The 105,342-nt window shown below is 42.4% G+C and overlaps 5 protein-coding genes across 7 annotated transcripts; 3 read left to right on the forward strand and 2 right to left on the reverse strand.

The window, feature by feature from the left end:
- Positions 1-4,116: 4,116 nt before the first annotated feature.
- On the reverse strand, positions 4,117-20,122 carry LOC138970813 (SET and MYND domain-containing protein 4-like). The gene is made up of 17 exons (XM_070343341.1): positions 19,963-20,122; positions 18,949-19,096; positions 18,111-18,224; positions 16,831-16,954; positions 16,207-16,257; positions 13,349-13,397; positions 12,731-12,881; positions 11,852-11,979; positions 10,970-11,075; positions 10,430-10,490; positions 9,772-9,923; positions 9,220-9,587; positions 8,627-8,700; positions 7,800-7,921; positions 7,284-7,452; positions 4,870-4,983; positions 4,117-4,471 (listed from the first exon to the last, which is right to left on the reverse strand). The coding sequence occupies exons 1-17, from the start codon at positions 20,109-20,111 to the stop codon at positions 4,203-4,205; spliced, it is 2,349 nt and encodes a 782-aa protein (XP_070199442.1). The 5' UTR covers positions 20,112-20,122; the 3' UTR covers positions 4,117-4,202.
- Positions 20,123-21,098: 976 nt separating this feature from the next.
- LOC138970816 (differentially expressed in FDCP 8 homolog A-like) lies at positions 21,099-65,229 on the reverse strand. 3 transcript variants are annotated; one of them, XR_011457080.1, is made up of 13 exons: positions 64,392-65,229; positions 58,779-58,888; positions 43,446-43,552; positions 41,321-41,470; positions 39,918-40,062; positions 38,569-38,633; positions 36,930-37,032; positions 36,144-36,271; positions 29,291-29,404; positions 27,938-28,156; positions 26,884-26,993; positions 23,953-25,376; positions 21,099-23,912 (listed from the first exon to the last, which is right to left on the reverse strand). XR_011457080.1 is itself a non-coding variant. In XM_070343344.1 (12 exons), exons 1-12 carry the CDS (start codon positions 65,090-65,092, stop codon positions 25,304-25,306), a joined length of 2,025 nt encoding a protein of 674 aa, XP_070199445.1. In that variant the 5' UTR covers positions 65,093-65,188; the 3' UTR covers positions 21,099-25,303. The 3 variants fall into 3 exon arrangements, 1 of the variants encoding a protein (XP_070199445.1); XR_011457079.1 differs by having other exon boundaries at positions 21,099-23,401; positions 23,462-25,376; XM_070343344.1 differs by having other exon boundaries at positions 21,099-25,376; positions 64,392-65,188.
- A 167-nt stretch (positions 65,230-65,396) lies between these two features.
- LOC138970135 (uncharacterized) lies at positions 65,397-73,155 on the forward strand. Its single transcript, XM_070342616.1, has 6 exons — positions 65,397-65,565; positions 66,566-66,928; positions 67,646-67,783; positions 69,137-69,262; positions 70,053-70,250; positions 71,996-73,155. Exons 1-6 carry the CDS (start codon positions 65,517-65,519, stop codon positions 73,153-73,155), a joined length of 2,034 nt encoding a protein of 677 aa, XP_070198717.1. The 5' UTR covers positions 65,397-65,516.
- Positions 73,156-80,561: 7,406 nt separating this feature from the next.
- Positions 80,562-90,898, forward strand: LOC138970814 (uncharacterized). Its single transcript, XM_070343342.1, has 2 exons — positions 80,562-81,906; positions 85,846-90,898. The coding sequence occupies exons 1-2, from the start codon at positions 81,723-81,725 to the stop codon at positions 88,530-88,532; spliced, it is 2,871 nt and encodes a 956-aa protein (XP_070199443.1). The 5' UTR covers positions 80,562-81,722; the 3' UTR covers positions 88,533-90,898.
- Positions 90,899-92,147: 1,249 nt separating this feature from the next.
- On the forward strand, positions 92,148-101,700 carry LOC138970815 (uncharacterized). Its single transcript, XM_070343343.1, has 2 exons — positions 92,148-92,299; positions 97,365-101,700. The coding sequence occupies exons 1-2, from the start codon at positions 92,278-92,280 to the stop codon at positions 99,896-99,898; spliced, it is 2,556 nt and encodes an 851-aa protein (XP_070199444.1). The 5' UTR covers positions 92,148-92,277; the 3' UTR covers positions 99,899-101,700.
- Positions 101,701-105,342: the final 3,642 nt, after the last annotated feature.

Below are 105,342 nucleotides of genomic sequence, written 5' to 3' on the forward strand. Positions count from 1 at the left end.
CAGGAAATAATAAAGAATAAGATGAAATCATTTTTGGATCGATTTCTTAAATTTTAATCGTAAGATTAATTAATCTATTTTCGTTAATTGTGATCACATTTTAAGAGTAAACATGACATATGTATATATTTTTAGATTCAGAATGTGATGAAGAATACGATGCAATCAATTTTAAATCTGTTTGCGAAAAATCGATTTTAATGACAACTTTAATGAGCAAACTCATTAATTAATTTGTAAGCCTTCAAGCTGAAATGCAATACCAAAGTCCGGGCTTCGTCGAAGATTACTTGACCAAAATGTCGACCAATTAGGTTTAAAAATGAGAGCTATATTTTCCATTGCCCCTTATCTCTTCAAATACCTGAAGTCACCTTGTCAACACTGCCCAACTATGATTTGCTAACCGCTGATGATTTTCTGAATGGCAATAGAGACAGGCCAGACAGCGAAAATGCATTGATATTTGACCAGTTATTCAGGTTTGTCTTATTAAGCAAACGTTTTGAATTATGAATGCGTTTATCTCATCCATGTTCGAAACGACCATGTGCAGTACTGTTTACATTTCCTTGTTCTGGTAGTATTCTATTTTCAACCATGTGGAAGTCATTGTATGCGTGTGTGTGCGAGTGAGTGTGCGAGCGCGTGTGAGTACTGTTGTTAGTTTAGCATTGTTTTTACATTTAGTCAAGTTTTGACTAAATGTTTTTTTGTGGTTTTTTTGTTTGTTGTTGTTGTTGTTGTTTTTTCCTTTTATTGTTACATGTTTGTCTACCATAATTTACCATTATTATTTTGACATTATTCCAAACTTGTTATATTAAAATCGTCCGCCAAATTTCATTTGCTTTTAAGAGTACGCTCATAAGCTTAGCTTGTTGTGCTCCATGTTCCTAATTTCATGTATGCGGCAATAGTACCAATGACATTTATTGAATAAACTTGTTTAAACCAAAAATGAGAGCGTGACAGTGCCGCCTCAACTTTCACGAAAAGTCGGATATGACGTCATCAAAGACATTTATCAACAAAATGAAAAAAACGTCTGGAGATACCATACTCAGGATCTCTCATGTCAAGTTTCATGAAGATCGGTCCAGTAGTTTTCTCTGAATCGCTCTACACACACACACATACACCACACCCTCGTCTCGATTCCCCCCCCTCTACGTTAAAAAATTTAGTCAAAACTTGACTAAATGTAACAACAACATAACGAAAGTTCAATCACAAGCTTACGGAAACCACAGTCAGATTTGTTCCTATCGTTTGGCCTTGTCTTCAAGGTCGTTTATCAGTTTGACTTTTCATCCTTCCATGATTGACAACCGTCGCCTCTCCCACCCACTCCTTCCTTATTCTACTCTATTGCTTGCTTCTCTCTTGAAACCCCTTTCTACAAAGGTATGACAACTGAAAGAGAGAGTGCAATCAGTTTTCTTCCAGCAATAGCGTAACTGTTTTGTCTGCATCTCATTCTCTTCATTCTGACCTTCAGCTTCTCCGTAATTGAGGACACCTCCATCCCCCCCTCTTACAGTGACGTAATCCACCTCAGAACTCCACCCCGCTTCACTACTCCATCAAACCCTACCCGCTGAACGTTTTCTAACTGTAGCACATATGCAAGCACAAGCAAGCTGGCACACACACACACACACTTGCAAACAGATACTCGCACAGCACACACACGCACGCACGCGCTCGCACACACACACACACACCACGGCGAGAATGTCAAAGCTCTCTAAAAAAAACTTCCAGATAAAAACAGAAAATACACTGATAACTTTCCAGCAGCACCAGCACCGTGATCTCTAAACCTCTTGACTTTGCCTTCAGAGTTTACATCCGCCTCTCCATGCCATTATTTCCTCCATCTGTCAAGTTTCTATTAACCCCCTTACCCCTACCCCCCCCCCCCCCCACCCCCAAAAAAAGTATAAAAACAAATTCAATGGGCATGGGACAATCGCAAGCTTGCAGAAACCACAGCCAGATGTTTCCCATCTCTGTGTACGGTCTTCAAGATCGAAGATTTGACTTTTCATCCCACTATGATTGACGATCGTCCCTCTCCTTCTACTCTTGCATTTCTCTCTTGAAACCACTACAAAGGTACAACCACTGGGAAAGACAGTGCAACAAGTTTCCTTCCAGCAACAACGTAACTTGTTTTGTCTTCATCTCACTCTGTTCAGGGTGTCTACCTGACCTTCTGCTTTTCCGTGATTGAAGACACCCCCCCCCCCCCCCCTCCCAAACCTGGTTCCGCGAAAACCTGTTGTTTTTTGGGTTTTTTTTAAAGCTAAAAGCGAAAGTACAAATTTGTCAGAAGTCAATGTAAGCTTTCTCTATCTTCTTGTCTTCCGGATGACCTTCTACTCAATCCTCCGTGACTGAAGACAGCTCTCCCTACACCTGCACAATCCCCTTGAGTACACTTCCATAACTAAAAGAGAAAATGAAGGGAGGATTTTCAATCTTCTTCACATCTTCATGACTTGACAGTTTCCTTTCCCTGTCGCTCTAGAACTCTAACTGACCTTCCAATGCTCATGATTGAAGACGCCTCTCCGCCCCCCCCCCCCCCCCCCCCCCCCCCCCCCCCCTCCCCTTGAATACACTTTGATGACTAAAAGAGAAAGTTCCGGGAGAATGTACAATCTTCTTCAAATCTTCACGGCTTGACAGTTTCCTTTCTCTGACTGTATCTTTCTGTCTCCAGAGCGTCGGCCTAACTTTCCACTCCTCTGTGATTGAAGATGCCTCTCCCCCCACCTGCACCATTCCCTGGAACGGAAGCTACGTCAACCCCACGGAGGACAACCCCGCTCGGACCTCTCCCCCCTCCCCTCCTGTTACGTGGAGGATTCCAGGGAGGGGTGGTACATGACTTACTACTGGTTCAGGCTCATGGACTGGGAATTTCCTTTGTGTCTTTTTTTTTATTTTTTTATCTAACAACACTTCTTCATCAGCATTTGTGAAGTGCATCTCCCACGTACACTTGTGTTTGCATGATGGCCGTTTTCCCCCCACCATTTATTCAGTCATGCTCTGATTTCAGGGCTTTATAAACTCGAATTCCATGACTTGATCATTCGGACCAATGTATTGGCAGTTTTCTATTCAAAGTCCGATCAAATGACAAGTGTCCTTTAGGTTTCTTTTCAGTTCCAATTACATGACTCACTTATTTCGGATTTCAACTTCATGAGTGTGTTTTTACCCCCAAAGAAATTACACTCACATTACGCTATCATGGTTTGGAATGAGGCAGTAACAGTTTGTTCCTCTTGATTACACATGCTCTGTCTAAATTAGTCGTCCTTTCCATTGGTACATACCGTATTTGACGGACTACAAGCTGCGACTTTTTTTCAAAAAAAATCGCATTGCGGCTTATAAAAAGATGCGGCTAAAACATTACCTAAACTTGAATAGCATTCACCTAATGGAAGTCGCCGCGGATTTTCATTTAGCTCGATTAGCGATTACCGGTACTAATCTACTTTATTACCTCTCTACTCAAGACTCGGCGCTTTTCTCTTTCTTTCGCGAATCTTCGTTTGTCAACAAGTCGTCGTGACAAGATAGCGTACAGAGAAACACCGGATGTATCAGGATCTCGCGCGCGCGAGATTTCGTTTTTTTGTGTCTCGCGATAGTTGGAGGAGCGAGAGCCGCCATGTTGTGTTTTCGTCTGCTCGAAATGTGCGCAAAAGTCGTAAATCATCCCAAAAAAGCTTATTCCGGGCGGGACTACATGTGTGTGTTGGTTACAAATTGTGTGTGTGTGTGTGTGTGTGTGTGTGATATTTTTCTTCAAACTTTTTCACTTTTCTTCTTTGTTTTACTTGTTTATTCTCGGAGCCGATTTCGCCAAATACCGTACTTTCGTTTGCCTGGTTGTTTTGATTGATTGACACGATCTGATTATATTTTTTTCGACGGCGGCTAATATAGTGACGCGGCCTATACGTGGCTCGTCCCAATTTCTTTGTTAAAAGTCAGGGGTGCGGCTTATAAAACGGTGCGTCTTGTAATCCGTCAAATACGGTAGTGTGTGTGCGAGTGTATGGTCCCGTGTGTGATGTGAGCATACACCCTTTTAAAAGCCGAAGTACAATCATTACTTAATCTTCCAATCAAAATGTTCAAGCCAAATCAACACAATGCCCTTCTTGAAAAGTTTACTAGAGCTCTTCCTCAGCAATAATTTTGGTCAAAGCAGTTTTCAGACACAAGAGTTCTTGCACCCAGTCATCAGAATGGCAGTACAGTTTCTCTGCCAAGTCAAGGGCCCTTGAGGCAGACTTCAGAGCGTCTGTAGGCCTCCCTGCGTGAATCTGGACCTCCGCCATTTTGTGCAGTTCCCTGGCCGTTTCAATTCCGTCGGGGCCAAAGATGGCTTCCGTGACAGCCAGACTGTGCTTGAGATGCTCTGAGGCTTCTGGGTAACAACCTGGAGAACAAAACGAAGAAATTTAATTACAAAATAGTGGAACTTCCCTTTAAAAATGCACACAGCTTTTCAGGATAAAGACAAAACCAATTATTTTTATTATGAAATAGTGTTCATTTTTGTTCCTGTTATGGATAGAAAGATAAAAGAATGTTATATCATGCATTGTCAATAGATGATTTTCGGAAATAACTGTCGGGTTTGTGGAGGGGCCAATCATTAGCGAGGGGTGTGTGTGAAACATGTGGACAGGGAGCATATGACCAGAAGAAGAAGACGATTCAACTACAGGTCTATCATGCTACACATAATGTCAATGTTCTGAAAATCTATCCCCCACCCACACCCCCCCTCCTCCCCCTCCCCCTCCCCCCCCCCCTCCCCCTCCCCCTCCTCACCTGTGGTGGCCAGACACTGGGCAATGGCGTCATGGGTCTGACCCAGGTCATGGTTGTGAGCGGACATGGCTTTGGAACGAACCTTCAGGCACGATTTGAACCTGGCCAGAGCCTCTGGAACCACAATGAAAATGTGCTGAATACAGTACAATGATACTTTTACTGTTTTTTTAACATTTCATTTATGGCTCGGTCAAAAGCGTGCTTCTTAATCCAGCTTACACCTCGTTTTACAAGCATGCTTTTTAATAGACGATGTTGGAAATAACTACAGTCGAACCCACCTAAAACGAACACGCTAGTTACGAATTTTGACTTATAACGTATTAGTTTTAAGTTCCCAACTGAATACCTCTTTCTTCATGCTTAAAAAAAATGCTTGAAACGAATTCTTTGTAACGAATTTATGCTTATAACGAGCACTTTTTGGATTCCCAAGCATGCATAATGTCTGTAATTTACTCACGCTTATGACGAAATCTTTAAAACTCGTCCCGAGATCGACATATCATGGGAATTTGAGAAGTTTGAATGTGTCAAAGTCGCCGGAATGCAAGTATTCCGCCATGTTTATTTGGTGTCCAAGGGAGGTCACCGAGAATAAACAAGTGAAACAAAGAAGAAAAGTGAAAAAGTTTGAAGAAAAATATCACACACACACACACACACACACAATTTGTAACCAACACACACATGTAGTCCCGGAATAAGCTTTTTTGGGACGATTTACGATTTTTGCGCACATTTCGAGCAGACGAAAACACAACATGGCGGCTCTCGCTCCTCCAACTATCGCAAGACACAAAAAAAATGAAATCTCGCGCGTGCGAGATCCTGATACATCCGGTGTTTCTCTGTACGCTATCTTGTCACAACGACTTGTTGACAAACGAAGATTCGCGAATCAAAGATAAAAGCGCCGAATCTTGAGTAGAGAGCCAATAAAGCACCGGTAATCGCTAATCGAGCGAAGTGAAAATCCGCGGCGACTTCCATTAGGTGAATGCTATTCAAGTTTAGGTAATGTTTTAGCCGCATCTTGGCAGAGAACAAGAAGAAACGAGCGATCTCTCTCAGAAATTTTACACGACGTCGACGAATTTCTTAATACAAATTTCGGTTAAGACAAACTTATTTCCCGATCCCCAGTAATTCGTCTTAAGCGAGTTCGACTGTATGTGGGGTTTGTAAGGGTTGTGAAAAATGTGAATAATCTCGCTTTTCTTGAGGTAAACTTTCCCATGTGAAATTATAGGCCAGTGACTAGCGAGGGATGTGTCTGCAACACGTGAAATTATAGGCCAGTCACTAGCGAGGGGTGTGTCTGCAACACGTGAAATTATAGGCCAGTCACTAGCGAGGGGTGTGTCTGCAACACGTGAAATTATAGGCCAGTCACTAGCGAGGGGCGTGTCTGCAACACGTGAAATTATAGGCCAGTCACTAGCGAGGGGTGTGTCTGCAACACGTGAAATTATAGGCCAGTCACTAGCGAGGGGCGTGTCTGAAACATGTGAAATTATAGGCCAGTGACTAGCGAGGGATGTGTCTGCAACACGTGAAATTATAGGCCAGTCACTAGCGAGGGGTGTGTCTGCAACACGTGAAATTATAGGCCAGTCACTAGCGAGGGGTGTGTCTGAAACATGTGAAATTATAGGCCAGTCACTAGCGAGGGGTGTGTCTGCAACACGTGAAATTATAGGCCAGTCACTAGCGAGGGGCGTGTCTAAAACACGTGACATGATAGGCCAGTCACTAGCGAGGGGTGTGTCTGAAACACGTGACATTATAGGTCAGTCACTAGCGAGGGGTGTGTCCGAAGCACGTGGGCTAGTGACTAGCGAGGGGTGTGTCTGAAGCACGTGGGCCAGTGACTAGCGAGGGGTGTGTCTGAAACATGTGAAATTATAGGCCAGTCACTAGCGAGGGGTGTGTCTGAAACATGTGAAATTATAGGCCAGTCACTAGCGAGGGGTGTGTCTGCAACACGTGAAATTATAGGCCAGTCACTAGCGAGGGGCGTGTCTGAAACATGTGGACAAGGACCACGTGTGGAAAGTTAGCACAAAGCAAAGCAAGAGTATTCACTCTAGCATTACCCATACAAACCCGACAGGGTTATTTCCGGAATTTGTCTGCTGTAGAATTTCACTGGAATCAGACCCCAATAGAATGTTTAGACTTGAGAAATGACCGCTATGTCATAGAAAAAGAACCATTCATATCGGACGTAAAAGCGTTTTCACAGTATTTCACATCACTTTTGATGAAAGTACATGACCAATCTACACATGATGACAATAACTTGATTCCTCCTACACACAAATTTTACACAAAGTGTTAACATTAGATGCATAACAACAGCATTTGACTTTCTTTTCTTTTTTTTTAAACAACTTAAAAGAACGTACTCTTGTGTTGTCCATTCGAGAGAAGTGTGACTCCTTCGTTGAATTCTGTGTCTGCCGTCTGAAGCTGTGACAAGATGGCTGCCATGTCAACGGTCACATGACAGGATGGGCAGACCAGCTCTTGTTGACTGACAGGGAATGCTTTGCCACACTTTGGACACTTCAGACCCTACAAGGGAAATAATACATATTTCTTTTCGGTTGTAACATTTATCAAAAACATGCAGTTGTATTTAGGCGGATTCTGCCGCATACACAGATCCATATTTTTATACAAAAGACTTTTAAGACAGTTTTTTTCTTTTCAATGTTCGCCACAGAGCCTCTGAAAATTTGCCTTGATTCTAAGGCCTTATCAACAGATCGTCTGAGGAAATAAAAAGTCTTAAAAGACTACCAAAATCTGAGAAGTTCAGGTGTTTCAAGGAGGGTTCAACTGAACTCCTTTTACAGATCATCTTTCCAGTAAATTATCTGTTTTTCCACTTACCAACCATGGACAGACAGACATCTTACCTTCATGATACTCCCATCACCAACTTCATCACAGGTACAGGCTTGGCACTGGCAGTCAAAGAAGTACTGTGATTTGAGCTGTGACAGGCGTTCCTGTCTCTTCATACGTTTGCAATGAGGCCCTGTATGTACACACAACAATTCCAGATGCTCAGGGGATTAGATATGATGATAAGTGTTCTTTAACCCCTTCACTGCCCACCCCGTATGTAATACGTGGTCATTTTCGGTTTGTCCTACGCCCATAACCTATCTCATACGTGGGATTTGTGTCAACAACATTTCAGGACATTTCTGAAAACTAAATGGGAGGTAACCACTGTCCAAGTACTTGTAGGGGTTCTAAACACAGTTCTTTCCCATAGACCGTTCGGATAATGCTGTTATACTGTGGCAGTGAAGGGGTTAATGGGGTGGGTTTTTTTGGTTTTTTTACCAAACAGTGGAACCATTAGGGGCTTTGGATTTGATTGCAAAAACTCTGTTTTTTCATTTGCGAAAAAATTTGAAAATGTCCAGTATTACCCGAGGGTAGCCACCCAAAGTAGTAGCTATAGACAGGCAAGGATGTCGTAAGGCATCGGACATCGGACACAGACCGATTAAGAGGCTCAAATGTCCGATTCACATAGCCGCATGGCGGTCAAATGTGCCATCCTTTTAAACAGAGCGCGGTCATTTTGTGATAAGAAATCCATTCCTTAGGACAGCGTGATATTCGTTAATTTTCCTTGATCATTATCAAACAAGCAAAAACTAAACGAAAACATACTGCATGACTTTATTGAAGAAATTAGACAGACAGAAACTGAAACACAGAGCTTTACCATAACAGTTGAAGATTTCACCTCCGCAGGGCACGTCTTTCACACTCTTCACAATCAGTACATCTTTTTGGAAGCTGCAGTCATAAACAAAAATAGTGAGCAAGACATTACTCACCATAGTGAAAAGAGTAATAAGGATTGCATAAGCAACTGGTCACTGCTTTGCCATATGCAGCAAGTGCAAACACTAGCTCAATACCCCTAATGTAAGACCCCTCCGAACAAAGGACACCTCCTGTAAATGGACACCTTCTGGAATGAGGTGCAGGACAAAGTTACCAACTGGGTGGGAGCCAGCTGCAGGGTCGGATTGGATCAAATCACAAACCTCAGTTTCAACAAATTCGACCCCGTCACTGGCTCCCAAGTCACTGGCTCCCAATCAGTTGGTAACTTCCTCCTGCACCTAAGTCCTGTTGTCCCTTTGTACTTATCATGAAAGGTTACCCTGCAATACAGGGTCACTTTTGGCTGGATCAAAGGGTGACCTTTCATCGCAGGTACCACTGTAAAATGTACATGTTCTAAAACCAGTTGCTTTTAACCAAAAGATTCACTGACACTGTAACCTATCCTTCCATGCAGGCACTCACCTGGAGATGATGGTGGGGTCGCAGGAATGGTTCATCAGGCTAGCTGTGGGGTAGATCGCCGTAGCAACGCGGACTTGACTCTGCGTTTCCACCAGGTGCTCCTGGCTGACCTGTGTAGCTTGCAGCGCAGTGATGGCATGAGCGTTACACACCAGCTGCTGAACGTGTCGTAACAACACACCGCCTACAGTGAACACCTGCTGCATGTCGAGGCTTGGTGTGTCTTTTGCAGATTGCCTGTGGATGGGTTCACCTCGTAGATACATTTTAAGGTTTGTGTCTCTAGAAATTGAGTCGGTAGGATTGCCACTCCGAGAAGACTCAAACCATCCTGAATGAATGAGAACCCCCAGCAGTATGCTTGCGGTCTGTTGACAAGGGGAAACAGGACTCAAAATGTCAAACAAAAGCCAAAGATAACTTCCAAATGTGTGCATGACTTAAAAAAAGATGAAAGATAGACCAAGGACAAAATATGCATGTGCCCAACCTCACGCACAAATTACAGTCACACACACACACACACACACACACACACACACACAGACTCACCAGTGAATACTGAAAGAGATCATCAGTTGTCATGTCCGCAGTGTGGGTCATCAGGTCATACACTGACAGGTAGTTTCGTTCATAGCGTCCCTCCTTGGTCACACCTGGGATAGCGTTTTGTGCACCTGTCCTGTCTTTCTCCTTCAGAAAATCTGTCACAGCCAGAGATCAGATGTCATCGAGGATCAGCATATTTCTCTGCATGTGTTTTCATTTTTTATCTGAACTTGTGTGTGTGCATGGGTGTGATTTACAAGTCTTGATCTGTCTGCCTGCTGTACATTGGTGTGTGTGTTAGTGTGGGTGTGTGGGTGTAAGTGTGTGTGTGGGTGTAAGTGTGTGTGTTTGTGTAAGTGTGTGTGTGTATGAATGTTTGTGTGTAAGTCCCGGACAGTCCGTCAGTCTGTTGTACACAAATGACTGTGTGCATGTGTATGTGTGTATGTGCTTGTGTATGTGTCGATATTTCACACAGTTTCTGCGTGTAAGTGTGCTTGAAAGCAATACCTCCGTGTCTGAACACATATTATAGTCTTGTCTGCATCTTTCTGTGTGAGCGTAAGATTTACTTGTGCGCACAAATGTTAGCCCTCGATTACATATAGTAAAACTTTGTTTGCACATACCATGCAGATAGCAATCAAAATGTTCTTCATACCCACAAGAAACGGTAGACCAGCATTCAAAACAACACGCAGCGATAGGTGAGCTATTCCTACCTGTGGAATGAATGAAATTAAACAAAATGAGGATAATAGATGCAATCCTTTCTCAAAATTGTAAGGACTGGTTTAAATGTATACCCATTACATGTCATTCATATGAGGTTACAATAGAAATTAAATACTTTTTTACTCTTTTGCGTCCTTATATTAGGACTTTGTCCTCTGTTTCAGACATCAAAATGTTCAAAATAAAAAAAACCAATAGACTGCCAACTTTCCGAAATTCAGAATCAATAAAAAAGAATAGTATGTTATTGTTACGTTTAATTTGTGACAAAACAAAATGTTACAATCACTGTACTATATCATCAAAGTCATCAAAATACCAGTTTAAACTAAAGAAAAGTTTGAAGGAAAGAAAGAATTAATGAAATGGAGAAAGGACAAAGAAAGGAAAGCTGAACAATAGAAAGTAGGGAGAAAAATAAAACAAACACAAACACAAAAATCATGACAAAATAAATAAGACTTACAGAGTGTAGCAGATCCATGTAGAGACATTCCACCTGGTGATAGGACTCCCATGATGCACCTCTACAATCTTCGTCACAGTACAGCACACCGCTACACTGCTTGCATCTGATGACATATGTAGCATACACACAAATAAATACAGCACACCCACAACATTCAAAATTACTGTAAAGTGAAACCCCCCCTTTTAAGATCCACCACCCCACCCCACCCCCCCCCCCCCTCTCCCCCCCCTTACTCCCTAATTTTTAAGACCCTGCATTCTTACATTTTCTGTTCACAACCTCTGTAAATTTAATGAGAACATGTAAAAACAAAAACAAAGATGGGGCAACAGCTAGTATGTGGCATAATGTTGGGGCACCAGCGAGTACAGTAGATCCCCCCTTGTAAGACGCCCGATTTAAGACTCCCTCCCTTTTAAGACTCCCTCCCTTTTTTTTAAGACTCCCTCCCTTTTTTGTTTTTTTAAACTCCCTCCCTTTTAAGACTCCCTCCCTTTTAAGACTCCCTCCCTTTTAAGACTCCCTCCCTTTTAAGACTCCCTCTCTTTTAAGACTCCCTCCCTTTTAAGACTCCCTCCCTTTTAAGACTCCCTCCCTTTTTTTAAGACTCCCTCCCTCCCTTTTAAGACTCCCTCCCTTTTAAGACTCCCTCCCGTTTAAGACTCCCTCCCTTTTAAGACCTTGTTTTCTCAGATATGGTCATGTTAACAACCTGTGTAAATGTACCCCCCATTTTAAGACTCCCTCCGTTTTAAGATCCCATTTTCTTCGATTTAGGGAGGTCTTAAAAGGGGGGTACCACTGTATTTAATTTAGGATAGACATCTGTCTAATTTAGACAAGTGTGATTAGAAAGTACTTCAAACAGCCATGTACCCAATCGGATTGCCTGGCAGAAGTCCAAAGCAGTGCAGGCAGTGTGTTGTGTAGTGTGGCGGCAACAGAACGCCGGCAAAAGGTCGCTCCACAATCAGCGTGTCTCCTGCCTTGATGGACTGTCTGGCCTGCAACCACGATATGCCATGTTTGGAAATAACTCTGTCAGGTTTATATGGGTTGTGATAGAGTGAATACACTTGCTTTTACTGAGTCAAACTTTCCCACTTGACATTATATATATAGGCCAGTCACAAGCAACAGGTTTGTCTGAAAGATGTGGACACGGAGCATGTGTAGAAAGTTTGCCTCACTAAAGCAAGAGTATTCACTCTTTCACAACCAATACAAGCCCGACAGAGTGATTTCCAGAGTTCGTCTATTGCACCTTCTCAGATCTGATACAGAGGAACTAAGAATAACAAAAAGTTAATTATTGGACCATTTAATTGCATGTCAAGACAAAACTGGTACTTCTGACTAGTGGTCTTTAGTTAAAAATTTGACATACATACACATGATAATGAAACAATCAAAAGAAACAGAAGAATTTAGCATTTAGCATAATTGAAGCCCTATGATGATACTATGTCACTTCACTCTATCGGACTTCAGTGAGGCTTTGGTTTGGGCGTCAATCCATGATAATAACCTCAAAGTTTCGAACGGAAGCCCATCAATGTGGAAGTGATACTAGTCGAACTTGCCCTGGCGACCACAAAGGCACAATAATGACCACCTGCCCACAATGACCACCCCAGAGTTATTTTCTACAACAATCACCTTTCCACAGCAACCACCTATCTATACCAATCACAACCTTTTTAAAACTTCAACAACAAAAACAAAGACTGAATGAAAGCAAAAATATTCCCTTGCCTGAAGAAATCTGCCCTGTGATGGTGATGTTTTCATTTCAACAGCAGAGGAAGCTTGAACAAGGACATCGTTGATGCCAAACGACACCACTGGCTTGGCAGGTGATTTCTTGATGTCTGAGGTCGGTCCAGTGACTTTTAAACTTTTTGTCCTGCAGCAGAAAAACCACAGTTTCAATTATGGTGTTTGTCATTCAGGCAAAGACAATGCATTATGGTATTCACACACATAAGTCGCAAAGTGACATCAAAAACCACAAGGTTCATTGCTCAAGTTAACTATTATCATTATTAGAATTATTGTCAAAGAACAGCTCAAGAATATCAAAACAACTAATGCAGTAGCATGAAAGTTTACAAAAGCATCATTTTCCACATGAAGAGAAAAACTTAATACCAAAACAAATACAAACTTTAAAAAAATCTCAAGTTTAAAGGGTAAAAAAAGGATGCATGACAAAAAAATCAAGAATAGACTAGTTTACAAAACAAAAATGCCTGTCAAAAGTTCGAGCTGCAGATCAATACACTCACAAATCAAACAACAGGAAAAACAACCTGAACTAGGAAGTTGACTGAATTCTGATTACATACAGCAATAAAAGCAAACCTAACTCACACTGACTGTATTTCAGCACTAATTTTCTCGACTTCCTTTGAGAGGTGGTCTGAAAAAAGATGTAAAGAATAAGCATTAGTATACATATGCTATCTTAACTCGAAATGAAAAACAAGAAAAACAAAAGAATCAACAACAGAAAACAAACTTGGGAAATGTTTTCACCCTTTGCTTGTTCATTTCAATGCATGAGTCAGGAAATGCAAAAAAACACAGCTGCATACAGTATTGGCGTTAACCGGTAATTATCGGTATTTTACCAGTTGAAATGAGAAAATACCAGAACAAAAATGGCTGCCGGTATGACCTACCGGTTGATTTTTGAACTACTGGTTTTTATTGCCGGTAAAACAACAAAACCATTCAGTAGTCTGAGTTGGACTCTTACTGGTTCCAATGACCAGCCTACCGTTTTTTTCAGGACTGTTAATTTGCATCATTAAAGTTTGCGTACCAGTTTGAAAAAATACTAGCGCCATCACTGTGAATATTCTGGTACACGCTAACTAAAATAATAAATAGTTCGGATGCCTGCTTCAGTTACAAAGCCTGCCAAATGGTTGTGTGACGTGTCTAGTGTGTTGGCGAAGTGTCTTGTGCTTGTCACTTCTCGCTTTCAGCCCTCACCGCTGGCTAGCACCGTCTGTCCTTTTTAGGACAATGCGAAAAGAGAGCAGAATGCGTCAGTCTCTCCTGCCAGTACAATAACCTCTCCACAACAAGCCCTATGTAGTGCCTCCATCGCGGCGACAGGCGTAAACTGGGTACCGCAAGGCCCCAGGCTAGACTACAAGGACTCGGAGGAGGTTGGCCCCTAGACGTGCGGCATGCGGGCCCACCGGTGTGTGGAAACGCCCAGGTGCCCACGAACCAACCTCCAGCTATGGGTCAAATAGCCGGGCAGGATAGGCTCGTCAACCCTGGCAGGCAGCTATCCTAAGAGAAGACCACTCTGAATTCAAAACGAGGGTAGAGGAGGCTCATCATCCATGGAAGGAAACTCGTCTAGGAGAAGGAAAACTCCGAAATGAAACCCTCGAAGACGGAACGGCACTGGCCTTTTTTAGGCGGGGAGCAGACCGGGTGCCTACGCTATCCCCCCCCCCCCCCCCCCCCCCAGTTACAAAGTTTAAATAAGATATTTTAGAACAAATCACCTACTGCTGACAGGCGCAATGGCGAAATTACTACATTTAGTCAAGCTGTGGAACTCACAGAATGAAACTGAACGCACTGCATTTTTTTCACAATGACCGTAGTCCGCCGCTAGTGCAAAAGGCAGTGAAAGTGATGAACCTGTTTAGCGCGGTAGCGGTTGCGCTGTGCTGCATAGCACGCTTTACTGTACCTCTCTTTGTTTTAACTTTCTGAGCGTGTTTTTAATCCAAACATATCATATCTATATGTTTTTGGAATCAGGAACCAACAAGAAATAAGATGAAATTCTTTTTAAAACGATTTCGGAAATTTAATTTTAATCATAATTTTTATATTTTTAATTTTCAGAGCTTGTTTTTAATCCGAATATAACATATTTATATGTTTTTGGAATCAGAACATGATGAAGAATAAAATAAAAGTAATTTTGGATCGTTTTATAAAAAAATAATTTTATTTACAATTTTCAGATTTTTAATGACCAAAGTCATCAATTAATTTTAAGGCCTCCATGCTGAAATGAAATACCGAAGTCCGGCCTTCGTCGAAGATTGCTTGGCCAAAATTTCAATCAATTTGATTGAAAAATGAAGGTGTGACAGTGCCGCCTCAACTTTTACAAAAAGCCGGATATGACATCATAAAAGACATTTATCGAAAAAATGAAAAAAACGTCTGGGGATATCATACCCAGGAACTCTCATGTAAAATTTCATAAAGATCGGTCCAGTAGTTTACTCTGAATCGCTCTACACACAGACACACACACACACAAACACCACGACCCTCGTCTCGATTCCCCCTCTATGTTAAAACATTTAGTCAAAACTTGACCAAATGTAAAAAGACATAGGACTCCAATGTGGAAGGCTGAGTGTTGGAAAATCAGGCCTTAACCCCTTTCATGTGTACACGCATACACAGGACTGACCAAGTACACACGGAAAACATTGAGTTTGGTTGGTAATAGAAACACCAAAATACCAAGCACACATCCCCCCAAAATGGAGTATGGCTACCGTTATGGTGAGGAAATCACGGTCATGCATGAAAAACCCTACTCATGCAAACAAATGAGTGGGTGGCCGAGTGGTAACGCACTTGTGCTCGGAAGCGAGAGGTTGCGAGTTCGACCCTGGGTCAGGGCGTTAGCAATTTATTCCCCCCTTTCCTAACCTAGGTGGTGGGTTCAAGTGCTAGTCTTTCAGATGAGACGAAAAACCAAGGTCCCTTCGTGTACACTACATTGGGGTGTGCACGTTAAAGATCCCACGATTGACAAAAGGGTCTTTCCTGGCAAAATTGTATAGGCATAGATAAAAATGTCCACCAAAATACCCGTGTGACTTGGAATAATAGGCCGTGAAAAGTAGGATATGCGCCGAAATGGCTGCGATCTGCTGGCCGATGTGAATGCATGATGTATTGTGTAAAAAAATTCCATCTCACACGGCATAAATAAATCCCTGCGCCTTGAATATGTGCGCAATATAAATTGCATAAAAAATAAAAAATAAAAAAATAAAAATCCCTGCACTTAGAACTGTACCCACGGAATACGCGCGATATAAGCCTCATATTGATTGATTGATTGATTTGTGGGAGTTTCAGCACGTGATCGCAGAAGAAGAAGAAGAAGAAGAAGAAGAAGAAGAAGAAGAAGAAGAAGAAGAAGAAGAAGAAAGAAGAAGAAGAGTCACCTGCTGTCTTCTGGTCACAGGTTTGTATTTCAGCTCTGATGACCTCTTGTACTGAAACAAATCAGATGAAACTGCAAACTTTCAGCAAATTTCCATCCCCCACCCCCTCAAATAGAAAAATATACAAATCACCTAGCAGTTAAATTCAGCCATTTCTGATGATGAATGTATTACTTATACTTTACTTCTTTGAGCATTGTGACATATGAAGCCAACTAAACTCATATTTAGGTGGCTGGCCGAGACTACAAAAAAAATGTATGCGTTCATGCAATTGTGATTTGTTCAAATGTGACATTTTACACAGATCTTGACAGTCTCGTAGAACAATGGCCGTCTCAATCTGTGCAAAAAGTCATATTTTTATCAAAAATCCAAATACTGCATAACGGTCTTGAACCTGAGAATTGCCACCACTGAAAAAATAACTTCTGAACACAATTTCCCATTCAGAAATACCACTTCACACCTTAAGCCAACATACCATGTGGCTTAAATTAAGGCACCAAGACATGAATAATCCACGTCTCCTTTTTTTTTCTTGGTAGTTTTTGCCTATTACAAAGGTTATTCAGATAAAATTTCTTTCATGAAACAGAAAACTTTAAAAAATAAAAAACACACCTTTTATTGCATCCTGTTCTTTGCCCAGTCTAGCGTAACAGAGAGAGCGTCGTACCAGCAGCTTGTGTCTGGTCTCTTTGGGAAACCCCGCGTTCAGCGCTCGATCGATGTCTGTTAAACATTCCTGTAAAAGAGGGACAACATCAAACGTTATTCAAAATAGACAAATTTCAGAAATAATTCAGGTTTGTATGGGTTTTGAACCTTTGCTTTTCCTATGACAAATAACTTCACATGTGCTCCTGTCCATGTTTTTCTGACATACCCCGTGTGAATGATTGGCCCCTCCAATGTTTGTCCGAGTAAAAAGCAAGGGTATTCCCTCTTTCACACCCCATACAAACCCGACAGTTATTTTCGGAATTTGCTTTATTTTCACATCTTGGTGGTGGGTAATTGTTTTGTGGTGTGTGTTTTGCATCTGGATCTAATTTGTTGTCCTTGTGGTTTGTAATGCTTGGTTTTGCTTTGTTGTTTATTTAGATCATTAGAAACAAATCATGGCCTTAACCATAGAAAAAGTGATCTTTCCTATAAAACAGTTATTTTCAATCACATGATCAACAGTCGACTATAATAACATAGCTAGGGACTCCAGGCAGGATTTGCATGTCTATGCTCTCACGCACAATCATCATAGTTCTTCTGGTTCCTAAGGAGTATCTAAAACTCTAGCAAACTAATGTTGTTTACTGATCCACTTGGTTCTTATTCACTTGGTATTTAATAGACCTTTTCCAAATATAACTCTGTCAAGATTTTTTTTAAATGAGGAAGATCTTACAATAAAAAGTGTCATGAAAATCAGCAATCGCAGCAAAGAACTGACTCTGATGTGTATCTAATGCATTTTCAGTTCAACATGTTGCCCTTTTTTTCAAAAATATACACATCGAAGAGATCAAGATTCGTTGCAGTAATGTGATACAATGTAGCTGGTTCGCAGTGATTGCTCAACGTGTTTTGCCTGAGGTTACATGTTTTTGCTTGAGGTCATATGAGTTTGGGACACCAGTGCTCAGTGAGCACTGCAGGCCATCTCCAGTGAATAGTGGCTCAGATGTGCAGATTTTCTAAAGAAAAACACATCATATTGAGCAGACACTGCATAACATACAAATTGGCATCAGTTATTTGCTGGGATTGCAGGTTTTAACATGTCCACCACATGTTGTCATCTGCCCCACAGTCTGGAGTGCAACTCGTCCACAACACATGGTAATTCTGACAGAGTTATTTCAGAACATCATCTCATCACAAAATGAAAGAACAGCCCAAACCTCATAGTTGTGAAGACGGAAAAGTACAGCTGATCGGTTGCCATATGCCAGAGCAAGGTCGGAGCCTTTCTGACATTTCTCTGAGTCACTCTCACAGTGTGAAAACTGCACACTCTGAAACAAATCACAACCTATGGGATTGATGTGACATTTGCAAGCATTTTAAGATACACAAACTGAATATACAAATTACGGAAATAACTCTGTCAAGTTTGTATGGGTTGTGGAAGAGTTGCTTCCCTTGCTTTTTCAAAAGAAATGCTAAGCTACAAGGCAAGCTACACATGACATTGCCTCACTGCTTCTATGGAAACACGGCCAAGGAAAAGCAAATCTTCCACAACCAATAAAAACTTGACAGAGCTATTTACAAACTCCATCTATTGGACTTGGAGTAGTCAAATGAGCCTCAACATTCATGTTTCAATTACAGTGTTTTAATATATATATAAGTCATGCACATTGCAGGAATGCCAATTGTGGGAACACTAATTACGAGTAGCAGTGGCTGAATTAGTCTCCAACAGTAAAAGTCAAATCTATAAGGAACCAGTCTTCTCGCATCTAAAATAACAAGGAGCACTGAACGAACAAGAAACTGCCCCCCTCACACTTTATAGTTGCAGTGGAACCCCCCTTTAGTCTTAAGTCAGGACTCCCAATTTAAGACTCCCTCGCTTTAACTTTAAGACCATAGCTGTTTTTACAGACTTTTTGTTCATAACTTCGGTAAATGTATCCTCCTTATTAAGACTCCCTCCTGTTTAAGGACCTGATTTTCTCAGATTTTGGAGGTCTTAAAAGGGGGGTTCCACTGTACTATGGTAATGATCCTCACTCGTGTGTAAGAAAGCAATGCTTCCTCATCCTGTTTTGCAACAAACAATTTGTTTCCCTCTTGCTTGTGATGTACCGCTCTTTCTGGATCCTTACGCCTCGCCCTCCGACACAATGATGTGAAGTATTCGCTCACCCATCCAATGTCTCTGCAAAATATCAATAATGAACGGCAAATTTAAAAACATCTTCTACTGATGGATTTGGTTGCGTTGAACTTAAGTATATAAAAAACACTTAATTAAAATGCTAAATAACTAGAAGAGACATCTGCATTAAATTTGCAGTGCAGATACAAGGTCAAACAGTTAAAAATCGTGTGCAGTTCGGGGTATAGTTTCATAAGACAATAAGAACTAGAAAGTAATTTGTTTTCCTTCTTGCTTTATATGTCCACATATTTTAAAACAAACACACACACACACACACACACACACAATTCTGTGTAGGTCTATGAGTGTGTATGTATGCATGTTTATCTGTGTGTGTGTGTGTGTGTGTGTGTGTGTGTGTGTGTGTGTGTGTGTGTGTGTGTGTGTGTATGTTTTTAGGGCTCCCCAAACTGTGCGTTCTTGTATGTCCTATGACACACTAAACCTGAAGAGAGTGGGTACCGGAACGCACTTCATATCTTTCATTAATACTTGCGCATATTGTGCATACCATCAGTTCTGGTTTCAGAAAATGTTCTGCCAGATGTACTAACGCAAATTTACAGAGTTTATCCTACCAATATGATTATAATATTTTTGTCAAGGGCTCCGAGATCTTCCAAAAGTCAGCATATTACATTGACATTCATGAGCGATCCAGAAGTCATACATGTTGGTGAAGAATATGCCTTTTGAAAGCATGAATATGAACCTTCTGGTCTTTGGACCCTCATGCATTGGATTATTCATTAAAACGAAAATGGAGAAATCCAAACCCACAACTAACTGATTTCTTACTAACTGGAGAGGAACATCACAGACTCTGAGTCTGAATCATCCCTTGAATATTTGCATAGACTCACGACAAAAGCTTCAGGTCAAAAATAAACTTGACACGTTCAGCATCGGTTTGCGAAGTTTTGAAGTCGTCCAAGGTGCCACAGTCTTTGTTAGTCTTCAGTAAAGCATCCAGTTCTGCTTGCCAGTTCCCGGGCACACTTGTTTGCGCCATGATGCTTGGAGGAAAGCTATGAAATCGAAAGTATACCATTTGAGGAATGTACCATATAAGAATTGGCTTGTCTGCTCGAACCGACCCTAATAGATGTGTTCTACATTTCTCTGAAGCTCGAGGCCGAATATGGTGTAAAGCAGGACTGCCATACAGAATAAGCTGCTCTGGATAGATAATTGATAGGATTTTGTCTCTTCAGTTTTGTTTTAGCCGTATTATGTGTGTGTCCATAGACCTATAATATAGGTCCCTGGTGTGTCCTACTAGCTCCTAGTGTGTGTGTGTGTGTGTGTGTGAGAGACTGTCAGTGTGTGTGTGTGTGTGTGTGTGAGAGACTGTTAGTGTGTGTGTGTGTGTGTGTGTGTGTGTGTGTGTGAGAGAGACTGTATGTGTGTGTGTGTGTGTGTGTGAGAGACTGTCAGTGTGTGTGTGTGTGTTTGTAACTTTCATTAAAATCCTAGCTTAGAGTAAATATCTGATTAGACAAATACCGTATACAGTTTTGTAAATTTTACACTATCTTTCCTTTTGTGTGCCGTGTGCATGCATGTGTGCACGCATGTATGCATGTTTAAAGTGGCAATGAGGATATGCTGCTGTGTCCGCAGTTATTTCCATCGTGTGTACATCCAGTAACATTTTGTATTACATTTTGTTGTTATGTAACTTCATCAACTCTGTGTCTTGTCTTTCTGTCTGTTTATCTGTCTGTCTGTCTGTCACTGCCCGACTACCTGGGTCACACACTCTGTTCAAGCGCCTCCACAAAAACTGTGATTCAAACGTGATCGAGTAACTGTGAGAGTATTTTTTGTGTACATTTATATTTGTTGCATTTGACTTTTGACAAAGTACAACCACATAAGTGCAATAAAAATAACCTATGGTACACAATTCACACACACACAGACATACACACACACGCACACATACACACACTTTAATTTCGATGTGTGATCATTTTATTAAAAATCAAATCAGTACAAAGCGAGTGGATAATCTTGCATTAGTGAAACATGCTTGGACTTGAGACTACCTGAATGTCCATAAGTAACGGCTTACCAAGACATTTTGAAAGAAGGATCAAGTTGCTCCTTCTCCATCCTTAATCAGAATCACATCAAAAGGGGAACAAAAGCTCTAGAAAGTTTTAAGCGGCCTGATTGTCTTTTAATTTTAAACTCACTAGAATTGACCGTGTTTGAACAACAAAAACTCTGCTTATGTTCATTTAATGTCCGTTTCCCTTTCGCCATATTGTCCCATTGCTCAAAAATGCCGGTCGCAAAAAAATGAGCAACAACAATTAGAGACATGCTACCATGCAATGTGTGTGTGCATGTTGAGGTGTGATTAATCCACAGGAGCTTGTATCCAAGCGCCAGATGATCAAAGTATCCTTCTCCTTTATCCTTCCTGTAGGAGTAGGATACTTTGATCGACAGGCGCTTTGATACAAGCTCCTGTGCATTAATCACCCATCTGCACTTCTCAGTTCTGGCAAGATGACCGAGGTCTTTCATGTGCCACAGTAGTGACACAGGGTGGGGCATGGATACCATCTGAGTGTGTCCTTGCATAGATTCAAACCTGGGTTTATTGGGTGCTTTGTCATCACTTGTTGCCCTGTTTGGTCTTTAAAACAAAAGCCATGATCATACTTCCACCCAGAGATTCTTTCCTTTAAAAGATTTATTTTGTACACAAATCTAAGGTGAGATCAACAATCTCAGCTTTGCATAAAAGAATGATATGTTTATGTTAATATTTATGTTAAAAGGAGCTCACATGCAACTAAAATAATAGCAGATTGTTCCATTAATATTAGTTGACTAAAAGCAAGAAAACTGTCACACACACATGCACACACACACTCACGCACATGATTTATAAATTTAGTCTTTTTCTCCTAGATACACTGCTAAAAGGCACATGAAATACTTTAAAATTCAAAAGCACCAGTTCTGTATAAAAACCATATCAAGTCTCACACACACACACACACACACACACACACACACACATACATGTGCAGTTCAAAATACCATTTACCAAAGTACCATACTGCATCAATATACCTCAAATTACTTAAAGTGCAAAATCTTTACCATGCCCTAATACCACCCACATATCAAGCTCACACCAGTTCAAACATCAAAGGCATAATAAAACCCGTCAAAGTCTCATCCAACACATCAATAACTCAAAAGTGGAGCGCTTGCAGGAAATCAAAAGGCTCCTGAGAAAAGCAACTATTTCCCAATTCTTCCAGGCAACCTTGAAGTACAGTGGAACCTCTCTATCAAAACCTTCCGTCATAAGACTCCTTCTACTATAAAGCCTCATTTTCTCAGACGTTTTCGTCATTGTGTCACTATATTTGGTTTAAACAAGTTTATTCAGTAAATTTCATTAGAATATTGCCGCATACATGAAATAAGGAACATGGAGCACAACAAGGTAGGCTTATGAGCATACTCTTAAAAGCAAATGTCACTATATTTACCTCCATTATAGGACAAATCACACTTTCATTGGATAAGACCTCATTTTCTATCGAGACCTTCCCTTATTAGACTCCCTCTATTTTAAGATCTCATTTTCTCAGACAAAGGCACAGTGCAGCTCACAGCCTTCGTTTTGCGTTTTTGTTGCAGCTGAGTGCATTTACAGTTCCAAAATCCTCCTATGGTAGTAAAACAAATCTAAAACTACCCAACGACGACATCTGTGAAGCTCGACAGTTTCTTGTTCACGCGAGTGCATAAATTAACCTAGTTATTATGTGGTGTTTGGTCGGAGTTCGATTCAACTTGAGTGATTCCGGCCTCCATTTTGTTTTACACAAACTCATGACGTCTGACATAGTTTGCTTAGTGACGTGTCTTTTTGTGCATGATGTGGTGATCTACCTGATCTAAATTTAGATCCAAAAATAGGTCAAGACCAGCCGGGTCCGAGTACGAAATTAATTCGTAAAAAAATCGCAGTTCTTGATTCTTTGGGTGCAAGTCAATGAACTTGGTAGTTCTTTTAACGGATAGCTGCCTGAGGTATGACTTGACAAGTTCAGTACCTTAAAAGCCTGTCATTAATTGGGCGAAGTCGACGACGCAAAGTATGCTTCGTGAATCTGGCCGCACAGAGCTTAAAGCACTAAGTGTTTGGTAAAAAGACTTTTAGCTCAATTAAGGACCGCCTTTACAGTGTCACTAAATTTACCAGCACACGGCCATTCGATAACACCTCATTTTCTATCAAGATAGCACACCGCCATTGGATAACACCTCATTTTCTATCAAGATAGCACACCGCTATCAAGATAGCACACGGCCATTGGATAACACCTCATCTTCTATCAAGATAGCACACGGCCATTGGATAACACCTCATTTTCTATCAAGATAGCACACGGCCATTGGATAACACCCCATTTTCTATCAAGATAGCACACGTCCATTGGATAACACCCCATTTTCTATCAAGATAGCACATGGCCATTGGATAACACCTCATCTTCTATCAAGATAGCACACGGCCATTGGATAACACCTCATCTTCTATGAAGATAGCACACGGCCATTGGATAACACCTCATCTTCTATGAAGATAGCACACGGCCATTGGATAACACCTCATTTTCTATCAAGATAGCACACGGCCATTGGATAATACCCCATTTTCTATCAAGAGAGCACACGTCCATTGGATAACACCCCATTTTCTATCAAGATAGCACACGGCCATCGGATAACACCTCATTTTCTATCAAAATAGCACACGGCCATTGGATAACACCTCATTTTCTATCAAGATAGCACACTGCATTGGATAACACCTCATTTTCTATCAAGATAGCACACGGCCATTGGATAACACCTCATCTTCTATCAAGATAGCACACGGCCATTGGATAACACCTCATTTTCTATCAAGATAGCACACGGCCATTGGATAACACCCCATTTTCTATCAAGATAGCACACGGCCATTGGATAACACCTCATTTTCTATGAAGACCTTCCATGATAAGACTCCCTCTACTATAACTAGAAATAATGTTCTCAGACATTCTCTCCACAGTGTCACTAAATTGACCTCCATTAAGACTCCCTCGCTCTTTTAAGACCTACATTTATCAGACTTTAGGTCTTAAAAGCAGAGGTACCACTGTACTTAAAAATTGGTCCGTACATGTGGGATCCGAAAGGTCGGCCTGACCTTTATCTGGATTCTTGCTAAATCATACAGACCTTCATTTTGTTACGGTGCATCACATACCAGAACACATCAAAAAGCAGGAATTTTTCCCTCCACATGCACCCTTGCTGAAAGCAAGAAACTGACATCCAGAGAATTTGTGTCGAACACATGCATTAAAATATCATTTTCACTACAGAACCATACCAAACTATAGAACAAAGATAAATAGCAACCACCACATTCATCAACAATTATGCCTTACACTCTTTTACAGATAAAATCTTGAAAGACACCGATTTGCTTGGATAGCTGCACAGCAAGGCGTAGGCAAGAGGTCTATACAAAAGATAAAATAATGGTTTTCCCTTTTTATCATTCTTTGTAGCTTCTGCTCTGTTTACCTCAACATCTTACATGTTTCATCTTGTTATCACAATACAGATTCATATGAGATTAAACAGTTTCTCTTTCTTATTACGGCTGCTTCATCTTTAAACATCATCTCATTATGTGTTAATCCTCTGACACTATGAAAGACCACACTTTTTTAGCGTAAAACACGTTCACTACTGAAGGCAACATTCTGAGACAAAATTATCCATGTCATGATCACACAACCTTTAAAAAGGGTCAAATTTAACAGAAGGCCACAATGTCAGGTTTCTGGTCTCTCAGTCAAACTTTGAACTACAAGCCATAGTTTGGCTAGACTTTTCAACTTGTGCAAGTACAGTCCTGATCCACTTTGATATTCAGAACACCAACAACCAGTAAATGCACAAACACACTGCTGAACACACATCTTCAATTTCAAGGCAAATTGTACATACATTTCCCTGCGAAAACAGAATGCCTCTGCTCAAAAATATCACAGTTGCATTCTTAGCTACATCCTATTCATTCCTTGCACTCTTAAAAAACAGACTGTTTTGTTGCACTTGCACTCAGCCCTCAAACATTTTCAGAATTTGTTGCTTTCTGGAGGGTCAGCTGTCTTCTTGCTGTCGTTTCCGTCGACGCTCACATTTTGGACACATCACCTTCTGGGCAAAGCAGATTCTGAAACACAGCGGAAAAACTTACTGAAAGAGTGAACTGATGCAGCATGAAAACCTTTACGAAACTTTTAATTTAAAGATACATTCCTTCTTTTGTAAGTGATCAAGTTCATGTAGACCACCTGTGAGATCTTCCCTGGATTTGTACACACACACACACACACACACACACACACACACACACACTGGGGAAAAACAGTAATACAGCAGTCCCTGCCCCCCCTTAAACGGACACCTGCAAAACGTGGACACGGACACTCATTTTCGGTCCCAACAGCAGGTCATACCTCCAATATACGGACAGACCATCGTCAAATTTTCACCACAACAAAATCGATAACAGAGCAGTCCGGCTCTAGGTGCAAAGATCACAGCCGCAATGGCGTGACGACAGTCACTGGTAACTTGAGTGCACCTGTACCCATCAGGAGGGGGGGGGGGGGGGGTAGTTTTGGTCAGGAGTGGAGTACATGCGAAGATGCCAACATGAAACTGCACTGTGCTCTTTATTCTTGTCTGTTGGACGTAAACAACAGAAACCACAGTCGATGAAGGTCCTGAGCGAAAGAGAGTGAAAAACCGGCCACAGTTCTCAGCATCGTGTGTCTGTGTGTAACCTCTTTCATTGACAAGATACTCTTGTTTCCCCTCAGCCTTGACCAGTGAGTCGGTTGCCTAATCTGTGAACACTTCAGTTGTCTTGCTGTGTCAAAAGTTACGACACAGTCAACTGGTTTTGCTCTGAGTGAACAGTTGGAGCTGACCTCTCTGGCCACAGCCCAACAGTACATGGCTGGAGGGAGTGAGAGAGAGAGGGAGGCGGGGGGGGGGGGGGGGGGGTGGAGGGGTAGCTGGCTAAACTCTGTGGGGTGTCCGGTGTCACTGCATGTCAGCAGGAAGAGCATTGGAGAGAAATAGAGAGGTGTACTCTTCCACACAATTTCCAAGCATCAGTTGTCACGGCTTGGGGTAGGCATTAGTGAGGGAGAGTGGGAGCTGTGTTATGTACAGTGTATTTCCGACTGAAGAGTGAAAAGTCACTGCCATGCCACATGATCGGCATGCAGTCAATAAAGCCAGACAAGATGAAAATAAATTACATGATTATGACATGCAGCTCTATCTGCTGCTATTTATTCAAACTGGGTTTCAAGCTTATTCTTGCAAAGCATCTGCACACGCTCCTCTGTGCTGTGTTTGTGTGGCTGCTTTCGTATGTCAGTGCATGGTGAGTGTGTTCACTGCCTTGAGGATTTATTTTATCTCTTCTTTTCAACACTTTTCATACAAATCATTTTTACAGAACGTTTAAAGAAGTATTAGGAGTTTATTGTTTAGTAGCCACAAGAAGTGATTAGCATAGACTCAATCCTGTTGTTTGTGTGTCTCTGTGTGAGTGTATGGGGGAGGGGGTGGTGTGGTCACCCCTCCCGTGACCGGACACCTGCAATGTACGGACAGTTTTGCTATGGCCCAAGGGTGTCCGTTCATGAGAGGGACTGCTGTACCTGTGCATGACAGCAGAGCAGCTGGTGCAAACCACAGCAATGTTGTCAAAGGCGAAGAGTACTTCTTTGTTGGTGCACAGCTCACACACAAATCCCCTGGCCTGGCATAGCTGCAAACAATCGAAACACTTCTACATTAGAACCCACCTTTTATTAAGAGAACTGCCCCCTTGCCCCCTTGCCCCCATTTTCAAGTCCTTGCTTTTCACATTTTCTATTCACAACATGTGTAAATTGACCTCCATTTGAAACCCCTCCTCCCTTTTAACACGAAATTCTCACAGATTTTGGCTTGTCTTAGAAGGAATGTTGTCCATTTAGCTGCATACGTGTGTTCATGTTCTCAAGCCCTGAGACTGTCTCAACTTGGGAATCTTCATAATAAAGTTTGGACACGGAGGAGAGTCTGCCCAGAGTTGACTCTGGGAAATAAATCCCTCGCCGAACCAGCGATTGCCAATAGCGACAAACTGGTTTCAAAGCCAGCGCTGCTACCGACTGGGCAATCTCCCCACCCCAGGTGCTACCGACTGGGCAATCTCCCCACCCCAGGTGCTACTGACTGGGCAATCTCCCCACCCCAGGGCAGGTGGACATAGGTGTCACAAAATGAATTAAACAAAACAAACCCCACTCTGCACAGGAAGCAGCCGGGCTGTTGATTGGTTAGCATGTGTTGTAACAATCTCCCTGCCCTAATGATAAGGGCAAATTTACTTATTATCGACATAACTCATTTGACAATCTGTCTTGATGTGTTAAGCTCGACTGAGCTATCTTCCCGCCCCACTTTACTTACTATCCGTATTATTATAACCAGGCAATCCATTCAAGGAAGAATGAGTTTCAAGGAAATAAATTAGGTCCAGGGAGCAACACCCCCGGCCAGAGGCTGAAGCCTTTTGGCTTTGTAAATATGAATTTACCCCCCCTCTTCTGGTGAAAGATAAACTGTGCATGTAAAGAAGAAAAACTTTTTGTCCCTCTCACCCGGGTTAAAAGTTTTTTTCTTCTTTTTTGCTTTCGCGGAAATTTGGATTGCCTGATAACTGACCTGACAGTCTGTCTTGATGTGCTGAGCCCAGGTGGAGTGCACCTGCACTAGGTCAGGGATGAGAGAGTCGTCCGAGTCCAGCAGGTCTTGCAGTGAGTAGCGGTCAGAGCACTCGACGAAGTGAGGGCGTGAGGACAGCTGCAGTAACAGCTTGGCCTGCATGGCTGTCGGGCAGGCCAGGATATAGGTCTTCATCATCAGCACCTCTTCTCTCAGCATCTGAAAAAAGAAAGGTTATATTTTTGTCAGTGTCTTTCACAGTACATTTTCTTAAAAGTATGAAGAAGCAAAAAACAAGAATGGTAAGTTCATTAACTGCAACATCAGTGTTTGTCTGTCTTTCCACTTGAAAAACCTTTGGGTTGAAGTACCGGTGATTGTAATCTTTTGTTTTGTTATAAATTTAACGTTCCAATAACTTACCATTCTAGCTTTCTGAATCTTGGAATGTTAGCAGTCTTTCTCCTATTGGAGTAAAGTATGAAAGAAAGAAAGAAAAAAAGACAGAAAGAAAGAAATCTGAATCAGATAGACAGCTAACATAACAATAAAGGTTAGTTTATGGAATGTTTAGTTATAGACAAAACCAAACATTCATAACTAGTGGTAGCTGCAATAAAAGGACACCCTTGTGACCAAAAGAGTCCCTACATTGCAGGTGGGCTGTCATGACAGGTATATCTTGGATAAGAGAATGTTCACAGACAAAGGGACAATAGAAGGTGTCCTCTCATTGAAGGGGCCTCACATCACAGGTACCACTAATGGTCTTTGCGGTGGACAGGCGTACAAATAATAATACATGAACTTAGCTGAGTAGGTGTTGACTTCAATCTCGCAAGAGGCTTTCACTTCTTGCCATCTTGATGTAGAGATCGAAGAGAACGCCTACTCAGCCATGTTCCTTTCATTGTCTCATTATTATTTGTATGTCAGTCCAATATAATTAGAAGGACCATTAGGTCAAAGTAGTTGTGAATACTTCGTTTTGTCTATAATTAAATGTTCCAAAAGGAAAGAAAGACAGACAAAAGAAAAAAGAAGGATGGAAAAGAAGAACCTTAAAACAAAAGAAAGAAAGGAAGAAACAAAGAAACAAAGAAACAAAGAAAATAAGAAACAAAGAAACAAAGAAACAAAGAAAATAAGAAACAAAGAAAGAATTATTTCTTGTTTTCAAGCCTGAAAGAAAGTGCATGCTTCCATCATTGCCCTTTCTCGTATTTAATGCTGCCACTTCCCTCTGTTTCGATTCCTCTCTCTCTCACAGTGTATGAGAGAATCAGAAAAAAAATACAAACTACAGCCCAGCCCCTTCTGTCCGTATTAAACAACGTGAACTCAAAACATTACCTTTACGTCATTGAGTTGTTCAACATAGCTGAAGAGCATAGGGTTGATCTCCTGAACGTTGATGACGGCTTTCGTCATCATCAGCTTCAGAAACTGTTTGGACGCCCGGCACACCTGCAATCCACATCCATTCACAAATAAAACACAAGCAGAAGTCAATAAATCGAAAATTTTTAATTAAATTTTGATTTAATATAATATACTTACCCAATTCTTATGAATGCATTGACTTTAGTCCCACATGCTAGATGTCGAAAAACCTCTCAAATTACCTGCCCTTAGTAGGGTGGTAACCAAGCTAAAAGCGACGCCATAGCCGTTGCTATGGCCTGACCTTGCTCGGTTACCCATAACACCCTGCGCACCACGTGAGCGCCAGCATCCGTAATGTTCATTCGAGACTATTAGTCAAACAAACCCCCAAGGACATAATCCAGCGGGGACGGATGGGAGGGTATTAACTATAAGAATTGGGTAAGTATATTATATTAAATCAAAATTTAATTAAAAATTTTCGATTTAATCACATATTCTTACTCCAATTCTTATGAATGCAGATTCCTCCTAAAGGCGGAGGGAACTTACTTATGTCCTTGCAAGCACCTGCCCTGCAGCCACCAAAGCCGGCAAAGCACTGGAGCCATCCAGTCGCGTGCAAGAGATGTCACGAAGGTAGAAGCTGATGAAAACATCGTCTGACTTCCAGTAAGCTGTCTGCAAGACATCGCTTAATCGCCCTGAACGTAAGACGGCCACAGAGGACGCCCAGGCTCTGGCCTCATGTACTCGAGCTGATGTCAGAGGAAGGACTGAACGCCCCCCCCCCCCTCTCCTGAGAGAGCCACCACTCATATGCTCGTCTAATGAGGGTCGCCACCCATCTTGTAAGGGTCAATTTCGATATGTCCCTGTCATATTTCGTGTTCAATGAAATGAACAAAAGTTTTTGGCTTTTGGCCCTAACCAACTGAGTGCGAGCCAAGTAAGACTTCAAGGCCCTAACTGGACAGTTAGCTAAGTCCGGATCGTGCGAAGCTAGGATAGTCCCAAGCGGGGGGACTCGGACCACGGGCGGGGATTGGCCTGGCTTTTGATTTTTCGCGAGAAAACCAGGCCGGAAATGAAGCGACATTGAACCATCGCGCTCAAACGCGATGTCTTCCGACAAACCCGACAAGGCATGTATCTCACTGCCTCGCCGAGCAGTAGCCAGAAGAAGCAGAAAAACCGTCTTGCGTGTTAAATCAGTCAGGCTAGCAGCCTGCAAAGGCTCAAACGCCGCAGACCGCAAAAATTCTAAAACCAAAAATAAGTCCCATGCCGGGACAGAGGTCCGTCTCTGCGCTTCCTGGAGAGCGGCCCCTTTGATCACACTAGCAATCACTCCGTTAACGTTAATCAATCTGCCTATCTGTCTCAGAGTAGCAGATATAGCAGAACGTCGGACTCTCAAAGCAGAGGCCGAACTGCCCTGAGCGGACAAAAAAGAAAGATGATTTGCCACCTGTAACGAGCGCGGGGCCACAGCATTGACCCCCGCCTCCCTACACCACTTGGCCCAGGCAGCCCAATGGCAAGCATACACAGACGCAGTCGAGGACCTATGCGCCTTAAAAACCAAATCCAGCGTAGAGTCTGAAGCGCCAGATTTCCGCAGTTCCGACCTCACAGTCTCCAAACGTGTAGGCGCAGGGCCTGCGGGTCTCTGTGCGGGATGCCTGTTCTTGGCTGAACGAGCTCTCCCCGCACTAGATTTAGAGGGATCGGAACTCCTTTTGCCAACAACAGCAGATCTGGAAACCACTGCTGGGAAGGCCACCAGGGGGCTACCAGCAGCAGGAGCTCCGGACGATCCAGCTCGGCTTTCCTCACCACTCTGCTGAGCAGAGGAAAGGGAGGATATGCGTAGGCCTGAAGGCCGCTCCACGAGATCTCCAACGCATTGCTTGCCCAAGCTTCCGTGTCCGGAAAGGGAGACACGAAAATGGGAAGTCTCTTTGAAAACCTCGTTGCAAATAGATCGATCATGGGCTTCTCCACCTGTGCCCACAGGCGTTGGAGCGCCCCATGAGTGATCGTCCATTCGGTGTGCAACACCTGAGAGGACCTGCTGAGCGCATCCGCCAGAGCGTTGAGCTTGCCCGGCAGAAACTCTGCTGAGATCATGATCCGATGCGAGTGGCACCACACCAGAACCTCGCACGCCCTGTCTGACAGGGAAAACGACCGAGCTCCTCCCTGCTTGTTGATGTAAGCAGCGACAGTGGTATTGTCCGTGTGCAACCGGACATGTCTGCCGCCCACCAGAGGGAGAAACGCAAGCAAACCGAGGGAAACCGCCTCCAACTCCAGGCGATTGATATGCCAAAGACGCTGGGCCTGAGTCCAAAGACCGGAGGCCGCCTGGCCCCCGATGTGAGCCCCCCACCCAGCCATTGACGCATCCGTAAATAGGTCTATGTCCGGAGGGGGCAGAGAGATGGGAACCCCCTGAGAGATCCAGTCTAGGTCCAACCACCGAGCAGTCGCGTGACTGAACCATCCCTGCGTGGGGACGATTTTGTCCCAATCCTGCGAAGCCGGCTCCCAGAGAGAGCTGAGCGCAGCCTGGAAAGGCCTCTTGTACACCCTCCCTAAGGGAACCAGAGTTGCCATAGATTCCATTTGGCCCAGAATCGAGGTAAGGACCCTCACCGAAGCCTGCTGGCTGCCAGCCACGGCCAAAATGAGAGCATGAAGCTTCTGAATCCTCTCCTGCGTAGGCCGGACCGTCCAAGCGACAGTGTCGAACGCCATACCGAGGTAAACAAACCTCTGCGAGGGAGTCAATTCCGACTTCGCTTGGTTCACAGAGAACCCCAGGCTCAGAGCCCGGTTCAATACTACCTGAGTGTTCAAGTGGCACACTGATTGACTCTGACTCAGAATCAACCAGTCGTCGAGGTACGTCCGTAGACGAATACCTCTTTGCCTGATCAGCGCGGCCAACTGTCTGATCACCAAAGTGAAAACCCACGGGGCCAGGGACAGCCCGAAGGGCAGAGCCCTGAATTGAAAGATCCGATGACCCCAGCGGAACCGGAGCCACTTTCTGTCCACTTGATGCATAAGGATATGAAAGTAGGCGTCCGTCAAATCCACCGAAGTCACCCAATCTCCCCGGCGTAGGGCCTCCCTGACCGAAGCTGGTGTTTCCATACGAAACTTGATCTTCCGAAGAAACTTGTTCAAGACCGAAAGATCGAGAACAGGCCTCCAGCGGCCCGACGCCTTGGGCACAACAAACAGGCGTCCGTAAAACCCCGGCGAGGAGTGATCCACAATCTCTTCTATAGCCTCTTTGGCCAAAAGAGACCTGATCTCTGTCTCTATGGCCACTCTGGCCTCTTGGCTGGCCGGAAAACGAAAGGGAGGAGGAACCCTGGTCAAGGGAGCCTTTTCCCCCTCCCACAACAGCCGGAATCCCGATCGCACCACCCGTAAAATCCATTGGCTGTGCACTAACGCCTGCCACATGGAAATGGCCCTGGTGGGGCCCCCCGCCACCACAAAAGTGGGGGGAACAGGGGTGATGTGATCGGGAGAGCCTCATTGGGGGGAGGGCTTTCGAGCCCCACCCCTCCCCTTCCCGAACGAGGGTTTCTTAGGATAAGGAGCACCCTTAGCTGGTGCGGCCTTATCTCCCTGTTCCTTAGGACGAGAGGAGTTGTGCTGCTTCTTGTTCCAGAAAGGCTTAGAAGAAGACTGAGATTTCTTTGGGATTTTAAACGAAATCCCAACGAGATGTCTGTCTTTAGCCTCCTGAACTTCCCGCTGCCTTGCATCCAGGGCTACTCTACCCAGGAGAGAGCCCTCAACAAAAGGCGAGGAACGAAGCGAGTCCACAGTGGACTGCTGGGAAAAACCTGCTTGAGAAAGCAGCAAATCACGCCGTGAAAAGACAGCATGAGCATACAGCCTCGCTGAAATGCTCATCCTCTCAGAATTCACCATCCCCAAAGCAGCAAGCAGTATGGAGATGTCACTGGCTGAGGCGTCTTCCCTGAGTCTAAAAGGCTCCAAAGAGCCAGCAACAGCTCGAGTAAGAGCTCGGAGCAAAGACTCTGCCATAGAAGCCAATTCAAGATCAAGACGCCCAATCTCCTCCAGAGAAGAGAGAGAAGCGTCCGAGAACGAGACCCCTTCCTTAGCAGAAGGTTGCTTTGGCAACAAGGCAAGCAACTCCGGCGGAATTGGCAAAGTTGCCCTCGGCAAAGCAAAAGTCTGAACAAAGTTCCTTGACTTCACATTCCAGTCCAGCTTTTTCTGCACTAACGGCGAAAAAGCAGTGGCCTGCGCGTTTGACGCTAGCCATGGATCGGCTGAAGCAGGCGCTGTATCATGAGCATGCAACAAAGGGAAAGGAGTTGGCGACAGACCGCTGCCCTGAGGGGCCGGTCGAGCCAAAAGTTGCGACATGTGATAAGCCACGGCAGGCGATTCCACAAAACGAAACGATTGTGAACTCTCCTGCGAAGGCCGAAAATCATTCGCCGCGGATGGTGGAAAAGAGACATCCTGTCCTGAATCCACCACCCCCTCCGGAAAGTAACGAGCTGCCACACAAGCCGCTCTTCTTATGGCTTGCCTAAACCCAAAAGGCAAGGCTACACACTCCTCATCTTCCACAGAAGAATCCGAATCCCCAGCCTCTACAGTATCACTGTACACAGGAGGGGAGACAGGAGCAACAAAAGCGTGACCCGATCCCGCTTGCCACCCACCATCCCCCCCCTGCCCCACAGGGGTAGAAGGGTAGACAGTAGGCACAGAGGCCCGCCAAGAAGGCGGGGGGGAGGGGGCCACCCAACAAAGCCGCGCCAGGCCCATTGTCGGTAGACCGCTGACCGGGCGCTTGGCCCCAACAGTCAAAACCGGTCTGGCCAGTTTGAGCTACCCCGCCCGCTGCATGCGGTGGGAGTTGGCTCGTAGCTGCAGCAAGCGAACCCTGCGAGGGGTAAGACTGAGTGAGAGGCGAGACCGTGAAAGGCCGCCCCCACCCGTCAACCTGCTGTAGTCCCGTTGCCCCACCACCCCACCACCCCTGCTGGGGAGAGGGGCGGCTGCTAGCAGTGGACAATAGCGGCACTGACTGAGACGCCAGTCCAACAGCGGACACCCGATCATGCCCGGCGGGCGAGAAAGGGTGAGCCGCTACACCAGCCCCCACCCAGTCCCGCCCAGTGGGTGGGAAAGAGTGAGAAGCTGACACAGCCCCCTGCCCCCAGTGGGACAAGGTGGGACCAAGCCCAGGCTGTGACTTACCATGCCCCCTCTCTCCCTCTCCCACAAGGGGAGAGAGCTGACTTCCCACTGCAGTGTTGCTAAAAGCAAGCTGAGCGGGAAGAGAAAGAGAGGAAGCAGACCCCCTCTCCTTACGGAGAGAGTGTTCGAGCGCAACCGCAGCACTACCAGAGGCAGAGAGGGAAGGCCCGAACTGGTCAGGTGCACCAAGCAAGTGCGCAGAAGAAATGGCCGCCCGGCCACCCCCCCCATCCGCAGGAGTCGCCGGAGTCGACGACGACGACGACCCCAGCCGAGCCAGGGAGGAAGGATCCCCTACCGCCGGAGGCAGAGGAGGGACCCCAGAGCGAGACGCAAACTGTTGAGAAATAAAATCAAACAATTCGGACTTTAACGAGCCCAGGGCTGAAGGCCCCGGCTCCTCACCCCCATCAGGGGACGCGAGCTGTGAGCGAACGGAACCCGTCCTCGGAGGGATAGGAACATCAAACGAAGTGCTATTTGACGGATCTTCTACCCGCATAATAGGCAAATCAACGCTCTTGGCTTTACCCTTAGCTTTAGCTTTCTTAACTGGGCTAAGAGCCTTGTCGCCTTCCAGTCTCGCACTCAGTTTAGCTTTGTTGTCGGCCATTTTAAGACCGGCGAAAACAGTCACCCAGAACAAAATTATCTGCGTGCGTGTTCAAAACAAAGCTATCAACATTTACATTCCAAACGTAAAAAGGAAAGATCTCACCCAAAAGGTAGACGGACAGGTAGACCCCCAAGAACCGGCTAGTCTCACGGACGAGCAGGCATGTGAAGGCCAAAAGTGAGAGCGAAATTCGGACACGTCCACCGTGTGTTGTCGAAAGTCGAGAATGAACATTACGGATGCTGGCGCTCACGTGGTGCGCAGGGTGTTATGGGTAACCGAGCAAGGTCAGGCCATAGCAACGGCTATGGCGTCGCTTTTAGCTTGGTTACCACCCTACTAAGGGCAGGTAATTTGAGAGGTTTTTCGACATCTAGCATGTGGGACTAAAGTCAATGCATTCATAAGAATTGGAGTAAGAATATGTGATTAAATACATGTACTTGCAACCTACATCATTTTCAAAGAATCAAACAAAAGCAGAAATCCCCGAACTCCTGCAACCTACTTATATGTTCACAAATCAAAGTAACCCAGATTTTGCAGGACACATGCATTCCAGATATGTTACAAATCAAACACAGTAGAATTGCCTGAAACACCTGCAACCTACATATGTGTTCACAAATCAAAGAAAACCAGAATTTGCCAAACACCTGCAACCCATATATGTCACAAATAAAACAAAAAGCTGAATTCCCCAAACACTCATAACCAAGAAATGTCACAAATTAAACAAAAGCAGAATGCCCAAGTCTGGCTGTTGCATGATTGAAAATTGCATTGAAGCCTTGGCAGTGATGTGTAATGCAGAAAAATGTATTGTAGAAAATGAGACATTGATTTTATACTAGGTATGCTCTGAGAAGTATGTGGAACTCAAAAGCACAGAATGGTACAAACTGAAACAAATACAGAGGTAAAAAAATATACCTTTCTCTTTTCAAAGTCCCAGTTGAGAAGAATCTGAGCAGGGGTGTGCATGAGGTCATTCCAGTGACACATTTCGCAGTAGTAGCGACCGTTGTACTGGCATAGTCTCGGTTCCACTCCGTCAGCAACTGTACAGATGTAAGAAGAGAGACTGAGTACAGCGGAACCCCGCTTTTGGGACCCCCCCCCCCCCCCCCAATTTAAGACTCCCTACCTGCAAACACTCTGTTTTCTAGACTTTTTTTCTTCATAACCTCTGTAAATTTAAGCTGGCAGTCTTAAAAATAGAGGTTAATAGACTGTGTGAACATAAAATCTTGGGAAACAAGGCCTTAAACAGTCATGTTTCACTGTCTCAGTGATTTCTGAGGACTGGAAAAGCTTCATGCACCAAACTCTTAAACTGATAATGTTAAAGCAGTCAAATACTATAAGGCAAAACTGAATATAATAAAGAAGAATTGTACAGTACAACAATTTTAAATAGCTACCAAAATCTCAGAAAATCAATATAATGTGTATATTCTCCAGAAGGAAAATCTTTCTCCAGTTTCATGTCTTTGAAGATTGTGTCCCACATGCCACAACTCATGCTGAACAGCTATTTTATTTTTAGCATTTAGTTATCAGTTTGGTCTGTGTTTGTAGAAACATTTGAAAAATAATCCAACTCAGTTTTCACATTCATTTTCGTCTGAATATATTTTGCATGCTCAAATATCAGTCAATACTAGTAACTACCTTTCGAAACAGTCTCAATTATAACAGGAAGAAAAGAATGCCTACCTGGGATGATGGTCTTGCATTCAGCACACCTGGAGTCCTGAGCAGCCAAACCTCTGGGATTTCTGGGGCAGATTTCCATGATGAAAGTAGGGTTTTCTCTCACCTTCACAAAACAGAAATGTTTGAGATTTTGACACAATTGCCAAATCACCAAAATTTGCAAGACCTCTTCGATATCTGAACATCTGCATCCAAAACACAAATAAACTTCTTTCTTTTTTTAAAATATCTTGATAATGCTACAAATGGACATAAAAGTAACACCTGAGCAAAGGAAACAAATAATAAACACACATTTGCGCAACTTATTTTTCATATACGATTGGCGTACCTTCAGTTCTGACTATCATGTGTTTACAACTTTGTTACAAACTTAATTTGCTTTTTGCTTTTAAAAGAATAAGATAATAAAAACCATTCTGGTTCCAATCTCTTACACTACCCAACCCCTCCCTCAACCAAACCATAAGGACTGGGTGTCCGAGTGGTAACGCACTTGCGCTCGGAAGCGAGAGGTTGCGAGTTTGACCCTGGGTCAGGGCGTTAGCAATTTTCTTCCCCCTTTCCTAACCTAGGTGGTGGGTTCAAGTGCTAGTCTTTCGGATGAGACGAAAAACCGAGGTCCCTTTGTGTACACTACATTGGGGTGTGCACGTAAAAGATCCCACGATTGACAAAAGGGTCTTTCCTGGCAAAACTGGTTAGGCATAGATAAAAAATGTCCACCAAAATACCCGTGTGACTTGGAATAATAGGCCGTGAAAAGTAGGATATGCGCCGAAATGGCTGCGATCTGCTGGTCAATGTGAATGCATGATGTATTGTGTACAAAATTCCATCTCACACAGCATAAATAGATCCCTGCGCCTTGAGTCCGAGTCTGGAGATACGCGCGCGATATAAGACTTCATATAACATAAACCCTTGGTCATCAAAAGCACACACACAAAGTTGTATCTGCAGCTCTGTTTAAAGGCACACTCCTTCCCATGGAAACAATTAATTAGACTCACTTCCCATGGAAACAATTAATTAGACTCACTTCCCATGGAAACAATTAATTAGACTCACTTCCCATGGAAACAATTAATTAGACTCCTTCCCATGGAAACAATTAATTAGACTCACTTCCCATGGAAACAATTAATTAGACTCACTTCCCATGGAAACAATTAATTAGACTCACCATCTCAGATGTGGCCAGGCTTTTCCATGATAGAAGACCATCCCTCCAGTTAAACACATACCCAAAATCAGCAGCTTGGGTGCTTTCTATGCATTGTGGGAATTCTTTAATGTTCTTGTGTCTTCACTGACACCAGTGGCAATCTGTGTGAGTAATTCATCAACAAATTCTCATGCTGCAAAGGAAACGGTCTGAATACAGTGGGACCCCCCCGACCTCAAAAAATCTGAGAAAATCAGGTCTTAAAAAGGAGGGAGTCTTAAAATGGGGGTAATTTTTACAGAGGATATGAACAGAAGGTCTTAGAAAACAGGGTCTTAAAAGGGAGGGAGTCTTAAATTGGGGGGTCTTAAAAGGGGGGTTCCATTGTATTGATTGTTGGCAGTGCCCAAGAGGAGGGCTGGTCGTATCCCGTGTAAAAGGCTGCAACAGGACACTTGTTTTCACACTTACTTTCACCATGGCACAGTTGCGTGTAATCTGTGTGGCGCACTTGTCATGGCACTTGAAACCACAGTCTGCAACGCAATTAGCACAGAAAGAGATTAAGTATAATGAGGACATCAGGAGTTTTCCCTTCCCTTCTATTTTCTCCAACCATTCACTCCCACATCCATACCCAGGCTCTTTTAATGCAGATATTCCTGGAGTCAGAGCTCATACCGTAATACATGTGTGTATTTAGCTCTCTGAAAGTCGGGCTAAGGCGTGAGAAACTTACTATTATTTTCAGTGCACAAAATTCCTCAAATTAAACTGTTTACGCCACAAACAAAAAGGTGTGGTTAAGGTAACAGAGCCACAAAAAATAGGGTAGGAAGGTAGGCAATCACTTTTTTTTTTTTTATTAACTTTTTTTTCTAATGTGTACAAATTAAACCTACTTGACAGGGAAATAAGTGTGCGACTCGAGCGCTGTCGCTTTCATTGTGTTTTCTGCACTCGGTTTTTTTTGGTTTTGTTTTTGTTTTTTTGACAAATGTAATAAAAAGTTATAGGGTCGGCCCCTAAAAATAGGGTAGGTCGGGTTACCGTAACCACACCTATTTTTTTTTTTTTAGGCCTTACACCAGCATTTCACATTTCTAACAATTCACCTGTTTTGATACTGTTATACATGTACTCCCTTTTAGGACCCCCACAAATGAGAAAAGAAGCAAGTCTTGAAAGGAGAGAATCTTAAAATGGAGGTAAGGTTTCTGACACTATGACAAGACAGTTTGAGAACATCAAGTCTTAACATAGAGGGGATCTTAAAATGGAGGTAAGGTTTCTGACACTATGACAAGAAAGTTTGAGAAAATCAAGTCTTAACATAGAGGGGATCTTAAAATGGAGGTAAGGTTTCTGACACTATGACAAGAAAGTTTGAGAAAATCAAGTCTTAACATAGAGGGGATCTTAAAATGGAGGTAAGGTTTCTGACACTATAACAAGAAAGTTTGAGAACATCAAGTCTAACATAGAGGGGATCTTAAAATGGAGGGTCTCAAAACAGAGGTGTCAATGTCATTGTCATGCCAACAGCCCCAAACCTCTCACATTGACCTTGATAATTTTGGCCCCATCTTCAGGGCTGATGTGCACAAGAAAGTTACCAACTAAGTGGAAACCAGCCGTGGAGTCAGATTGGTTGAAATTGATTTTTCTTTCTCCGGGCTCATCAGACCAGGCATCTATTTGTACCATGAGTCAATGGTCATCTTTGAAAACGACACACAACCAATGAATCCGACCTTGCAGCTGGTTTCCGCCTAGTCGGTAACTATTTTCTGCACATCTGCCCAGGTAAAAACTCTCACCTTCACATCTCCTCCATTCCTGCACAAGACCCCAAATGAGGCTGTTGCACTTCTCACAGTAATACTTAGAGCTCCGACTCTTCTTTCGCTGCAGTCTATGTCCCAGCACTGTTACCACGTTGTTTTCTTTCGTTTCTGGTGCATCCTGAAAGAGAGAAGGAGAAGTTTTGTATTAAGAGAAGGAGAAGTTTTGTATTAAGAGTACGAGAAGTTTCTTATTAAGTTCAAAACATCACCACCTTCCTTTTGCTCTGCTCATGTTATCATGTTTTCCTTTCAGGTGTCAGTAAGTGGAAAAAAGAAATCTAGCATAGCCTGTTAAACAATATCAATTTCCTACTTAGCGACAAGCATATATATATATATATATATATATATATATGGTGATGTGAATTAACAAGACCTATGCATGTCTGATGGACATCTTTTCATTAAAAAACAAAAGCAAAATGTTTACAAATTTCATGCACAATTGTTGTCAAATTTTAACTGTCGATCAGTAAAACCCCAGGGGCTCACATCCATGAGAGGTGGCATAGGACAAATGTCCTGGACAATGCAAAAGTGATAGGACATTTGTTCTGAACAAAAATAAATCAATAGGACATTATTTTGTTTGCAACAAAACGTAAATTTAATTAGACTTGAGACTTGAGTTTCTTGTCACAATGGTAACACACACACAAACATTCATCGTTTCGGCGGCATGTTGCTTTTTCGTGAACCGACTTGGAGCGTTCAGAGTTGCGACGCTTGGAAGCTCTTCTCTTTAAAACGCACATAAAGTCCCCAAGTTTCGTCTGCTTGGAGAGACACATCGCTTCGCAAAACATTGATAAAATAGCAAATCAAATTACTGTAAATTGGAAAGTACTGACAATGTCCGGATCAAATGAAAGTATAAACGGACAATGACCACTTTGTGACAAAACAATAGGACATATATGTCCTCTTGCATGAAAAAATGTATAGGACATTTGAAAAATATATCCGTGTATGTCCGATGTTCAACGTGGATGTGAGCCCCTGGAACCCCTTTTTAAGACCTCCAAAAACCTGGAAAAACTCAGGTCTTGTGAGGAGGTAGTCTCAAACGTAAAATAGAGGTAAATCTAAAAAGGTTATGAACAGAACATTTGAAAACGAAAAGTCTTGAAACAAGGTAGGCATTTAAACAAAAAGGCAGTGAAGGGGGCAGTGTTTTAAATTATTAAAAATAGAGGTAAATTTACAGATGTTTATGAGCAGAAAATCAGAGAAAGCTTGGTCTTAAGCAGGGGAGGCAGAAAGAGGGGGGGGGGGGGTTGTGGGTGGGTGGCAGGGTTCATTTTTACTCCCAATGTCTTTTAAAAATGTGCAGCCCTGTCCTTGATAAAAGAGACATATGTTTAAACTTCACTCACCTTCATCTCTTGCAACTTCAACCTGAGATGTATCAGTGTGCGCACAAGGCAGTTCTGCCTGTCGGTCCCAGACATGGCTTTGCGGATGAGGTCTTTACAGTTGTCTATAGCTATCTCCAGCTCTTCTGTTTGACTCAAGCCAAAGTGACCCTGCAAGCAAAACCCACAATAAAAAAATTAAAAAAACAAGAATGGTAGATTATTGGTACGTTTCATTTATGACAAAACAAAATGTTACATTTACAGTATGTCGACCAAGTGATCTTTGAAAGTAGACAGACAGACAAACCCTTATGGTCTGGGTGGCCGAGTGGTAAACGCACTTGCCTCGGAAGCGAGAGGTTGCGAGTTCGACCCTGGGTCAGGGCGTTAGCAATTTTCTCCCCCCTTTCCTAACCTTGGTGGGTTCAAGTGCTAGTCTTTCAGATGAGACGAAAAACCGAGGTCCCTTCGTGTACACTACATTGGGGTGTGCACGTTAAAGATCCCACGATTGACAAAAGGGTCTTTCCTGGCAAAATTGTATAGGCATAGATAAAAATGTCCACCAAATACCCGTGTGACTTGGAATAACAGGCCGTGAAAGGTGAATGCTCGCCCTAATAGGCTTGAGGTTTGCTGGCCGATGTGAATGCGTGATATATTGTGTAAAATATTCCATCTCACACGGCATAAATAAATCCCTGCGCCTTGAATCCGTGGTTGAGATATGTGCGTGCTATGAATTGCATAAATCAAATAAAATAAATAAAAATAAATAAATGATAAAGACAATGAACTTATCCCAAAATTGTCGACAAAACTTGCTTGCAAAGATGCTGGCGAGGCAATCAATAATATATTCAATAAACACAATAATAATCTGAGGGCTGACAGAAAGCGTTTTGAGTGTTTTCAGACTCTACGGAACCACATCAGCATTAAGCCCTTACAGCAACACAAAAACATAAGAAATCAAAAAGCGCTTTGAGCACACTCTTCTTTAGTACTAAGGCAACAAAAAAAAATAGGCGTGGTTACGGTAACATAGCCACAAAAAAAAAGGGTAGAAAGGTGGGCAATCACTTTTTTTTTTTTAAACTTTTTTTTCTAATGTGTACAAATTAAACCTACTTGACAGGGAAATAAGTGTGCGACTCGGGCGCTTTTGCTTTCATTACGTTTTCTGCCCTCGTTTTCTTTTTTTTTGTTGTTGTTGACAAATGTAATAAAAAGTTATAGGGTCGGCCCCTAAAAATAGGGTAGGTCGGGTTACCGTAACCACACCTATTTTTTTTTTAGGCCTAAGGAATCACACAAACATTTCGCCCTGCCAGCAGCAAGAAGCACAGATCATTATGCTATTTCTATTTGCTCACTGCCGGTTCATGTTGATATTCATTTCCTCAACATGTCAAAAGTCATTTGCTAACTTTGCTAACAGTCAGCATATTAGAAATAATTTATATTGTAATTCAATCAAGTTGGCGTTTTAATGAAACAGATCCTGTGATTGGTCAGAATGCCCCATCTCATTAAAAATTGATTGTCGATGTACACTCGCTAAATAAGCCAATGACCACCTGCTGGTGAGGCGCATTAATACAACCTCAACTAGTCTCGGTTAGCTTTGAGGGTCATTTTACAAGTAGGAAATATCAAGGCCAACGAAATACCGAGACCATAAGTTATGTGTAAGTTGATGCATGAATTCTTCCGGACTACGTCAGTCAATTCCAAAGATCGCTTTTGTGATGAAACGAGTTTGCTGTCACGAAACCCCGTCCAAAAAGAAGGGAAAATGTATGTGAAAGAAAAAAAATACTGGCGCAGAGTGATAAGTTAGAAACACAGACATATTTCTTGGGACTTGACCCTTGTAGGTAGGTGGACTGAAAGTAGTGTGTGAACAGAACAGAACCAATTCTGTCTGTTTACAACCACATGAAAGCAAGAAAGAGATCGTCGTCAGATTGAATTACAATAACATTAACATGCTTCCATTTGAAACTTCGAGGTGTCATCGTGGATTGACACCCTCCCAAAGCCTAGTTGAAGCCCGACAAAGGCTTTGGTCGGGCGTCAATCCACGATGACGACCTCGAAGTTTCAAATGGAAGCATGTTAATGTGTAAATATCACATACCTCGGGATGAGAAAAGTGATCCTCTGACAGACCCAGCTCTGCTAAAGCCACACAATTGTTGTCCTCTACGCTTAAACTTCCCTCGTTCCACTGTTCACTCGACTGAGCTGCAAACCATGCGCACAGAAATGTTCAGTAAATAATAATAATGATAATAATAATAATGATAATAATAAGGCCAAATAAAAATATTTGGTTTAGGATAACCCAAACGACCCTATTTTTTCCCGCCGACCCTAAAACTTTTTTTTCATTTCTTAAAAAAACCAACTTTTGGCACATTTTGCGAACCATACCGAGACTAAGGGAAGTAAACTCATTAAAAATCGACGAATTTAAGAAAATCAAAAATTAAAAGCCGACCTATCTTTTTTGGTCACGTTACCCTAAACCAACATATATTTTTTATTTGGCCTAATAATAATAATAATAAATAGCTTTCTATAGCGCGAGTCCCAGCCATTTTTCCAGGTGCTTTACAATTTCATTCTAAAACAAACAACCAAAAATGTAACAAGCATAGACACCAAAAACATTAAATATATCACTTTATATTCAACGACCTGATTTCATAGAGTAATATCTATTAGAGCTGTGTACTCTGTATGAATTCCCCTACCGGTTTTAGGGTGTCATACAAGTATGCTTCTTCTTCATTGTTCATGGGCTGAAACTCACACCGCTTTTATGTGTATGACCGTTTTTACCCCGCCATTTTGGCAGCCACACGCCGCTTTCTGTATAAACCCACTGAACTCTGACATGAATTACAGGATCTTTTTCGTGCGCACTGTCTTGGATCTTGTGTTTGCATGTACACACGAAGGGGGATAATGCACTATAGCAGGTGTGCACATAAGTTGACCTGGGAGATTGGAAAAATCTCCTCCCTTAACCCCCCAGGCGCGGCAGGCCGGGATTCGAACCCAAGACCTTCCACTTAGCTAAAGCCCTTTCGCTCCGTATGATGCATTAAAACATCACCGGAGCCTGGCCTTGTTGATTCCCTCTTTAAAAACACAGCTGAGCAATCTACAGCTACATTAATCGTGTCCAAGTATTTTCTTTCTGTGTATTGTGATAACCTAACGATAGTTTCTTACTCAGAAAAAGAAATTACAAGAGCTAGGAAACCTGAAATGTTGAACGAAACAGCGCGTGTCGTTTTTAGCCAAGAGTTCAACACGAAAGCCCTGGTTCCTACACGGCTAAAAATAGCCTGTACCACGTGACTAGCTAGCTACGGCATCCTCTGCTGGCAGAGGGTTGAAAGGGGGGGGGGGGGGGGGGGGGGGGGGGGGGGGGGGGGGGGGGGGGGGGGGGGGGATGCACACTTGAAAATTACATTTCGCCTAGAAAAGCTTTTTCTTTCCGTACATGTCAGTTACGTCTGAAAGAGGAATGAATTAACTAACTTTGCAAAAAAAACATGAAGTTGATTGATGCAGTGGCTTGTTTTTAAGTAGTTATGGAAGTGTGAAAACGCCGGCGACGACCGCATGCGCGGGACCCGATTTTACTTGTAAACAAATCAGGTGTGCTGCTGTACACATGCCGTGCCGCTTCAAATGTTATGCAATTGGATTTACACTCAGCACACAAAAAGAGAAGACTTTGCTCTTTCCGTTGATTCCGTGGCCAAAAGCGCGCGGGGCTCGGGATATTTTTTTTTTATTTCAATCACCCACGATCAGATTCTTTGTTCATTTATCTACCAATCCATATGCTTGTTTTAAAATACACTATAAGAAATACGACGATAACGAGATTTCTTAGACCCCCCCCCCCCCCCCCCCCCCCCAAAAAAAAAAAAAAAAACCCAAACAAACATCGCGTTGCACGGCCTCGTGTCAGGCATATTCTTTTTAAAATTTACGATTTCCATCACCCGTAAACTATTTATATATCTGCACATACATGTGCTTTTATTGGCATACGATTTAATACTACGACAGTACGAATTAACGTGTTTTCGGCGACCACCCCTTGTTCGCTGTTCACCGGATGCTTTCGTGTACTCAACTATGGGCAATTCCAACGTAACTGACGTGGCATTCACACACGTTTAACTTAACCCAAACTTATAAGAAAAACATTTATTGATCCCACAATGATGTTTTGCAATCCAACTCTGGCCAATGTATGTATGTATGATGAGATCTGGTAAAAAGTATAAAAAAAACATTTTACTGCGGCCATTTATAAGAGCGTAACTGACGTGGCAAAAATTATCACTTGATTTCAGATGGCTACATACAAATCAGAAATTCTGTGAAGTGTTTCAAGTTAGACTCTCAAACTTTTCTGTATCTAAGCATGAAATACTGTGCTTGAAAATGGCATAAAAGCATAAACCAAGAAAATCAACAGATCTTCACAAATTTGAAATGAAATTGTAACTGACGTGGCGGCTGTGAACGTAACTGACGTGTCCTGTGAAAACAAAAACGTAAAATCAGTTGTAAAGCTTAATGAAAACAAACTGAACACATAAAATGGATTGTTTTGACTTTTAATTAGAAGCAACATGAAAATTGAACATATCTTTCATTCATACTTATGATTCCAATAACAAAAATTCAAAATGTTCCAACGTAACTGACGTGGCATTCACACACGTTTAACTTAACCCAAACTTATAAGAAAAACATTATTGATCCCACAATGATGTTTTGCAATCTAACTGTGGCCAATGTATGTATGTATGATGAGATGTGGCAAAAAGTATAATTTAAAACATTTTACTGCGGCCATTTATAAGAGCGTAACTGATGTGGCAAAAATTATCACTTGATTTCAGATGGCTAGATACAAATCAGAAATTCTGTGTCAAAGTGTTTCAAGTTAGACTCTCAAACTTTTCTGTATCTTAGCATGAAATACTGTTCTTGAAAATGGCATAAAAGCATAAACCAAGAAAATCAACAGATCTTCACAAATTTGAAATGAAATTGTAACTGACGTGGCGGCTGTGAACGTAACTGACGTGTCCTGTGAAAACAAAAACGTAAAATCAATTGTAAAGCTTAATGAAAACAAACTGAACACATAAAATGGATTGTTTTGACTTTTAATTAGAAGCAACATGGAAATTGAACATATCTTTCATTCATACTTATATGATTTCAATAACAAAAATTCAAAATGTAGACTTTCTTTGCTACACTAAAGAAAAGATTGAAATCAAAAATGACTCGTCAGGAAAAAAATAAATTAACAGAGATTGGTACTATTATCATTACTATGAGAACTAAAATGAATAAGCATTTTGTAAACTGAAATTAACTTTAAAACCTGAGAAAATGATGAAACGTTTGAAAAAAAAGGATGTAGTTGACGTGAACTCGCTAATTATCCATCATAACTACAACTTCAGCAAGGATTCTGCGAGATTGCATTGCACACTGACTGGAACACTGACAACCATTCTCATGAGGCTTTGCTGTCTGATCAAACAAGAACTTAATAAATCCAGTAAACTTCAACAGTTTCGTCCATCACAGCTTAAATTTTATGTGATCAAAAAGTCTTCCAGTTTTCAAAGACCTGTTTCTCGTCCATCACGGTAAATGTAACAGAAAGTCTTCCTGTTTTTGAAGGTTTCTCAAATCTTTTATTTTAGAGTTGAAAACCTGTCCTGAATATCCTTCACAGATGAGCATGTGAACTTTCCACAACCTTGGAGTTCAACTGGCCCAAAGAACACATTTGTGTGAAAGACTTGGTCAGAATCATCTTTTTTTGGCCAGTAAAAATGCAGCTCTCCATCTTCAGACATTTGATGAAGAAATTTCATTGAAAAGAACCCCGATTTCTTTCCATCGCCAAGAACTCGACCAATGTAAAACCGATCAACATAATCAACTGCATAGTATTGTTCAGGTTTTATTTCTTTTTCGTGACAGAGATTTCCTTTCAGTGCTTTTTACACTTTCCGACTTTCTTCTTTGTAGCGTCCACTTCTTCCTGCATCTTTTTTGTTGCTCCTTGTTTTTCTCCTTGACTTTATCTTTTGCTTCTTCAGACAAACGTTGTCTGTACAGCTGCATGCGCTGCGCTGCTGTCTTTGGTGGCATAGCTCAATCTCAAGAAGATAAAATATAATTTGTTAGTCACTTGGAATGCTGATGATTCAAGAGTAGGCTGGATTTTCTTCCATGGATACATTGTTGAAACATAGTCTGAAACTAACTCAGCATAATTTATTTAAATGTGAACAGATTACAAACTAAAATCTGCTCTATTTCCATGTCAATTATGTTCAAGTGCCACGTCAGTTACACCAATGCCACGTCAGTTACATTGAAATGCCACGTCAGTTACATTGAAGTGCCACGTCAGTTACAACAAATCTTGGTACATTTAGGCTTTCTATATTCCTTGGGTGAATATTCAAGAATACCCAAAATTTTGATTTTAATGTTCCATTCCTTAGTTCAGGATTAAAACAAACACTATCAAAACGTAACTGACGTGTCTTTCACCTGGAGTGATCTTTCCTATCCAATTTTGCCAACAATAAAGCTAGCAAATCTAAACTAAGTATGCTTTATTGAAAGGATAGACTGTCTGTCCTCTATTGGAGTGAAAAAGTTTTAGAAAAAAAACTATAAGATGGTAAGAAAACAGTTTATGTGACACCCACCTTTTCTCTGCTCCTCCATATATTTTTACAGCTAAAAACAAAATGGCTGCCATCAAGGGAAATCACTCAGATGAAAAGTTCAAAAGCCAAGATATCTGAAGCTGAGTTATCTGTTAATTATACTGTAGTAAGAAATCAATCCTAACTTCAATATGAAATTTTACTCCAGGTGATCACTTTTTGTTGGAATTGCCCCTATACTGCGTGGATTTCTATCGTTGTACAGCGCGTGTGTCAGAAGCAGGCCGGCCTTGTGCAGAAATGTACTCGCTAGGCTGTGTTGCCGCGGTGTGTATTCTTAGTGCTTTGGTCAGTCGTCTTTTAAATTGAAGGACCCATGTTATTAAAAAAAAAAAAGCACTCTCAAGTAAAAAAAAATCTAATTGAACATTATTTGAGTTATAACATGTTTTTTGATGTTACTAATTAGTACAAATCGGCTGCGTAATCAATATTTCAACAAGAAGAGCAAACGCTCGATCGAGTCACTTTCGCAGTTCTGAATATTATATGAGGCATCAGATGGACAGGAAGAAATTGCTATTCACAACACAATACAGATGTAAATAATTTGATGTAAAGAATAATCCTATAAAGTTTGAATCAAATCCGATGAATAGTTTCAGAGATATATTTCAATTTTTTTTCCTTCAAGACATACCTGTGACCTTGAAAAAGGTCAAAGGTCACCAAAGCAGACGTCAAAGTGTAGAGGTCACTGGGAGTCACGTTCACATAAAATTTGAGCCCGGTCACTTTTATAGTTTCCGAGAAAAGCCCAACGTTAAGTTGTGTGTTGCCGAACAGAAAAGGCTAGTTATCTCCCTTGTTTTTCTGATAACGTTCGTAAAAGGCTACAGATGTAAATACTTTGATGTAAAGAATAATCCTACAAAGTTTCAATCACATCCGATGAACTTTGTCAAAGATATAAAATGTCTAATTTTTCCTTTGACGCTGACCTGTGACCTTGAAAAAGGTCAAAGGTCAACGAAACCATCGTTAAAGTGTAGAGGTCATTGGAGGTCACGACTAAACAAAATATGAGCCCGATCGCTTTGATAGTTTCCGAGAAAAGTCCAACGTTAAGGTGGTGTCTACGGACGGCCGGCCGGACGGCCGGCCGGACAGCCGGCCGGCCGGACAGACTAACACTGACCGATTACATAGAGTCACATTTTCTCAAGTGACTCAAAAATGATCTCGGGAACAAATTAGCACTACTAAACAGAGCAAATAAACCACACTGGTGAAGATAACCTGAAAGAACGCAGGTTGAATCACAAAACACGGTAATTAGGCAAAGTAATTAAAAGAGAAAAAAGCGGGACTGAATTAAATAGAAATGAACAATTACATTAACATTCTCACACCACCCAGCCTCTATAATTTTATTAATTGAACTTGAAGAATGATGATATCAATCATTAATGAAAGTATAGTGTTATCTCAGGAGCCGGGTAGTACAGAGAAGAAATAAGTACGTGGAATAACAAAAGCCGAATACTTAGAAAATCCTTTTCACCGAGCGGGGCCAGGTTGTGTCATGCATGAAAGCTTGATCGGTTGTCCCCGTCTTGACACAACTAGGCAGATTTTAAAGTCACGAAAATCGTATCCAAGCATTTTTCTTGTAACTACTGATGTTCCCTGGTATTTCCACAGAAGAGGGAAGCAAAACCCATTGATTACAGTTATGAAAACCGACGGATCAAAAGCCGGCGCGTTTGCAGCCAAGTTTAAAACTTGCAAAGGCCGCAGTGCATTTTTAGAGAGAGAACAAGGGACAGTAAAGCGGGGAAATAAAGCGTGTGCTGGCGGTGCAGCAGTTGCGCGAGTATAATAGAACATGCAAAAAGCGAACATCCAGATGACAAGTTAAAATGTAGGTCTCTTGCGCTGAATCCTACCACTGGACAAAGAGGTGCGTGAACGGACACTATTGGGCCATAGCCGCCGAAACCTATCCGTACATTGCAGGTGGCTGGGCCCCTCCCCCCTACACTCACACATAGACGCACAATCAAACTGATTGAATCAATGCTAGCCACTACTTCTACTGAAAGTAAACCGATAACATCAAACTCCTAATACATTTTTAAACGTACTGTTTTATCAACTGTTATCAAAGAAGAGATGAAATGAATCCGACAAGGCAGTGAACACACTCACTGTGCATTGGCACCACACAACAGCAGCCACCACCGGCAAGAATAACCACACAACACTGACCGCTCTTACCCTTCTCCACTCTCTACCCCCAAGCCCTAGCAACTGATTATTGGAAGGAACAACCACCCCACTGTCGCCAGCTCACCCCCCCCCCCCCCCCCCGGCCCCCAGTGGGCAGAGATGTGTCAGCTTGACCGCTGAGCAAGAGCCCACTGGCTAACTTTTGACACTGACTTGTGATGGAGATTGAGGAGGGGGGGGGGGGGGATTCTTGATCAACAAAGCAAGAACACTGACAGGTTCAAACAGATGAGGCAAGCGACCCACTACTGGTCAAGGATGACGGGAGGGGGGGGGGGGAGAGAGAGTTGCCTCGGTTTCGGGTGTTGTGTACAGGGATGGGATTCCCAAATGAAGAGTGAAAAGACACTTGTCACAAGATCGGCATGCATTAAATAAAGCCACACAAGAAGAAAATAATTATGACATGCAGCTCTTTATCAAGTTTATGCTGTTTTTTTTTATTTTTATTCAAACTGGTTTTCAATGCTTATTCTCGCAAAGCATCTGCACAAACATGCCTGCCTCTGTGTGGTGTTTGTGTGGCTGCTTTCGTAAGACACGGGTTGGACACGGGTCAACTGTTTGTGCAGACCCAGAGACGGTATCCATGTCCCACCACCGTGTCACCACGCTCTGTCTGTCTCTCTGTCTCTCTCTCCTTCCCTCTCTCGGTCTGTCTGTCTCTTTCTCTCTTTTTACATTTAGTCAAGTTTTGACTAAATGTTTTAACATAGAGGGGGAATCGAGACGAGGGTCGTGGTGTGTGTGTGTGTGTGTGTGTGTGTCTGTGCGTGTGTGTGTGTGTAGAGCGATTCAGACCAAACTACTGGACCGATCTTTATGAAATTTGACATGAGAGTTCCTGGGAATGATATCCCCGGAAGTTTTTTCTTTTTTTCGATAAATACTTTTGATGACGTCATATCCGGCTTTTTGTAAAAGTTGAGGCGGCACTGTCACACACTCATTTTTCAATCAAATTGATTGAAATTTTTGTAAAGCAATCGTCGACGAAGGCCGGACTTCGGTATTGCATTTCAGCTTGGTGGCTTAAAAATTAATTGATGACTTTGATCATTAAAAATCTGAAAATTGTAATAAAATATTTTTTTATAAAACGATCCAAATTTACGTTCATCTTATTCTACATCATTTCCTGATTCCAAAAACATATAAATATGTTATATTTGGATTAAAAACAAGCTCTAAAAATTAAAAATATAAAAATTATGATCAAAATTAAATTTCCCAAATCGATTTAAAAAAATTTCATCTTATTCCTTGTCGGTTCCTGATTCCAAAAACATATAGATATGATATGTTTGGATTAAAAACACGCTCAGAAAGTTAAAACGAAGAGAGGTACAGAAAAGCGTGCTATGCAGCACAGCGAAACCATTCATCAGTTTCACTCCGTCATGCCACGGACCTATACATCTATACAGGTCCGTGGTTATGCACAAGCGGCGGACTACGGTCATTGTGAAAAAAAATGCAGTGCGTTCAGTTTCATTCTGTGAGTTCCACAGCTTGACTAAATGTAGTAATTTTGCCTTACGCGACTTGTTTTTTGTTGCACTGTTATCTGGGCACAACTCTCTCTCTCTGTCTCTCTCTGTCTCTGTCTCTGTCTCTGTCTCTCTCTCTCTCTCTCTCTCTCTCTCTCTCTCTCTCTCTCTCTCTCTCTCTCTCTCTCAGTATGGTTTGAAACAATCCGGCCCGATTTGGACACGGGTTAACTGTTTATGCAGACCTAGAGACAATATTCATGTCCCACCCCCGTGTCATCACGGCCACGGGGCGCTTTAAATGCTTGTTTTATTTCTGTCCTTGCTTGAAGAAACCAATTAGGTTACCAGCGTGGTTAACAGCCCAGAATGGATTCTCCGTGTCTTGATAAAAAAAACAAGTCGCGTAAGGCGAAAATACAATATTTAGTCAAGCACATGTAGCTGTCGAACTCACAGAATGAAACTGAACGCAATGCCATTTTTCAGCAAGACCGTATACTCGTAGCATCGTCAGTCCACCGCTCATGGCAAAGGCAGTGAAATTGACAAGAAGAGCGGGGTAGTAGTTGCGCTAAGAAGGATAGCACGCTTTTCTGTACCTCTCTTTGTTTTAACTTTCTGAGCGTGTTTTTAATCCAAACATATCATATCTATATGTTTTTGGAATCAGGAACCGACAAGGAATAAGATGAAAGTGTTTTTAAATTGATTTGGACAATTTAATTTTGATAATAATTTTTATATATTTAATTTTCAGAGCTTGTTTTTAATCCGAATATAACATATTTATATGTTTTTGGAATCAGCAAATGATGGAGAATAAGATAAACGTAAATTTGGATCGTTTTATAAATTTTTATTTTTTTTTACAATTTTCAGATTTTTAATGACCAAAGTCATTAATTAATTTTTAAGCCACCAAGCTGAAATGCAATACCGAAGTCCGGGCTTTGTCGAAGATTACTTGACCAAAATTTCAACCAATTTGGTTGAAAAATGAGGGCGTGACAGTGCCGCCTCAACTTTCACGAAAAGCCGGATATGACGTCATCAAAGACATTTATCAAAAAAATGAAAAAAACGTTCGGGGATTTCATACCCAGGAACTCTCATGTCAAATTTCATAAAGATCGGTCCAGTAGTTTAGTCTGAATCGCTCTACACACACACACAGACACACACACACACACACACACACACGCACACACACACGCACGCACATACACCACGACCCTCGTTTCGATTCCCCCTCGATGTTAAAATATTTAGTCAAAACTTGACTAAATATAAAAACCACTACAGACAGTGTAATGGATACCTATGTCCATTTTATCAACGCTCATGAATTTTAAAATGTAATCAGTGACGAACCAGATGTAATCGAAATTTTAAAGGCCCAATCCACCTCCCGTAAACCCTCAATTTCCAATCACAGACACGCCAGGGCTTCCCATAGTGCGCGTCCCTGCGTCCTATACGCACTAGAAGCCGAAAACACGTACTAGACATTTATGGAGGCGGTCCCAGGATGCGCTAACCTTTAAAAGAGCGGGTCCTGGGACGCACTAAATTTCCTTTATCGTGTGTACCGCAGGTACCTTTTCAGACTGCAATTGTCAGCTATTGTACACAGTACACTATGCATGACCACAATGTTTTATTGGTACACCAGGACTATTCGGCTTTTGGACCCTTGGGACCCTCTAACATTTTGCAGTGGGAGTCCATGGACCCTCTACAAATTGAAAGTGGGGATCCCGGGACCCCATAGGAGGAACGTCCGTGGGGAGCCGTGCACGCCCAGGCTGTTACATACAATACAAAACACCCTTTCGCGCGAACGCTTAGAGAACACCATAGGTGCTCTCCATAGAGAGCGAACATTTTTCAAAGAATTCATTTTACGTGGACGAAAAGGCAAGGATCGGAAAGCCTCGATATGGCGCCCCTGGCGTTCGGATCGGGCGGACGATGTGGCCATCCCTGACTTGTTCTTTTTAACAAAGCTGTCAAATGCGCCATCGATACTTAGAGCGATGTATCAGGTTGCAGAAGGAGAATATAAAGAAGAAGAAGAAGAAGAAGAAGAAGAAGAAGAAGAAGAAGAAGAAGAAGAAGAAAAAGAAGACCAATTCCACCTCAATCAACAACTACAAAAACATCGTAAACTCGGCACAAATAAAAAAAATATATTGCACCCGTTTTCGTACCCCAACTAAAACATTCATTCCCATGTCATTTCAATCAAACTTTCTATGCTATGAAAGGCACTCAACTTGGCTGCCTGGCGGCACACGAGGAATTCTTTTACAGGGGCCACGTGCTTCAAAATAAGGGTACCCCCAAAATCTTCAAAATAGGCATAACTTGCCAACTTCGATATATATACGAGAAGAAAGTCAAACCAATGATCTATCCAGAACAGGTGTTTTGTCTCAGTATTTTGCGTATTTCTTGTGTTACGAGGTAATTCCTTCTGATGTAGGTGTCGATTGCATGAGAGGTCGAAAACGAGAGGTTTTTGCGTTCATTTCGAGGGGTATATCAGCAATGACCAGGTGGACTACTTGGAAACTTTTAGGATCTTATGCCTACATTCGAGAGGTACATCAAGGCAAATTTGTTATCGTTAAACGTATTCACGCCCTGGATCGTGGAATGCCTATTTGTGTCCACCGCAGGCGCTACTCACGATTATGCCCCCCCGCACGCGGAAGCAGAGTTGATATATCGCAAAAGAATTGCCCTGTGAAGGTAATTTATGGCAGATCACATTATTTATTATAGATATTCCGAAGCAGAATTGCCTAGGCTATAAATTTTACTTAGGTCTTGTTGTGTACTGGTAAACAGTGGCGTTCGATTTTCTGCCGAAGTCCGTGAAAATTACGCAGAGAGGTCTCAATTTCTTACAAATTAACCTAGAACTACCATTTCAATCACTATTCTTATTTACTCACAGTTCAATCTTCGATACCTTGCAGACTTGTATGCGCGTTTTGGGGCACCAGCATCGCGGATAAACTGCTCTAATCTAGCGTTATTTTGTGGTACTCGATTTTCAGTGGGTAAGGTCCCCCGCAGACACCAGAAAAGGTCCCCCGCATTTTTGACCAAGCTGCGGGGGATCTTGCCCCGTCAAATTTCACTGTTGATCTTTGTACTCATCGTGAGTCTAAACTAAGCAAAGCTGAAACTTAAATATGGAAAGCAGTATCCACAAGTAGTTACACTTTGACAAGCAAGAAGATTTAAGCCCTTCTGTTGACCGTGCTTTGTGTTATTTTATCATTTTTAACGTGGGGGACAGTATTTTTGACCTGTCTTGGTGAAATTTCTTCTCTTATGTAGTACACGAGAGTATAAATGGTAAGAAAACTGGCTGATCCAATGCAAAAAAAAGTACCGGTCAGTATGATATAACTTCAATACAAGAAAGTCTGGTTATCTACTATTTTAAGGCATTAATTTGGAGACACCTACCATGTGGTTGGTCTTGCGGGGGACATAATCGTGTGTAGCGCCTGCGGTGGACACAACTAGGCGTTCCACGATCCAGGGCGTGCGTATTTGTTCAGATATTATGCACGATTCCGGAAAATGTTTTAAAACTCATCTTAGGTTTGTGGACTTAAAATGTTAAAAACATCTTCGCATGTATACCAACAAAATAAACTAAGAAACATTTCATTGGTCTAAACAGAACAACACACACACACACACACACACACACACACACACATCACTACACACAAAACACGGAAAGAGAGAAAAGAGTGAGAGAATTTGCACGCAATCGTTATAAACTCACAAACACACACACACACGTACACACACACACGTCAATTTTACAAAATTGAAATGAAATACGATAACATGAGGCAATCAAACATGATCCGATTGAATTTAAAGAGAAATGTATTACAAGCAGAAGAAACAGACAAAAACAAAATCAATGCAAATGAAATCATTTTTTTGTTGTAAATATCATATTTCCCGCTACTGGTTCCGAAGATCTGTCTAATAGTTGTCCAACGCGTTTAATATAATTTGGGATGTATGTATCACTTTGTGGGTGTTTGTCTCTATTTGTTTTATCCGCTGTCCGCACTTTAGATCTCTGGTGTTTATGGGTCGATTGAGCTGAACTTTAGTCTGTTCCTTGGAAGTATTATAAAGCTTAGACACACGGTCGTGGCAAAATAGCAGGTTCCTACCTGTAGCAAAAGAAAGGATATAGGCCTACACACGACACGGTCTACTATGTAATGTGTATGCTACAACTGACTCATCGGGGACCCAAACCATCTTCACCGCGGCTTTCGCTTTTTTAAGCCGCCATGATAAAGCGGCTTTTAGATTTCGTTCTCTGTTATCGTGACACAAGCGGATTTTCTCCATTTCTTTTATCTTCCCCTCTCTGTCGGTGACTACCTCTCTCTCTCTCTCTCTCTCTCTCTCTCTCTTTTGTACTGCTATCTGGGCACAAGCGGATTTTCTTCACGCGTCATCTGCTACCGTTGATTATTTCCTCTCTCTCTCTCTCTCTCTCTCTCTCTCTCTCTCTCAGTATGGCTTGAAACAGCTTTGCGCGACTTACGGTCGCGGATTAGAATCCAGCCCGGGTTGGACACGGGTCAACTGTTTACAGTATCCATGTCCCACCCCCGTTTACTTTGGCCGAAACTTTTATGTCCTTATCGGCCAAATGTCCGAAGAGTATTTGTCTGAATTGGCCAAGGTTTGTCCATTTTTACATTTAGTCAAGTTTTTACTAAATGTTTTAACATAGAGGGGAAATCGAGACGAGGGTCGTGGTGTATGTGTGTGTGTGTGTGTGTCTGTCTGCGCGCGTGTGTGTGTGTGTGTGTGTGTGTGTCTGTGTGTGTGTCTGTATGTGTGTGTGTGTGTTGTCCCGTGTAAAGCGATTCAGAGTAAACTACTGGAACGATCTTTGTGAAACTTTACATGAGAGTTCCTGGGAATAATATCCCCAGGTTTTTTCTTTTTTGGGGATAAATGTCTTTGATGACGTCATTTCTGTCTTTTTGTAAAAGTTGAGGCGGCACTGTCACAGCCTAATTTTTCAATGAACTTAATTGAAATTTTGGCCAAGCAATCTTCGACGAAGGCCGGACTTTGGTATTGCATTTCAGCTTGGAGGCTTACAAATTAATTAATGAGTTTGGTCATTAAAAATCGGAAAATTGTAATTAAAATTATTTTAAAACAATTTCATCTTTTTTTTCATCATTTTCTGATTCTAAAAACATAAATATGTCATGTTCATATTAAAAACAAGCTCTAAAAATGAAAATTATAAATAAAATAAAATTTCCTAAATCGATTTAAAAACAATTTCGTCTTATTCCTTGTCGGTTCCTGATTCCCAAAACATATAGATATGACATGTTTGGATTACAACTGAACAAGCTGAGAAAGTTAAAAAGAATAGAGATACAGAAAAGCGTGCTATCCTGCTCAGCGCAACCACTACCGCGTTATTCTGGCTTGTCGATTTCACTGCCTTTGCCAAGAGTGGTGGACTGACGATGCTACGAGTATACGGTCTTGCTGAAAAAATGCAGTGCGTTCAGTTTCATTCTGTGAGTTCGACAGCTTGACTAAATGTTGTATTTTCGCCTTACGCGACTTTTTTTTTTATTGGTCAGGCTTTCATTGCTAAAACTGCTGCCGATGTACTTAGTCTGACTCCTGAAACCCTGGCCCTGTATGCTGATGCCCCTACCACTGGGGGGGGGACATCATGCCCACAGTAACATCCCTTCTCTTCCCTTTTATTTTAATTTTTATTTTTACTTTATTTTTTATTTTATTATTTCTAACTGACCTCTCTTCGTCCCACAATGCAACAATCATGTTCATTTATGACCGTGGCTGCCAAACGGAAGAAGAAGAAGTCAACTGACTGGCGTTTATTTTCTTCGCGAATACCAAAAACGAAACATCAATGTTCTGAACGGATCGGAAGCCATTGACAAAAATTATAGCTGCCAGAGTGGTTTCCCTTGGACAAGGGGAACCACATTCTCAGCATTTATGTCCGCCGGTTCGCGAAAGTTTATCAGTCAGTCACACTTTCGATTTCGATTTGAACATTATGTCGCAACCAAAAAAGAAAAAAAAACTAATTGATCGGAGGCCAAGGTTTGCTACCCTTCGCCAAGGTAGGTGATTCCAGACAAAATGACAGCAACACCGCAAATTTGGACAGTGTCAGTGTGAGTGGTAGTAGTGTTGTCGAGTCGATCACAGTAGACGACTTTTACCAGTCATGTTTCCCAAGGCTTGTCAAGATTTGCACAAGATTGTAAGAGTTGTATTGTTTTACTTTCAAGAAATTAAAGTTAAAGGTTTGGACAAGTTTCAGAGAATTGGTGTCTGTTTTAGTTAAATCAGTAAAGCTGATTGTTTCAGTTGCAGTATGCAACAGATGTTCTGTGTTCCTACGACAATGATTGTATTGGTGTTCCCCTCTTGTGCGGAGACTTTCGATGAGCCATAATAATAGCCGAACATTTTTCAAAATGTCCTCAAGCTTTCTGACAGTTTCGGCCAAATGTCCCAACATGAAAATGTCTAGCATCACCCCTGTCCATGTCAGAGTTTGGCGGGTAATAGAAACACAGAAACTCCCAGCATGCATTCCTGGAGCTGGAGTGTACAAGGGAGTTCCAGCCCATGAACACAGAATAAAATCACACTTTGGCCTCCAGTGTGAAGCAGACGACATAATCTCACGTGGACTAATTATTTCTCCTATTTACCAAACTCTCCCATTCAGGGATGTAAAAAGCTGTCAACTAAAACTTCTCTAAGACTGCAAGTTACTAAGAGTAAGAACTTTTTTAAAAAATTGTGAATTAATGACAGATCTGTCTTCACAGTTGTTGATCTAAAAGAAAAAGTAAGAAAACTCACAAGAAACTGCACTTCTTGGCGATGAATTCTTGCCGCTGAAATAGTTGCTGTCTGGATTGTCAGAGAAGTGGTCCTCTTCTAAGTGAATGTCGTTGTCAAATGGATTGAACCTATTTTGGGAAGAAAAGTATACTTGACTTGACTTGTAACTTCAAAAAGGCAAAGGCACCTTGAATACAATACTTTACTCTAACTTAATCTATACTCTGAATATTAATAATAACTAGCTTAAATTAATTACTAAGCTCAATCGACAAAACCCTGGAAAAGTAGGGGCGACCACCCCCAACCAGGCGCGTCCACAGGTGGCGGATGGTGGGGTGGCCTTCAGATATATGGAGGTTAGCTGCGAGATAAGCCAGGCTTGCCAGGACGAATAAGGAGTCGCGGACCAAATGGCGGTGCTTCCAGCAGGATGGGGCAGGGTAACAGGTGGCACTGTTACTCCCAAGAATACCCCAGGTGTCCAATTACGGGAGCACCATGCGATCAAGAGCCACATTATAAGCTCTAGCCCTGGGGAAGGTCACCTCAGATAAACAAACCAGCCAGCTATGGCCAAACAGCCGGGTAGACTGGACTCGACAGCCCTGTAAAGTCACCAGTCTAGGAGAAGGACCACTCCAAACACGCTGAAGTCGGATGAGCTGGGCCATGTATGGCGCATAACGGCAGCTTAACGCATCAACGCTCAAATGACAGACAACAACAATCGACGAAAAACTCTCCACCTTGACATGTGACACTATAAAAGTAGACATTTTGAATTACATTCAGTGTGATGATTGACAACTCAGGTCCCTTGATTGTGTACTTGAAGTTGAAAGTTGATTTTTGTGTGCATACGATAAAAACACGATTGTGGATTAATTAGTGTGCTAAGAAAAAAACTAAGACTGGGTACTCGGATAGAGTTACCAACTCTGACTTGCCTTTGTTTTGCCCATCACAGTATGGGTGATGGGTGGTGGTGGGGTACATGATATAAGCTCGAACGACAAATGCTCGAATGACAAAACCTTGATACAATACAATACAATACAATACAATACAATACAATACAATAACTTTATTAATCTCTAAAAGAGAAATTACATTGCTGAGCGTTTGTGTCCGTAATAATAACATACATAAAACATTCAAAATAAACATTTGTTCTTTGTCCTGAGAAAATATAGCACATTGGTTATCACATAAGAAAGTATATTAAAAATAAATTAACATGCATTCACCATCAACAATGCACAAAAGAAAGTCAGCACCTTGCCGGTTATCACATATTGTCTAAGATTAAGAGAGTAGAATGCAAAACAAAATCAACAATAATGAAACAATACAGAACACTGACCCCGTGCATCAGAGCGACATGTCGACAACACCAGCATCTACCGCCCCACCTGAGAATTGAAGATGTGAATTGCAGATGGAATGAACGAATTTCTGTAGCGTGTGGATCTTGCGGTTGGTTGTCTGAATCTGTTGCTCCTGTCTGTCCGTCTACTGTCAAATTCCGGTCTGAGTGGGTGCGAGTCGTCAGCCAAAATCTTCTGTACCTTGTCAGTCAGTCGTCGTTCATGTGTTGATGTGAAATTGTCCTGCTTCCTCCCAACCACCCCACTTGCTTTCCTGATGAATTTATCTAATCTATCCCTGTCTTGCTTGTTGATGTTGCCACCCCAACACACGGAGCCAAAGTACAACACACTATTGCACGTTGAAGTGTAAAACATCTGAAGGATTTCTTGTCTGATGTTAAAAGACCTGAGTTTTCTCAAAAAGTACAGGCGAGAGTGGAGTTTCTTCACAAGGGCATCAGAGTTTGGTTTCCATGTCAACTTATTGTCTATAATCACCCCCAAATACTTATACTGCTCTACCTTCTCTACGACCTCCCCCTTGATCACTATCTCCCTGTGTACATGTTCCCCCCTCCTGTTGTCCATTATCATTTCCTTTGTCTTCCCCACATTAAGCTCTAAATAGTTGTTTTCACCCCACCCCACAAACCTATCTACCTCCTGCCTGTAGTCAGAGTCGTCGTCATCAGTCAGCAGTCCGGTCAGTCCAGTGTCGTCAGCTTGACGCGACATAAGCTCGAATGACTGAAGCTCGACCGGACATATATGCTCGACGCGACAAAAGCTCGACACGATGAAAGCTCGACATGATAAAAGATCGAAAGTGTCTGTGCATGTCATTCTCAGTGTTATTTAGCCTGTCCGGTTTTTTTTGTTTTTTTTAATCTGTCTGCGAGAGAAAGAGAGAGAGAGAGAGAGAGAGAGAGAGAGAGAGAGAGAGAGAGAGAGAGAGAGAGAGAGAGAGAGAGAGACAAGTCGCGTAAGGCGAAAATACAATATTTAGTCAAGTAGCTGTCGAACTCACAGAATGAAACTGAACGCAATGCCATTTTTCAGCAAGACCGTATACTCGTAGCATCGTCAGTCCACCGCTCATGGCAAAGGCAGTGAAATTGACAAGAAGAGCAGTGCCCGTGGAATTGACAAGAAGAGCGGGGTATTCGTTGCGCTGAGAAGTATAGCACGCTTTTCTGTACCTCTCTTCGTTTTAACTTTCTGAGCGTGTTTTTAATCCAAACATATCATATCTATATATTTTTTGAATCAGGAACCGACAAGGAATAAGATGAAAGTGTTTTTAAATTGATTTCGAAAAAAAAAATTTGATAATAATTTTTATATATTTAATTTTCAGAGCTTGTTTTTAATCCAAATATAACATATTTATATGTTTTTGGAATCAGCAAATGATGGAGAATAAGATAAACGTAAATTTGGATCGTTTTATAAATTTCTATTTTTTTTTACAATTTTCAGATTTTTAATGACCAAAGTCATTAATTAATTTTTAAGCCACCAAGCTGAAATGCAATACCGAAGTCCGGGCTTCGTCGAAGATTACTTGACCAAAATTTCAACCAATTTGGTTGAAAAATGAGGGCGTGACAGTGCCGCCTCAACTTTCACGAAAAGCCGGATATGACGTCATCAAAGACATTTATCAAAAAAATGAAAAAAACGTTCGGGGATTTCATACCCAGGAACTCTCATGTCAAATTTCATAAAGATCGGTCCAGTAGTTTAGTCTGAATCGCTCTACACACACACACACACACACGCACGCACACACGCACATACACCACGACCCTCGTTTCGATTCCCCCTCGATGTTAAAATATTTAGTCAAAACTTGACTAAATATAAAAAGAAGGGGGACGATCGTGTCGGGGTTTAGATTTGTCATTGTTACTGTTTTAATTGGAAATGACTGTTTATCTGGAAAAGGTTTAGGTAAGCAGCATGCGGCATGGGCAAATTGATGACTGTTTGTTTGTTTGCTTGCTGTAAGAATCAATTCAGAAAAAAAAGTTTCTCAGAGTCAACAGTGTGACCACTGTGATCAGAAATTATCGAAACTATCATGCACAGTTGGAATTGAGTTGTTATTTCCACTCGCGTGTCGGCTTCACACATTCCCTCCCCCATGGAGGTAACCAAGACACAAAAGTGTCTCGTTATGTTTGAACTGCTTGACTTACAATGTGGATGCAAAGAAAGACAAAAGATCTACTGGAAGTGCACACAATCAAAGGACAAATGCCGAGGACGAGTAATATCTAGTAAAACTGCAGACGGATAAAACTCAGGGATGTCGTTAGGCGTCGGACATCGGACATATAACGATGAAAATCCCCAAATGTCCGATTCACATTGCCGCATGTCGGTCAGATGTCCTATCGTTTTAGCCTGAGCGTGGTCATTGTCCGATATGTACTCCATTCCTTCGGACAGCGCGATATTCGTTAATTTTCATTTCAAGATACAAATCTTCTAAAAGACCGAACGCTCTCGTGTTCAGCTGACACTGAAGAAGTTGTCAGTGCCGCGTGCGGATCTTTTCTTTTGTCGGGAATTCCCGAACCGTTTGCGGTATGCGCCGTTTGGGTATAACCGTCTCGGTGCAGCGCACTGATCTAAAAATAGTGGATTCTTTTTAGATCAGTGCATGCTACAGGAGTACGGGAGACAACTCCAACTGACTAAATTTGTCGTCTGCTTTTGTTTTCGATACGAGACGAAGCACTGAATTATGCCGCTGAAAAACAAGAAGAGCAAACGCTCGATCGAGTCACTTTCGCAGTTCTGAATATTATATGAGGCATCAGATGGACAGGAAGAAATTGCTATTCACAACACAATGAGTCACGTTCACATCAAATTTGAGCCCGGTCACTTTTATAGTTTCCGAGAAAAGCCCAACGTTAAGTTGTGTGTTGCCGAACAGAAAAGGCTAGTTATCTCCCTTGTTTTTCTGATAACGTTCGTAAAAGGCTACAGATGTAAATACTTTGATGTAAAAAATAATCCTACAAAGTTTCAATCACATCCGATGAACTTTGTCAAAGATATAAAATGTCTAATTTTTCCTTTGACGCTGACCTGTGACCTTGAAAAAGGTCAAAGGTCAACGAAACCATCGTTAAAGTGTAGAGGTCATTGGAGGTCACGACTAAACAAAATATGAGCCCGATCGCTTTGATAGTTTCCGAGAAAAGTCCAACGTTAAGGTGGTGTCTACGGACGGCCGGCCGGACGGCCGGCCGGACAGACTAACACTGACCGATTACATAGTCACTTTTTCTCAAGTGACTCAAAAACTAAAGCCTGCAAAAGATCAGCATTAGATCAAACCGATCATTTTGTTTTTCAACTTTTATCCAAATCATGCAGTATTTAATCAAAGTACGAGCTCTGAAGTTGTTCATGTTGGTTTCTTTTTTGTGGTTTCTTTGAAACTAAACAAATACAACATTATACGCACACTGTGTTGATGTATTTACTATATTATGTGTGTGTTCTACAGCGCGCGCGCGTGGGTGTGTGTGTGTGTGTGGGCGCATGACTTTGGAACAATTCCATGGAATGTGTTATAAGCTGTTTGGCGCAAATTCATAATGTCCTATTACACTTTCTGAAAGCGGTCAAATGTCCTATTGATGCTGAAGAACTCAGGACATTTGTCCTATAGGTATGAATTTGTAGCAACATCCCTGAAACTGCTTAGATGACGTCATATATAATATGGCTGTTTTTTAGTTTTGATATTTTTGTTTTTCGAGTGACAGATTGAGGTCTAACGAATGACGTCTCACAACGTGCGTGGTCGTCCTTGGCGGTCAAGAAAGCCGCCGCGATCATTGCGCAGACGACACTTCTAGACCGCCAATATTTTTTTGTGCATCACGTGCTCCACATAAATCGGCCGGAAACGAAGCAATTGGGAAACCTGGATTGACTAAATTGTTTGATATCGCTTAACGCGTTGTTGTTAGGTTGTTGTAAGTACGCTGCTGGATTACACACACACACACAAGGCTGCGTCTGCAGTTGACAGCATCACTCTACACAAGATTAGCAACATGTGTGTGTGTCATCGTTCGATCTTTTGTTGCGTCGAGCTTATGTCCATTCGAGCTTTTGTCGCATCGAGCTTATGTCCATTCAAGGTTATGCCGGACACCTGTGGTGGTGTTTATGCAAAAACAGCAAGCAGTTAAGAGAAATTCAAGTTATTACAAAAACAAAAACAAATTACCGTGTTTGGTGGTAAATCTCTCTCAGACTGCTGCCAGAACTGGCACCACTAGCTGAGGACAGTGCCGAGTTGGCTCTTCTGTTAGCCTCAGTGTCACTCTTATTCACCATCACAGGAGAAGAAGTAGATGAGAGAATTTCTGGACTGGACATTTGGCTTCTACCATTGTGACAGTTCTTGCTGGAAAGAATCTCATCTGTGCCCTCAGAGTCCATGTCTGTTTTCTCTGTCAAAGTACTTTCCAGGTCATTTATCCTGGCAGATGCTGTGTCTGAGACACGAGTGGCTGATGTCAACATGGAATTTGGGACAGCTGTGTCATCCCTTTGTGCGTGTGACCCAGTCTCAATTTTGGAACATGTTGCTGCTACTTCAACTGGTGAAGAAGAAGGCGTTGCATAACGACCATTTGAAGTACTTGGCGAACGGTTTACATCACAGGATGATAACATTTCTCGGGTTCTCGGACTATCTGGGTGAGTTTCCGTCGCCTGGAGTGGACTCCCTGTCATCGAATCTGGTTCTAACACTGCGTTGGATCGCGGTCTTCGTAAGCTTTGTGTTACCTCCTCCCCCTCCTCGTCACTTGAGGAAAACTCATGGGTAGCAAACGAACCACTCATTTTCACAGCTGCTACACTAGTTTCAACAATTTGAGCCATGTTTCTCAGACTTTCGGAAGTGTTCCCACAAACTCTCATAAAACTTCTGAAGAAATTGGTCAGTTCCAAATCATCTTTAGGTTGCAAACTAGGGTCACATGAATTTGTTTTGTTTCCAACCGGAAGTTTGCCGCAGCATGCATTGGTGTACTCAAAAGCCGCCGCTTCGGGAAAGAGTTCTCAAAAGCATATCCAAAGAAACATTGGTCTGACGCAAACTGAACTCAGAAAAATGAAAAGTACAGATTTAAAGATGTGGGAGTTATTAAAATCGCAGTAATACTGACATGTTCACTCTAAAACGCGTAGAAATTGCAATTAAATTCAAGGGAGGCAAATCAGTAGAGCGGAAATAGATGGCACCGCAGCCTACTTTTGATGCTAGAAGATGGGGATTTGCAGACATCAGTGATATCAGACAAGACAACTGTTGCTGAGTGTCACTGGCAATGATTGTACAAAGATGATCACCTGCAACCTCTTGCCTTTTGTTGCACAAATCGTTTTATTTTGTGAGTATTGCATAACTAAAATATAGCGGGTGGGGAAGATTGATTTGATGTGTGCAAAGTATCTAGACTAAGCTTAGTTATACAGTCTTGTCTCTTGATGCGCCACCGCCAGCATTCTGACTCTGTACGTCCTCCTCAGACGACTTTCAGTTTCAGAGGAGAGTCTGCCAGTGATCGACTTCATGCCTTTGATGTACTAACTGTTGCAATATGGTTTTAAATTCTCTGAAATAAATACGTTGTACACGAAAAACACCCACTGGGTTTGCAAATATTGAAGCATAAAAATATGATAAATAAGACTAAGAGTATCTCCCTGACTGACTTTTTATGCACACCCTGTTGCTTGTGTTGGTGTGGGTACAGTAGTGTGTGTACAGAAATGTGTCCACATAAGAGAAATGTCACAAATGTTTTTACAGAGTGATGACTAAAAATACTGTTTAGGTAGGATGTTCACATGGAATCAAAATGCAAGATCACTTAGTAGGTTTGTCCCCACTGAACTATAGAAGAAGAAGTGAGGTGTCTAACTGTAAGTATGCCATGTATACCAACCATTTGCTAACTTACAACACAAGAAACAGCGTGATCAAGTGCTTCCAAAGGAATAGGAGAAGAACTGACTGAGAACAGATTATACTATCGTACAAGTAATACTAATTCTAATAGTGATAGCTAGTATTCCTGATGTGAAAGTGACAAAAATGATATAATTTATGAACATGTAATTGTATACAGCAAATGAACAAAACTTGTTGTAGCTTGTTTATTGTTTCATGTGTGCATACATGCCTGATCCTCATACTAAAAACTGGTACCTATATGACGCAGTGATACAGTACCTCTTTGCCCACATGATAGTTAATACATTCAATCAAACCATAATTGAAATAATAATTCAAACACAGCGTCAGTAAAGTCTTCTGTAAGTGTAAATGATATATATAATTTGTAGTTGTACAATAGAAGTTAAACCCTATGACTGATCTATTTGCAGTATTCTTAAATAAAATTGCAAGTGGAGATTCCAGCAACCTCAATGATCGTCACCCCCTCATCATCAAGTCTGCCGGTAAAATCGTCCAAGGAAGCCTCGCACAGCGGGAGGGTGAGACCTTGACTGCCACCTGCATTGCCAACAGTTATGCACTGAACGGGGAGGTTCCTGTTAAGATGGAATGGATTTTGGGCGACCACCAGAAGAACCCACGCGTGCATCAAAAATGGGACGGGAACTATTCGGTGCAGTTCACCCTCTCCAAAGTGAATCGTTCGGACGCTCACCTGTACAAATGTGTGATGCTAATGGCGGACAGCGAGGCCAAGGTTAAGCAGCTTGAGCTCCATGTTAAGCCTGCAGGTGCGTTAATAATTGTGAGGTTCATCGTGTTGTTTCTGTGTGAGTCTGTGACTCAGATTCAGAGTGTGTATGTCACTGTTGTGACTATGTGAGTGTGTTTGTCTCTGTTTATGTGCTTGTGTGTCACTCTGCTTTTGTGTTTGTGTCATTGTGTGAGTGTGTGCGTGTGTGCCACTCTGCTTGTGTTTGTGTGTATGATTGTCATTAACAGAAAATCTGGAAAACTATAGTCTTAAAACTAAAAATGGGAGTGGGGGAAGGATAGGTCCGGTCGGCATGCCTTGTGTCTCTTCTCAAATGTTCAGTGTATTAAAGTTAATAACATACTCAAGAAGGCATGTTTTCAAAGGAAACTTTTGTGTTTTCCTTTCGTTTTCTTGTAATTGTTACCTTGTCTGTTTTTTATTTGGAAGAGGGAAAGAAGAAGTAACGTGCTGTTCGTTGGTGTATCTCTTTTCCCTTTCTTTGCTTGACAAACAGTCCATCAATGTGGATCGTATAATCTGTCATGTTATGTAATATATATATATATCATATAAATTTACATATATAATATATACATGTATGTATCACTATCAGGTACGGCTTTTCTCTTCCGCAGTTGCTATTTCTCAATGCAGCCATCTGAACGACTGAAGTCAAAGAAAATGATCCACAGTGATTTTGTTTAAGCTTTTAGTTTTACATCCAGTGATCTTTGCAATGTTCTGCTTCCAGATGAACCTGAGGGTGTGTGTGGAGTGACTCGCTTCAGGTGCATTGCCTCCGAAGATTGCATCTTTAATCGCTACGTCTGTGACGGAATGGCTGACTGTCCTGATGATGCTTCCGATGAGAGTGAAGACCTTTGTGGAGGTGAGTAACGATGGTCTTGCACTCGTTTCAGCTTGTTTTCTTACAGGTTCTTTGTGTGTGTGTGGGGGGGGGGTGCATGTGTGTGTCGGTGCATGCATATGTGGGTGTGACTGTGAGTGAGTGTGTGTACGCAGTGCGGTGAGCACTCTGTTTGGTTGTTGTGTTTGAATGTATTATGTATTGAATGTACTCAAGCCAAGCAACATTCCTGTGTACTGCACACGTGTGGTTGTAATAAAGTCTTACGTCTTAGAAAAGAAAGAACTCATGTTTTTAGATTGCCAGTGACCCTGGCAAATAGACAGAACAATTGTTTTTACTTTGAGTCTTATTCCTTCATTATCAATATTATTGAAGTTGCCAATTTTAGGATGCATGGATATCACTGTAATCCTTAGGTTGTTAAGTTTTTCCTGGTTTGGCATTCTGCAAGCTGTGTTACTGGAGATACTTTGTTTTATGGGTCAAGCCGTTTATTTTAAATGACGTCACAGGAAGAAGGAAACGACTGCATTGGCCATATTACTTCCCTATTGAGCGCATGTACTAATGTGTGGATGGATGCTTGTGTGTGTGTGTGCTTGTGTGTATGTGTGTGTGCTTGTGTGCATGTGCAAATAAACATATATATATATATATGAATGAAGGCTGGAAGTATTTAATCTCCAAAGGCAAAAAGAAGTCTCAGTATATCAGTTTTTAAAGGAAACTGCTAAAAGTAAAAGAAAAGTCAGAATGTGATTTCATTTCATTGTGTTCCCAAAGTATCATCTCATTGCTTGGAAATTCAGGCTGCTTCATCCCAGTGGAAAGCTAGCAGCAACATGTGTTGCCTTACCCAGGTGTGTGCGCATTTAGGTGCGCATATGGCAGAATGACCATGGTCTTCTACATTCCATAGTATAGACTCACGGACGGGACATGGATACCGTCTGTGAGTCATCACATAAAGTTGTCCTAGGTCCGACTCGACCCGGTTCAAACCTGTGACCAGAGAATCACAATGCTGTATCATCTAAGCTACCGCACCCCCCAGATTCTTTATGCTCTTGAAAAACAATGAAGTAGATCGATCTATGTGTCAAATCTCCCACTGTGAAAGTGTCATATTTTGCCATTTTTGGGCATTCTTATAACATTTTCAAGACCTTCCAATTGATAAAAACTGATAAAACTATAAATTTTATACTATCTCTCTGAAGGGTTTACTTTAAGAAGGAGTGGTGCTATTACTATTAGTAACTTGCTGCTTTCATAAAGAGAAATTATTCTTGAAAGGTAGGTATCTTCTTGCTGACCACGTTTTGGCACAGGCTGATATATTCATGCTGGACAATTGTTCTATATGTGCAGCCCAACCATGCAGCGGAAAATTCAGGTGCAACAACAGTCGGTGTGTGGATTACAAACTGGTTTGCGACAGTGCAAATTCTTGTGGGGACAACTCTGATGAGGTCATCGGCTGTCTCCTCAATTCTCGTGAGTTCATGTAGAATTAATAGGGTCTCTTTCAGCTGTGATTTAATCAGGTTGTGCTGTTGTGTTATGTTGTAAGTGTACGGAGACATTCAGCTTCTCTCTCTCTTTCTTTCTCACACACATGCGCACGCACACACACTCACACACACTCACACACACACAGACACGCACAGACACGCACACAGACAAAAACACACACACATTATGTTCCTTTCCATCTGCTCACCCTGCTTTCAACTGAAGTTAGACATGCAGCAAATATGAACTGAGCGTGAGAGAAATGTCATGAGAGTGAAATGCGTGTGTAGTTGTATGTACACGAACTCTCTTGCCGCTTTTTACACTAGTTCCATGCTTCAATTCAACTGTTTGCTTTTATTTGGTTGTTTTTGTCGGGGTCGGCCCGCTATTGCGCGGGTCCGCTATTGCGCGACCTAAGTATAATCTATAAGAAGCGGAATAGTTGCCAATGTGACGGGGCCTGTTGTTTAATAATATACATAGTCTTTGCCATGAAACCGACTTGGAACATGTTTGAATGATTGTCAGCACAGTATTCAGTCTCCAGGAGCGTCTCTTGGCTTTGGGTATTTCTGTTACACTTTGAGAGATTGGTTGAATGACAAATAGTCACCGCGCAATGGCGGACCCGCGCAATAGCGGCCCAGCCCCGTTTTTGTCAGTTTTTCACAACATGCACCACTGATGCTTCCTTGTTACTTATGATTAGGCAAAGAAAATCAATCAATTCTTCAAGTCTGACATTTTTGTTGTTGTTATTTTACCACAGCAGTTACCACATCAAGGTCTCTGACAGAGGAGAATGAGCACTTCAACTGGCTCAAGACTACCGTCTACACAGTGATTGGCTGTACGGTAGCCTTGGTTATAATCATCTCATTCATCGTCATCATCGTGTTCCGAGTGAAGATGAAACGGCTGAGAGCCAGACGGTTGGCCCACCAACTGGAAAGAAATCGTCGAAATGGTAAGGCAAAAAAAAAAAGTTGTATGTTTCTGGTCACCCGACCCTACCTAGTTTTTTCCCGCCGACCCTAGACTTTTTTTTTATTGCATTTGTAAAAAAAAAATATTAAAAAAAGCGGCAAAACGAAAGTAACAGACCGCAGACGACACAAGGGGAATAACCCCGCATCCCTTTTGTCTCATTTGTTTTGTAATGTGTTGTCTTTCTCTTTGTATAGTAAGTCCAGTCTTTTTGTGTCACTGTATAGTTATTTTCTACCCTGACCAAACAAACAAACAAAAAAACCAAAAAAAAAGTCCTACCTACCTACCCTATTTTTTGTAGCCATGTTACCAGAAACATACAACTTTTTTTTTAAATTTTGCCCAAGGCTTCTACTTGATTAGTTTGCTTGATTGAATACCTCTGTTGTGTCTCCAGATTCTTAAAAACGAAAGTGGACGTACTATTATAGCTATGATTAGTAGTGGGGTCATGTGCTTGTCTGGAGTATTGTATGTTTTGCTGTTCATGATGATGTCTTGTGAATGTGGGAAATTGTTGATAGTACTACCTTCTACAGTGCCTTTAACTTTAAGCAAGGAGAGGTAAACTTTATGCCAAGTAAGAGCTAATCTTGTGAGAGAAAACCCTCCACACAGGCAGGTTAAAGGCAGCATTGTTTAAATACAGTTTTATTTAATACAGTGAAACCCTCCTTTTAAGAACCCCCAATTTAAGACTTCCTCCTTTTTAAGACCTTGCTTTTTGAGGTTTTCTATTCATAGCCTCTGTAAATTTGCCTGCGTTTTAAGACACTTCTTTTCAGACTTGATTTTCTAAGATTTTTGGAGGCCATGCCTTTTTGACTCACATGCGAAGCAAAAGTGAGTCTATGTACTCACCCGAGTCGTCCGTCCGTCCGTCCGTCCGTCCGTCCGTCCGTCCGTCCGGCCGTCCGGCCGGCCGGCCGTCCGGAAAACTTTAACGTTGGATATTTCTTGGACACTATTCAGTCTATCAGTACCAAATTTGGCAAGATGGTGTATGATGACAAGGCCCCAAAAAACATACATAGCATCTTGACCTTGCTTCAAGGTCAAGGTCGCAGGGGCCATAAATGTTGTCTAAAAAACAGCTATTTTTCACATTTTTCCCATTTTCTCTGAAGTTTTTGAGATTCAATACCTCACCTATATATGATATATAGGGCAAAGTAAGCCCCATCTTTTGATACCAGTTTGGTTTACCTTGCTTCAAGGTCAAGGTCACAGGAGTTCTTCAAAGTTGGATTGTATACATATTTTGAAGTGACCTTGACCCTGAACTATGGAAGATAACTGTTTCAAACTTAAAAATTATGTGGGGCACATGTTATGCTTTTATCATGAGACACATTTGGTCACATATGATCAAGGTCAAGGTCACTTTGACCCTAATGAAATGTGACCAAAATAAGGTAGTGAACCACTAAAAGTGACCATATCTCATGGTAGAAAGAGCCAATAAGCACCATTGTACTTCCTATGTCTTGAATTAACAGCTTTGTGTTGCATGACCTTGGATGACCTTGACCTTGGGTCAAGGTCACATGTATTTTGGTAGGAAAAATGTGTAAAGCAGTTCTTAGTGTATGATGTCATTGCTAGGTTTAGTTCATGTAAAGGTCAAGGTCAAGCATGTGAGTCGTATGGGCTTTGCCCTTCTTGTCTTAGTTTGTTCTGACAAAATCATGAGCGTGCTTTATGTGTGTGTTGACCCTGCAGGTGAGGGCGTCAGCGACCAGGACCCCTTCCTGGCGTTCAACACCCAATCCCACTACGGCAACATCATCGTCAACGTCAACAACGGAGTCCAGTGCGTGGGGGGCTCCGGCATCGCCACGGGCTTTCAGAGAGACAAGCCTCCCCCTTATTCGGAGGTGGTCCACAAGACGGAGTTCCCTCCCCCTCCTTACAGCACCATCGATCGCGCCAACCAGCGCAGACAGAATGGAGGAGTTGATGCCGTCGTTCGACAAGGCGCTTGCGCTTCACCGGGTGGGTTGTTGGGTAGCGGCATGGCTGTGGTCGGTCCTCCTGTCGGCCATCCCGCCAGGCAGCAGTACTTGCAGCGAAACAGCGCAGGAAGTCAGGAGGTGGCGGGAGGAGGGTCAAGGGCAGGGTCACGGTCAGGGTCCGTTTCCAACTTGGCTGCGGCGGAGCAGCGCTCGAGGAGCCAGAGGAATTCATCCACCAGCGACGGTCAGGCTGGGGTCGAAGCACAGTCGTCTCCGTTGGTTGGGTCTCCCCCTCTCCCTGCTCCTCCCCCTCCCCCACCCCCTACCCTCCCCCCACCACCTCCTCCTCCCCCGCCGGGGCAACAGACTTCCCAAGCTGCACTGGGTCCCCCTGCACCCCCTCCTCGCTCCACATCCATTGTCGACTCAGAAGCCGAGCAGCAGACGCCGGGTTCGGGTCCACCACTACCTCCCCGCAACAACCCCGCACCTACCACTCCACTCCCACCCATACCTCCACCACCCCCGCCGCTGCACAGCCCGCTCCCCCTCCCCTCCCCCCACCTCCCCTCCCCCAGCGTGGGGGGCGGGGGCAACCTGGTGGTACAGGATGGAAAGATCGTGCTGACCTCCCACGCCTTCCCGCCCCCCCTCCCCTCCCCTAGCCCCTCCCTCAACTCCACTACCTCCTCTCTGGCGGCTTCCGCTGCTGCCGACAAAGACTTGGCCACGCCCTCTCAAGGGAAGCTGGAGGTGAAGCAAGGGCAGATCATTCTGAGCATGCCCCAGCCAGGGGTAGACAATGCTGATGTGTCCAGTCCGCTCGTACCGTCACCAGGAGCAGCCAGCAGTGGTGGTGGTGGTGGGGGTGGTGGGGGTGGATGTGAGTTGCAAGTGAAGGATGGCAAGATTGTCTTCAAACGATGACAGTTTGGGTAGGGTTTCGAAGGATGGAAGATGGTGGGGATCGAGACATTTGCCAACTGAGAGGGCAAGATCAACTGCGGCGTGAGTGATCACAAGGACTGCTTTAATCTCAACAATATCAGCATTTAAAGTAATAGATTATAACTTAGAAGTGTAAGTTAGTCAGCCCCCTCCCCTCCCCCATCCCCCCCCCCCCTCCAAGTATTTATTTTGTCTACTTCCTTCAGTCCTATTTCAACCTTGGCCAGAAAGGAGGAGCCTCATAAAATGATTGTTGGACTCCCTCCAAAAAATTAATGGTGCTTACTCAGTTACTGTCAATGGATGAGGAAAATATTTTCCTGTTGCGGTATATATAACATATATATTGATGGCAAGCCTGGTAAAGGTAATTCTAACACTAGCAGCAGTTTTAGTGGATCTTTTTTAAAACGAGAAGTGCCATTTGACAGAGGTTTTCGATAAGAGACAGTCATTATTGATCATGTTATCAGTATGTGTTTCTTTATAATCGTAGAGCAGTTATTTTGGTACCTGTTTTTCTGTGGCCAGAGTATGGGACCTTGTTTGTGAGTGTGACTACTTTGTTTGCAAAATCAGATTTGTGTGCATTTATTGACTGACTCGTTTTGCAAACAGGTTTAATTTGACTAGAATAGAAGTATTGTACACTGTGTGGCTCATTACACATTTACTAGGTTTATACAGCAACTATGAGACTGAACCTGTGTATATATATTTGCGTTTTTACAGACATTTTTAGAGCATCGCTGAGTTGAAGTTATCATGTTTGTGAATTGGATCTGATTCAAGACTGCCATTTTTGTGCATTGTATGAGCAAATTGTTTTACTGTGATGGTGCTTTGTTGATTGTTTTGAATGTTACTTTGTTTGCAAACCACTGGTTTATGTTCTTTGTATGAAAGGTTGATATGGTGTTGGCTAAAGCCAGTTTGAACAAACAGTGATTACATACACACCGTAAATGCTTCTGCAATCTCTGTACGCAAGAGTTAAATCATTCACTGATGTGATATTTATTTTGAAATGACTAATGAATTTGGGTCTGATTTTTTTTTCTCAATATTAATAATGTGCATCTTTTTTTGTTATCGTCGTTATTTGTTTGCTTGTGTCTTTCTCCAAAGACAGAAATAGACTAAGAAATGATATCGTAAGCCACACAAAAACTGAAAGGAGAAGATAAACACTTAATTTGAAAAGAAAAAAAATCGACAGGCGAAGATGAACACATAATTTGAATATAATGAACACAATGAAGCAGAAAGAGTCGATTATTTGTTTTCCTTCTTGCTGGTTTTTTTGTTTTGTTTTTGGGGGGGGGGGGGGTGGGGGGGGGGTGTGTGTTAACACTTTCTACCCCATCTATTTTGATCAAGGTTTTTTTTAGCCGACACCAGCAGGTCACTCAGAATTGTAGTAACTGTGTAGTAACTGTGTATCAACACGCTGGAATGCAGACGTTAGATGGACGTAACAGGAAGCGACTGAAGCTAACAGTCGAGCTGATATTTTCGTACCTGGTCAGATAGAGCCGTATGAGTGGGTACGGATATATCCGTACCTGGGAGACAATGAGTTAAGTTCAAAGGTGTTTACTTCAGTTCTGTTCCTTCAGCAATTATACGATATAGGTTTTTTTTCATAACATTAAGGATATTTGCATTTAGTTTGCCATGAAAGAGACACTGTGTTCAGACTGTAAATATTGAATCTTTAGAAAATGACTCGAGGTGGCTGTACCTGTCAGTATATTTTCTTCTCCCTGCTGAGCTAGGCGTGTCTGCTTGAGGGACCATGATGAAGAAGTGGTTGGTGGCCCAGGTTGTGTTAAGTTCTGAATATATATTATTCTTCTTATGCTTTCCTGTTGTACATATTCAGGCCAGTCTCTGCCTGCGTTTTTCATGGAAACATTAATTTAAATATTGGATGCCACTATCTTTCTATTCATGACATTTTATCGTAGTCATCCCACTAAATTTACCATCTTTTGCTTTTGCATTGTTTGGCAACTCACTCATGAGAATCTTCACACTTTTTGCTGAAATTAGACTAACATGTATTATGTGCTCAATTTCAGAGCAGTGTATTATTCATGTCCAGAAGTTTGGTGTTATCTGGGAGTGGGAGTCAACAGCCCCTTTACCCCCCGCGGGTTAGAGGGAGTCCCATATTGGGTGGGACGAGAAAGAATTTACCCGATGCTCCCCAGCAACTAACGGATTCTGTTTCTCCTTGTACCCTTGTTAAGTGTTTCTTGTATAGAATATAGTCAATTTTTGTAAAGATTTTAGTCAAGCAGTATGTAAGAAATGTTCAGTCCTTTGTGGGCGGGGATATAGCTCAGTTGGTAGCGCGCTGGATTTGTATTCAGTTGGCCGCTGTCAGCGTGAGTTCGATCCCAGGTTCGGCGGAAATTTATTTCAGAGTCAACTTTGTGTGCAGACTCTCTTCGGTGTCCGAACCCTCCCCCCGTGTACACTACATTGGGTGTGCACGTTAAAGATCCCACGATTGACAAAAGGGTCTTCTTTCCTGGCAAAATTGCTTAGGCACAGTTAATAATTGTCTACCTATACCCGTGTGACTTGGAATAATAAGCCGTGAAAGGTAAATATGCGCCGAAATGGCTGCAATCTACTGGCCGTATAAAATTTCATCTCACACGGCATCACTGCAGAGCGCCTAGAACTGTACCCACGGAATATGCGCGATATAAGCCTCATTGATTGATTGATTGCTTGATTGTACTGGAAACTTGCATTCTCCCAGTAAGGTCATATATTGTACTACGTTGCAAGCCCCTGGAGCAAATTTTTGATTAATGCTTTTGTGAACAAGAAACAATTGACAAGTGGCTCTATCCCATCTCCTCCCCTTCCCCCGTCGCGATATAACCTTCGTGGTTGAAAACGACGTTAAACACCAAATAAAGAAAGAAAGAAAATTGTTCATGCATCCCAGTTCCCATGTCTGTAGACTGACTTTGTTTTTGTCAGTGCAAATGTGCTGTGTGTTGTGTTCTTTTGATGGTGGAAGAGAGAATTAATCTTGTCTGATGAACAAACTGCTGCTTCTGCTTGTAACCATCACTGGTTCAGGTCACGTGTCTCTTTTCTCCAAACTGACTGATTGAACAACGATTGAACAAAAATTGCTTGACATGTTATACGCTTTCTTCCACTAAAGACAACAGACATGTAAAAAGGCAGCAGTTTGATTTAGAAAAAAAATGAATGACTGGATTTGTTGACATGTGTGTGTGTTGACTCTTGTCGGTATGCTTTTGATGTGTTTGATCAGACGAAAGATTTAAGTTTGTAGATCTGCATTTAAGTTCTTTAAATCAAACAACGGTTCAGCATTAGAGGAGGGGTCAGCTGGTGGCTTGGTTAATCGTTTCAAAACTGTAATCAATTACTACCAGTACTAGACTAGAACACGATTGGGCATACATTTTCAAGTGTGTATTGTTTGAAAATGGTATTTGTAGGACCTTTTATTGAGGTCTGTTGATGGTTATCACGGCATTCAATAAGACTAGTCATTTGCAGTTTGAAAATATTGAAACTGAAAGTTCAAAAAACATATCAGGCATTTTAAGGTATGTTTCTTCGCATGTTAGAAATAATGTTTACAAACAGAGATCTCTTCAAACTTTTACAAAGGTTAAGAGCATCCTTCAACTAATAATGCAGGGCCGCTCACCAGAAATAACGGTTTTAGGTGTGACGAAAAAAAGAACAGGGCCTGAGTACGATGATAAATACAAGACTTATTTTACAACCATTTGAAAAATACATACATCCCCCGTGGCTGCCCGCATAACAAAATCGTTTTTCTCGTGTTTTGAACTTGCCAGTGTTACAGCACAGAGCAGAGTCTGTCCCGCACTTTGCTTTGTGTACATCATGTGGCCACCCAAACTCCCGCACAACGCAACATTTTCACAAGAAAAACACGTTTATTTGTTTGCTTCGTTTGTATTACACATTTCTATCTACATTTACCACTAAAACACCAAGTCGTATACTTTATTTTGCAAGTGAATCGTATTCATACAAAATAACGTTATCACGAGAAGAACAAAGGGAAGACACTCTATCATGCAAACATGTTCCGAGCTCAACTGTCCCGCTCGAACCGTGTAGATCTATTTTTGCAGGCACCCCCCGAAGAAATACAGCCTCATCGGCTTCCACCTGCAATATATTCGTTTTCATTAGGAATGTGACGTCCTGTTCTTCGTCAGGTCACACCTATCTCGAAAACTAAGCGTGGCACAGAACCAGCGCCCCTCCATTATAAGCATTAGTCTTTCGGATGAGACGATAAACCGAGGTCCCTTTGTGTACGCTACATTGGGGTATGCACGTAAAAGATCCCACGATTGACAAAAGGGTCTTTCCTGGCAAAATTGTATAGGCGTAGATAAAAATGTCCACCAAAATACCCGTGTGACCTGGAATAATAGGCCGTGAAAGGTGGATGCAGCGCCTATAGGCAGTCGATCTACTGGCCGATGTGAATGCGTGACATATTGTGTAAAAAATTCCATCTCACACGGCATTAATATGTAACATGCGCCTTGAGTCGCCTTGTGTGGTGAGATACGTGCGCGATATAAATCCTCGTAAATAAATAAAATAAATCTGCCAAAGGTCAACAGGCTGGCTGCTTCCTATGCGCAATGGGAATTTCTTTGTTGAATTAATATCATGACACCCATGTCACTCTGCTAGTCTAGAAAGCAACTTTGCTGCTTTCATTAGTTTGGGGGAAATACTATTGGTGACACCCCCCGCGGGTTAGGGGGAAGAATTTACCCGATGCTCCCCAGCATGTCGTAAGAGGCGACTAACGGATTCTGTTTCTCCTTTTACCCTTGTTAAGTGTTTCTTGTATAGAATATAGTCAATGTTTGTAAAGATTTTAGTCAAGCAGTATGTAAGAAATGTTGAGTCCTTTGTACTGGAAACTTGCATTCTCCCAGTAAGGTCATATATTGTACTACGTTGCAAGCCCCTGGAGCAATTTTTTGATTAGTGCTTTTGTGAACAAGAAACAATTGACAAGTGGCTCTATCCCATTTCCCCCCTTCCCCCGTCGCGATATAACCTTCGTGGTTGAAAACAACGTTAAACACCAAATAAAGAAGAAAAGAACTTTGCTGCTTTCATTAGTTTTGGGGAAATACTACTGGTGACGTCGATCCTTTGTAGAATGTGTGATCCCAACAGGGGTTTGGGTGGCTTTCCCTTGAGCCTCTCATGCTGCTGATCAAACTGCTCAGACTTTACCCATGCAGTGTGTCAGTAGATCACTTTTGGAGTCTGTTTTGTATTCAAGTTAATTTTCTCTCTTCCATTCTGTTGAATTGTTATAAAATGAATTGTTTCATGCTCCTCAAATTTTTTGTGGAATGGTATGTGGTTTGTTTTCTTGTTACTTAGTTCAGAAGACTGGGATAGTATTCCCGTTTGTTTGATGTTTGCGCGATTTCCCTCTTTTCCTTGTAAGCATCTTGTTTGTCAGTACAGTTTGTGTTTTGTGACACCTGACATTGAAAATCTTGAAATGTGATGTGGAAAAATGGGCAGAGGGAGAGGAGCTGCCTGTATAGATCTGTTCCTGTTGTTGTTACACTAATTATCAAAACTTGCAGAGCGACTAGATAAAGTTCTGTTTTGTTTTGTTTGAACAAATCGTGCTTGTGATGTGAGTAGAGAAGAACCCGGTGTTGGGTTTGCCCTGCATTTTCACTGTCCGGTATAAGCTGTTTTGATATCAGACCAGGGTTTGGTTTGGGTAACGTTTCTGTTATGTCTGATGGTTACATCTTGTGATAGGTACCATCCTTCTTGTGTGAGCGATCATTTGCACCACCTCTGGTACAGATCTGTCCAGGCTGTTACATGTGTTAAGAATAACCTTTCACTGAGACACAATTAGACTTGCATAGCATAAATCCAAATAACCAGAAGTCTACACCCTAGCTGGTTTTGCGCAGAGTGAGGATTTTGGGGGGGAAATTAGTGTCAATATTGATACCAGTGTCAACCTGTGAAATGAATTCACCACAGATTCCCAACACTGCACAAGACACAGCCAGGGTGCTGATGTTTGGTGTGTGTGAAAGTGGAAGAAAAGCTGTTATCTTCTTCTTTGTTCATGGGCTTAGACCCCCACGTTCACTCATGTTTTTAGCACGAGTGGATTTGTACGTGTATGATCGTTTTTACCCCGCCATTCAGGCAGCATACGCCGATTTCGGGGGAGGCATGCTGGGTATTTTTGTGTTTCTATAACCCACCGATCTCTGACATGGATCACAAGATCTTTTCCATGCGCACTTGGTATTGTGCTTGCGTGTACACACGAAGGGGGGTTAAGTCACTAGCAGGTCTGCACATAAGTTGACCTGAGAGATCGGAAAAATCTCCACTCTTAACCCACCAGGCGGCAGCGACCGGGATTCGAACTCACGAGCTCCCGGTTAGGAGGCTGACGTCTTACCACCACGCCACTGCGCCCGTCAAAAGCAGTTATAAGATCTGAGACAGTTTCTCTGCAGAGTGGGGATTTTTTGATAAATTCATTTCATGAAAGATACCACATTGACCTGTGAAATGAATTCACCAAAAATTCACTATACAGTAACACAATACCAAAAGCAGCCAGTCTGTTAGTTTTTGGTATTTGTCCAAGTGGAAGAATGCTTCTGAAAGATCTGTGGTAATTGACATGATCACTTCCAGCGGAAGGAAGGCATTGTTGAAAGTGGGTAGGAATAGCGAAGCTTCATGCGCCTCGTTTCTTGTACAGCACAGTGTCATTTTGTGTAATAGAAGGAATTGTTTGACTCATATTACGTCCCGCAGTGGGGCACTGCGGTTATGAAATTAAAGGCCCCTCCTGTTTTTGGAACCGCAGGAGCTTTCTAGTTTGCTGTTAGGTAGATTTTTGGTTCCTCTTTCCTGTCATGCTCTCTTTTTCTTCATGAATTCTTTTCTTTTTTCTGCCTTCTTGCTCATTCACCTGTATTTTTTCCAAAAATCTCTTCTCTTGCCGCTTGTCTCGCGATTCATGTATAGTTTAATCTGTTAGTGTTCTGATGTAAGTCCAGCAGTAGATAGGTTAAGCCTATTTTAACATACTGGAAACTGGTAATCTTCCAGTAGGTATTAATTTAGTTTTACTAAAGCCTGCTGGGACACAAGTAATGGGTTAGTGCATTTGTAAACAGGAATCGCTTGACAAGTGGCCCCCTTCATCCCCCCCCCCCCCCCCCCCCCCCCCCCCCCCCCTTCCTCGTCCTGATATGGCTCTGCGTAGTCGGCTGGACGTTAAGCAACAAATAAACAAACAAACAAACAAACAAACTCATATTACGTATGGCAAACGGTGAGTCATATGAGCATAGAAGGAATTGTTTGACTCATATTACGTATGGCAAACGGTGAGTCATATGAGCATAGAAGGAATTGTTTGACTCATATTACGTATGGCAAACGGTGAGTCATATGAGCATAGAAGGAATTGTTTGACTCATATTACGTATGGCAAACGGTGAGTCATATGAGCATAGAAGGAATTGTTTGACTCATATTACGTATGGCAAACGGTGAGTCATATGAGCATTTGCTCGTCTTGTGTGCTGTAGAAGAAATCATTGTACATGGACTGGCTTCTTTGGGTTTTGCTTGTGACTCACAAGTACTGGGACACTGATTTTTTTCCAGATTTTTGTTTCCCCTTTTGTGTGAACACTGAACTTTATTGTAGGGAAGTACTTATTGGATGTTGATATATCTTTATTGAACACATCAGATTTTACAACCTATTAAATATTATTAGGATGTGTTTTCAATACTTGGTTGTGTTTTTAAAGTGTGTGTGTATGTATGTATGTGTGTCAGTGTGTGTGTGCATGCGTGTGTGTGTGCTAAAGAAATCATTTGCTCCCTGTTAACACAAACTTCAGAAAGATAGCTAAGCACTTTGTCTACAGAGGCCAGCACAAAAATTTTCCATGTGAGTGAAACTGCACCAAGTGAAAAAAGGTTGCACACGCAGACACTCACACACACACACAGAGTCGCTATACTGTACTACGTATACTGGACAGAACACCTTAGCTACCAAGCTGCCATTCCAGAAATAAACGGTATCGATGTTCATCAGTGCTACCTGCCATATCACACCCCTACAAAATTAATGAGAGTACACCTCTCACAAAGGACAACTTGTTGTCCCTTTGTCCGTTATATAACCAAAAACTACCTATCACGACAAGCCACCAGCAATGTTTGGACACTAGGCTTGTCCGAGGGTTATTCTTTTGTCGCAGGTACCATTATATTCTGACACGGTTTAATTGACTGAGACCCCCATACTCAAACACATATACACACACACACTTTCACAAACAAACACACGCACACAAGTCAGCTGACTTTCCATCTGACAGTTGCTCAACATCGGTATTACGTCATAGTGTAGCTGGCCGAGTCCTGCAACGAAGGGGAATCCCCTGTTTAGTATGCTGTGTTGTCGTGCACAGCCCCATGACACGCACCTACAACTGCACACTGCACTCCATTATCAAGTCAGTCGCATAGCCGGTGCACCTTTGGAAACTGAGAAAGTTGCAGCGTTAAATGTTGAGAGTGCTGCAGTCTGTGCAGTGTTCCAGGCTTTCACAATGGATTTCTCTCCAGATACAGGTAAATCCACTCATTTGATGCTTAATAACATGAACACTGATTCCTGCGTTCCTTTACTTATCTATCGTTGAACAGTACGATGGTAAGACAGATCGCTGCAGCATTAACTTTTTAGATTGCAAGTGCAGAGTGTAATCATGTGACTCGATGGCTAGCCGGAGGATATGGGTTTCTCTCCAAATAAAGCTGTACATTTTTTTTATTCAAAATAGCATCGTGCTTTCTGGAGTGAATGATGATGTCCGATTGTATGCTGTAGTAGTCTAACACATCGTCAGAGTCTGTCGTCTGGCATGACCCGTCGATCAGTGGTTGTAGTCACTGTAGACAGTCGCTAGTGTGAGAGCGGCCTTCGTCACCATTATCTTGATGTTCACGTAATCTTGCAGAGTAGTTAAAATGGCAGATTTTCCCATGCATAATCTATGTATACTCGCTCTCTTTAGACCACAGGCGGAAGGTATCGTCCACTGGACTACTACTATCACAGAAAAACTTTTTTTTTGTGATAGTAGTAGTCCAGTGGACGATACCTTCCGCTGTGTAGTTTTTCTGTGATAGTAGTAGTCCAGTGGACGATACCTTCCGCCTGTATTTAGACTTGCATGTTCTTTGTGCAGTCCGTCAGTGTAATCAAGCACAGTAGACATGATTATATTATCCTATAAGATGTAGTGTAGACTCCGCCAATGCTCACACTGAACAAGGGTACCGTGAGAGCAGAGAGAGAGTACAGTTGACAGTGGTTTCTTTCTCGGGTGTCGTTCTTCTTAGTTTGACAAGTGCAACCCCAACCAAAAAACAAAACAAAAAAATAACTCACTTGTTTCTTTATCAGTTTCTAGACGCATGTATAGTGTGGCATGAAATAAAAATAAAATGAAAAAAATAAATAAAAGAAGGAGAAAGAAAATAAAAGGGCGTTAAGCAAACAAACAAACAAACTGACACTGGTGTGAATCTGTGTTCACCGCCCCTCTCCCCGGCCTTGACACCAACCAAGCTTGAACGTGCAACAGCATATAAACATTCAAAACTAGCAACTGAGCTTGAGGGACATAAACATCGGCCATGCACAATCATTAGTTGTACAATGGGGGGGGGGGGGGGGGGGGGGAGCTGAATCAATCAATGCTAGCTGGAGCCTGTCAGACTGTGAGACGAATACTAGAGCAGTGGGGGGCCGTCAACTCGATCTGAACTAAAATTGCCCAACCATTGTGTAGAACCGAACTTTCGGTTTTGCCGTGCAGTTTCCACGAAGCTGTTTTCTGTTTGCTGAACGATTTAAAGCCCGAGTTACCTCACGGCCGTGTTCCTGGGAAACACTTGAAGAAATAGACCAATTTGACAAAATAATAACCGTGCTGTCGAGTATGTATGTGTTGTGAAAGAGTGAATGCCCTTGCCTTTTACTCGGACAAACATTGGAGGGGCCAATCACTACTAGCGAGGGGTGTGTCGGAAACACGTGGACCGGAGCACGTGTGAATTTATTTGTTAGAGGTAAAGCAAAGGTATTTATGCACTCTTCCACAATCCATCCAAACCCGACGGAGTTCTTTCCGAAAATCGTCTATTCGCTCGGGCGCCGCGCAGAAACGTCAGAAGGACTGACCATAACTGACACAAGTACAAAAACGGCTGTTGACACTTCGCATGGTTTTAGTCAAACGGTCGTTAGTGACGTGGTAAAATAGTATTCCCTATCTCGGAACATGGCAATAAACAAGGGAGGGAGCTCGGGCTTTAAACAGAGAAGCGGCAAGAGCGCATAGCAGCACAAACTGTATTTACGACTCCACGAGAGTTCAGTCGAGTAGGTCAGTAATAAACTATGTAAGATTTTTTGTGGGAATTGGAGGGGGGGGGGGGGGTTGGTGTCAAGGGGAGAGGGGCGGTGAACACAGATTCACACCAGTGTCAGTTTGTTTGTTTGTTTGCTTAACGGCGCCCAGCCGACCACGGAGGGCCCCATATCAGGGCGGCGGTGCTGCTTTGACATAATTATAACGTGCGCCACACACAAGACAGAAGTCGCAGCATAGGCTTCATGTCTCACCCAGTCACATTATTCTGACACCACCAGTGTCAGTGACTGCTTATATCGAACGTGGATCCTCAGAAAACCACAACCGTAAACAGTTGCAACAAAATTGAAACACGAAACCCACAGCCAGTGAGTGAGTGATTCCACCGTACAGTGGTGCATTGCACAGAGAAGGCCGGCGGGATGGAGTGTCGGTGTAGAATAGTGTCACTCAAGCGTTACGAGGATCTAGAACTAATATAATTACTACTGTGGAACCCCCCTTTTAAGACCCCCCAATTTAAGACTCCCTCCTTTTTAAGACCTTGTTTTCTCTAACTTTCTGTTCTTAACCTCTGTAAAATTACCCCCATTTTAAGACCTGATTTTCTAATATTTTTGGAGGTCTTAAAAGGGGGGTTCCACTGTAGGATGTCGATATAAATTAGACGGTAGGGGGTGGGGGGGGGTGCGAATGTAAGGGTGGGTACGTACAGAGGGAGAGCAAATTAAAGGAAAAGAAAGTACAAAGAAAAAGAAAGAAAATATCTTCAACTTCCATCTCCACCCCTGCCCTTCCCCCTCCTCATCCTTTTGATCAGTATTAATTACATATTATCCTTATCAGTAACATGACTGGGTATGAGATACTAGACTTAACAGTTAGGAAACAAGGACAACATTCATTTGAATTATTTGCTGACTCCAGACTGTATTACTTGCAGATTCCACCATTTTCATCCAAACTTTATTTTCACCTTTTTTCTCACTTCAATGTCAGTATTAAGGCAGGTTCAGACTTAGACTGATCGACAGACTCGACGGCGTCGTTTAAGACAAATCAACGCGTCATCTCAAGCTTGAGCAAAAGGTCAATGATTTAACTCGTATGGTTTCAGATTCCTTGATTTTATTTCTTAATGTTGTCAGCTTTCCTCTATTGTCGAGTTCAGTTATTTTGCAAACAACAAGATACTCGTCTACACTGAGAGACATAATTATATATGTTAATCAAGGCCTGGTCTGGTCAAGAAAACTTCATTGACTCAAACCTGCAAACTATCATCAAACAGTCTGAAAACAGTAAAAACAAACTGGGGAAAAGTGGTAATTACAAGAAAGAAACAAAGGGAAATGTATGGTACGCCAAAACTGAATTTTTACCCAGTAGAATTTATCTGTAACCTATCAACTCTACCGGGTAAACTCTGCATTCCATTGGTTCTCTTAATAAGAATACCGGTATAAATTAGGCAAATCGGAGCTTGAGATACACAGTAGACGTTTACCAAGCAGAAAGTTCCGTAAATGGGCTAATCAATTTAGCCGGTAGAAAAAGCCCCCACGTGCACCGAAACTGACTTTTTGCTCGGTAGAATCTACCGGTATTCTTCCAGATTCTACCGGGGTATTTCTGCATTTGATAGGCTTGAGAGAGAGAGAGAGAGAGAGAGAGAGAGAGAGAGAGAGAGAGAGAGAGAGAGAGAGAGAGAGAGGGTCTACTGGCCGTATAAAATTTCATCTCACACGGCATCACTGCAGAGCGCCTAGAACTGTACCCACGGAATATGCGCGATATAAGCTTCATTGATTGATTGATTGATTGAGAGAGCGAGAAAGAGAGAGAGAGAGAGAGCGAGAAAGAGGGTGAGAGAGAGAGAGAGAGAGAGAGAGCGAGAGAGAGAGAGAGAGAGAGAGAGAACAGTCAGGAAACAAGTAGAACACTTACAAACACTGGCACATTATACTGGATGGTGGTGAGGGGAAGGGGGGTGGGGTGGGCGGGGGAGGGGTGGTAGCTCTACTCTTGTCTAATACTATCGTAGTTTTTTGACAGCCGAGTACACCCCAACACATCCCCCAACAACACTGTGTTAAGAGCCTGTGCTTAAACTGTTCTTTGCTTTCAGCATCCATGAGGTCCTTCGATGAGGCGAGGAATCAGATGGACAAGGAGAAAGCCAAGTTCACGTTGCAGCTCAAAGACTTCCCTCACACCTTTCAGCTGGAAAACGAGGACAGCACCAAGGACAGCATCAGCAACATCAGCAGCAACCAGATTAAGAGATGCCACTCAAGTCTGAAATCGGCGCTCGATGTCGGCTACAAGACAGACCTGGAGACTGCTCGAGGAAGGAACCTCTTGGCGTACCTTCTGCACCGTTTGGACCGCGAAGAGGAAGCCTTGGAGGAACTGGACATGGTTCTGGACATGGAGGGTCAGCACAATAACCTGGTGACCTTGACCAACAAAGCTGTGATCCTGTGGCGCCAACATAGTATTTCTAGCGCTGACGAGGTCGTTGAGACCTTGCAAAAGATCCAGGCGAGCAACGAAGACTTTGAATATCTTGTCGTCAAGGCCAAAGCAGAGCTGGCCTTCACTTACACGCGGCTAGGGCCAAGATTTGGTCCTCAGGCAGTCAGTTTCTTCAATGAGGTCATCCCTAAAGCAAGACCTAAGGAACCTGAGGAATGGTTATGGAGGTTTGGACTTGCGTTGACTCGCAGGCGTCTGTTGCGCACGAGGCCGATGGCATCTACCCCGATACCTTCGACCGAAATAGTTCACGAGGAACGAGAGGTTCTCGAGCTGCTTATGGAGATTGCGAAGAATTGTTCCTGCCGGAACCTTCAGGCCAAAACGTATGCAGAGATTGCGTTGCTTCTGAATGGTGTGTGGAAAACTCCAGACTGTGGAGATTTTTACAAAAGAGCAGGTGTCAATTTAGTGGAAGCTTGTGAAAAGGCGTTATCGCTTGACAGCAACGACAACTCTGTCCTATGTAAATGCGGCAGACTTTTCAGATACGCCAGAAGATCAGAAGATGCGCAGAAACTTCTTGAAAAGGCTGTCTCCATTCGACCTTCAGGAACAGGCTATCACCATCTTGGTTTGACGTACAAGTGCCTTGCTACAGATGTAAAATACAAAGACGTCAAGAAGATCCCGGGTTACTTTAGAGAACTGTCCAGGCAGCACTCCGAAACAAAATGTAGAAATGACGAAGGTCACACCAGTAGTCCCACTGATAAAAACTGTAGTAACCAATGCGACCTTGACGAGAAGTTCAGCCAAATGTCCGTGGGAACACCAGTATCAAGTTTAAGCAGCTCCGGCTATCACTCTTTCCCCAGCGGTGCGTCCACAGATGCCAAGAATGTCCCAGCAGCAACAGAATCGCAAAATTCGAGTGATGTTTCCTTTCCGGACAGTATGAATGTGAGACAAGGTCCAGTTGACACGCCCAAGTTCAGTCTCAACAGGGACGTCCGAGTGATGCAGAGAGTCGTCAAATCTCCACCAGCAGGCGTCACACGGTTCACGAGGGATGACAAATACGTGATGGAGGCACTGCACAACCTTGAACGGGCCGTTGAAGTCAGTGAAGGAGAGAACACGGCGGCAATGTACGACCTGGCCATTTTGCAGAAAGCTTTGAATGAACTGCCAGCAGCGAAAAAAACTCTCCAAAAATGCTTGAAAAATCAGCACAATATGCGCCACACGGATCAGATCAGTGCCTTTGAACAGATGGGCTTAGTCACAAAAGAGATGGCTGAATCCGAGAAAAACGAGGATGTAAAGCAACGACTGCTCAAAGACAGCAACTCGATGCTTCTGATGGCCTTGAAGACTTCTGCTATGGTCTTTTCTAAATCTCCAGGAATGGAAGAGAAATTCGGTAAAGTATGGCATTCCTTTTCGACTCTCTTGCAATCTGTGGAACAGTCGAAAAAGAATCAGCATCAGAAATTGAAGGAGAAGGCCAAGCTGTTCCAGCTCATCAAGGACCACAAGCAGACGCTGAACTTGCTGAAGCAGATTGCACAGATGGACCCTGGCAAAGAACAAGACCCTGAGTACCTTAAACTCTGCATTGTGGAGTATGTAGACACCAAACAGTTTGAAGATGCCTTGGCTTTCATTGAATTGCTGGAAATCATCCATCCGGACACGATGCAGCTTTTTGAAGATAAGCATTTTGAGCTTAAGATTTACATGCAGGCAGCCCGACAAGCACTGCTGGGGAATGATCTCATCGCGAAGCCTCACTTCATGAGTGTGTTTCAATTGGCAGTAGTCGTTAACGCAGAGAAACCGAGCAGTTCAGAAGACACAGACGCATCTGATGATACGAGAAGGGGCGAGGAGACCTGGGATGTGACGATTCTACACGAAGAGAGTTCACGAGAGAAAGCTATTGCCATGGCAGAGATTCTTCGTACATTTTGTGGACTGAGAGTTCCCATCATGGACAGAGACTTGCCGCCCAACAGAATTGAACTGGAGAGCGTTTTGAGGATCATGAGGCGAAGCAAACTTGTTGTCGTCATGGCAGGGGGGCCAGTCTCCATTGAGCTGCGATACTACATCCAGTATGCCGCCAAACGTCCTTCCACGGTGACCCTTCTGGTGGACGGTAAACACGTGCCGGAGATGCTGAAGAGACATCGCTCCATGACCTGTCCAGAGGAAGTGTTCACACTCAGCGATCAGTCCCAGGAGAAGAAGGTCTCAGCAGTGGACGCCCTTTGCAAGGTCTTCGGCTTTATGGTCATGGACCCGCTTGAGGTCGACATCGCATCAACCTGAACTTCTTGCCTGTCTTTTAACGTTAGTGCGTCTTCACTTTCTTACATAGGAATCTGGAGGTACATGGTTCGCAAAACTGCTGAACTCTGGCATTACGCCACACTGATGACAGAAATGGAGTTACTGCATCTGGCTTTACATGCACTTTGAGTTCATTACGAGAACACTGATCTGGCATTGACTATGTAGGAGTAAGGCTGTGACAATTTTGGTGGATGGTGACAATGCGCCCAAGACTTGACTGACTACTGCGGGCTTAATGTCCTCAGGCATTATGCGTTCACGAATAAGTCGAATAAGACGAGAACGAGAAATCTCTTTATGACCTGTCCAGAGGAAATGTTCACACACAAAGATCAGTCCAAGGAGGATGGCTCTGGTCTTGACGCTCTTTGCAAGATCTTCAGCTTTCTTGTCGGCGTGGACACAGACAAGCCTGAGATTGACATTGCACCGTCCTAAAGATGACTTCCCGTGAACACGATCAAGTAGACACCAAGTTTGTGTTTGAGATTTTCTTTCAATAAATCTCTTTGAATGTTTGTAATCAAACGCTTGTATTATATATGCGCCATTACTGTAATTTTCACACGTTAGATGTGAATTTGATACGATTGAGATTTTACATAAGAGTGTTCTTTTATGTGAAACTATGCCAATTTTCAACAGCTTGGTTGCATCCAGTGAAGGGTATAATATATCCCGTGTGGAAAAGAAAACGTATTTATAACATAGAGCTTCTGTGCAGGAATCTACTAAAGTGTTAATATTGGACTTGGTAATGCAAACCTGCTTGAAAGTGACTTAACAGTTACAAGTCATGTCAAGTCAAGTTTTCAAGTCAAGTCAAGTTTTTATTGTTCATTACCCAGGGGCATTATAAACAATATTCACAAATTCAAAAATGCACAAAGTACCAAGTGATCAAAAAAAGAATTTTTTTTAAAATGTGTGTGTGTGTGTGTGTGTGTGTGTGTGTGTGTGTGTGTGTGTGTGTGTGTGTGTGTGTATGCGTGTGTCTATGAACAAATGTGTCCATGATTTAAACATTCGTTTGTTGTTTTCAAAAGGGAATGTTTTATATGTTTCATAGTTTTGCATGTTTATGCGTAATTTTATCGTATTGCGTTGTAGCGTTATCGTGTACCTTTGATGTTACCACGTGTATCGGATATGCTTTGAAGTAGATGAATAAAGAAAATAGATGAAGCAGGTCAATTGTTGAAATGTATTTATTTATTCATTTAATTTTTTTTTAATTGAATTAATGTTTTATTGAAGTTTTTTTTTCTCGTTTTTGATGTTGTTTCATTTGTTGTTTTTGTTTGTTTTTGCTGACTGTGGCCTTGAAGGATCCACTGCTGTGATTATGTATTGTTCTTCAAGCGGCTGAACAATTTTCGAGATTAGTTTTGTGTAATTCGTGTTTGTCTGTGCACTTAAAACAAACCGCTGGGTCGATATATCAGTGAACGTATCGTTTTATTTTGAAAATAATTAAACGTTCAAATCACATACTTTCTTTGGGGTTTTTCATTCTGATTATGAGTTGGTGAATGGGCATATTTTTTCGACTAGGCTACCTGTGTGATGATAACGCAATATTGCCGTCCGATTTTATTGTGAGCCTGTCAGTTGGACTTTTTGAGGGGTACATTATTTTCTCCTTATCTTGTGTGATGAAGAAAAACACCCTGATCCCTTGAAGTTCTTGTAAGTCTGTTAAATGGCCAGTGATGTAGCTGTGATGAAAAAAATAACAATTAATTTTGTTTATGAGTCGGTCTAACTGTCGATTGTTGTTTTTATCGGTGGGTGGGTGGTTTTTTTTAGATAAGAGATTTTTCATTCACGTCCTGCACAGTCTTCAATCCTGCACAGTCTTCAACCGGGGAAAACGGCTTATTTATTGTTGTTCTTTTTGTTCGTCTCTCTATTTTTTTAGAATTTTTTTTGCCGACAAGCCAGTTTACTTGGACTGGCTTCTTTAATTGTTGCTTGTGTTTCATAAGTACTGGGCCAGTGATTTCTAGTTCAGTTTTTGTTTTTCCTTTGTGTGGGATCACCGTGTTTTATTTTAGGGCGGTTATTGGTTTTGCTGACTGTGGCCTTGAAGGATCCACTGCTGTGATTATGTATCGTTCTTCAAGCGGCTGAACAATTTTCGAGATTAGTTTTGTGTAATTCGTGTTTGTCTGTGCACTTAAAACAAACCGCTGGGTCGATATATCAGTGAACGTATCGTTTTATTTTGAAAATAATTAAACGTTCAAATCACATACTTTCTTTTTTTTTTTCATTCTGATTATGAGTTGGTGAATGGGCATATTTTTTCGACATATTGAACACATCAAATTTCACAACCTATTAAATATTATTCGAATCTGTTTTCAATCTTTGATTTCGTGTTTTTAAAGTGTGTGTGTGTGTGTGTGTGTGTGTGTGTGTGTGTGTGTGTGCTCTGAGGATCTCCTTTGCTCTCCGTCAACACAAACTTTGGGGAGGTAGCAAAGCACTTCAACTGCAGAGAACAGCCAAAACAAAACAAACAAGTCGCGTAAGGCGAAATTACTACATTTAGTCAAGCTATGGAACTCACAGAATGAAACTGAACGTAGTCCGCCGCTAGTGCAAAAGGCAGTGAAAGTGACGAGCCTGTTTGGCGCGGTTGCGCTGTGCTTCATAGCACGCTTTACTGTACCTCTCTTCGTTTTAACTTTCTGAGCGTGTTTTTAATCCAAACATATCATATCTATATGTTTTTGGAATCAGGAAGCGACAAGGAATAAGATGAAAGTGTTTTTAAATCGATTTCGGAAATTTAATTTTGATCATAATTTTTATATTTTTAATTTTCAGAGCTTGTTTTTAATCCAAATATAACATATTTATATGTTTTTGGAATCAAGAAATGATGAAGAATAAGATGAACGTAAATTTGGATCGTTTTATAATTATTTTTTTTTTTACAATTTTCAGATTTTTAATGACCAAAGTCATTAATTAATTTTTAAGCCACCATGCTGAATAACGAAGTCCGGCCTTCGTCGAAGATTGCTTGGCCAAAATTTCAATCAATTTGATTGAAAAATGAGGGTGTGACAGTGCCGTCTCAACCTTTACAAAAAGCCGGATATGACGTCATCAAAGACATTTATCGAAAAAAAGAAAAAAACGTCCAGGGATATCATTCCCAGGAACTCCCATGTAAAATTTCATAAAGATCGGTCCAGTAGTTTAGGCTGAATCGCTCTACACACACACACGCACAGACACACACAGACACACACACACACACACACACACACATACACCACGACCCACGTCACGATTCCCCCTCTACGTTAACTTGAACATTTAGTCAAAACTTGACTAAATGTAAAAACAACAACAATATTTCACATGTGTGAAACTGTATTGAAAGGAAAGAGGTCACACTCACACACAAATACACACACACACACACACACACACACACACACACACACACACACACACACTTCCAAGTCCAGTCAGCTGACTTTCCACCCAAACAGCTGCTCAGCATTATTTTTACGTCATTACGTCATAGTGTGGGCAAAAGGGGAACCCCCCGGCCCCTGTTTATGTCGCGGCGGTGTTCACCACAACTCGGCACGCACCCTGCATTTCATGATCGAGTCAGTTGCACGGCGCACCGCTTGACACATAGCCGCAACGTTAAATCTTGAGAGTGCCGCAGTGTGCAGAATTCCAGGCTTCCACAATGGATTTCTCTCCAGACACAGGTAGCCTATATTCACACATTTGCTGCTAAATAATAATGTTTCTTGCAACGAATGACTGATGTCAGATTGTGTATGTAGTAAAATCATGTCCAGTCATGATAGGAGTCAGTCGCCGTCTTGCATGGATTCTAGTAAGATAATAATAATGCATAATATTTACATAGCGCATGTATCCGGCCAGGGTTTAACCCTGCTCAAAGCGCTGTGCAATCAAAATACAACGACCACAGTTATTTTATATTTTATTTTTTCAACGGAACGAGTTTATGTGTATCTATTGATGGATAAACCTGCATTCCTCTCTTTATTGTTCTTGTATTTTTTTGTATTTTTTGTTTGTATGTACCCCCATGGGGTTTCTTGAAATAAAACTTGACTTGACTTGACTTGACATTATTTACAGTGCAATGAATAACACATTGCACAATAATACATTCCACAAACACGCGGTACATAGTCAATATATACAGCCGTTGGTGTGAGAGCACGAAACCCTGTTCGTGCCAGCTTTGCAGAGGAGATAAAAATGGCAGCTTTGCGGTGGGCCCAGGATGCATAATATAATCGATGTATTCAGTCTTGCATGTCCATTTTGCAGTAGGTGTAAGCTCGCGCAATTGACAATTAATACTATTCAATATAAATATATCGATAGATTCGGGCTCGCACTAATTAACCAAACGAGAGAGAAGCGCGAACAGCTGGGCGTCTACAAACTAGTTAATAAGTTTAGATAACGATACGTGAGTATCACACCCCATTCCCAGCTAGACCTGGTTGCTAGAAACATTACGTCAACGCGCCGAGACTGCATGGCCTGATTTCACAGAAAGGGGAACCCCCTTGTTCACATAATTATCATAATATACTGTCTGCAGTCAGCAGGCCGAGTGAACCACCGAGCTCATTGGCAATACAGACAGTGCTAGTTCAGTGTGTCTGCGTTTGAGACTGAGTGATAAATAGGATCGTTGGGCTTGCCAGAATCGATTCAAAATGGACTGTTACCCTGACAAAGGCAAGTTTACTTTTATTGGCATATGAAGGCACAGCGAGTAAGCTTACTTCTCGTTACACCCCCGGTATAGGGGTGTGTATAGGATTCGGTCGATGTGTTTGTTTGTTTGTGTGTTTGTGTTCGCATATAGATCTCAAGAATGAACGGACCGATCGTCGCCAAACTTGGTGAACAGGTTCTATACATTCCTGAGACGGTCCTTACAAAAATTGGGACCAGTCAAACACACGGTTAGGGAGTTATTGGTGGATTAAGATTCTACAAGGACTTATAGAGGGACATATTAATGGTCAAAGGGAAATAACCTTCTCAGTTGGTGGCAGTGAGAATGGTAAGGACGGGGGTGTTTTTCCTACCTCGGAGGAATTTCTTGTTAAAACTGTTCGCGCATTGTCAAAGATCTGACCAAGGTCGTTTTACGTCGTTTTACGTGGCACTGATAAGGGCCGTATCTTTAACCCGTGATTTGTAAAAATGTAAAAACATTGTACAAATTACGTCGAACCTAAAACCGCGATTTGTAAAAATGTAAAAAAAATCGCTTGACTCAAAGAAATGCTAGGAGTGTCGAATGAAGTTTCTTTTTCTAAGTTTCTTGTTGAAAAAGATGTTGAGAACGAAACTGTCCAGGGTTACTTGAACGCACCTCCGATCTCCTAAAAGGGGCGGTGCCCTCGACGGCGCACTCCCGACACTATTCTTTCTTTATTTGGTGTTTAACGTCGTTTTCAACCACGAAGGTTATATCGCGACGGGGGAAGGGGGGAGGTGGGATAGAGCCACTTGTCAATTGTGTCTTGTTCACAAAAGCACTAATCAAAAATTTGCTCCAGGGGCTTGCAACGTAGTACAATATATTACCTTACTGGGAGAATGCAAGTTTCCAGTACAAAGGACTTAACATTTCTTACATACTGCTTGACTAAAATCTTTACAAAAATTGACTATATTCTATACAAGAAACACTTTAACAAGGGTAAAAGGAGAAACAGAATCCGTTAGTCGCCTCTTACGACATGCTGGGGAGCATCGGGTAAATTCTTTCTCGTCCCAACCAATATGGGACTCCCCCTAACGGCCGCGGGGGGTCACTCCCGACCCCCTTGCCAGGCCGGGAATCTGCACACTCCCCCTCACCACCACCCCCTGCGTCCCCACCCTCCCCCTCCGCCTGTCCCGACTTGGATTCACAGCATAATGTGTTTCCGATCAAGTCGGCAACTTAAAACTGCCAGGGTAGTAGGTCAGTGGTAGGTGGGTAAAAGTATTCTTTAAATCTATGATAGGTGCTTCGAGCTAATTGATGTTGATTACGCATGACAGGGGCGGAGCAGTTAAGCCCGAGGGGGGGGGGGGTTACAACCTGGGGTCCAGGGGTCGGTAGAGGTGGGGTACCGTGGCAACGCCCCGTTGGGGGGTCTGGGGGGGCAAAGCCCCCCTGAAGCTGACGAATATTAGTTATCTTATAAACAATTTGTGGCTTATCCTTGATTTTAAACATGATCAACTGGTGTCAGCAGCCACTCATTATTTCTTTTAAAGTTAGTATTAAATAATGGCAATTTATCTTCCATGATATTTGCTCTCGACATCATACTTTCTTTCTTTCTTTATTTGGTGTTTAACGTCGTTTTCAACCATTCAAGGTTATATCGCGACGGCCGACATCATACAGTATGGTTAGAAGAAAGACATGTTGCATAGGATTGGCAGTTAAAACTGTACACAAATGATACTGATTAAACAATTAACACTTCCCCCGGCTTCACAAACATTTTTTTTTATACAGCCGAGGGAGGGGGGGGGGGGGGTCCGGAACCCCTGTAACCACCCCCCTAATCTGCCCCTGCATGATGATGCAAATTATGCAAGGTAATACCGAATATTTTCCCTACACTGATGCGTGTTTTTTTTCTGAACTTTTATATATTTATTAGCCGTTCAAAGTCAAAGAGCTTTTTCTGGCATTCACACTGGTTCTGTGCATGTCTGAAGGCGACAACGAGAAAACAAAATTGTGCAAGGCGAATATGTGCAAAAACGTATGATTTCAAGTGCAACAACATGCGTTTTCTAAAATAGATTTCGCTTTTGCCTCCATGTAGTTATACACTTGTTTTGTGTACGCCTCACGTCTGTACCGAGCCCGACAAGCCAAGAAGTGTGCAGGCATAGCCTAGGGTCAGGTCAGGTCAGTCTGAACCGAAACTTGCGCGACCAGAACCTAACTTTCGGTTTTGTACGGTTTCCACGAAGCTGTTTTCTGTTTACTGAACTGGTTTAAGCATAATAATTATCAATCAACACGGGTGCATAGCAGCAAAAGCTGGAGATTTGACTGCAAAACAAACAGCGTTCAGTCGAGTAGAGGATCAAATAGGCAAGACAAAATGAATGGGGATCGCAAGGGGGCGGGGGGGGGGGGGGGGGTACGGGGTGTGTTGTCACTGATTGCTATACGAAACCGCTAAATACGACCCAGGATTCCCCCCCCCCCCCCCCTAGCACACAACCATATGCAGAAACAAAACACTGATCCAACTGAGGTTATGCCAAGCATACAGAAGAGGCTGGTGGCAGGGGGTGTAGAGGGGGTTGACGGCGCAAAGTGACGTCACAGAGATTGCTAAGCCGGCTCAGAGGATCCTCACAACAACAACAACAACAATAACAACAACAGCAGGAGCAACAACAACAACAATGTAAACAACAACATAAATAACAACACCTTAAAGATAAACAACAACAAAGCCGGCTCTGGTCCAATACAGTGGTACAAGGCCTATTGAAAGATTAAAGAACACTTCACCAACACGCTCAACCCCCAATTTGTATTCCTCCCAGGAACCTGTTTTCATCTTCTTTGTAACAATACAATTTATATCATAAAGTTGTGATGATCGGTATTAGTCTGAACCGAAATTCCGGAACCAGGAGTAGGCCTACCCAACTTTCAGTTTATGCAGTTTCCACGAAGTTGTTTTTGGTTTACCGATATTGATCAACATGGGCGCAGATATACGACTGCACAAAAGCTTCAGTCAAGTCAGTAGGTAATAAAATAATTATGCAAGTTAAAAATAAACATATGAAAGGGGGTAAGGGGGGAGGGGGGAGGGGGGGAGGGGGGTGAAGGCGGCATACTGCTGTCAAAGGTTCTTCTGAAAACGACATACGTCATTGTCAATACCAAAATTTCACTATTGTCAAACAGTTTGTTTGTTTGTTTATTTGTTGCTTAACGTCCAGCCGACTACGCAGAGCCATATCAGGACGAGGAAGGGGGGGATGAAGGGGGCCACTTGTCAAGCGATTCCTGTTTACAAATGCACTAACCCATTACTTGTGTCCCAGCAGGCTTTAGTAAAACTAAATTGATACCTACTGGAAGATTACCAGTTTCCAGTATGTTAAAATAGGCTTAACCTATCTACTGCTGGACTTACATCAGAACACTAACAGATTAAACTATACATGAATCGCGAGACAAGCGGCAAGAGAAGAGATTTTTGGAAAAAATACAGGTGAATGAGCAAGAAGGCAGAAAAAAGAAAAGAATTCATGAAGAAAAAGAGAGCATGACAGGAAAGAGGAACCAAAAATCTACCTAACAGCAAACTAGAAAGCTCCTGCGGTTCCAAAAACAGGAGGGGCCTTTAATTTCATAACCGCAGTGCCCCACTGCGGGATTGTCAAACAGTCAGGAAACAATCACACCCAAATGAGGCAGAGCACGGATGACAAGATCTAAGAAACAAAGGGAAGTAAGGGGTCTAAACACAGACAACAAACAGTCGGAAAATAAATAGACAGCTTTCTTTGATTTCAAGGTCCATGCTTTCTGTCGATGGCGACTGGATCCAGGCTAAATATAGACGACAAAACTATCAGAAAACTAAATAATAAACAACTGTTATTTATTTATTTGTTCTTCGATTTCAGCACTAATGATTTTTGCCATGATCGACGAGTTAAAATGATACTAAAAATAAACAACAAACTATCAGGCAATGAGATTAAAACTTTCAAACTGTTCTTTGCTTTCAGCCTCCATGGTGTCCTTCTGTGAGTCAAGGAACCAGACGGAGAGGGAGAAATCCAGGTTCACGTCGCAGCTCAAGGACTTCCCGCACACCTTCCAGCTGCAGAACGAGGACAGCATCGGCAACAACCAGATCAAGAGGCTGCATTCAGGTCTGAAATCAGCGCTCGATGTCGGCTACAAGACAGACCTGGAGACTGCTCGAGGAAGGAACCTCTTGGCGTACCTTCTGCACCGCTTGGACCGCGATGACGAAGCCTTGGAGGAATTGGACATGGTTCTGGACATAGAGGGTCAGCACAATAACCTGGTGACCTTGGCCAACAAAGCTGTGATCCTGTGGCGCCAACATAGTCTTTCTAGCGCTGACGAGGTCGTTGAGACCTTACAGAAGATCCAGGCGAGCGACGAAGACTTTAAATATCTCGTCGTCAAGGCCAAAGCAGAGTTGGCCTTCACTTACACGCGGCTGGGGCCAAGATTCGGTTCTCAAGCTATTAGTTTGTTCGGTGAGGTGCTCCCTGAAGCCAAGGAGCCTGAGAAATGGCTGTGGAAGTTCGGACTTGCCTTGACACTCAGGCGTCGCCTGCGTGCACAGCCTTATACCATAACGCCAACGCCTTCACCTGAAACGATAAATGAGATGGTAACAGTTCTCCAAATCTTCCTGGAAGTCGCTCGAAACGCTTCGTGCCAGAATCTTCAGGCCAAAACGTATGCGGAGATTGCAATGCTTCTGAACATGGTATGGAAATCAACTGCGAGGGATGAATTTTGGAAATTTGCTGGCATAAGCCTAGAAAAAGCTTGTGAAAAAGCGTTGGAGCTTGACGACAATGACAACTCCGTCCTCTGCAAATGTGGCAGAATTTTCCGATACATTAGGAGAGCGGACGAATCTTGCAAACTTCTGGAAAAGGCTCTGTCCATTCGACCAACATCGACAGGGCACCATCATCTTGCTCTGACCTACAAGTTCCTGGCCACAGACGAGAAATATAAGTACCAGACTAAAGTACCGGGATACTACCGGCAGCTGGAAAGGCAATCCTTCAGAGGCGGTCACACCAGGAGCTATCACGGCCAACCTAGAGTTGACGAAACCTTTACCCAACAGTTTGAGCACATGTCCTTGGGAAACGCCAGAAACGCACCTGGAACTGTCAGTGGCACGCCCCCACTCAGTCTGAATAGAGATGTCCGAATGATGCAGAAGGTTTACAAGTCCACTCCCAAAGGCGTTACCAAGTTTTCCAGAGATGACAAATTTGTGAGTCAGATACTGCATCACCTGAAACAGTCGGTTGCAGTCAGCGAAGGGGAAAACACACGTGCTTTGTATGATCTTGGCATTATGCATAAGGCTTTAAATGAACTGAAAGATGCAATGGGGTGTCTTCAGAAAGTGGAAAAAAATCCAAATCAGATGTTCGTTACTGATGAAGTCAACATGTACGAGCAAATGGGGCTGATCAAGCGAGAGCTAGCTGAGTCTGAGACAAACGAAACCAGAAAGCAGCAACTCATGAAGGACTCTGAGTCGATGCTGCTCATGGCTTTAAACGCTGCGAGTAAGATATTCGCCACATCTCCAGGGATGAAAGAGAGCCTCGGAGAAGTGTGGCACTCATTTCCCACCCTGCTGCAGATCGTGGAAGAGTCCGACAAGAATCCTCATCAGAAGCTCGAAAACAAGGCCAAGCTATTTCAGTTGATCAAGGACCACAAGCAATCTCTGAACTTGCTTAAACGAATTAGGCAGATGGATCCCAACAAGGTTCAGGATCCTGAACATCTTAAGCTGTGGATTGAAGAGTACGTGGCTATGAGGCAGTTTGAAGATGCCTTGGGTTTCATTGCATTGGTGGAATTCACTCCTCAGTCTACCGACACGATGCATCTGTTTGAAGATGAGCACTTTGTGCTAAAGATTTACCTGCATGCAGCACGCCAAGCACTACTGGGGAATGGTCGCATCGCAAAACCCCACTTCAGGAATGTGTTTCAAGAGACAGCAGTCCGTAACGCAGAGGTAACGAGTAGCTCTGAAGACACAGACGCATCCGAGGATTCGAGGGAAGAAGAAGAAACCTGGGATGTGATGATTCTGCACGAGGACTGTTCGCGAGAGAAAGCTATCGCCATGGCAGAGATTCTTCATACATTTTGTGGACTGAGAGTTCCTATCATGGACAGAGACTTGCTACCCAACAGACTTGAACTGGAGGGGGTTTTGAGGATGATGAGGCGAAGCAAACTTGTTGTCGTCATGGCAGGGGGACCAGTATCCAGTGAGCTGCGATACTACATCCATTATGTCGCCAAACGTCCTTCCACGGTGACTCTTCTGGTGGACGGTAACCACGTGCCCGAGATGCTGAAGAGACATCGCTCCATGGCCTGTCCAGAGGAAGTGTTCACACTCAGCGATCAGTCCCAGGAGATGGGGGTCTCAGCAGTGGACGCCCTTTGCAAGGTCTTCAGCTTTATGGTCGGCGTTGACATGGACCAACTTGAGGTAGACATCGCATCAACCTGAAGTTCTTGCCTTTCTGTTTACAAGTCTATAACGTTATTACTTAACACGTTCGCAAAACTGCTTGACTGACATTTTACCTTTTGACACTGATGACAGAAATGGAGTAACTGCATCTGCCTGCATCTGCACTTGAATCATTACGAGAACACTCATCTGGTATTGACTATGATAGGCTGTGACAGTTTTGGTGGACGGTGCAGTGACTATGCGTCTGAGACGCTGAGAAGAAATCTCTTCATGACCTGTCCAGAGGAAATGTCCACACACACAGATCAGTCCAAAGAGGATGGCTCTGGTCTTGACGCTCCTTCTTGTCGACGTGGACACAAACAAGCCTGAGATTGACATTGCATCGTCCTGAAGATGACGTATACTTCCCGTGCAAACGATCAAGTAGACACCAAGCGGGTCGAGTGCTTGTGTCTGAGATGTTCATTCAATAAAAACAAAATTAAATGTTTGTGAAATCAAATGCTTATTATATATGCTTTAAAGCTGTTTTGCTGCGGTGTTATGCGCCACTACTGTAATATCACATGTCATTTCAACCCGATTCCTTCACTCTAGGGGCCGTCCTGCCATATATCGTGGTCATAACTGTAACACGTAATGATGCATTAGCCTCCTTGAGATTGGGATCGCTAGCTTGGTGGTCAGCGTGAACCGGAACCAACAGACGGAAAGAAGAACCATTGATTCAGCCTAAAACTTTTTCGTGCAAAGACTTGAGAGGCAAAGACACCCGATATTCAACTTGGCACATGAATGCCGAACGAGGAAAATGTTTTGATCTTTCTAGTGAATCATGATTTGCGAAAAAGACACTGACCTCGGAAATCGTAACAAAGCGGACACAGGTTTGGTTGTCTTGCTTTTGCCTTTTCTTTCACGTGACATTACTGGGGATAAAAACGCTCTTTCTGTTTGTCTTGTGGTGCCAGTATGGGCACCCAGGCTGTAAGAAACTTGGAAGCCTCAGTAACTTAACCTGATCCAGGCTGCCTACGTGTGCGCTTACTTGACCGTGTGCACAATCGAGCACCCCGACGGACCTGCGCACGGTAACATTAGGCAGGGTTTCATTTACTAGTGCGCCCTGCGCCATTGGCGCATTAAATCTGAAAATGTCCCATCACAATTCCCTTCAGTGCATCAAAGGGCGCATTGATATTACGTACCACTGCGCCACCAAGAGGATGTACACTTTACATCGGATTACACACACACACACACATACAGAGATAACACGATATAACGGTTAATTCTCAGATGGCACCATATTGCACCATTTTACATCTTTGGTCAAAACGGGTACAGGCCTCTTTGGCGCTTCTTGCCTTCGACTATGTCCCATCGAAATGTGGTTGAGGGGGACAAATGTCCCATTGCCTCTTTCTCCCAGGCTAAACCCTGATTAGGCCTCCTCCAGCACTGAAATTCACACCCACACGATACTTTTCAGAGCTTGGTTTGATAAGTTAGATGTACCTTTTGTTAGATGTGAATTTATATGATTGATCTGTCCAATACTTCACATGAGATAAGAGTATTCTTAAATGTGATCAAATACCAAATGGCAACAGCCTAGCTGCTTCACTGTACAGAAAAAGCCAATGCATTCAGAACGTGTTTGACTATTGGGCTTGGTTCGCAAACCTGCTTGACAGTGACTATACAGTAACATGCCCTGTAAAAATAGATGTGTTTGTGTGTGTGTGTGTGTGTGTGTGTGTGTGTGTGTGTGTGTGTTCGGGTGTGTGTGCGTTTACTTGACAATGATATATATACAGTAACATGTCCTGTAAAAAGGTGTGTGTGTGTGTTTACTTGACAATGACTATACAGTAACATGTCCTATAAAAAGGTGTGTGTGTGTGTTTACTTGACAATGATATACAGTAAGATGTCCTGTAAAAAGGTGTGTGTGTGTTTACTTGACAATGATATACAGTAACATGTCCTGTAAAAAGGTGTGTGTGTGTACGTGTGTGTGTTTACTTGACAATGACTATACAGTAACATGTCCTATAAAAAGGTGTGTGTGTGTTTACTTGACAATGATATACAGTAACATGTCCTGTAAAAAGGTGTGTGTGTGTTTACTTGACAATGACTATACAGTAAGATGTCCTGTAAAAAGGTGTGTGTGTGTTTACTTGACAATGATATACAGTAACATGTCCTGTAAAAAGGTGTGTGTGTGTTTACTTGACAATGACTATACAGTAACATGTCCTGTAAAAAGGTGTGCGTGTGTGTTTACTTGACAATGATATACAGTAAGATGTCCTGTAAAAAGGTGTGTGTGTTTACTTGACAATGATATACAGTAACATGTCCTGTAAAAAGGTGTGTGTGTGTTTACTTGAAAATGATATACAGTAACATGTCCTATAAAAAGGTGTGTGTGTGTGTTTACTTGACAATGATATACAGTTACATGTCCTGAAAAAAGGTGTGTGTGTGTGTTTACTTGACAATGATATACAGTAAGATGTCCTGTAAAAAGGTGTGTGTGTGTGTTTACTTGACAATGATATACAGTACCATGTCCTGTAAAAAGGTGTGTGTGTTTACTTGACAATGATATACAGTAACATGTCCTGTAAAAAGGTGTGTGTGTGTTTACTTGACAATGATATACAGTAACATGTCCTGTAAAAAGGTGTGTGTGTTTACTTGACAATGATATACAGTAACATGTCCTGTAAAAAGGTGTGTGTGTGTGTTTACTTGACAATGATATACAGTAACATGTCCTGTAAAAAGGTGTGTGTGTGTGTGTTTACTTGACAATGATATACAGTAACATGTCCTGTAAAAAGGTGTGTGTGTGTGTTTACTTGACAATGATATACAGTAACATGTCCTGTAAAAAGGTGTGTGTGTGTGTTTACTTGACAATGATATACAGTAAGATGTCCTGTAAAAAGGTGTGTGTGTGTGTTTACTTGACAATGATATACAGTAACATGTCCTGTAAAAAGGTGTGTGTGTTTACTTGACAATGATATACAGTAACATGTCCTGTAAAAAGGTGTGTGTTTACTTGACAATGATATACAGTAACATGTCCTGTAAAAAGGTGTGTGTGTGTGTTTACTTGACAATGATACAGTAACATGTCCTGTAAAAAGGTGTGTGTGTTTACTTGACAATGATATACAGTAACATGTCCTGTAAAAAGGTGTGTGTGTGTGTTTACTTGACAATGATATACAGTTACATGTCCTGAAAAAAGGTGTGTGTGTGTGTTTACTTGACAATGATATACAGTAAGATGTCCTGTAAAAAGGTGTGCGTGTGTGTTTACTTGACAATGATATACAGTAACATGTCCTGTAAAAAGGTGTGTGTGTGTTTACTTGACAATGACTATACAGTAACATGTCCTATAAAAAGGTGTGTGTGTGTGTTTACTTGACAATGATATACAGTAAGATGTCCTGTAAAAAGGTGTGTGTGTGTGTTTACTTGACAATGATATACAGTAACATGTCCTGTAAAAAGGTGTGTGTGTATGTGTTTACTTGACAATGATATACAGTAACATGTCCTGTAAAAAGGTGTGTGTGTTTACTTGACAATGATATACAGTAACATGTCCTGTAAAAAGGTGTGTGTGTGTGTGTTTACTTGACAATGATATACAGTAACATGTCCTGTAAAAAGGTGTGTGTGTGTGTACGTGTTTACTTGACAATGACTATACAGTAACATGTCCTATAAAAAGGTGTGTGTGTGTGTTTACTTGACAATGATATACAGTAACATGTCCTGTAAAAAGGTGTGTGTGTGTGTTTACTTGACAATGATATACAGTAAGATGTCCTGTAAAAAGGTGTGTGTGTGTACGTGTGTGTGTTTACTTGACAATGATATACAGTAACATGTCCTGTAAAAAGGTGTGTGTGTGTACTTGACAATGATATACAGTAACATGTCCTGTAAAAAGGTGTGTGTGTTTACTTGACAATGATATACAGTAACATGTCCTGTAAAAAGGTGTGTGTGTGTGTTTACTTGACAATGATATACAGTAACATGTCCTGTAAAAAGGTGTGTGTGTTTACTTGACAATGATATACAGTAACATGTCCTGTAAAAAGGTGTGTGTGTGTGTTTACTTGACAATGATATACAGTAACATGTCCTGTAAAAAGGTGTGTGTGTATGTGTTTACTTGACAATGATATACAGTAACATGTCCTGTAAAAAGGTGTGTGTGTTTACTTGACAATGATATACAGTAACATGTCCTGTAAAAAGGTGTGTGTGTGTTTACTTGACAATGATATACAGTAACATGTCCTGTAAAAAGGTGTGTGTGTTTACTTGACAATGATATACAGTAACATGTCCTGTAAAAAGGTGTGCGTGTGTGTTTACTTGACAATGATATACAGTAACATGTCCTGTAAAAAGGTGTGTGTGTGTTTACTTGACAATGACTATACAGTAACATGTCCTATAAAAAGGTGTGTGTGTGTGTTTACTTGACAATGATATACAGTTACATGTCCTGAAAAAAGGTGTGTGTGTGTGTTTACTTGACAATGATATACAGTAAGATGTCCTGTAAAAAGGTGTGTGTGTTTACTTGACAATGATATACAGTAACATGTCCTGTAAAAAGGTGTGTGTGTGTTTACTTGACAATGATATACAGTTACATGTCCTGAAAAAAGGTGTGTGTGTGTGTTTACTTGACAATGATATACAGTAAGATGTCCTGTAAAAAGGTGTGTGTGTGTGTTTTACTTGACAATGATATACAGTTACATGTCCTGAAAAAAGGTGTGTGTGTGTGTTTACTTGACAATGATATACAGTAAGATGTCCTGTAAAAAGGTGTGTGTGTGTTTACTTGACAATGACAAGGGCGGATCTAGGGGGGGGGGGTTACATGGGTTACATAACCCCCCCACCCCCCAAAAAAAGAGGTAATTTATTGGCTCAGGATGCACCAGATAGCTCTATTTTGCTTCTTTGGATAAAAAAAATTTCCGGACCCCCCTAGAGGCTTAGGCGCCTTTGTCGCCGTCAACTTGTATCTTCGCAGTCATTTTTAACCCCCCCCCCCCCTCCAAAGTGAATTGATCCGCCCTTGAATGATATACAGTAAGATGTCCTGTAAAAAGGTGTGTGTGTGTGTTTACTTGACAATGACTATACCGTAACATGTCCTGTAAAAAGGTGTGTGTGTGTTTGCTTGACAGGGACTATACAGTAACATGTCCTATAAAAAGGTGTGTGTGTGTGTTTACTTGACAATGATATACAGTAAGATGTCCTGTAAAAAGGTGTGTGTGTGTTTACTTGACAATGACTATACCGTAACATGTCCTGTAAAAAGGTGTGTGTGTGTTTGCTTGACAGGGACTATACAGTAACATGTCCTGTAAAAAGAGATGAGTGTGTGTGTGTGTGTGTGTGTGTGTGTG

Source organism: Littorina saxatilis, linkage group LG7 (genome assembly GCF_037325665.1).
Source record: "Littorina saxatilis isolate snail1 linkage group LG7, US_GU_Lsax_2.0, whole genome shotgun sequence".
NCBI lineage: Eukaryota > Metazoa > Mollusca > Gastropoda > Littorinimorpha > Littorinidae > Littorina > Littorina saxatilis.

Coding starts and splice junctions, on each gene's coding strand:
- LOC138970813 (XM_070343341.1), bottom strand. CDS start 20,111: ATGGCGCAAACAAGTGTGCCCGGGAACTGGCAAGCAGAACTGGATGCT. Junction 18,225..18,948: donor CATTGCTTTCTTACACACGA/GTGAGGATCATT, acceptor GATTTGTTTCAG/AGTGTGCAGTTTTCACACTG. Junction 16,955..18,110: donor TCCGTCTTCACAACTATGAG/GTTTGGGCTGTT, acceptor CCTCTTTTACAG/GAATGTTTAACAGACATCGA.
- LOC138970816 (XM_070343344.1), bottom strand. CDS start 65,092: ATGAGAGTTTGTGGGAACACTTCCGAAAGTCTGAGAAACATGGCTCAA. Junction 58,889..64,391: donor GAGATTTACCACCAAACACG/GTAATTTGTTTT, acceptor TTCCCAAAATAG/GTTCAATCCATTTGACAACG. Junction 41,471..43,445: donor ATCACTTTTCTCATCCCGAG/GTATGTGATATT, acceptor TTTTGCTTGCAG/GGTCACTTTGGCTTGAGTCA.
- LOC138970135 (XM_070342616.1), top strand. CDS start 65,517: ATGATCACCTGCAACCTCTTGCCTTTTGTTGCACAAATCGTTTTATTT. Junction 67,784..69,136: donor GAGTGAAGACCTTTGTGGAG/GTGAGTAACGAT, acceptor CTATATGTGCAG/CCCAACCATGCAGCGGAAAA. Junction 69,263..70,052: donor CGGCTGTCTCCTCAATTCTC/GTGAGTTCATGT, acceptor ATTTTACCACAG/CAGTTACCACATCAAGGTCT.
- LOC138970814 (XM_070343342.1), top strand. CDS start 81,723: ATGCTGTGTTGTCGTGCACAGCCCCATGACACGCACCTACAACTGCAC. Junction 81,907..85,845: donor GGATTTCTCTCCAGATACAG/GTAAATCCACTC, acceptor CTTTGCTTTCAG/CATCCATGAGGTCCTTCGAT.
- LOC138970815 (XM_070343343.1), top strand. CDS start 92,278: ATGGATTTCTCTCCAGACACAG. Junction 92,300..97,364: donor GGATTTCTCTCCAGACACAG/GTAGCCTATATT, acceptor CTTTGCTTTCAG/CCTCCATGGTGTCCTTCTGT.